Consider the following 139,443-nt stretch of genomic DNA (forward strand, 5'->3'; position numbering starts at 1 on the left):
TTATGACATCCATTAAAAGGGCTTTACATAAAGATTTTGAAAGGATGGCATAAATAGAATGATTTCTATTTTAATAAATTTCTTGGAGATAATTAAAATAATCAGCACTTAATTTTATAATTCATGACTATATTTGTTAATGTCTCAGGATATTTTTCTTTTCTTTTTGAGACATGGTCTCTCTCTGTCACCTGGGGTAGAGTGCAGTGGCCCCATCATAGCTTACTGCAACCTGAAATGTCTGGGTTCAAGCGATCCTCCCCCTCAGCGTAGCTGGACTAGGGTGCACACTACTGTACCTGGCCTATTCTACTTTTAATGTAACTTTAGGTGATATTCGCGTATTTCAAATTTAAAAGCTTAAAACTATATAAGAAAAATCTTCCATCCTCGTCTCCCATCCACCCCGTCTCCTCACCCCTTGTCCTTAGCACGTACTTTCAGACTTTATGCATATGCAAGCAACCAGCCTACTAATATATATTCCTCTTCACCCAAAAGGTAGCATACTGACCTGTCCAGTCTGTCTTGGACCTTGCTTTTTTCACTTTATATCTTTTACAGTTTTGACAGAGTTCTAACATTCTTTCATTTTGTATAGAGGAAAAAGACCTTTTGTGTAATTTTCTCAAGAATAAAACCAGGAGAGTAACAATCCCTAGTGAACATTTAGAGGAAGCTCCATCTAACAAATACAAGCATGTGAGGAATTACAGTGACACAGTGATGAATGAGAAATGTTTCTGCCGCCAAAGGGTCCTCAGTCTAATGAAAGGACAGAGATGCTAGACTTGTATAGTTTAACTAGATGATTGTTAAAGCACCCCAAAGTTTGGTTTCGCACTTGAATGAATACTCTGTGAGGATTCACTCACATACATGCGGTTGTGAGTGCTGAATAAAATAGGAAAAATATATGATTTTTATTTAAAGCAGTGTTCCAGTTACGCTTTGCCTGAAGGCACAGCAAAATCCTCACCAAGATACTACCAGTATGGCGTCCACGCAGGTGTATGGCCCGGAGATGGCCAAGTGCCTTTCGATTAAAGGGGTCAGCTATCCTAGTGTGCAGTGCTCATTTCTGACGGAAGGGGGAGCTACTGGGACAGACTTTGGTTTAGTCATGAAGCCTGCAGCGCCCCCAAGTGGTTGTGGTTGGCCAAGCAACTCATGCTTTTACCTTTCTACCTCCAGAGGCTTGTTTACTCATCAGTAGTGGTTAATTTACTGTCCTCCCCAAAGGCCTTTTACTTTCTCCTTTTTCTGCCTAGAATAAGCTGCTCTTCAGTCCTGCAGCTGTATGAGTTTCCGCCTAAGCTGGAATTACTCCGTAACACCTATTGTAGCTAGCTGCAAGGTAGACCCTCTATTTCCTGCTGTGTCTAGTTAGGTCTAACGAACCCCGAAGAGGCTCTAACTGCTGCTTCCCTTATCTGCTGACCAAACACTTTGTTTTTCTCTGCATACACGCTGCCATTTCCTACCTTCCCTCACTCAAGCTGTTCCCTCTTTCTAAAATGCCACCACTCCCACCTCAACAAATGAAATCCTCATTCAAAGATTCCGCAAAGCCTTCCTCCACTGCCCCAACTGGAATTACCTGTCTTCCCTGAAATCTCATCGTTCTGTTTTGTACTGAGGCTCTGTCTTTATTCAAATAGCCTAGCTCTGTTCCTTTATTTGGTAATGTGCATTCGCTACATAACAGGAGTCATGGGAGACTGTCTGGTTGAGTAGGAAGGGTTTGGGATGGAAAATGCTGGAGAAGAGTTTGGCATATCTGAGGAACAGAAAGGAGACCGGCACAGCTGATGTGCAACCAGCAAGTGGGAAGGTGGGGCTGGAGGGTTTTCTACAAATACCAGACGCGCGGTGTGCAGTGAGGCCCCGACATCACCATTCAAAAAGGAACCTCCTAGCTGGCTGCTGTCATTAATCGGGGAGCTGCTTCACCTGAACTAGTACCAGGTAATTGTGTTGAGGAAGAGTGAGCTTCAAATCCATGAAAAAATAGCAAGTTTCATCACTGCTGGTTACTCCTTGGGATCTTATTTTTAGCCAGTGTTGTTTTTCATTAATCAAAGCTTTATTGGGCCCCTACTGCAAACTCAACCCGACTGGCCTAAACAATAGGGAAATATATTGTCTTTACAGCAAAGCATTCAGAGCTCTGGCCTCCTCCGAGTGTGGACTTTTCCCCAGGTTGTCAGCAAGATGGCTGAGCAGTCCAGACATCACGTGCTGACCTGACCGGGGAAGGGAAAGTGGCATCTCTTTCCTGTGACTTTTACTGAGATCAAGAAAACCTTTCCCAGAAGTTCTCTTAGCAGACTTGCCCTCATTGGCCAGAATTGAGCTAAATGCTCCACCACCCCCCCTTTTTTAAAATTTTAGACAGGGTCTTGCTCTGTCACCCGGGCTAGAGTGCAGTGGCATCATCATAGCTCACTGCAGCCTCCAAGTCCTGGGCTCAAGCGAACCTCTTGCCTCAGCCTCCCAAGTAGCTGGGCCAACAGGCACGCACCACCACACCTGGCTAATTTGTTCTTTTTTTTTTTTTGTAGAAATGAGATCTTCCTCTTGCTTAGGCTGGTCTCCAACTCCTGACCTCAAGCATCCTCCCGCCTTGATCTCCCAAAGTGCTAGCATTATAGGGGTGAGCTAGCACACCTGGCCTCATTCTTACTGTTATTGTTGAAACTATAGAATCTATTTGTAAAATTTAAAAATTTTTTCCACTTCTCTCCCTGCATTGATTTGGTTGAAAGAGAATGTCAATTTTTTTTTTTTTTTTTTCTTGAGACAGAGTCTCACTCTGTTGCCCGGGCTAGAGTGAGTGCCGTGGCGTCAGTCTAGCTCACAGCAACCTCAAACTCCTGGGCTTAAGCGATCCTACTGCCTCAGCCTCCTGAGTAGCTGGGACTACGCCACCATGCCCGGCTAATTTTTTTGTATATATGTATTTCAGTTGTCCATATAATTTCTTTTTTTTTTTTTTTTTTTTTTGAGACAGAGTCTCACTCTGTTGCCCAGGCTAGAGTGAGTGCCGTGGCGTTAGCCTAGCTCACAGCAACCTCAAACTCCTGAGCTCAAGCGATCCTCCTGTCTCAGCCTCCCGAGTAGCTGGGACTACAGGCATGCACCACCATGCCCGGCTAATTTTTTCTATATATATATTTTTAGCTGTCCATATAATTTCTTTCTATTTTTAGTAGAGATGGGGTCTCGCTCTTGCTAAGGCTGGTCTCGAACTCCTGAGCTCAAACGATCCGCCCACCTCGGCCTCCCAGAGAGCTAGGATTACAGGCGTGAGCCACCGCGCCCGGCCTGTCCATATAATTTCTTTCTATTTTTAGTAGAGACGGGGGTCTCACTCTTGCTCAGGCTGGTCTCGAACTCCTGACCTCGAGCGATCCTCCCGCCTCGGCCTCCCAGAGTGCTAGGATTACAGGCGTGAGCCACCGCGCCAGGCCGAGAATGTCAAATTTTTAGTTGTTCTAATCGCTGTTTTTCCTCTTGGGGTTAGAACACAAGTTTTGACAGGAAACAAAGATTAGGATGCATTTACTCTTCCTCAGAGACGGTCATAGAAAAACAGGACATACTTAGAAACTCTCAAGGGAATCTTAAAATGTGCAGAAAGCCCCAACCTCCAGGAAGTCAAGGCTGAAGCCCAGTAAGATTGGCTATGGCAGTTCTAACGCAGGCAGGAGGGAGCAGGAAGGTGTAGCTCTCGGCGTCTGAGAGCCAGTCTCGAAGGGCCAGCCTTTCCTTCCAAGCCCTGTGACAAGAGTCTGTTGTGCACGACTGTCTTGAGGAAGTCCACTTACCAGTTTCTCCTTGCCAGTATTTTTGGGGAGAATGCTTACAATTTCCACAAATCTGTGCTTGTGGTCACGGGGCACTCTGCCAGCGGACTGCCTCAGGGGGGTCTGCCCAGCGGCCCTCACGCTCTGTGCTGCTTCCGCCCCGGCTCTTCCCTGAGGACCAGCAGACGTGAGGGTAACGAAAGCAAAGTGCAATGTGAGAAATGGCAACTGCGCGCTGCAGGTATTAACGCTCCAGGGTCACGCTCCTCCCTTCCCCTGGGGGACTGTGACAGCCCAGACCTGCCACCCTCGCTTGGCCCTGAAAGGAAGCTAACGGGGGTGCTTAGAGCTGCAGCCCCCAAACCGGGAGCCAGGCTCCACCTCCTGCGGTGGAGCCACGTGTAAAGAGGAAAAAAAAAACCACGATTTAAGTCGCACCCAGATGACGTCATCACAACCGCTAGCGAGGCAATTCTGCCCACAGCAAAGACAAAGTTTACATTAGATTGCAGGAATTTTAGCTTCTTATTCTTCAAACATCATATCACAATAGAATTTGTCTTTTCTTTTGGGCCAGAACACTCACTGAAGTTTTTTTTTTTTTTCAGAATAAGAGTTGCCTTTCCCCAAACGATGAATTAGAAAAATGCTGAAAGCCTGAAAACAACAGCATTCTGACGCTTCTAGACAGCAGGCAAACACTTGTCCTTAGGCCACTGGCCAGCGCAGACAGTGGGGTGGCCCGCGGCTGACCCAGGCTACCACGGTCTTCTCCTGGGGGTGCCATTGCGCTTCCTGAACCAAGGGGACAGGGGAGGGTCCTTAAGGACCGTAGAGGGTCCCTGAGGCCGGAAGACCCGTGTCCTGATTGCTGTGTCAGCGAGCGCGGCACCTCCCGCACGCCCGTGTTCACTGGTCACTTACGAGTGTCAGCTGTTCCTAATTGTCACCCACGGCTGCATAACAAATCGCCCCCAAGCTGAGCAGCTGAATCGCACAGCTTCTGAGCATTAGGGATTTGAGCGCGGCTTAGTCACGTGGTTCCGGCTTGGGTCTCTCATGAAATCACAGTCTCCTGCGAAGGCCTGACTGGGCTGGAGGTTCTGCTGCCGTGGGGACTCCCTCCCGTGACCGCCAGGATGATGCTGACTGTTGGTACCCCTCCTCAGGGCTGCTTGGGTGACCTCACAACATGGCAGCTGTCTCCCCCCCCCCCCCCCCCCCCCCGCCCCAGAGTGATTCAAGCAAGCGCAAGGTGGAAGACGCCAGGACTTTTATGACCTAGCTTTGGAAGTCAAGCACCCAAGTTTCGACAATATCCCGTGGGTCACACAGGCCACCTCTGTTCATCGTGGGAGGACTGTACAGGGCAGGAACCAGGAGGTGGACATCGCTAGAGTCATCCTGGCGGTGGACACCACACCTGCATGGAGCTCCTGGTCGGTGATTATTGTCTGAACTCGTTCTGAATCAGTGAAGTCAGTTTCATGTCGTTTTGGTCTTTTAGCACATTCTTTCAAAGAGACATTACAAACTCCCAGCAGCAATTGCTTCTATTTTTAAAATATCTTGTTTGACACCCAATGCATTTTTACTTTATATATTTTATGTAGTTTTTTATATTAGAGAAACTTCACTGTTTTTAATATACTGCTGCTCTTCTTACACAGAATGGAAAGGCTGAAATCCAGCCTTTAGAGGCAAAGAAAAGCCTTACATTTCTAAATAATATTAATACTGTAAAATAGGCAATAAAACAGTGATCTATGAAATGAACAATTAGGAATAAATTACATTATTATTCAGATAAAGGTTGAGGAAAGTGAACAAAAATACTAATGATAACTTTTTGTATGCAGTAAACTTACGTAGTTTTTAAAAAATAAAAACAACTTCTGATGCATACTACCCTCTGAATAGGATTTCATCAGAATTCATTTTTCTTTCTTTCTAGGGCCGTATTATCAATGAGATTCCGTATGTCCAGTTGCTAAGGTTTATAAAGCTTTTTAAAGACATACCAAATTGCCTGAAAGGCCGGGTGCAGTGGCTCACGCCTGTAATCCTAGCACCCTGGGAGGCTGAGGCAGGAGGATTGCTTGAGCCCAGGAGTTTGAGGTTGCTGTGAGCTAGGCTGACACCATAGCATTCTAGCCCGGGCAATAGAGGGAGACTCTGACTCAAAAAAAAAAAAAAAAAAGCTTGAAAATGAAAAAATGAATTGTATCTAACATATGAAAATTACAAAATTGAATTTAAATATTTTGATATCTATAAAAAGTAACACATAAACTGCTACCCACCTTAACTCTATGTAGGGAATTGTGTTTAAAGCTAGTACATTTTAACGTATGATAGGATATGAAATGTTTACCATTTTGCTGTGGAATCCAAAGTAAAGATGTCTAGGGCCTACAAAGGTCCTAAAATGGTCCCACTCTTAATTTTCTTTTCTTTTCTTTTCAAGGAATGTATTTGAAAATGGATTGGACTTTTCTTCAAATGTTTCCAGGCCAAAGAAGAAATCTGAAGGTTTCTAGAATAAATCATCTGTGGCATCCACATGTTAATTCCAGCCTAAAAGGATGAAAAGTATTATAATTACCGGACAGATCACTTTAGACCCTGCTGTTTCTCCTTTTTGCCAACTATGGGATGTCGTCTTTCATGGGCTTCTTATCAGTAAGTACTTCCCCAAATAATATGGCAGAGACATCCTTAAATGATTTCTACTGGGCTCCTAATTTGTTTGAAAAGAAAACTAGATTAAGAACCATATTCCTGTATTAAGCATGGAACTATTAATGGAGACAGAAGCCAAATATTGTTTCCTACCTTGAGACAGGTATATTGCATAGATCTGAACAATCAGTAGACTGACAGGTTTTTACGATCAAAGGCTTTCAGTGAGTAATAAGGGACGCTTTTAAGTAAGTCATAAATTAATGCAGTACCAATAAATAATAGTAATAAATTATTTGTGTCAAGCCTCACCCACACCACCGGAAAAAGTTGGTTTCTGTCTTGCAGAGAGGTCTGTGATATGAGTGTCTTTGTTTCCACATTTAAGCCACGTGGCTCTTTGACTGCCTTCTGTGAAAGCACCTAAATTTTTTTTTTTTTTTTTTTTTGAGACAGAGTCTCGCTTTGTTGCCTGGGCTAGAGTGAGTGACGTGGCGTCAGCCTAGCTCACAGCAACCTCAAACTCCTGGGCTTAAATGATCCTACTGCCTCAGCCTCCCGAGTAGCTGGGACTACAGGCATGCGCCACCATGCCTGGCTAATTTTTTCTGTATATTTTTAGTTGTCTGGCTAATTTCTTTCTATTTTTAGTAGAGATGGGGTCTCGCTCTTGCTCAGGCTGGTCTTGAACTACTGACCTCAAGCGATCCTCCCGCCTCGGCCTCCCAGAGTGCTAGGATTACAGGCGTGAGCCACTGCGCCGGCCCGGCACCTAAATTTTTACTATGCAAAAGAGAAGCATTGGGCCTATAAGCAGAACTGAAGTAGTTGAAATTTCCACATTGGTGCACCAACTGGAATTAGACTAAATGATAGTATGTGGATTAGAAGTGCTTTTGGCTACAGGAAACAGAAATATCAAACCCTAGAGGTTTACACAGAGGCGTGTTAGCTTTCTCACATAAGTCTGGGTGTCAGCAGTCCAGACTCTGTTGTCAGGGTGTGATTCTCTTGCCCTTTCCCTCATAGTCACAAGACTATTGCCACAGCTCCATAGGTCACATCTGTATTCAAAGCAGGCAGAAGGGAGAAGGAGTGGGGTCAGCCACATCGGTCTCTTTTATGAAGAAAATAGGCCGGGCGCGGTGGCTCACGCCTGTAATCCTAGCACTCTGGGAGGCCGAGGCGGGTGGATCGCTCAAGGTCAGGAGTTCGAGACCAGCCTGAGCGAGACCCCGTCTCTACTAAAAATAGAAAGACATTATATGGACAACTAAAAATCTATATAGAAAAAATTAGCCGGGCATGGTGGCGCATGCCTGTAGTCCCAGCTACTCGGGAGGCTGAGGCAGTAGGATCGCTTAAGCCGAGGAGTCTGAGGTTGCTGTGAGCTAAGCTGACGCCACGGCACTCACTCTAGCCTGGGCAACAAAGTGAGACTCTGTCTCAAAAAAAAAAAATAAAAGAAAATAAAAACGTTCACTGACTTGCCTCAGGTCTCATTGGTGAGTCCTGGGCCAAGTGGCCTTCAACAGTGGCAGTGGAGACGGCACAACAGGGAACAGGGTTTCTGTGATTGGTTTTAGACCAAGGTTTCTCAGACTTGTGGAAATTGACATATTGGCCTGGATGACTCTGTTAAGGGGGCTGTCCCGTGCATTGGGGATGTGTAACAGCATCCCTTACCTCTACCCACTAAATGCCAATAGCTCTTAATTTCAACAACCGAAGATGTCTCCAGGCATGGCAAAATTTTCCCTCCTTGAAAACCACTGGTTTAGACCAATCATATTCATTTCTGGAAGCTGGATATATTGCTACCTTGGGAAAAAAATAGAATTCCATTAGCAAAGGAAGAAGAGGGCCCTGAGTATGCGGGTGGGCAGCGGAAGCAGCAGTGATGAAACCTAAGGACCCCATTTTTTTTTTTTTGAGATGAGGTCTCGCTCTGTCGCCCGGGCTAAAGTGCAGTGGCATCATCACAGCTCACTGCAACCTCTAACTCCTGGGCTCAAGTGATCCTCTTGCCTCAGCCTCTCGAGTAGCTGGGCCTATAGGTGACACTTATTTTTGGTCTGCCACCTGGATAAAGTTCAATGCACGTATATTTAAACCAGTGGTTCTTAAAGTGGAGTGTTGCCGCAAGAGGCCACCATGGGACTTGTTAAACATGCAAATACGTCGGCCTCCTCCCCAGAGAGCCTGATTCAGCGAGAATCCTCTGCAAACCTCTGCTGTGACACGTGGCTGCAGCCGGGTGGCACCTGAAAGAAGCAGAGATTGGAAGGAGCGTGTTAGCTCAGCTTTCAAATGTCTCAGACGTAGGCGCCTGCGAAGCTCCTGGGGGCTGCCAGCCACCCTGCAAGCTGACGCCTTGTCTTTTTAACACAGCCAATTTGCCCCTAGTCGTGGGTCATTATCGTGAATGACACAGGCCTCCGAGTAGCGCTTCGTGTCACTTTTCCATGGCCTGTGCCTTGTTGCCTGTAAAGGCGAATTCTGCTGTAGACCTGCATGTCTAGTGACAAGTCAGAGAAAATCGTTTTGGCCAGGGGTTGAGTCTGGGAGGCAAGTCCGCCGTGTTTATTAAGCGGGCATTGCTTCTAAAGCCTGTCACTGCTTTGCTGAACAGAATTAAAAGCATCCTTCTTGTTAGAATTAAAACAACTATTTTTAGAAAATAATGCATGTGCATGTGAATGATTAAAACTGGAATAGAATAAAAGGAAAGTTTTTCTCTTCTTTTCCTCCTTGCCCTCGGTTTCCTTCGCCACTGTTCCTAGTTTCATGTATATTTCATAGTCTGTTGCATTCCAGAGACTGTTTTTTTTTGTTTTTTGAGATAGAGTCTCCCTCTGTTGCCCAGGCTAGAGTGAGTGTCGTGGTGTCAGCCTAGCTCACAGCAACCTCAAACTCCTGGGCTGAAGGGATCCTCCTGCCTCAGCCTCCCGAGTAGCTGGGACTACAGGCATGTGCCACTATGCCCGGCTAATTTTCTTTTTCTTTCTTTAATATATATATATTTTTAGTTGGCCAGCTAATTTCTTTCTATTTTTAGTAGAGATGGGGGGGAGGGGGGTGTCTCACTCTTGCTCAGGCTGGTCTTGAACTCCTGAGCTCCAGCGATCCACCCGCCTGGGCCTCCCAGAGTGCTAGGATTATAGGCATGAGCCACCGTGCCTGGCCTGTCGGGAGACTGTTTACAAGCCCTTTTCTCCTGCATAAATAGAAGCATCCGACAGACGCTCTTCCTACCTTGCCTTTTTTTGCTTAAGAATATAGTTTGAGAATTTAAAAAATTCCATATATATCTGTCTTCTTGTTCCCAGCTGCAAAATCTTCTATTGTGTAGAGCTGCACTAACGTGGTAGCCACTAATCACACATGGATATTTAAATTTAAAAATATATATATTTCATTTTTTAGAGCCAAGGTCTCGCTACGTTGCCCAGGCTAGCGTGCAGTGGCTGTTCACAGGTGCAATCCCAGCTGACTGCAGCCTGGAACGCCTGGGCTCAGGTGATCCTCCCGCCTCAGCACCCACCGAGTAGCTGGGGCTACAGGTGCATGCCATCTCACCAGGCTAAATTTAAATTAATTAAAATGAAATAAAGTTAATTCCTCAGTTGTACTAGCCACATTTCACGTGCTCAGTAGAAACAAGTGACTGGAGCCATCGTACCGCATGGTGCAGATAAAGACCACTTTCATCATTCCAGAAAGTTCTGTCGGACAGTGCTGGTGTCCATGGACCGTACGCTAGCTAAGCAATCCCTACTGTTGGATATTCAGGTTGCTTATTTTGCTGCTATAACAGATCTTTGACCCCGTGTGCATATGTTGATATATCTGAAAGATAAACTTCTCAAAGTGAACCTACTGGGTCAAAGGCCATATGCGTTTTACATTTACACAGCCTTTGTGGAATGCCCCTCCAAAGAGGTCACACAAATTTACACTTCTGCCGACAACCCTCAACAATTCCCGTTTCCCTGTCCCCTAGCCAACACAAAGCACTTCTCAAACATTGATTTTTGCTTATCTGCTAGGTGAATAATAGTATCTCGTGACAGGTTCACTTTAACAATCATTTTAAGTGTCTCTGAACACAATAAGGACCTCATTAGTTATTCCACTTGACAAAGTCACTTCGTGAAAACACTGCTTGAAGCCCTTGGTATCTCAGCTGGGGACTTTGCCCTCCAGGAGGGCATTTCGTGTTTGTCTGGTTGCTTCATCTGTCACTTGTGCTCAACTGTGAGTTGCTAATTATTAGCCATGGTGGATGCAGGGAGAGACAGAACTCGATATGGAATGCCAAAAGCGATGACAAACTGTAAGGGTGGCTGTCACTTTTTAAAAAAAAAAAATGTGTTTCTCTTCGGTAGCTTAGTTCTAAAGTCATCGTGCAGCTTGGTCATGTAACCGCCCCTTATCCTCAGTGATTGGTGGGCTGATTTGCTCTTGGAATCTACGATTTATGCAGCAGCAGAGACACAACACTGGTGACTCAGCTGAACCAGTGACATCTAGAATAACTACAGTGTACCCATGGTCGTGGCAGCACTAGTCCAATAGCCAGAAGGTGCGAACCCAAATGCCCACCGCTGGGTGGATGAATAGACGGAATGTGGCCCACCCACACGGTGGAGTATCATTCAGCCTTAAAAAGGAAGGAGATGCTGACGCAGGCCGTGACATGGATGGACCTTGAGGACATTACACGAAGTGAAATAAGCCAGTCACAAAAGAACAAGTACCATGTGATTCTCGTTATAGGATGTCCCCACAGTAGTCAGAAGGTAGAGTGGTGGGTGCCAGGGGCTGGGGGCGGGATGGGGAGTCGGTGTTTAACGGGTGCAGTTTCAGTTCCGCAAGACGGGAAAGTTCTGTGATTGGCGGCGATGGTCGCACAACAGCGTGCGTGTGCTTAGCACCGCCGAACGGTACGCTGCAAACGGGTGACATGGTTCAAGCATTAGGTGCATGGTGGCAAGACATGGAAAATGTTTAGAGAATAGGTGGGGAGACAGAAAGTAGCTGCTGAGTCTTGCATTTAAGGAGATTCTGAGATGTTGCCTAACCGCCTAACCGCTGCTGGCTTCCCGGCACACGGAAGGTTCCTGTGCACACGCTCGCGGGCGCCACGGTGGGTTTGGGGGCTGCAGAGGGCCCTGGTGAAAGGTTACAAGATGGAAGTTGAGAGCCCGGATGCTCTCCTAGCTCTGCAGGGGTGCGTGGGCACCCCGCTTCTCTCCAAGGCTGCTGCAAAACCTGCAGCGGCGCGAGGGGGTGACTCACTCCCAGCCGGTCGCGGAGCATCGCCCAGAGGACGCGCGCAAGTCGCACTTCTAGGTGGCACCCCATGTCCTCCCCTCCCCTCCCTCCCTTCCTCCCTTTCCTCCTTCCTTTTAAAAATTGTGGTAAAATACGCATGACATAAAATTCACCACTTCGACCGTTTCGAAGGGTACAGTTCAGCAGCGTTTAGGACATGCACAATGTTGTGCGACCGCCACTCTGTCGAGTCCCAGAACATTTCCACCACCCCAAAGGCAACTCTGCACCCACTAGTAGTCGCTCCCCATCCTTCCCTGTCCCCAGCCCCTGGCAACCACCAGCTGGCCTTCTGTCGCTGTGGATCGGCTACTCCGGACGTTTCGGACGCGTAGAACCGTCCACTCCGCAGCCTTCTGTGTCCGGGGTCCTTGGCTCAGCGTGACGTTCTCGGCTCAGCCTTGAAGAACGTGTCATCGCCTGGTTGCTTTCTGTGGCTGAGTCACATTCCAGTGTGTGGACAGGGCACGTCTGGTTTACCCATTCATCTGGGGCTGGATATTTGACCAGTTTCCCACGTAGATTTTTAAACGGTTAAAGCGGTGCATTTCGTGTGCTGCGCATTTTTGCCTGTCGCCGCTGTGTACGGCGCCGCTGCGCGCATGCGCGGACAGGTGAGGCTCGGGCGCGCGTTCTCGGCCCTCCCGGGCGCGCGCGGGGCCTGGACCGCGCCACCCTGCGCCACCCTGCGCAGCGCCCTGAGGACTCGCCCGGCGGCTTGCGTCCCCTTCCCTTTTGAGTTTGTTGAGCAGAACTACTCAGTTTAAACACTTTCAGCCCAGATTTGTGTCCCTTCCACTCTCCGCAACGCACCCGGGGTGGCCTTCAAACGTCCACCTGATCCCTGCCCCTTGCGGCTTAAACCTCTCCAGCGGCCCTTTCCGGAGCGCCCAGAGAAAACGTTAACACGACTTCCTCCCCCGGCCCCTACTCAGGACTAGCGTCACAGTCCCTTCCTCAGTGAGACTCTGAGATTGTCGTATCTGCTGTCTCTCTCACAGAGTCGCTGTCTTCTGCGTGACCCTGATTTTGTGTCATTCTCATTGCAGTCTGAGCAGCTGGAAGGATGCTAGCTGACCACCGCCTGCGAGGCCTGGCTGCTCTGGGCCCGCCCCCCTCTCTGCCCGCCTCTGGCGCCGCCCTCCCTCTCACCCGCTTGCCAACGGCTCCTGCCACAGGCCCTTTGCACCTGCTGCTCCCCTGCGCGCAATGCTCTGCTCTCACTGGTGACTTCTCTATCATTCAGGGTTTTTTTCTTTTTTGAGACAGAGTCTGGCTTTGTTGCCTGGGCTAGAGTGAGTGCCGTGGCGTCGGCCTAGCTCACAGCAACCTCCAACTCCTGGGCTCAAGTGATCCTCCTGCCTCAGCCTCCCGAGCAGCTGGGACTACAGGCATGAGCCACCATGCCCAGCTAATTTTTTGTCTCTATTTTTAGTTTACTGGCTAATTTTTTTTCTATTTTTAGTAGAGACGAGGTCTCGCTCTTGCTTAGGCTGGTCGTCAATTTCTGACTTCAAGCGATCCTTCCGCCTTGGCTGCCCAGAGTGCTGGGATTACAGGCATGAGCCACCGCGCCAAGCCACCATTCTACTTTCTATCATTACAAATTTGACTATTCTAGGTGTCTCATAAATCATACCGTATTTATTTTTTATGACTGGCTTATTTTGCTTAGCACAATATGCTCAAGGTTCATTCATCTTGTAGCTTGTGACAGGATTTCATTCCTTTTTGAAGGCTGAATAATATTCCATCATATGTATACATCACATTTCATTTGTCCATTTGTGCAGCAGTGGACATTTGGATCCATTGCTTTGGGTCCATGCTGTGATGAACACGAGGGAGCAAATGCCTCTTGGAGACTTTGCTTTCAATTCTTTTGGATGCAGACTTAGAAGGGGGCTGCTGAATCCTGCGGTCATTCTCCTTAGTTTTTTGATGAACCTCCGCACTGTTTTCCACAATGGCTGCACCATTTTATATTCCCATCAACTGTGCCCAAGGATCCCTGTTCCCTACATTCCCACCAACACTGGTTATTTTTTGTGTTTTTGACTGTAGCCATCCTGATGTGCATGAGGTGACGTCTCACTGTGGTTTCAGTTTGCAGTTTTCTGATGATGAGTGACATTGTGCATCTTTCCATTTGCTTCTTGGCCATTTCTATAGCATCTTTGGAGAAATGTCTATGCAAGTCTCTTGCCCATTTTTAAGTTGGGTTATTTGTTGTTGTTGAATTGTGAGAACTCTTTATATATTCTGGACGTTACCCCTTATCAGACATATAAATTGCAAATATTTCTCCCATTCTACAGGTTGTCTTTTCCCTCTGTTGATTGTGTCCCTTGATGTGGAATAGGCTCTACCTTTTTTTTTTTTTTTGAGACAGAGTCTCACTCTGTTGCCCGGGCTAGAGTGAGTGTCGTGGCGTCAGTCTAGCTCACAGCAACCTCAAACTCCTGGGCTTAAGCGATCCTACTGCCTCAGCCTCCCGAGTAGCTGGGACTACAGGCATGTGCCACCATGCCCGGCTAATTTTTTGTATATATATATTTTAGTTGTCCATATAATTTCTTTCTATTTTTAGTAGAGACGGGGTCTCACTCTTGCTCAGGCTGGGGCTCTACCTTTTTATGGAGAAATGTCAAAGAATTCATGGATGTTTTAAAGCTATCACTGCATAAAAGGGGTTCTGGCAAAAAGTAAGTCTTCCCCTGTCCTGACTGCTCTCCCCAGAGGCAGGCTCTGTTACTAGTTTCTGCGTGCCTTCCAGAGAGTTCTGATGTAAAGTTTCCATAGAAGATTGTGCAGAGTTTGTTTTTATGCAAAATGGGTCTGGAAATGAACCTGGCCTGTGATGATCTCTGAGGCCTCCATACCCATGTTGGCGACACAGGGAGTTGGAGGGGACAGTTCCTAAAGACCCTACTTTCCAGCTCTGTCGTGGGGGAACACGGGCCGCGCACTCCTTGGGCCTCCTCCCACCCAGGTTCCGAAGTTTCTGTCTTGACGTGAAAGGTCATTTCCTAAAGGAGGCTGTTTGCTCCGAACAGCGCCAGAGTCGCAGTTCTGTGGGGACACGACAGTTCTTGTTTTGTTCCCCTTAAAGAAGAACTCAATTCCTCTTGTCAGCATCACGCTGGGCAAAACTCTAATTTCAGTTCTTTATTTTTCAGAAATTCCAAAGAATGTGAAATGAGGTGACAGGAAGGGCCCAAACTGCTGCCCTGGTGAGACTCTTCCACTGAAGTTCATGTCCATAGGGTACAGCTGTGGATGGCGGGGAGGCCTAAGGTAGGATGGTGTGGGGGGGATTTCTGATTCTTCTCCAGTGGCCGTTCCCCTTTCCCCCTTAGTGTTAGAGTCCCGAAAGCTCAGACGGGCATGTGGCTGCCTGGCTAGAGCTGATGTTTTCCGGCTTGCACCGAAGCTAGGTGTGACCTCGGAGTTATGTCCTGGCCTATAAGATACAAGCAGGCATCACGGGACACTTCTAGGGCACATGGTTGGAGAGGAAGCTTGTCGTCCTTGTCTCTTCCCGGCTCCCTTTGAGCTGGGACGTGGCCAGGGCTGAGGAAGCCAGCGCTGACCCTGGCGGGGGGCAGGACAGGGAGGCAGCCCGTGGCTGGGCCCTGAGTGGCCACGTAGAGCAGGGTCTCCTCCCACCTTCCTGGACCAGCAGCCACTCCGTGCTGTGAAGGGAGCGGGGAACACGTCTCTAGTGTGTCAGAGCCACTGTAATTTCCGGTCCTTGAGCAGCTTCACTTACACCCCGACACGGGGGGGCTTTCTCCCTTAAACAACTTTGATTCTGACTTTCTGTTTGGTGGCTTTCACTGAAATAGAAGCTCCATGAGAACAGGAACTGTGCCTTCTTGGTGACCGTCATATCCCAGCCCCTACCGCTGCCAGGTGGTGTAGCCGGATGACGATGGTTTGCAGTCGGCAGCGTGCCTTCTGACTCGCTGGGTCGTGGATTAACTAAAAATGCAGGTTTCTCAGCGTCTCACCCCAAGCCTGCTGAACCAATCTTGGACCTGGCTATACGTAGATACCTTTGCTTACAATGAGAGAAAGGATCCCATTTCCAACAGCAACCTCAATGACAAAATAGTTAGCCACAAACTTCCCAAGAAAGGTGGAGGATACAGATGTAAAAAGCTTCAAAATTCTACCGTTACAAAAGGAGACTTGGATTAGCGGCAAGACAGTCTTTGTTCCTAGAGGGGAAGACTCAGATTTGGAAAGATGTCAGAGCTCCTTAAATTTAACCAGAAATCCGCGCAATCCCAAGTAAAATACCAACTTGGGATTTTGAGAGAGATTTTTCAAAGGAAACTTGGGACTTTGAGAAAACAGTGCCAAAGTTCACCAAGAAAAATGAATGTGCGAGAATTGCCAAGAAAATTCTGGAAATGAAGAATAATGAAGCGAGACTAGCTTTACCAAATATTTTAATTAACGATAAAGCTAGAGTATTAGAAACAGTTGGCCTTACAGAAGAAACAGGCAGGCTGAGCAATGTCCAAAGAGAGAAGAACCCAGACAAGGACCAAGTGTGTAGAAGAGCCGGTGTGTGAAAACTGGTTGCTTCAGCCCAGGGCAAAGGGTTGGAGATACATTGGCTTGGGGTGACCGGCCCTTTCCCTGTTCCATAGCTGAAAACAGATTAATTCCAAATAAAACAAAGATTTAAAAATAAAAACACCTATACAACACTGGAAAAGAATGTGGATTTAAAGAAAATCCTTGATCTGGAAGACTTCTGAATATGACCTGTGTATATTTAAAAATACATATATATATATATATATATATATATATGTGCACATACATATACTATATGTATTTAAAATCTTTACATGAGTGGTTTTATACTTTGCATTATACTGAGGACATATTACAAGGCATTATAATATCATGCACGGACCAGATCCTAGGCCCAGGGAGAGGCCTGCACAGCCCTCCTGGGCAGACAGAACTGCGTTGTGAGGGACCGGGGGTGAGGAATGGCCGCCAGGCAGACCCGGCTGCTGGAGGCGAGTGTGGAGTGGAGTTTTAGAGGCTTTAAGCTCTCAGAAATTATGCTTCTCCTCCCCAAAGATGTGCAGTGGTCCCCGCTTATCCAAGGTTTTGCTTTCTGTAGTTTTAGTCAACTGTGGTCTGAAAATACTACATACAGTAAGATATTTTAAGGGAGGGAGGGAGGGAGAGAGAGAGACAGGGAGGGAGAGAGGTACCACATTCATGTAACTTTCATTACAGTATATTATTAAATTAGTCTACTTTATTATTAGTTATTGTGGTTAATCTCTTACTGTGCCTGAATTATAAATCGAATTTTATCGTAGGGTCTGGGCGAATGGCTCATGCCTATAATCCCAGCACTTTGGGAGGTCGAGACAGGAGGATTGCTCAAGGCCAGGAGTTCAAGACCAGACTAGGCAATAGTGAGACCTTGTCACTACCAAAAAGAAATTATTTGGGTGTGGTGGTATGAACGTGTGGTCCCAGCTACTCGGGAGGCCGAGGCAGGAGGATCGCTTGAGCCCAGGAGTTGGAGGTTGCAGTGAGCTATGATGGCACCACTGCACTCCAGCCCATGGGACAGAGCAAGACCCTCTCTCTTAAAAAAAAAAACAAACAAAAAAAACCAGACAGTGGTGACCTGGATCAGCAGTTCTCAGAGTGTGGTCCCTGGACCAGCAGTAGCAGCGTCCCCTGTGCGCTGGCTAGAAATGTGGGATTCTCAGACCTGTCCACACCTACAGATCCACACCTGCAGAAGGAGGTGCCCTGGGGGTTGGCCCGGCCATCTGGGTTTCGCAAGCCCACCCCGTGGCTCTGGGCTAAGCTAAGCTAAGGTGGCGAAGAGGGAGCATTGGTCCCCTGGGGCTGCCGTAACAAAGCGCCACAGACTGGGTGGCTCAGGGCCACGGAAACTACAGTTCCGGAGGCCGGAGTGTGCCGGGGCCTCGTTCCCTCTGAAGCCTCTAGTGGAGGGTCCTGCCCTGCCTCTGCCGATTCTGATGGCTCCCGCGGTCCTGGGCCTTCATCAGCTTGCAGGCTGTCACTCCAGTCTCTGCCTCAGTGGTCACAAGGCGGTCTCCTCTCTGTGACAAGATTCACCTCTTCGTATAAGGACACCCACCTAATCCAGTCTGCCCTCCTCTTAATTATACCTGCAGAGACCCTATTCCCAGACGAGGCACATTTGCAGGTCCGGGGTTGGAGCAGGGTTCTGCCCACTGCCCACGGGCAGAAGTGGAGCAAGTGGATTGAGGAAACATCATCTCACGTTAGTGATTAGCCTGGGGTGGGTGTGACGGGAGAGGAAGTGGAATGAAGAGGAAAAGAATTCAAAGCCCTGCTATTGTTGCACAAATCACAAAGCATGGAGTAAAATGCTGGTGTCTTTTTCCTGTCTGAATGAGCTCCCTTGGGATAATATTTCAGGAACTTTATTCTAAGGTCTTGGTAAACACATTGCTGAAAGGAACTTCTTGCCTGAAGACCTTAGTCACTTCCCTGTGGGGTGGGGCTGGGGAGGGAGCAGAGAAAGAGGCCCCCCCTTCCCGTGCATGCACCTAGCCTTGCTGTGGGTCGCATTAACCCCAGCTCCGGGCAGCACTTTATTTTTGATTATTTTTTTTTAATATGAAGAGTGGGGAGTGAGAAGGGAGTTCAGCTTCCTCTTTTTTTTTTTTTTTTTTTTTTTGAGACAGGGTCTTACTGTAATGCCCTGGGTAGAATGCAGTGGGGTCATCACAGCTCAGTGCAGCCTCCAACTCCTGGGCTCAAGCGATCCTCCTGCCTCAGCCTCCTGAGTAGCTGGGATTATGGTGTGCGCCACCACGCCTGGCTAGTTTTTCTATTTTTAGTAGAGACGGGGTCTCGCTCTTGCTCAGGCTAGTCTCCAACTCCTGAGCTCAAGCGATCCTCCTGCCTCAGCCTCCCAGAGTGCTAGGATTGCAGGTGTGAGCCACCGCGCCCGGCCCATTCATCCATTGATTCCACAAACCATCAGGCCCGGCACTGGTGCCGGGGACACAGCTGTGAGGACAGCCAGGGTCTTTGCTGTTGTGATGCTTCTGTATAGAAGCAGGGAGGAAACAGCAAAAAACCCGGCCGGATACTGCCAGGATGTGACGAACATCAAACAGGACAGCACCACAAAGAGCATCGCTTTAGATGGCTTGGTCAGGGGAGGCCTCTCCCGGGAGATGACAGTGGCGCTGCTCCTCGAAGGAGCCTCCGTGGAGACCTTTTAAATATGAAGAGCGTTTAAAGCAGGGGCACAGCACGTGCCAAGGTCCTGCGGTGGGCATAAGTGGAATGAGTTGGAAGATTTGCAAGCAGCTAGGGTGGCTGCCTCTCAGGGAGCGAGGGAGAGGGAGGTGGGGAGGGGGACCTTGTGGGCCCCAGAGAAGGATCTGGAGTTTACGCCTGTGCCAGGGAAGCCAACATTGGAGTTTAAGCAGGAAGTAATACGATCCCATTCACTTTGAATAAAGGTCCACGGTGTGACCTCCGTAATGTACCCTCCTTGAAGCAGATTCTTTTCCCTGAGAGCGTTTTTCTCAGGTGTCATTGCAGACTCTTTGGCATGAGAGCATTATCTTTGTCCCCACCGGTCTGTCACCTCTATGAGGCCATGGCTAATGCACACCTGTGTCCCCCTTTCCCCATAGGAAACGTTCAGGCAACACAGTCTGCCAAATGCCCCTGTGAGTGAGGGTCCAGTCTCTGCTCTAACAGGAGCCTTGGTGGCCTCAGCTGTGCCCAGAAAGGTGCCTGTGTCCTCTGTGTTCCAAGGGATAATTCTGGAACCTGCCTCTCTGTGGGTTCCAGCCGCCCCTGCCACACAGCTCAGCCTGGAGCTTAAGAACAGCTTCCCCCTCAGGAAAGAAACGGGCAGCTCTGCTGTTCTGCGTTGAATGAAAAGTTTTTAAAAGGGCAAGAGCACGTCCTTTGTACCCAGGTTGGGTCGAGATTGCTGCTTTTGCCTGGCCACACAGGGGCTGTCTTCTTGCTCCGATATTGTTGAGGGGTGTCCCTGGGCCTTGGGGGGCTCGAGGCAGAGGAGGTTGGTGTTGGAGAGGGCAGTTTTCTAGGCGGGAAGGAAAACGTTGCTCTGGGAGGAAACTTGGCAGCATAGACGGGGCCCTGCTGCAAGTCAAGCTGTTTTGTTAGGACGAAGCATGAAAACTTGGCTTTCATTTGAAACGCCGGTGTGTGTCAGGCCCACACACGGGGAGAGGTGAAGTGGTTCTCTTGACTTAGGACATGAAGCCCGAAAACTCAGCTCAAATTCCAATAAACCGGAGCTCGTAAACTCCGGGCTTGGGAACAAAAGCCCAAAGAAAGAGGGAGGGAGGAGACTCAGACTGTGGGCCTTTTGTGGACTTTCAGATACTTTCTTGAAAGTGGCTGCCACAATCACGCCCCTGTCACATTCCACACTGCAGTTCCTCGAACACGCAAAGTTCACTCCTACCTCAGGGCCTTTGCACGTGCTGTGCCCTCTGCCTGGATCTTCCCATGGTTGGCTCTTCTTTGTTCGGTTCTCCACTAAGTGTTCCCTTCCCGGAGCAGAAGCCCCACCCGCACTCACTCTCCGTCGAACCACTCTGTTTTGTTTCTTTCTCAGCCTTTAACGTTACCTGAAATTATTGCATTTGCTTTTCCCTGGGCCGACCTGTGTGTCTGTCTGCACCCCCCGGAGCGCGCCCCTGGAGAAGAAAGGCTCAGGGTCTGCGGTGCCCAGCAGGCCCTGCATACAGCAGGCGCTCGGGAAACACGTGCCGGCTGGAGAAACCAACGAAACTGTTGACTGCGGCCGCTGGCCCCGCCCCAGAGCGTTTCCTATCTGCCTCCATTAGATGCTTGTGGCTGACGGTACTGGAAAGCCCCGAGCCGCGAGGTCCAGCAATAAGACATTTATTATTTCCACACGAGGGGAGGGCCTGACTCGGGGCAGCTTCAGGGCCCCCAGCTCTGGGGACGGACGGCATCACGGAGAAGCCAGGCTCTCCTTGCGTCTGTCGGCTGCAGCGCACGGTCGCCACGGTCACGGCTCTCCAGGTGGGCCACATCCAACAGAGCTGCAGGAAGCATCTCCTCCCTGTGCCCTTTTTTATCAGCCGAGGAAGCCTGTCCTAGAATTCCCCAAGCACCGCCCCCGCCACCCATCTTACTGGCCACAGCTGGGTCATGTGCCCACCCCCTGAGCCAATCAGAGTTGGCGTTACCAGATTGGCTTAGAATAATCAGGGTGTTCTCCCCACCGGGAGTCAGGGGCCCCCTTTTCTGAGCACCCCTGGCTGCCGGGAGGAGGGTGGACCCGCTGCCTTCAGGAAGGGAATGAATCTTGGCAAGGTGACCAATGCGTCCATCATCGTACATGCTCAGTTTCATCCTCACGGAAACCCTCTAAGGTGTCATTTATTCCCTTTGGCGCATCTGGCGCCGGACCCCTGAGTGGGTCATCTTTTCACACCCCCCTTAGGCAACGCTCATTTTCCATAATAAAATGATCGTCATAATTAATAATTGCGATAATCAGAAATCACTGTTTTGTTGATGCCTTCTTTAGTTTTAAAACAAAAAGAGGAATAAATTTCTATTTTAAAGATAGATATTTATTCAAATTTACCAAAATTGGGTGTGTGTGTGCATGTATAGGGGCATTTGGAGTTTCCCGAACTAAACTCCACATAGAATATAATATTTATTAAAAGGTAACCAATACAATTGTGCTAATTTGAAGCTTATGTATGTATTACTAAAACGCAACCACAGCAATTCTTTTGTTTTAATTTCAGAGTGTTACCGGGGTGCGAGTGTTTTGGTTACGTGGATTGCTTCTGTACTGCTTGAGACACCGTTGTAAGTGTGACCATCACCCAGATAATAGTGTACATTGTGCCCCTCAGGTATGATTTCACCCATCCCCTAACCACAGGAATTTCTTAGCACAAGGATTGGCAAACTTTTTCCATAAAGTGCCAGGTCATAAATATTTTAGTCTTTTTGGGCCACAGGGTCTGTGTCGAAACTACTCGGCTCCGCCATTGCAGCGTGAACGCAGCCATGAACTACGCATAATGAACGGGCATGGCCGTGTTCCAATAAAACTTTATCCCCAGAAGCAGGCTGGGGGCCAGGGCTGGCCTGTGGGCTGCAGTCTGCCAGCTCCTGGTTTGGAAGAACTTAGACCAATAGGAGATTGTTTCAGGGGGAATGTTGAGCACTGACATTTTTTGCAGTTGCTGGCACATGGTGATAATGAGACTGACTTTGCGCGGGTTTCATGACTGCTAAATTCATTACAGGCCGGGCTCTGGGGGCTGCAGCCGCCATCCCACCCTCGGCACCCCCACCTCTCGTTCCCCTTCACGGGGAGCACCCAGGCCTCGGGGGGGTGAAACACCTGTTCAGAAATCCAGGCTCTGTTGCCCAGAGCTGGATCTCCTGGGCGCCCCTTCCAGTAGCCCCTCTGCCCACCCCCCTGCACGGTGGGAGCTTCTCTGGGGACAGACTCCGAGTTTTAGTCCGCGTCGCTCGGGGAAGCTGACAGGGCTCCTGTCCCACTTGCCACAACTTTTCCTTCTGGCCCAGGACAGGGCCGGGAAGCGAGAAAGTCCCTAGGGGTGGGCTGGGTGACAGTTTGGGGGCCCCCAGGCCTCTCACTTCCCGTCTGGAAGCGGCAGAGAATTCCAGAAGGCATGTTGGTACCTGGACCCGCTTGCCCTCCTGAGCCTTCCCCGCCCACTTCTTATCTGCCGCCTCCCTGGTTCTCGATCAAAGAGCGACTCTCAAGTTGCTTCCTCATTACTGAGTTTCCCTCAAGTCTCCAGAGAAGTTTCTGGAAGCTTTGACCCCAAAACCTGACCTTTGTGGGGACTCCTGTCCTCTGTCAGCCTCAGCCTGTGGTTGCTGTGTAGTTTGTTGGCTTTTACCGTCTGAACCATTTGTAAGTGTGCAGTTCGGTGGCAGCAAGTACCCTGAGTTCCTGTGCAACCATCGCCAGCCCCATCCCAGAACTTTCTCGTCTCGCAAAACCGAAACCCACACCCAGTATCAGTAACTTCCCACTGCCCCTCTCCCCAGCCCCGGCACCCCCCGTTCTACTCTCAGTCTCTGTCAGTCTGACGACTCTGGGGACCTCCTGTAAGTGGAATCGCACAGTATTTGTCCTTTTGTGTCTGGCTTATGTCGTGCAACACAATGTCCTCGAGGATCATCCTCGTAGCCTGTGTCAGAATTTCCTTCCTTTTTCAGGCCGAGTAATATTCCATGCGTGGACCGACCCCATCTTGTTTGTCCATCACCTGTTGACGGGCGCGTGTTCGCCCACCTTTTGGCCGCTGTGAGTGGCGCTGCTGTAGCTCTCCAAGTCCCGCTTTCGTTCCTTTTGGGTGTAGGCCCCGAAGCGAAATTCCCGCATCACGTGGTAATTCTCTGTTTAATTTTTTGAAGACCCTCTGTACTGTTTTCCCCAGCAGTGGCCGTCCCGTCAGCGGTGCCCAGGGTTCCATCTCTCCACTTCCTCCCCAATACTGGTTATTTTCTAGTTTTTTGATAGTAGCCGTCCTAATGGGTATGAGGTGGCATCTCACGGTGACTTTGATTTCTGTTTCCTTCCGATTAGTGATATTGTGGCTCAGCCTAAGTCTGCCTTCGTGGGCCCCTTACACACCCCTCCCCTACCTCCTATCAGCTCGGCTGAGGGCCAGACAGGCAAGTGAGGGCCTGGTCTCTGTGGGCATCAGCTCTCCCATCTGTGAAATGGGAACGGGGGTGACAGCACACACCTCACAGGGTGACATGAAGATTTGGTAAGTTAACCATCTGGAGCCCTTAGAATGGTGCCTGGCACATAGTAAGTGCTCAGTAAATTCCAGCTGTGTATAGCCCAGGGATGGGCGAAACCGGGCGAGTTCTATGAAACAGCAGCGATGAGTTCAGGAGAAGGGCTCTGGGTCACAGATGGGGTGATTAAAGTTTGCTATCTTTGTTTTTTCCCTTGGTATCACCAATTCCTGCAGGGACAAAGCTGTTGATCTCTTGGAGGCTCTACAGTGTCACTTCTGCCACATTCTGTTGGTCGAAACAGGTCACAGTGTCAGCCCAGACTGCAGGGCAGGGGAAATAGACTCCCAGCAGGAGGAGTAACAAAGGACTGGTGGCTGTTTTTAACCTACCCCGCAGGGAGGAAGTGGGGGCGTCATATCTCATTTTCCCTCTCTCTCCCTTTTTAGATCCCCCACCGCCCGCCCGCCAAGTCCAGCAAGAAAGCAGAGGGCCGGGGAGGCTGCTGACATGGTTCCCGAGGGTCACCTCTCTGGAGAGGAAGGTCAGGTGGAGAAGCAGAGGCTGGTTCTTGGGGGAGAGGACGTTCTCACACAGTGCCCCACTCCAGGCTCTTCTGGAACCCCCCATTTCTCCTTTATTGTGCCATCCGTAGTTACAGACCTCTGGGTTATTCTTCAAAACTGTGAGCTCCAAGGCCGGGACACGCCTGCTTTGCCCACCACAGGCCCCCGTGCCCAGCGCTGTGCCCGGAGCAGGGCAGACGCCCGGGGAGTGCTTGTCAGCGGTGAGTCTTTCCCGAAATGACCCAACCTGGATTTCTTCTCCGCGTTGCCCCTCACATCCAACCCCCCTGCCGGGGCTCGGGGTCCCACATCTCTCTCAGATCTGTCCAATTCCCCCTGGCTCCCCCAGCCCAAGTCACTGCAGCCCAGGTGGCCCAGGACCACTGCCTCATCCTGGCTGTGCTGTGCTTTCTACTCGACTTCTAAGCAGCAGCCAGAGACAGAGAGTTTGATTTAGAAAAAAAAAGAAACAGACACAAACGTAGAGAAAATCATACCATGAACCCCCATATAGCCATATTTTGGATTCAACAATTAACAACTTTTTTTCTTTCTTTCTTTTTTTTTTTTGAGACAGAGTCTCGCTTTGTTGCCCGGGCTAGAGTGAGTGCCGTGGCGTCAGCCTAACTCACAGCAACCTCAAACTCCTGGGCTTAAGCGATCCTCCTGCCTCAGCCTCCTGAGTAGCTGGGACTACAGGCATGTGCCACCGTGCCCAGCCAATTTTTTCTATGTATATTTTTAGTTGGCCAGATAATGTCTTTCTATTTTTAGTAGAGATGGGGTCTCGCTCTTGCTCAGCCTGGTCTCGAACTCCTGACCTCAAATGATCCACCTGCCTCGGCCTCCCAGAGTGCTAGGATTACAGCCGTGAGCCACTGCGCCCGGCCTTAACTTTTTTTCTTATTAAAAATAATTTTTTTTTTTTTTGAGACAGCTCACTGCAGCCTCGAACTCCTGGCCTCGAGCGATCCTCCTGCTTTGGCCTCCCAAAATGTTGGGATTACAGCTGTGAGCACCCAGCCAACAATCTACAGATTTTTTGCCACAGTTGCTTCATCCATCCTTTTATCTCTTGCTCTTTCAGTGAATTATTCTGAAGCTAATCTCAACCCCAGGTGGACTTTGTCCCCTGCCTGCTAAGTATGCAGTTCTAAACTGTATGGACATTGTCTTCCGGGACCATGACGCCTGATCGCCCCTTCAAAATTAGCAATCATTGGAAGATATAAATCCAATTGGGTTATTCCTCCATGGCTAAAATCAGAATTCTTCACCCTGGCCTAAGAAAAAGGTGACCAAATGATTTAGCGTCTGAGCTTTGAGAGTAGAAGGAGGCTCTGCCAATGATAATGTCAGGGCAAGAGCTATACACTGTGGGGATCACGCTGTCCAAGGGGCCCTTTATGGCCTGGTCCCTGCCTACCTGTTTCTTGGACAAACCACGCATCTCCCTGTCACAGGGCCTTTGCGCTTGCTGGTTCATTTGCCAGGAATATCCTCCTGAGCTCTCACCCTTCAGGTCTCACCCCTGCAGCCCCCATCTCCCTGAGGCCTTCCCTTGTTTATTTTTCTCATTGGCACTTAGCGGCATCCAAAATCCTTATTTATTTCTTTGCTTATGTGTTTTTGTTTTTTAAATCTCTCTCCCCGACTAAAAAGTAAGGCCAGGACAGAGGGGGCCTGTCTTGGGCATCGGTGTGTGCCCAGCCCCTCGAGCACAGTAGGCCTGGCACACAGTGGGTGCTGGGCAAATGTTCGCTACATGGACGAACGAATGAATGAATGTGTCTATCTCTTTCCTCATGCAGGTAGGGTAGGGCCAGGTGACCTCAGAGGAACCTTCTGGGTCATGTCCTGGGACCCACCCTCCTGCTGTCTCCACCCGCTGTTGGCTGTGGGAGCCGGTAGAAGCTTCTCTGCTCCTGTGACCTGCCCACGGGGCAGAGTTATCAGCTCACAGCTGCCCCGGCTGGGTCCTTCCCACACGCACCTTTGTGCTGGAGAGCGTTGCCAGGCTCGGCGGGTTAGCGCTTGCCAGTGGGGCGAATCATGGATCCCGAGGGCCAGGGGAAAGGTGAGGATCGAGCACCAGCCCTGAGTCACGGCAGGCGGGCTGCTGGCGAAGGTCAGTGGACTTGGCAAAGGTCGGGGACTCGCAGGGGCCTGGACTGATGGGGTAGGTGCCTCAGTCGGCTGGGGCTGCTGTGGCAGAACAGCACAGACTGGCGGCTTGCAAACAGCAGGCATCTACTGCTCGCAGCTCTGGAGGCTGACAAGTCCAAGGTCAAGAGGCCAGCAGATTTGGTGACTGGCGAGGGCCTGCTTCCTGGTTCACGGGTGGCAGCTTGGAAGGGTGTCCTCACCTGCAGAAGAGGCCAGGTGGCGCCCTGGGGCTCTTTTTCAGAAGGGCGCTAACCCCACTGATGAGGCCTCCGCCCTCACGACCTGATCACCCCCGAAGGCCCCACCTCCTGATACTGTCACATGCGATTAGGTTTCACCGTGAGAATTTTTGGGTGGACACAAACATTCAGTCTCCAGCACGCGACTAGAGTCCAGGAGTGGAGGCCCGGTCTCCCAAGGGAATTTGGAGGCTGTAGAGACCTCTGAAGACCTCCACTGACATTCACAATATTTCAGGGGGCATTTTAGCTTATTGAAGAAAACAACTCCTCCTGAGTCACGTGCATTGACATACCCATTTATTGATAAATTGCAAACCGCCCCCCAGCTAGAGCATTTACCCTGCTCCACCGTTCTGCTTTTGCCCTGAAGCGCACGTCACCCTCTAACAGCACCGGCCAGCGGAAATGCAATGGGAAGCCACGTGCACAATTAAAAAATTTTCAGTAGCCACGTTTTAAATAGTAAAAAGAAACAGGTAGAAGTAATTTAAATTGTATATGTTTTATTTAACCCTATCTGTCTGCATAGTGCCATTTCAACGTGTAAGCAATATAAGAATACTGAGCTATTCTGTGTTCTTTTCATCCGAAAGCTTTGAAATCCGGTGTGTATACGACACGCCACATCTCATGTTGGACCAGCCCACGCGAAGTGCCCGGCGCTTGCTACAAGACAGCCCATGGCGACTGCGCTGGGCAGGCAGCTCTAACCTCTTATGAAATCACTGGTGACTGTGCTTGTCATATGTTGTCATTGCTCGTCCACTAGCGCCTGGGAGCTACAAGGCCGGCAGTGGCGCAGCCTGGCTGCAGAGGCAGGCCCTGGAAGCGGTGGTTCATCAACACTTACGGATCAAGGACCTACTGTGTGCCAGGCTCTGTTCTAGGAGCTGGGGGCACAGTGATGGACAAAGGAGACAGATTCGTGCTCCTATGGAGCTTTTTATTCATTCTAGAGAAGGAAGGAAGCTAATCAAACAAACAAACGCTTGTGTTGTGTAGTGTGCTGGATGCTGATCAATGCCATGGAGAAAAAGCAGGGACGGGAGATAGAAATACTGTGGGGTGGTTTGTCATTTAAAACGGTGGATAGGAAGGAAGTCCTCGAGGGGATGACATTTGAGCTAGGACTTGAAGGAAAGGATGGTGAGCCTTCTCCGTGTTAGGGAGAGCAGCGTTCCAGCAGTGAGAGCAGTAAGTGCAAAGGCCCTGGGGCAGGAGCAAGGCAGCAGGTCCAGGAGCTCCCAGGAGGCAGGCATGGCTGGAGCAGAGTAGGGAAGGAGGGAGAGGGACCGTGAAGTCAGGGAGATGACGGTGACCTCATGGGCCATGGTGAGGGCTGTAGCTTTCACTTTAAGTGAGGTGGGAGCCATGGGAAAGTCTTTTTTAATAAGTTTTTATTGAGATATAATTTGCATATCATAAATTCACCCATTTCAAGTCAACAATTCAATGGCTTTTACACTATTCACAGAGTTGTGCAACCATCACCACAACCAATTTTAGAGCATTTTCACCGCTCCAAAAAGAAGCCCCATACCGGCAGTCACCTCCGCTCTCCCAGCCCCTGGCAACCATCAATCTGCTCTTTGTCTCTACAGATTTGGCCACTACGGACATTTCATGTAAACGGCATCACGAACGTGATCTTTTCACGCCTGGCTTCTTTCACTCAGCGTGTTTCCAGGGCTCATCCATGTGGTCACATGGACCAGAACTTCATTCCTTTTTATGTGGAGCAACATCCCAGCGTGTGGATAGATCCCATTTTCTTTATCCCGTGAGGACTGATGGGTGCGGGGTTGTTTCCCCCCTTTGGCTGTCAGCGCTGCTGTGGACACTTGCCTGCAGGTTTCTGTGCAGACGCGCTTCCCTTCCTCTTGGGCACATGCCTGAGGATGGAGCTGTCGGGTCCCTGGTGGCTCTGTGTCTACCTCCCGAGGTTGCCCCATTCTGCAATCCCACACGTACCGTGTGAGGTTGCAACTTTTCTACGGCTTTGCCAACGCCCGTTATCTGTCTTTCTGATCACAGGAGGGTTCTGGGCAGAGGAGCACCATCTGACTCCTGCTTTACGGGACCCCCCCCCCCGCCCCCGACACCTACGTGGATAATATTTTATTATCATTAATCTTTCTTTTCTTTGGCATTTTTGTCTTTCCTCCAGGCAAGGCCTGTCTCTAAAATGTGATGTCTTTTTTTCTCCCTTCTTAAGCCACCCTCCCTGCCTCCGGAAGTGACTCCCCTCCTCGAGGTCAAGGTGGGTCACGTGTGTCCAACACTCTTTCATCTCTGCTCTTCTCATTGTCAGGTGACAGCATGGCATGACACAAGGGCACTCCAGCCACGGCCTTGGGGCTCTCTTAGGTAAGCACCACGCACATTTGGACCTTGAAGACTTGGCCATAAGATGAAAGTTAGTTTGGACGGCATGGCCAAGGAGAGTGGGGGTGGGGGCGGGGCGTGCGTCAGGGCCTGGCCAACCGCACGTTTTAGATAATTGGCTAATTTCCAAGAACTCCAACCATCATTAAAAATAAAACAATCCCCATAGTGAAGGCTGTTGAAGGCCTTAAGGAATTTAATGAAATTATTTAATTCATTAATCAATCAGTACTTTGATTAATGAATGAGCTAATTAGTGAATTGATTATTTAAAGTATTTATTGAGTACCTGATATGTGCTAGGCATCGTTTCAGGTGCTGGGGATGAACCGATTAGTGAAAAAAGACCAGCTCTGTCTCTTGGGAACTGGGTGAGATGAACAAGTGAGCAGATACACAAGACAATTTCAGATAAAAATGGGGTGATTTGACAGAGAGTGGGTTGGGACTCCCATTTTCAACAATTTCCCAGAAGTGGGCTTTGAGCTAGACCTGGAGGAGGAGAAGGAGTCGCCACGGTAGGATCTAGGAGGAGAGTATTCTAGATGGAGGGAACAGCAAGTGCAAAGGCCCTGTGGCAAGAAGACGCCAGGATGTTCCAGGAGCAGAAACGAGGCTGGGAGTACAGTGAGCAAGGGGGGAGCAGGCAGCAGACGGGGGCGGAGCGTGGCGGGAGCCAGGCTGTGCAGGGCCTTGGAACAACAGCAGCAAGGAGCTTGGCTGCACTTTCACATGCTGACACTGTTCTGAGCACTGTCTCATTTTTTCCACCTTCTTTAATCCTCACCACAGCCCTTGGAGAGAGAAAGGCTCTTATTATCCCCATTTTGCAGACAAGGAAACTGAGGCACAGAGAGGCCCAAACCACTTGCCCCTGAGTCTGGATTTCTCAGAACCTATTCCTGTAGGTCAAGGTGGGCCCCCTCTTTGGGGCACTGGGCAGTATCAGGGTCTCTTTAGAGGAAGACGATACCAGGCAAGGCCCTCTGGCCAGTACACAGAAGGTGCTCAATAAATGTTTCAGGCCAGGGCATGTTGCTTAAGGATGGGCCTGGGAGAAGGCTGCTTTCTTCTAGGGCTGAATAGAGTTTCAGAAGATCTCATTCTGAGCCCTTGAGGACAGGGTCTTCCTTGCCCAGGTGTTGGGGACACAGCCCTCCTGTCCCCATGTAACCCAGGAGGAGTCTCTTGCCCTCTCAGTAACACCTTTCACAAAAGAAGGGGACAGGCCCACACGAGGGGCCCCAACTCAATGTGGGGTGGGCAGTACGGGCACCAGGAGGCAGCCAGGCAGGGGCTGGGGAACACTGCAGGGGGACAGGCCCCTGAGGGCAGCCACCGCTCAGTGCCAGCCCATGGCTGTGCCCCCTGGGAACACTTATGGCAATGACGCTCATCAGCAGTCTCTGTCTTAGAAAGCAGGGACTTAGTCTTGCTGACTTAACATCTCTCTGCCTCAGTTCTCTGATCTGCAAAATGGAGCCATCCCGTGCCACCTAGAAGGCCCTCATTCATTCATTCCGGAACGCCTGTTGAGCGCAAGCGTCCCCCCGGCTGGGCTGGCTCTGTCGCAGCTGGGGCAAACGGTGAGCGCAAAGAGTGGGCATCGTTGCCAGGTGGTGCCCTGCAATAAGGATGAGCGCCGGAGGCTGGGCGCTACCTCATACGGGGCGGCGGGGGGAGGAAGCCTTTGGTTAAGGCGGCGGGACCGCCCCCCACCAGGCGTCCCTGTGCGGGAACAGAATTCCTGGCAGAGGGAGTGCAGAGGCTGGTTCCGGGCAAGGGAGGGCGGGTTGGAACCCGTGTGCTGGGACGGGGTCCGAGAGTGGTGGTGGGGTGTGCATCCCATCTCAGAGCGCTGCGTTCCCGAGCGAGAACTTGCTGCCAAGGTGCGCAATGACGATGCCAGTGACAGAGGAAGTGGGGGAGGGGGAGGGGCGGAGCGGGGAGAGCTCGGAGGAGGAGGAGGGCAGAGGGGAGGGGAGGGGAGAGCGAGAAGAAGGGGGGTGACGGGGGCGGGGAGGTGCGCCCGCGCTGCAAAACCGAAGCGAGAGCACCCGGCAGGCCTCGGATGGGTGGGGCGGGGCTTGGCAGCTGTGGTCCCGCCCCCAGGCCGATCCGATCCGCGCCCGCCCCCGGCTCCGCCCCCCGCAGGCTCTGTCCCCGCCCGCCGCCCCCACCGGAGTCCCTGCGCCCACGGCGGCCCGCCCGGGGGCGGTCCGGCCCAGCCAGCGATGGCGCATAAAGCCGCTGGCCACCTGCTGGACTTCTCCTTCGTGCGCCGCCGTCCGGGCCCCGCCGTGCCGCTGCGGCCCGCGTTCCCGGAGTCCCGGCCTCTGTCGCGTCCGTCGCGTTCTCCGTCCCCCGCCAGGCGCCGAGCCCTGCGAGCTCCGGGCGGGCACCAGGGCGCGCAGGCATGGGCGGCCACGCCAAAGCGCGCGGGGCGGCCGCGGCGCTGGGCGTCCTGGGGCTGCTGTGCGCCGTGCTGGGCGCTGTCATGATCGTGATGTTGCCCTCGCTCATTAAGCAGCAGGTCCTCAAGGTGGGTGAGGGGCGCCCGGGTGGGCGCGCGGCCCGACTGGAGGGCGCCGAGGGGGGCCAGGGGCGCCGCCAGCGGGTTGGCGACCAGAGTGGGGATCGGCGCCCTGGGTCGGGCCGCAGAGCACCGGGAGACCAGCGCGGCTGCTCCGCTGCAGGACCCCCTCCGGCCCAGGCTGAGGCCCAGGGCAAAGGGGGCACCCAGGGGCTTGGCTGCCCGCGCAGGCCGGGGTTGAGGGGGCCTGAATGAGAGGCCACCCGGGGACCCGACGCCTCCCTAAGGGATTTGGGGCCGGGGACGGGTCAGGAGCGTGGCTAGGTTGCCCTTGCAGGGCCGCCCCGGGGAGCACCCAAACACCTCTTTCCACAGCGGCCTGTGGCAGTGTCTGGTCACACTGGGACCGCGCTTTGCCTGTCTCCTGTGAGCCCAGCGGGACAGGAACCTTCCCTTCGCGTGCTCCTGTGAGGCTCGCGTGGGCGCGCAGCCCGCGGTGGGTGCTCAGCGGAGCATCCCCTGCCGTCCGGAACCTCCCGGTAGAAACTCTTTGGCAGAGGCAGGGTTGGCTGTTCTCCCCGCGCGCCTTCGTGGCTCAGACTGAGCGCGATAAGCCGCTTTTCTCCCGCGCACGGGAGGCGGGCTCCAGCCCAGGGTCCTCCGGGAGCGGCAGCCCGAGGTCTTTCCTCTGATCCTGGCCTTACACAGCGCTGCCCTTTTAACCGGGGAGACAAATTAGGCCGTCAGCTGTCTCTGCCCTGGGTGGCCCGTGTGAATGAGCCCGGCGGAGTCAGCGCAGGGCTGGGAGATTGCAGAATCTCCAGCCTCTTGGAGCTTTGAAGCCCCTGAGCCAGCACCTGCAGCGCCTGGGAGGGGAAACTGAGGCTCGCCTTTACCAGAGATCAGCCTGACACAGAGCTGGGGTGACCGTGTGGAGATTGTCATGCTAGTTGACATCTTTCCCCCCTGGCCTGCTTCTGTAGACTGAGTTTCTTAAGAGTGGGGCTTGTCCACCCTCAGGCCTGTGCCCCGTTCACAGTGAGCAAGCGAGTGAAGGGAGGGTGCATCTGCCTGGACGCTGCTGCCATTTCCTGGGACCCGGCTGGCTTTAAAGATGGAGCAACGTTTGGCCCTTCTCAAGGTCTCTGGGGGAGCAGTTGTCTTGAGTCACCCTGGCCACGCTGTGTCTAGTTTTTGGTCTTTCCAGGCGTGTCCAGTCCAGTTCTGCAATCCGATTGCAAAGTGGTGAACGGCGACACGGCCTCCGGGAATGGGGGGAAAAGGGACAGAACTGCTGCTTCTTCCTGGTGGCAGCCTGGGCTGTTTCTCTGTTACGCTTTTCAGAGTAGCTCTGCTAGCTTTAGCTCAGTGACAGCCTTGTGTTTTCTGCAGCGCCAGAGACTCCACGGTGTGTACACGGTGTCCCTGGAGAGGCTGTCACTCAGGTGGTGCGAGCAGGTGACCCTGTGCAAAGCAAGAGTTTCTTGCTTTGGGGTGTGGAGGTGGTGGGGTTCATACCAGATGAGCCTTGTCAGCTCAGCCATTCTGGGGCTTATTTCAGGGTGGCTTCTGTCTCGGGATGTCGATCGGGTTGAGGATGTCAGTGGCCGTGTGTGCGTATGTGTGCACGGACGGCTTTCCTCCCTCCGCCCTCCTCCGGCCTTCCAAAGAGGAAAACCACATTGTCCTCAGTTGTCCCAGAGCTGGGAACTCTGGGCTTAAAGTTGAACGAGAGCCTTCTGGCACCCTTCTGCGGACATCCCAAAGGCGATTGGTTTAGGGCTGAGTGGCGTGAAGGCAGGAAGACAGAAGCCACGCCCAGCCCAAGACGGCCACTTCTTGGATGGCCCGGCTGGAGCCGAGGCCAAGCGCTTTCCCAGGGAAGAAGAAAGCCAGTGTTCGGAGGACGCTAGGATGGGCAGGGACGGCTGCTGGTGCTTTCTTTGGCTGCGCGTACTCGTGTGCAACTTGAATGGGAGGCCTTGTGCTTTTATTTATTTGTTTTTTTAATGCCTTTTGGTTCATGAAAGGAATCCATACAGTCGGCTCTCTGAATCCGTGGGTTCCGCATCCGTGGAGTCAGCCAACCTCTGACTGAGCATATATGGGAAAAAAATAATAAAAAATAACCATACAACTATAAAAATAATACAGATTTGAAAAATATTATATAACAACTATTTATATAGCATTTACATTGCATTAGGTATTCTAAATAATCTAGAGATGATGTACGGGAGGACGTGTGTAGTTTACGTGCAAATTCTACGCTGTTTTATATCAGGGACTTGAACCTTCCCGGGTATTGGTATTTGGGGGGTTCAGGAGCCAATTCCCCTCTGATACTGAGGGACGACTGTATACAAAAGACATGATTACTTGCTTGTAAAAGAAATTCAAATGTTGGAAAAAAGAGAAAGTTCCTCCCATTATTCTCCTCCCCAACTATTATCACCATCATCAGTGCGGATCTTTCCAGACCTTTTGCTGTATATCACAAGCACATACGTGTGTGTATTAATATACATACCTCACATAAATTGAACTATACTATACATAAATATCCTGCAGTTTGCTTTTCAATTCAGCAGTAGCACTTGAAGATTCTTCCATGTCGTCACAGTGCATTTTTCTCTCTGCCGCGTGGCGTTCCTCTGAATACTATGTATGACATATGCACGCTTGTTCACCTGTTTCTGCATTGAATGACCATTTTCTCCGTCGCAGACGACGGTGAATGTCCTGGTGTGTGCCTCTCCGCGTGCATGTACGAACCCTTGCGTGGGAGAGATTCCTACAGGTAGAACCTCTGGACAGGAAGGTGTGCTCAGTGTAAATTGTGACAGTTCCCGCCAAATTGGCCTTCTGGACAGTTCTACCATTTTTACTTCCACTAACAAGGCATGAGACACCCCCACCCTCCACTTCTGCTTCTCACTCCTCTCTGTCAGTGCCAGAGAGGACCGATTTATCACTGTCAGTTTTTAGTTAGTCGAACGCCTCTGATTTACATTTCTCAGGTGACTGGTGAGGGTGAGGAGGAACATGACGCGTTTCGAAACCCGTGTCAGTTTCTGGAGCTCAAGGTTGCAGGGCCCGGCGGTGCCAGTTGCCCGCGGGGACCTCTGGCCGGTTACTTCACCTCTGAGCCGGAGCTTCTTTCTTCAGCTCCAAGACGGGGGTCAGATCTGCTTTGCCCCCGGCGAGACTGTGAGCTACAAAGGAGACGACAGGTGTGTGGGAATGCCCGGATGTTACCTGGTTCCTCCTTTGCATCCGACAACGGCTTTTTGATGTGGAATGGAGAGAGCAGTGGAAGTTTTCCTTCGTACAGATAAGGAAACCGAGGCACGGCGAAGGTCAGTGACTTGCCAGGGCGCCCAGCCCGCGGCAGTGGGGGCTGGGAGTCTGCACGCTGAATCCGGTCTGCCCTCCCGTGGGGAATCGGAGTTCAGTGGGAGTTCTTCATCCAGTGGAGGTCTTGGTCCAAGTTAGAAAAAAGGAACTAGAGATATGTGTTTCAGCATGGGCAGCCCACCAAAACACATTACTAGTTGAAAAAAACTCAGGTGCTATTTATGTTTAAAAAAAACCACCACGCAATAGTCCGTATGTTCAATGGGTTAATCTTAGAGCACGCACGTAAAAGCCTGGAAAAGGTGCAGAAGGGCACACGTTGGACTAGCAGACGTGGTTACTCTAGAGGGGGAGGGGAGAGGACTGGGCGTGTGGCCAAAGGAAGCCTAATACTTTATCTGTCATGATCCTATTTTTTTTTAATAAAGAGAATGTATTCATATATTATGTGTTTAATTAAAAATTCCACATGAGCAGGCAGGGGTGGTGGCTCCCAGCACTTTGGGAGGCCGAGGCAGGAGGATCGCTTGAGTCCAGGAATTTGAGGTTACAGTGAGCTTTTATTTTGCCACTGCACGCCAGCCTGGGCAACAGAGCAAGAGCCTAAAAAAAAAAAAAATCACAAAGGAACAGATACATTAGCTTTCCGCAAAGAATGGCCGAATGAATCGGACCTACAGACACAGGAGGCGCTGGCAGGGGGGCCCTGTGGTTGGTGGCTTGGAGAGGCCTTGGGGCAGTGAGACTCGCTTCTTCTCCTTCAGCCAGTTGGAAGGGTTGGACGGGCCGTGAGTGTGAACTTCAGGGCACCCACTCACAGGTGGCTTGCAGTGTGCCACTCGGGGTTCAATGTACCTTTGTGAATATCATCTGACTGAGTGCCGGCGCAGTGCTGTGACACATGACTTGTTGTCAGTTAAGGAGACAAGCAGAAGAGAGTGATTTGCCTCGAGGGACCTGACTGGGGTGTGGGTGTGGGTGTGTGAGTGAGACGACGTCCCAGAGGCAAACCCCATGAGGACGTGGACTTCTGCCCCCGCTGCCTGGAACTCGCCTGGCGTGCAGCCGCCCTTGGGTATTTGAATGAATTGCAAAGGCGCAGTCCAGGTTCCTGGGGCACACGTCCAGGTCCCTGTGTGTCTCTGGTCCTCCAGGAAGGGCCTGGCTGCGCTGCAGGGAAAGGCTCATCTGCCAGGCCACTGCCTTTGGTGACGGGGCTTGTGGCCTTCTCCCATGTCCGGGAGGGAAGCTGAGTCCCCTCTGCTGACTGTAAGTTGGTTTCTAGTCGGACAAACCTCAGGCGCTTTGTGCAGCGGCGGGGGGGGGGGGGGGGGGGGGGGGGGCTTCCGCCTACCCGTGTTCCCCATCTCAGTAAATGGCACTTCCAATTGTCCCCGCAGGTGTAGAGGTGAAAACCTTAGGCCACCTTTGCCTGTATGCTTTTTTCTGATACTTCTGTCTCTGGTACATCAGCAAATCTTCCTGACTTTCCCTTAAAACATGTCACCATCTCCAGCCCACCCTGCCCTCCCCTGCCCAGTGCTTGGACTGGTGCAGTAGTCTTATGCCCGTCTCTGTAGGCAGCCAGAGGGGTCCTGTTAAGTCACATGTTCCGGCTGTTCACAGCCCTTCCAGGTTCTCCATCTCACTCCATCTCACTTTGAACCCCAAAGTCCTTTCAGTGGCCTGAAGGTCCCCCACGACCCCACTCTCATTCCCTCTCTCACCTCAACCCTGCTCATCTCCTTGGTGGTCCGGAGCCCACCAACCTGGGCCCACCTCGGAGTCCCCGGCTAGCTTCCCCGCTGCCAGGGAGGCTCACCCGCCAGCCAGCTGCTCAGCTCTCCCCCACTTCCCTAAAAGTCACCCCCATTACGTTGTATGTTTATCTGCATATTCTCGTTCTCGCTCATGAACTTGGAAGTCTAAAGGGCGGGGGCTTTCCTGTCACTGTCACGTCCCCGAGGGCCAGAGCAGCACCTGGGCTCCTGGTAGCCCCCTCACCACTACGAGGATGGCAGAGTGGACCGGGCAGTACGTGCTGTGAGCTCAGGCTGCTCCTTTACCCGCCCCCGCGCCCCGCCCCCAACCCAGCCTCAAATTCCTTACTCCCCGCCCCCGGCCAGAGCTGCAGGGAGACTGCAGGAGCCCAGGCTTGAGGGCGGCCTGGACGTCACAGACCGTCCCTGAGTTTGTGTCCTTTGGCAAGTCTCCTTTGCCAATCGGTCCATTAGTTAGAAGGTGAGGGTTGATGAGCGATGAGAGTTAACGGGCACTTATATGCCAGACACTGTTCTTAGTGTTTTACACATATTAATGCATTTCTTTTAGCAACAGCTACTGTTGCTTCTGTTTTATTGAGGGAAATGGGCACACAGAGAGGGAAAGTAACTTGCCCCGAGTCACACAGCTCCAAGTGGTAGAATCAGGGTTTTGACTCAGGAGGCCGGTACTGAGTGCCCGGTAGCCCCCACCCCGACAGTGGCAGATCCTTGGGGGCAGAGCAGGGGCCCTCCCTCCTCTCTGCGTTGCCAGTGGGCAGCGGGGGCCCTTCCAGGCCTTTCTCCTTATAGTCACCAGGCCCCTGAAAACCTGCTGGTGCAGAGCCCCCACCTCCCCCTTTCCTGGGCAGTCTGACACCAGCGACATGTTCTACACTCACAGATGCCAAGTGACCAAGTGACGCTCTGGGGAGGGTGGCCCCTTCCTAGCCTGGGGCCCCGGCGGCCCTGGGGCTGGACGCCCACCTGTTCTGAGCCCCACTGTCCTGCGGGGGCTGCTGGGCTGGATCTGCACCTTTGCCGAGGGCCGCCCCCCAATCCCCCTAACCCCCCCAACTCCCCTCCCCTGCCACCGTGGAGTCTGGGAGCGAGTTGTAACGTTGTGACCAACAGGGTGCATTGCGGGACCCACACGTCCGGACAGGTAGCTGGTCACGGGTGGGGAGGGGGCTCCTTCCCCTGGGGACAGTTGGGATCACAGGTGTGCTCTGGCTGCTGTTTTGTTTTTCTTCCTCTTTCCTGCCGTTGAACTTCCTATTCCTCCTGCCGCGTGAGCGAGCTATTTCCACTTACTCCCTGGCGACTGCTGAAAACATGGGGCTATTTTTAGTTTCCCTGAGTCTAGTTTATTTTTGTTTCCCTCTTTGCTCCTGGTGGATTTGCGTCTCGCTGGCTTCAGGAGTGCGTGTGTATGTTTCTGCACACATGTGTTAGTGTGTGTCCACATGTGCTGCCGGTGAATACAGTTCTCATGTGAACACATGAGTGCTGACACACCATGTGTTTGCGCCTTGATGTGTGGCCACATGTTGACGCATGTGCAAACACATGTGTTGCTATGCGGCCACATGTGTTGCTGTACCACGTGTCTCGCTGCGTTTGTATATGCATCCGGTATGCTAACGAGTGTCAGCCTGCGCCCACATGCATTCATGCAGGCACACGTGTGTTGGCACACTTATACATGCACACACACGTGCACACGGGTTTATGCGTGTCATTGTGCACTGACGTGTGTGTACACATGCATGTTGATGTGTCCACTGTTGTCTGGCCTTTCTGGGGCCAGGCCTGGCACCGGGCTGTGTTTGAGCTGCCTGGATCTTCCCATTCCAGGAAACGCTCCCCGGCCCTTCCTGGAATCTCCACCCGCCGCTGTGCTGATGCGCTAGAACTTGGGGAGGCTCAGCTCCCTGGAATGACCTGACTGCGGCCTTCAGTTTCCAGAAAGGGACACGGACGTGGGTCCCTGCTGAAGGCTTTTTTCCTGGAGGCATCTGGGTTCCAGTGGAGAGCTGGCACGGGCTGTGTGCTCTGTGGGTGTCTGCGGGTCCCGTCCAAAGGTCGTCAGTGTCCAGATGGGTTTTCCATGTCCTCAGTCAGCAAAAGAGAAGCCCCTGGGGCCACAAACCACTGTCCCCAAGGCTGACACCAGAAGAGTTTTCTGGTTCACACTCTTGGGACTAGAGGGATCCTTCGACTTCCCCCCAAGTCTTCTGCTCCAAGAGGCTTTAGGAGCTCGGGCAGCGCAAACACATCAACAGTGCAAAGAACAAAAAGAGAACCCCCTTTTTTTACCCCAGCTCCCTCCCTCTCCTTCAAACGTGACCTGGGCCTCCTCTGGTCCCCGGAGTGGCCAGGCTGCAGCTGGAACACAAAGAGAAACAAAAACAGCACAAAAAGCTTCATTCTTGGCAGGGAGCCTTAGAGGGCCCAGGAGTTGGCTGTTCCTTCCCAGGGCCCTGGGGTGAGGCCTGAAGCTGCTCAGTCTCCTAACAACCTCCCCAGACCAGAGGCCCGGGGCATGGCTGCCTTGAGGTTTTTGTTTTCCTTTCCCTTTTTCCACTGTTTCTTCCTGTCCACCGTGGCCTGGTGCTGGGGAGGGGGAGGGAACTGGAGTGGCCTGACTCTCGTTCGCTTCCTGGCATCTTGGGTGGAGTTCCTTCCACCTCCTCTGGAAGCTTCTAGTCCACTTGAGCCGCTTTAGAGGTTCATTCTCTTGGTTTTCCTGTTCCTTTGCTGGCTGGCTGCTCTGGGTCTCCTGTGCTGTCCCTCCTTATGTCCCTGGCCTCTTGCTAGCGGGGTGTCCCGGGCTCGGCCTTGGCCATCCTCTCCGTGCGAGCGCGTCCAGGCTTGTGCGTTAGATGCCGTCGTTGTCCTGACCGCTCCCGAGTTGGCAGCCCTGGGCCCTGACCTCCCCCCTCAACGCCAGCCTCGAGCATCCAACGCCAGGCCCCGTATCTCAGCCCAGGGGGTCGAAGGCGGCTCCCACTCGCCCTCGTCCCCTCCCAGCCTCCCTCCATTTTCCCATCTCGGCGGCCCCATCCTCCAGCCTTGACTCCACTTCCACTTCCCACCTACAACCTGCCAGGGAGTTTTATGGCTTTGTCTTCAAAATATATCTGGAATCGAACCCCTTCTCACCATGCCCGGGGCGTCACCCTTGCTCCCAGCAGGGTTTTCCCCGACAAGCAGCGGCAGGGGTGGGGGGGGAGGTCCTATTAGAACTGCGGGTAGCCACTGTCCCCCTCTGTGCACAGCCCTGCCCAGGCCTGGCCCGTCCCCTAGGAGTCAAAGCCAAGTCGTTCCCCTGGTTCATGAGGCCTGTGCCAACGCCCCTGATGCCTTTCTGGCTGTGTTGCTGTCCCCAACCCCTTGCACGCTGCCCTCCTGGCCGTCCTCAGACACGCCGGCACAGTCACCTTAGCTCTTCCCTCTCCTGGAGCCCCCTCCCCTGACTGGGCTCGCGCCTCCTGTAGGTCTTTGTTCAGACCTCAGGGGCTCACCGTGACCTCCCTCTGCTGAGATTCAGGATCCCGCCTCTTCTCCCCCCACCCCCTCGGGGCTCCCGACCTTCCCCACCCTGCTGCATGACCTTCCCCACCCTGCTGCATGACCTTCCCCACCCTGCTGCATGACCTTCCCCACCCTGCTGCATTCTTCCCGCAGCCCTTCTCGGCTCCATGTTCCCCGCGTGCCGCGCTCATTGCCTGTTTGCTGTTTCTCCCCAGGACAATGTGGGGCCGTGCGGGCGGGGACCTTTGTGTGGTTTGTAGCTGTGTCCCGAGCACCTGGAGCGACGCCTAGCACATAATCAATCGGAGCTTCCCAAATGGATGTTTAAAAGACCAGGGTTGTTTCACAGGATGGTTCCTGACTCCTGGCAGGTTGTGGTCTTTGGCAGGGGCATGGGGCCTGCTCCCCAACACCCACCACGGCCACTGCCACCACCTCTTGCCATGAATGCTGGAGCTTCTTGGTGGGGCTGCCTGCTCTGCCTGTTCACGCCACTCTCTTGTCACTTCTCACCATCAAAGCCAGAATGCTCTTTAAAAAATGCAAACCAGATCCTTCCACAAAGCTGATTAAAATCTTTCTGTGTTTGGCATCAGACCTGTCTGCTCCCATGGCCTGTAAGTCCTTTCTTCGCTGGCCCCTCTACCTCTCCTCTTGGCATTCCCACCTCAAGGGCCTTCCGTTTCCTCTAATGCAGCATATTCTTCCTACCTCAGGACCTTTGCACATGCTCTTCCTTCTGCTCGGACTGCCTTTCGCCCTGTCTCTTATGCCTGGTTCCTCTTTTATGTTTCAGCTCAAATGTAACCTCTTGAAGAAGACACCCCTGACCCCCAACCCCTCCCCATCGACAGGTGTCCTCCACCTCCACTGTCTGCTCCACCTGCGTTGTAACCGTTCCGTGCTGTTCCCTCTGAGCCTTGTCGTTCTCTGAAATTATCTTCACTTACTTGAGGTTCTGTGAGGACAGGGACCTTGTCTGTTTTGTTCATGGCTTTATTCCATAGATGGAGACCCTTGTCCCCGGGCAGAGAGCTGCATAGGGTGGGACCCTGTGCTGAAACAGGGAGAGGGTCCAGGGTCGGGGGGATTCTCCAAAGCGTGGACTTGGGACCCAGACTCCCTGGGTTCAGTCCTGACTCTTGCACAAGTCCTGTCTGTGCAGCTTGCACTTTCTGTCTGTGGGAGTGAGTGACATAAACTTGCTGGGCTTCAGTGTCCCCAGGCCTGCCTATCTACCTTCCCCCGGTGGGTCATGTGCCCCAGGGAGCACCCAGAAGCCTGGGTCCCTGGGGTGCATCCACAGATTCAGGGCCTGAGTCTTAACGCGCTACATGTGGATTTCAGTGGCTTCTCTCTGGTTCCGGTGCCGGGGTGTCTCCCCTGTCTGAGCGCTGGTGTCTTTTGACTGACCTCCGTCCTGCCCCGACATGCAGGTGAGGTGGCCGGGAGGAGAGGACACAGGTGTACAAAGCTGTCATCGAGGCTGTCTGTGGATGGTGGTCCAAGAATGGCACCTGTCGTGGCCGAGGGGCCAGGGGAAGCGCAGAGGCTGATCTGGGCCCCTCTCTGCCTCTGGGAGGGAGCAGGAAGCCTCGGGCTGGTGCCTTGGGCCCATCTGGCGTCCTGGATTGGGATGGCGCTGGGAGTGTTTCCCTCCCTGCTGCCATTAAGCCGAAGTTCATTATTTCCAGTGGAACCATTTGTGCTTGGCGTTCCTGTCCTCACCAGCAGAAACGGTGAGAGGCCAAGGCGGGAGACTGAGTCCTTGGTGCGGGAACGTTGCAGGTGTGGCCACGTGCATGTCATTCACGCAGACTCAGTTAAAACAAAAGGGAAATAGCAGTGCCGCCCCCAGGTGGACTTGGTTAGTGTCTGTGCAGGCAGAGTGTGGGGGGGGGAGTCTCTTGTGACCCTGGGGTCCCTCCCGTGGGTCCCCGGCCGGGCTGAACGCAAGGCTGGAATTCAAGGTTGACACGGTTTTGTATGCACGCTTCGTTCTCACCTTCCAACAGCTTCATCTGAGGCTTAGGAAATAAACGGCCACGTCGGGGAGAAGCTGGCTGCTTTGGAGTTCCTGAGAGGTCTCCAAAGGACAGGGTCTTCCTGAGGGATGTTGCAGGTCAGGAGTGAAAGGAGGAAAGGGTGACAGGCAGCAGAAACGGTGCTGGGCCCCTTTGCCCGCAAGCGATTTCCCCATTTCCTCCCCGCATTGCCTCTCACTGTCACTCGTCATTATAGCAATAGAGATTATTTTGTTTGGCTGTGTATCCAAGACCTCTTCAGGAGGTGGTAGCTTATCAGCTAATTGTTTTTATCGGGGAAAATTTCATAAATGATCAGCTTGGTAGATCTGGAACTACTCGTGTTTCACCCAGTTCCAGCTTCGAATTTTTCCCTTGGGGAAGCCAAACCTGGAGGAAGCAGGGGTTTACTCGAGGCCGCAGAGGTGGTTAGCAGCAAGTGCTGGTGGGGCGGACTGTTCCAGGCTAGCTGGGGATGTGGGATGCTGGGGGCAGAAAGTCACCAGGGTCCCATCCGCACCGCGGCCTGCCCACATCCTGGTTTTTATAAAGTGGGAGAGATGTCAGGGCCGGGGTGTGCCGAAGTTCAGGCTCTGTCCTCCTCAGGCAGGAGGCTCTGGGGGTGTGTGCTGGGCAGGGAGGGCAGGGGTGGGGGATGAGCCCGGGACCCCGTGGCCTGCGTCAGAATCTGCCCCGGCGCAGCTGCGGAGGAGGTGATCTGGAATCCCAGCCACGGGTGTGCTCTGCAGTGTGTCCCAGCACACGTCTCGGCACCCTGCCGGCCCGCTGGCCCTTGCCCCAAACCACGGGGCCACCGTTCTTTGTGCGGGACGGTGTGGAGGCTGCAGCTGCTGCCTCGTGTGTGTGTGGGAGGCGTCCACCACCACAGCCAGGCCCCTCTGTGAGCTGAGGGAGCCCTGGGTGCCCACGTGGGGACCTGTCACCCGGGCGAGGGGTACGGGCAGAGTGCGGCGTGAGGAGGGCTCTGGCACGTCCCCGTCAAGGTCATTCATGGGTTCCCCAGTCCCCAGCCTTCTCTCCAGCCCTCGGCAGGATTGCCGTGTCCGGCAGCTTAGGTGGATCCGAGCGTATGGACGTTGGGGAAAGGTGGCCCAGGTTCGAATCCTGGCCCCCACCACCGCCCAGCTGGGTGCCTTCGGGCAAGCGACTTACCCTCTGTGCCTTTTGCCCTCTTCCGTAAAATGGACTTAAGAAAAGTATCTCCTGTGTAGGGCTTTCATGAAGGGGGAAGAGTTGGCACGTGTCAAGCACTTAGAATAACAGCCAGGCAGGCGTCACGTGAGTGTTTGCTGTTTCCGACATCTTACCCTTGTAGACACGGACGGGTAGAAGGATCAGTCTGTCACCATTGTGCCGAAATGGGACCACATTTTGCACGCTGTCCTGCGCCTCCCATTTCTCACTCCGTCGTCGCTTGTCCAGACCGTACTCAGTCGCCTGGGACGGTCTGCTGATTATCACGCTCTGATTCTCTAGACGACAGTGAACGCTCCGCGCCGTGGCCACACTGCGTTTGCTCGGCCGTTCCCACGAGGGAGCTTTCGAGCTCGTAAAACGGTCTGCAACGCAGCCCAGTGTGGTGTTTTCCTGCCCCAGGGTTTTATTTTGAAAAATTTTATTTTAGAAAAATTGCAGGAACAGTCTAGTTTGCTACATGTGCGTCTCTCTCTCCCCCCCCTTCCCCGCTCTCTTTTGTTGCTGAGACTTTGAGAGTCACTTGGAGACATCATGACATCTCACCCAGAATATGACGGCGTGTATGGCTGAAGGACAAGGACATCTTTCTCTGTGACCGCAGACTGTAGTCCCACTCAGGAAAGCCCAGATGGGCCGCTCCTTTAAGCTGACACCAGTGTGCATTCAGAGTCCCTTATGGTCCCTGTAATGCTCTTCATTGCAGTTGTTTGTTTTCAGTTTTTAAATCCGGAATCACGTCCCACGTCCTGTTGGCTTGTTTGCTTCTCCTCCTCAGTCTAGACCGGCCCTCCCTCTTTTTCTTGCTGCTGGGTCTTTCGCGACACTGGTGTTTGTGAAGGGGCCAGGCTGCTTTTTCTTTCTTTTATTTTTATTTTCAATTTCTATGCTAATCTTCTCTGTATTGTTCCGATTTTAGTATGTGGGCTGCCGAAGTGGGCACAGGGCAGTTTTTTGGCAGGTGTCCCTCGGTTTGGATCTGTCTGGTCGCTTTCTCGTGAGTGCACGTGTTCCTCCCGCAGACTCCCACACAAAAGCCTCCTTGTGTGAGTCGGACGGGAGCAGAGCTCTCCCGGAAGGGCCGGGATGGTGGCTGGACACCCCCCGCCAGCCCAGCAGCCCTACCCTGCAGTGGGCCGGGACCCCAGGGTGAGTTTGAGCCCCTGGGTTGGCAGAAGCCTGTGATTCCTCCTGGCCCTTCCCCCCCGCCCCCACCCCACCCCCGCTTCCTCATTTTCCTGGCTCTGAGTCCTTGTCCTCCACTAGAGGTGTGCCAGTCCTCCCAGCTGGGGCCAGCCTATGTCCACCCCAGCATGTCACGTGGAAGAGATGGTGGATCTGATGCCCGCCTGGTCCCTGTGCCAGAAAGGTTGCAGAGCCCTGGGCTGCCAGGGCCAGTCGGGTGCAGAGGGGAGGCTGGATGGAAGGGCGGGGAGGGGCTTCTCTCGTTTCACCTCCTCCAACCTGGCCCCCTGAGCCCCGCAGAAATCCTTGTGCCCGATCACCCTGGCCCCATCTGGCCTCCTGGCAGTGGGGCGGAGGTCATGCTGGCTTTACTCGGCTGAGAGCCGATTGCAGCCGGGATCCCTTGGCAGCTTCGGGATTTGCAAAGTCTCCCTCGTCCCCGGGATTTCCTTCCCCTGCCTGTTCCCAGGCTCCCCGGACTCCACCTGCCGCAACCTCTGGCTTTGCCCTTTCTCAAACTCAGAGTCTTGTTCCCTTTTTATTGTGAAACGTTGCCCCCTTCGCAGGAGTTGCACAAGCCCCTGCGGAGGAAACCAAGCTTCTTCCAGCCTGCGTGACTTTCTAGAGCATCACCCCCTATAACTGTCCCCAAACACCGGGCTTAGTGTGGCCTCATTTCGAACTTGAGTGGAAGCACACCTCTGCACGTGCACTTTGGTCTTGCTGTTTTTGCTTCCCGTTATGTTTGTGAGATTTACTCATCTTATCGCAATGAGCTGCCCCATTTTCATGGCTGTGTAATATTCCTCAAGGATGTCACTGTTCACCCGTCTTATTCCTGATGGCCGTGGGCGTGTCTAGTTCTGGGTTACGAACACTCCTGTGCTCCTGCCTGCGAGGCCCTCCCGTCTGGGTGGCCCCATCTGGTTTATCCGCTCACCTGTCGGGCATCTGGGCCGTTGCCTCTTGGGAGCAGAGCCGCCGTGGACACGCGTGTACGTGAGCTCCAGTCCCTGCTTGTCCTGCACCCGTGCTCTGCACAGCTGTGTCTCTAAACCTGAGCGTGTCCTCGTGCTACCTGCAGTGATGGAGTCTGCACACCGCACGCAGGTGGCTGCACAGGTCCTGGAGCCCCGGGCGTGGGTCCAGCTCTGCCTCCTGCCAGCTGTGTGGCCTCGGGCAGGTTCCTCACGTCTCTGGGCTTTGGCAGGCGTGTGGGTCTGTTCGGGCTGCCGTCACCAAAGGCCACACGCTGGGGCGTGTCCACGACAGACGTTTATTTCCTCACCGTTCTGGAGGCCAGAAGTCCAGGATCAGGACGTCGGCAGGTTGGCGTCTCCGGCGGCTCCTCCTGTGGGCACACACCCGCTGCCTCTGAGTGTCCTAATCTCTTCTTATAGGGACACCAGCCAGACTGGATTAGGGCCCACCCTAATGGCCTCATTTCAACTTAAGCACCTCTTTACAGGCCCCGTCTCCAAATACAGTCCCATTCGGAGGCACCGGGTGTTAGGGGTTCAACATGTGAATTTGGGGAGACGCAGTCTGGCCCATGCGGTAGGACACCTGAAACTGGCCTAAACCCGCACCTCCCTACGGGACTGGGGTGGGCACCGCGGCAGCTCGAGGGGACAAGTGCTTTGAGCTGGGGCCGGCACGTGTGGGCTGTCCGTGTCTGGGGGAGGGCGGCACCGCCACGCCGCGCACGGTAGCTCTTGCCGTGTCGGCGATTGTCACGCAGCGCCGTGTGCACTCCGTCCAGGTTGCCGTGCATGTTTTGGGCTCGTTGCTTCTTGCTGCTGCCTGGACTCCCTGGTTAACGTCTGCTCCATTTTATTTACTGTCCTCGTGACAGGTGCCTTGGTTTGATCCAATTCCTGCCTCCACAAACAGCAAATATCCTGGAACCTGCTGTCTTGGACTTCTCCAGAATTTTCTGAGGATGTGGGCTGGGCACAGTGGCTCATGCATGTATTTCTAGCATTTTGTGGGGTAGAGGCAGGAGGATCACTTGGGGCCAGGAGTTTGAGACCAGCCTGGACAACAAAGTGAGACCCCATCTCTACAAAAAATTTAAAACTTGGCTGAGCATCGTGGCACACCGTAGTTCCAGCTACTTGGGAGGCTGAGGCAGGAGGATCCCTTGAGCCCAGGAGTTTGAGGCTGCAGTGAGCTGTGATCTTACCACGGCGCTCCAGCCCGGGTGACAGAGCAAGACCCTGTCTCAAAAAAAGAAAAACTTTCTTTTTCCTGGGGATGTGCTGGGAGTGGAGTTGCCGTAGGGCAGCAGGGAAGCCGGTCTCACCAGACTTGCCTTCGAGAAGGGCAGTTGCCATCTGCCCTCCTGTCTCACATCCTCTCCAGCGCTTGACAGGATCAAGCCTTCTGGAACGTCTGGGGTCCCAGTGCGTGTGCGTCCCTGAGTCTGGATGTCAGCCTTCGTCCTTTTGTGAGTCGGCAGGTGGGGGTCTGAGGCGCAGAGGGCTTGAGGGACTTGTTGGAGAGTCACACAGCAGACAGGAGCTGGACCCCTGGCTTTAGGGCTTGCTTTTTGCAGAAATCGGTGGCCCCTGTGAGCAAGGTCTGGCATAGGGGGAGGACACGGGCTTCCTCTTCTGGGCTGAGGTCAGCTCTCGTTGAGGATGATGGAGAGGGTGTGGATGCTGACCCTGCTCCCTCCCCGCTGCAGGGAACCGGCCTAGAGGTCGGCTCCTGGCCTCCCGGGGGTGGGGCTGTAACTGTATCTGTGTGTGCTAGTCTCTCAGGGCTGTAACAAAGTACCACACACTGTGCGGCTCACGCAGCACAATCCCGTCTCCCGCAGCTCCAGAGGCCGCAGCGTTGCTTCCTTCTAGGGGCTCTGGGGGACACTCTGTCCCAGCCTCCCCCCAGCCTCTGGTGGTGGCGGCCCTGTGCCGTTGCCCGGCTTGTAGACTCAACACTGCAACCTCGGCCTCTGCCTTCACGTGACATTCTGCTCTGCGTCTTCTCCTCTTCTGATAAGGACACGTGCCATTGCATTTGGGGCCCGTCCCGGACACAGGATGGTCTCGTCATGAGATTCTTGACTTGATGACATCTGCGATCACCCATATTCCAGTTAAGGCCACATTCTCAGGTTCCGGTGGCCGTGAGTTGGGAGGACACTCTTCAGACCAGTGCAGCATGTGTGTGGGTACCCAGTCCTCCGACCTGCAGAACTCTGGGTTCCAATCCAGGTCCCCCTACCGGGGTTCTGTGGGAGCTCCCTTTTCTCCTGAAAGCCGGTCTCCTCCCCTGCCGATAGGACCGGTTTCCTTGGCGCCCACCATCTGGAGGTCAGTGGAGCAGCATTTGGGGTCACGTGACTCAGAGGACTGGATGAATGTGCTCGGCGGGGCCAGCTCGTGGCCACACAGCCCCAGCTGACATTAAAAATAAGATAAGGAGAGTCAGATAGGGATCTGATCACGCAAATTGAAAACGCACGGGAAAGAGTCCAATCTCTGGACAGGCACAGCGTGAAACCGCCCCCTGCCCCCAGCCGGTCCTTGCTCCCGAGGTCACGTGCGTTAATAGTTCCTTGTAGCTCCTTCCTGGAAAAAAGAATGTTTGTGTCTGCAGAAGGCGAGTCCCCTCCCACGCCCTCCCCGTCCCCGGCCCCCCCACGGCACACGTCCCCACGCCTGTCTGCCTCTCGGTGGGGGCACCTAGACGGGTCCGGGCCTCTCCCGCTCCAGCACATAATCCATCCTCATCCCAGCGTGAGGCCTCGCTCTCCTCCCTGCAGCTCTGCAAATGGCTCTGCAAACCTCCTGCCTCAGTTTCCCCATCTTGTATAGCACGTGGACTTTGCACCTTGTCAAGTGAGGTAATAATGAAAAGAATGGGCAAATGCCATTTATTACTGTAATTATTATCTCACTATATGTGGCGATTTAGAGAGAGGACCGGGAAAACAGGCCCACATTCTAGCCATTGTCCCGGGCAGGGCCCTAACCTCATTGAGCCTCAGTTTTCCCATCTGTAAGGTGGGGTGATGGTAGCGTCCACAGACTGTCATGGCCGTGGGCAGTGGCTTAACCACTCAGCCTTGGTTTCCCCATCTGCAGCGTGGGATGGTGCTGGCGGCTACCTCGTCGAGCTGTCGAGAGGCCTCGGAGTGGGGCCTGGTCGTGGCGAGAGCCGTGGCGAGGACGGTGGGGTGGTGAGGAAAGGCACGTCCAGGGAACCTCGGACGGGGGACAAACCATGCTGACCCGGGAGGTGGGGAGCGGGCGGTGGGTGCTGGCGGTGCTGGCAGGAGCTGTGGCCATGGCCGTGGGGCGGGAGGCCGTCCTTGGGGTGGGCAGCCTGGCCCTTGCCGTCCTCTCCCGCGAGATGCCAGGGTCAGGGTTGACGTGGCAGCTGCTCTCTTCCTGACAGCTGTGCTGTGTGGCCTGGGGGCGCAGATAAGCACAGTCAGGCCATCGTGTCCTTGGTCGGGGAAGGGAGGAGGGACCCGGACTGGGGTGCTGGGGTCAGGGACGGAGCCCGGGGGAGACGTGAGCTGTCCTTCAGCCAGGGCTGTGGGGGAGGGGACATGATAGCAGGCAGCCTTGCGTGTCCAGCGTTCCTGGGGCTCTCCCAGCTGTGGTCAGGGGCCTGCGTGGGGGATAGTGGTGAGCTGGCAGGGTGCCCTCTCGCTCCTCAGCCAGGAGTGACGCTGGGCGCTTTGCATCCGTCACCGTCTCTTTAGGTGTATTTACAGTCCTCGTTCCACACAGGGGCCAACCCCGGTGGGAGGCTCTGGGCAGCTGTCTGTGAACCAGCTGAGTGGGGCAGACAGGACGGGGCCGGGGGCCGGGAGTGGCGGGACCCCAGGGCCGAAGCGGCAGGCAGGTCACTCCCCCCATGAGCACGTTTGCTACGCACGTCCCAGCGCGAGGCACGGGCTGTGGACAGGCAGACAAACACTTGCACAGCCGAGCGTGGGCAGTGGCAAGAGCTCAGGAGGGGACAAGGCAGGATGGGGTGGCCGGAGCGCATCTCCGAGGAGGGGCCCGGTGTGGGAACAGCCCGCCTGGGGCAGAGGCCAGGGCTGGGAGGGAGCCTGCTGTGTTGCAGGTGGGCTCGGGGTGGAGGGGTGGGAGGGAGAGAGGGGGAGAGAGAGAGAGAAAAAGGGGGAGACAGAGCCTCGGGGCCGGGGGGACGCGGGGAGGCCGGGCGGGCCGTGAATGAGGAAGGAAGGGAGCAGATCTGAGATTTCTCTTGCACCAAGACGTGCCAGTGGGCTGGGGTTTCCCTGGTTGGGGAACTCGGTGGTCCCAGAACAGAGGGAGAGCGTGGGCCTTAGATCTGGTCTTAAAAACACGGCAGGGCAACCCAGCCACGAAAGCCCTAAGAGCCCCATTAAAAAACAGGCCAAGGACTTGAAGAGACGTTTCTCCAAGGAAGACACGCAAACGGCCGACAGGACGGAGAAAGCTGCCCCGCGTCACTCACTCATCAGTCACCGGGGAAATGAAATCGCACCCGCTCGGATGGCCACCGTCACGGAGCCGGAGAGTGGCAGGTGTCGGCGAGGACACGGAGCCTCGAGAACGCGCATGCACTGGGGGTGGGGTGTGGCACGGCGCGGCCCCCACGGAGAGCAGTGTGGAGGCTCCTCGAAAAAGTTCACAGAATTGCCGTGCGACGCAGCAGCCCCACTTGTGGGTGGAAACCGCAGCGGCACGAAAGCAGGAGCTGGAGGACAGATCGGGCACCTGCTCGCGTGGCAGCGCGGCCCACAGCGGGCGAGCGGTGACAGCGTCCCGGGCGTTCATGGCCTGGCGGGTGGTCACGCAGAATGGGGCACGTGCCCATCGGGGACACTATTCAGCCTTAAAAAGGAAGGAGATTCTGACACAGGCTGCAGCGTGGATGGACCTCGAGGACATCACGCTACATGAAATAAGCCGGGCACAAAAGGACAAACGCTGCGGTTCCACCCGCAGGAGCTCCCCAGAGCAGGCAGACTCCGCAGACAGACAGCGGCGCGGGGGGCCAGTACTGACCGGGCGCAGGGCTTTAGCTTGGCGAGGTGAAAAGAGTCCTGGGGGTGGCGGTGACGGCCGCACAACATTGCCAATGTGCTTCGTGCCACTGAACTACACTGAAAAATGGCTAAGTTGGCAAATTTGCTGTTATGTGTATTTTGCCATAATTGAAATGAAAAGACAGTTGTGCTTGGGTTTCACCTGAAGGGAGAATTGGTCCGGCCCCTCCTGGCTGCGTGGGCCATTGATTTGCAGCGGGTAGACCAGCTGGCCCAGCCTGTCGGCCATGGTCAGATGCCAACGTGCCAAGTGTCTTGCAAAAGACTCAGCTTTCGAAGGAGGCAGACCGAAGCGTCTGATTCCTCCAGGCCTGCACCATTGCCCGGGTTTATGAGACCTTGGCTGGCTTCACGACGTGTGCTTGGGCTGGTGCCAGCGGGGGGCCGAGGGAGGCTCACTTAGCAGCAGTGTTGCCAGGCATGTTTGCTGCCTTCTTCAGAACAGACCTAGGTCATTGCATTCTCTCTGCCCAGCCACCAGGGAGGAGGCCAGACACTCATGTCTGCGTGTGGCAGGGCAGGCACCGAGGCGGGAGGGGCTGGGTGAGTCTCTGGCCTCACGCTGGAAGCCGGCCTGGCGGGGGACTGCCCTTCCTGGATTTCTGAATGGCCAAGGTCAAGGGCTTGGCAAGCTCTGTCTGCCAAGGGACAGATAGTGAGTATTTTCAGCTCCGCAGGCCACACGGGTTGTGTCTAACGACTCAGCTGTGCCGCCGAGGTGCTGAGACCGTCGTGGACGGTGCGGGAGCGAGTCGGCCTGGGTGTGCACCAGGCGGCTGTATTTGTAGACACACGTGTGAATTTCACAGCATTTTCACCCATCATGAGATGGTGTTTTTCTCTCCATCTTTTTAACCCTTTAAAAAAGTAAAACCATGGTCAGCTTCTGGGATGAGTAGAAACAGGTGTCGGGCTGGGTTTGACCCACGGGCATAGTTTGCTGAACCCTTTCTGAGACTGGGGAGGAATGATGTTCATGCTTGCAAACGGCCAGCTCTCCTGAAGTTAAGGTGTTTAGAAGAAAGGTTATCTTCTGCCTGACGAGTGTGGAAAAAGCGGAGCTGGAATCCACCCTGGTGGAGACTGTGCTTGCCGGGAAAAGCAGTGCCGGTGGGCTGCCTGGAGTTCCCAGCAAGGGGGCGTAACTGCGGAGTCAGGGGGACCCTTGCCCCAATTTGGGGGAGAGAGAGATTGTGCTGATTCACCGTGGAGGGTGGGGTCAGGTGGGCATAGGCTTTGGGGTTGGACCCAAGTTCAAGACCCTCTGCCACTGTTGGGGTTATGCCCTTGGGCAAGTAAGTGGCTCACTCTCCCTGTCCCCCACTTTCCTCATCTACATAGTGGAATGAATGATATTAATAATACCTGCCTCACAGACTAATTAGTAGGTTTAAATGAAAGAAAGCGTTGTTTCGGATGGAATGTTTTGAGCTGCAAGCAACATAAAATCTGCCTCCAAGGGGCTTATGTAATACAGATGCTTCATTATTATGCTTAATAAGAGTTGGGAGGTGGTAGGTGTTTCCAGATTTCGTCAGGAGTTAAGCAACATCGGGGCAGTGTCCTGGCGTCTGAGCGACTCTCTTGGCCTTGCCCTCATGGTCTCATTGTGGCTGCCACAGTGCCGGACATGCTGTCACGTGACATCACTCAAAATGAGAAGGGAAGAATAGTGCAATAGGAGGGCTCTGCTGACGTCTTTGTCTTTTATAGGGAGAGGAATTTTTTCCAGAAGCTTCCAACAGACTTCCCTTTCCTTCTCATTGGCTAGAACAGGGTCACGGGCCTGCTCAGACTAGAGTCTGGGCCCACCTTTGCTGAGTTTTAGGGCTTTCTAGCCAGTCCTTGAACCACGTTAGGGTTGTCTTAGTGGACGACGTGGGTAGAGATGGCCCTCGGGTGGGCAGCAGCGCTGTCTGCTGGCCCCGTGTGTGTCAAATGCTTATTTAGCGTGTGGCCTGGCGGTCGGTAAACATGAGCCATCGTTGTCGTTAGCCTGCCACGTATCAGGCATGTGGAATTTCCACAAATGGACATACCCGGGTAACCGGCTCCCAGCTCTAGAAGCAGCAGCCCCCCAGCGCCCCCCGATGTTTCCCGGAGTCACTGCCCCGCCCCCAAGGGTAAGCGCTACCCTGCCTTCTTACAGCACAGACGAGCTTCACCTAAACCAACCTGGTTTTCGTGCTCTATGGAGTGAAAGCACAGAGCAGCGCTCTTGCGTCCGCTTCTTTACGCTCAGCACAGAGATGCAGCCACGTCGCACCTGGAGTTTCTTTCTCGTCGCTGTGCAGCGTCCCGTCGTGTGAACACCCGGCAGCGTGTGAGCTGGTTGCTCTCGCCCGTTCGGGGCTGTCTCCAGGACGGCCGCTGGGAACGTCCGCGCACAGGTCTTAGCGTGGACGCGTGTTTTCGGGGCTCTGGAGCAGCACCCGGGAACGGGCTGCTGGGCTGCAGGGTTCGTGCATGTTCTGCTTAGCAGATGCTCCGCAGCGCTCCCCAGTGGCTGTGCCCACTGCCACTCCTGCCCATGAGTATGAGCGAGTGTCCCAGCGCCTGCCAGCGCCTGCCAGTAAGTACGTCAGATGTCCCTGAGCTCTCCCTGTTGGGTACCGGAGTCATTCGTGCGTTCCATGTCTTCCTCCCCACTTCCCGCTCGGTTCCCTGGATCCTGCTTGATTAACTTCGCCCCTTTAACGCTAAGCACCGGCTCTGGGCACGTTCGATGCCCAGGCCGGGTTGGAATGAATGAATGCGTGCGGTGTTCTTATCTCGTGTTACTGCAGACAGGGATCGCTCACTCGGATACCTGTGAGGTCCGTGCAGGGACGTAAACGAGTGAAGCAGGCTTGTGTGGGACGATAGGGAGCGGTGGAGCCTGTGGCCAGTGGAGCGCAGGCCCTGTCTGAGCAGGGGCTACAGCTCGGTGCCAGTAGGCCGGGGCCACATGGGGGGGCGGGCCCAGCCCCGGCACACCGCCCTGGCTCTCAAAAGAAGCCGCAAGTCTGGAGTTTGTCTGCTGGTTTTAGGATGTTATCAACAAATTCTAATTTCTTGAAATACCACGTGACCCAGAATGCATCTGCTGGCCATATCGGGTCTCCTCAGGGAGACCCAGTCTATGGGGGTTTTGGGGTGGGAGAGGGGATGGTGGTAAGAAATTTTAGGTGATTTTTTTTTTGTGGGGTTTTTTGCTTTGTTTTTTTTGAGACAGAGTCTCACTCTGTTGCCCTGAGTAGAGTGCCGTGGTGTCAGCCTAGCTCACAGCAGCCTCCAACTCCTGGGCTCAAGCGATCCTCCTGCCTCAGCCTCCCGAGTAGCTGGGACTACAGGCATGCGCCACCACGCCCAGCTAAGTTTTCTAATTTTAGTAGAGACGGGGTCTTGCTCTTGCTCAGGCTGGTCTTGAACTCCCAACCTCAAGCGATCCTCCCGCCTCAGCCTGCCAGAGTGCTAGGATTACAGGCGTGAGCCACCTCGCGCAGCCGATTTTTAAAAATTTATTATCATGAAAAATTTCAGACATAGAACTAGAGCAGTGTGACTGCCGGCCACCCTCCGCTGCTCAGCAGACAGGTCGGGGCTCCCCGGTGTGGTCTGCACCCCGAAGGCGTCTCTGGCACAGTCCTTCTCTAGCTGTCCGGGCACCAGCACCCGCCTCAGCAGGTCTGGGCCTGAGAATGGGCGTTTCCCAGGTGGCGCCGGTGCTGCTGGCCCAGGGACCACCCTCTGAGAACCACTGCGCGCGCAGGCCCGTGGCAAACGCCACTGCCACCGAGCCAAAGAAAGCAGCCAAAACGTCACCACACCACTGTTACCACACCGGAAATAATCCCGCAGTGTGGCGGCGAGGTTGGCAGTGGTGGCCCTGCGGCAGTTCCTAGAGCCCCCGAGCCGGGCGGGAGGCCCTGCCTGGGCCCTCAGCCCTTGCGGTTAGGGGGGGGGCACAAAGGACAGGTACTGGTGACATCTGTCTCCTGGTCCCAGCCCGGCCCGGAAGTTTCTGGGAACCCGAGGACCCTGGAGTTTGCTCTCGGCTCCTGCTGCCCGCGCTCTGTTGCCACCTGCCCCGTGGGGACGCGCTGGCTTTGGGGGCTGCTTTTGGCCAGACCCCTCTGGCCCTGCGTGTGGTTCCTGGTGTTTTTCCTCCGTGTGGCTGAGCCCTTTGCAGGGCGGGACTCGGTTTGTGTTTCCGGACACCCCTGTGTCACCGGCACGCGGCCTCAGAAGTCGGGAGACGGCAGGCACGTCTGCAGCCCCGGTGGTCAGAACAAAGGGGCCTCCGCTGGGCCACTTGAAAGCAGCCGCCTACAGGGTGTCCTGCTGCCAGCGGGTCGTCCCTGCCCCGGGGTCGTCTTAGGACAGCTCGGGCGGAAATATAACAGCGTTCAAGAAAGGGGTGGGGGGGGGGACAGAGCATCCTTGGTGTGGGGCTTCCCATGGGTGGGACCCGGGTCCCCCTTGTCCCTAGGGCGGCCCTGCCTGCCGGTGAAGACCGGGCTGCTTGGGACAGGAAGGGACACACAGGGACAAAGGTCCCCTGCCCCGGTGCTGGGGAGTTCCCTGGCAGGGAGGCGGCTGTACGGGAGGAAGCCCCAGGGTCTCCAAGGGGGTGTGGCAGGCTGAACAGTGGCCCCGTCCTCACTCCTGGGACCTGGGACTATGTGACCTTCCATGGCCAAAGGGCCCTTGCAGGTGCGTTGAAGTAAAGGATCTTGAGATGGGAGATGGGCCTGGACTGTCCGGGACCGATGTCAGCGCGCGGGCCATGAGAGGGAAGCGGGAGGGTCAGAGGAGGAGACGTGACAACAGAAGCAGAGGTCGGGGTGAGGAGGGGACAGGAGCCGGGGGAGGCGGGTGCTTCTAGAAGCTGGAGAAGCTCAGGACTGGACTCTCCCCTCCGTCCTCCAGAAGGAGCCGACCCTGCCGACACCTTGACTTTGACCCCAGTGCAGGGTCAGGCCCATTTTGGACTCGCCCTCCAGGACCATAAGGAAATAACTGGATTATTTTAAGCCAGTAAGTTTTAGATTCTTTGTTACAGCAGCAACAGGAAACTCATACAATGAGTTTGTTTCCATGAAAGCCAGGAAAGTAACATTACAGTAAACTCTGGTTTGGGTTTAAATAAAGTGTTTAAACTTAAAAAATAACACTATACGTTTTAATATACCCTATTTTCAAATTTTCAGGTTTTGTTTTGTTTTGTTTACTGGAGTCTATTGCTCAGAAAATTTTCAGTATTTTTAAAAATGTTCTGGAAAAAAATACATATGGGGTACACATTTTTCCTTTAGCTTCAAGCGCTAATGTGATTCAACGAGGCACTGATTTGATGCTCTCCGTAGCCCCATGAAGTAGAGCCTATTTGCTTTCAAATAACTTTCCATTTTTGAACAGTTTGAGATTTCCAGAAAAATTGGAACGATAGTGTGGAGTTCCCACATGGCCACGTCCAGCGTCGCCTGTTGTTAACAACTTACACTGTTACCGTGGATGAGCCAACCTCTCCTTTTTCCCTTTTTTTTTTTTGAGACAGTCTCACTCTGTTGCCCAGGCTACAATGCCATGCCGTTGTTTTGTTCAACATTATGCTTGTGTCACTGTGTGTATCAGTTGGTCATTGCCTTTCGCTGTTGGGTAGCATTCCCTTGTGCGAATGTGCCACCATTTGTCATCCATTCATTTGTTTGTTGGCATTTTGTTGTTTCCAGTTTGATGTAAACATTTGTGAACAATCTGTATGGACGTATGTTTTCATTTCTCTGGGGTAAATGCTAGGAGTGAGATTGCCGGCTTTAGTACAAAAAACTATATTCATAGCGATTGCACCAACACCCACTTCCACCAGCAGCGTAAGAGTACTCTGGTTGCTCTGCTTCCTTGTCAACACTTGTTATTGTCCGTCTTTTTCATTTTAGCCATTGTGGGGTATGGTGCGGAACCTCATTGTGATTTTTAATGGACAGTTCTCTGATGACTAGCCCACCCAAACCTGGTGGGGTGGCTCCGCAAGTCATGGGGATCCAGTCTCCTATCTTTCAGCTCCACCATTGTTTGTGTGTGGCTTCCATTCCCAGGCATGCCTCATGATCCAGGGAGGCTGCTGGAGCCCATCCCTCAGGACTGAATTCCGGGCAGCAGGCAGGGGACTTGTCAGCAGATACGTAAGCACTTCTGATATTGATGTTGGGAAGATAAAACGGGGTGATGGATACAGTGTGATGGGGGAAGGGCTACTTTAGAAAGGATGGTCTTTTTGTCTCGTTTGTTCTCTGCTCCGGTCCCCAGGCCTGGAACAGAGCCTGACATGTAGTGGGAGCTCCATAAATACTGCTGAGGGAACGAAGAGTGTTCAGGGAAGGTCTCATTGAGAAGGTGACTTTGGGCTTGAGAGGTGAGGAGGTCACCTATGTGGACATCAGGGGAAACAGGCCAGTGCAAAGGCCCTGTGGCAGAAACTTGCCTGGCAGCTCAGGAACACAGCAAGGCCAGTGGGACGGGAGCAGAGTGAGGGGGACAGATGGTAAAGAAAGATGCGAGTGGAGTCACTGCAGGCAGGGGACTAGATTGTGTAAGACCTCGTAGGTCACTGTTGGGAATCTGGATTCTCTCCTGAGATAAATAGAGGGCCAGGGAGGGATTTGAGCAGAAGAGTGACATGATCTAACTTAAGTCTTAAAAGCATAACTCTGATTCTGTGGGGAGCAAAGGCTTGGGGCAAGAGCAGAAGCAGGGAAACAGCGGAGAGACTACTGCACCAGTCCAAGCAGGCACCGATGGGGCTGGGTTGGCGTGGGGGGAAGGGGGTGGATGTGAAGGATGTTCTGGAGGGAGAGCCGCCACGCCTTGCTGATGGATGGGAGCTGGGTGGGAGGGAACGGCAGTGCCAGGAATGACTCGACTTCTCAGCTTAAGCAATTCACCTCTCCGACTTAGCAACACGCGTGGGTTTCTTGCCAAAAAAACTTTTCTTTGACTCTTCTTACCTTAGCCCCTTAAAAATCAAAAGAAGTTGGAACATTAGCCAAGTGTGTGGTGTTCTGAGTCCCAGATTGGATCAGCCCGTGTTGCGGTCCTTCTTGCGTGCGTGGGCCCCACAGGGCTGGGGACACCTGGGGCCCTAGGATTCAGGATGTAGTGAGTGGCGGGCTGGCCGGTCTGGAGTGGGCAGGGGCTGGTCCTGTCCCGGAACTGGGTCTCGTACGGCACGTCGGCTTCTTGGCTCCGTGGTCGGAGGTGTGCTTTTTTGGGAGCCTGTTTCCTCTTGTCGCTGGAGGAGGAACCAGGTGTTGCAATTCAGTGGCCAGGTCAAGTTAATGATTTTTTTTTTTTTAGACAAAGTCTCGATCTGTCTCCTGGGCTAGAGCACGGTGGCCTCATCATAGCTCACAGCAACCTCAAACTCCCGGGCTCCAGTAATCCTCCTGCCTCAGCCTCCCGAGTAGCTGGGACACAGGCATGCACCACCACGCCCGGCTAATGTTTTCATTTTTGGTGGAGACACGGTGGGGCCGCGCCCGGCCCTCATGTGAACGATTGGTGCGGCTCCTGTGTGGGCAGCCCATGGCGACAGCCTAGGAGAGGAGTGTGAGGACACAGGCCTAGAACTGGAGACACAGCCCGGGGCTCTGTCTCTTCCTGCACCTCTGACCTTGGTGAGGCATTTGGCCTCAGAGCCTCAGCGTCAGCAGCTGTGAAATGGGCCATTGAGAATTTAATGAGCAGGTGGAAGTGTTTTATTACCTGAATGGCATCTCCCTACTGTCCCAGGGGCAGGGGCTTCGTCTTGTTCATTTTCGTGTCTTTAAATTCCTAGCGTAGCACCTAGCGTGGGTAAGTGATTGTGCAGGGAATGAACCTCGATCCCGATTAGCTCAGAGCAGGCTTCCTGGAGGAGGTGGCACTTGGATGAGTGGGGTTTGGGGTTTGGCGGCCAGGGGCCTCCCGGGAGCAGGAGAGGGTGCTGTGGGTGGCAGGAGTGGAGGCTGAAGATTCGTGTATGTGAAATTTCCATCTTATCCATCACACGTTTACCAGGCTGTTGCCCAGCCCAAGGTGCGCCCCAAATAAGCTACACTCTCTGTGCATGTAAATAAAGTTCTGTCTTAAGTATGAGCTGTTTAAAACATGCAGAGGCGAGAGCAGCATTGCCACCCCGTAGATATTTCCATGGTGATGATGGGGTTGCGGGTCTCACTTTGGCTCGTTCACTCAGCAGGTATCTGCTGGGCTGCTGCGAGGTGCTGAGCTCTGTGTCAGGTGATGGGGACACATCAGCGAGCAAAGCACAGGGGGATCTTGGCCGTGGGGGCTCATGATCTAGCAGGGGAGGCAGATGAAGAACAGAAGACATAATGAGTTGATTATAACATATGCTGAAAGGCCACAAGTAGCATGGAAAAAATAGCAGGTAGAGGGTTCAGAAATTTTAGGGGTGGATAGGGTGGGCCTTCCTGAGAAGGGGGCATGTGGGCAGATTCCAAGGGGTGAGGGATTTGACCACGCGGCTACCCTGGGTCGGGGGGAATAGCCAGTGCAAAGGCCCTGGGGCGGGAGCGTGGCCACACAGACAAGGGGCAGCAAGGAGGCCAGTGTGGCTGAGCTGAGGAGCAGGGACAGTGGCTGGATGTGGGGCCAGACCTGGAGGAGGGGTGCAGGGCAGTATTGAGACAGTGACTCTTATGTTCATTTTATTTTCAAGAAATAAAATATGACAAAGATAGTTAAAGCCTTACCCACATCCCCACCCCGTCCTCTCCTGAGATTGCGGCCATGTCAGCAAGCATTGTTTCCTGAGTGTTTTCCTGCATTTCCTCATGGTTTGTCTTCAGAAGGAACATCGAGTATTATTTTGTGTGTTTGAAAAATTCACATCAGTATCCACTGTGTCTTTCTGCAGCTGGCCTTTTCTTCACTCAAGATTTCTTTTTTGTTATTGTTGAAAAAAAAGAATTGTGTGTAAATATAAACATATAATTTGTTTTTTTTTTTTGAAACAGTCTCACTCTGTCGCCCAGGCTAGAGTGCCGTGGTGCAATCATAGCTCACAGCAACCTCAGACTCCTGGGCTCAAGCAATCCTCCTGCCTCAGCCTCCCCAGTAGCTGGGACTACAGGTACCTGCCACCATGCCCAGCTAATTTTTCTATTTTTAGTAGAGATGGGGTCTCGCTCTTGCCCAGGCTGGTCTCAAGCTCCTGGCCTCAAGCGGTCCTCCCGCCTCGGCTTCCCAGAGTGCTGGGATTACAGGCGTGAGCCACCGTGCCCGGCTGGGCCCAGCATTTTAGAAACAGAACAGACTAGGATAGAATGTCAGAGTAGTGAATAATCAAGTCATAACATAAGTCACATCGTGCCTGAAAGGTGAATATTCTTTTATGAAGTTTCTGGAAGGTGTGCACGTCGTGGCCCTCGGCTGGCCGGCAGCGTTGGGAAGCAGGTGCTCTGCGCTGGGTGCCGTGCAGGGACCCACCGACCAGGGGGCCGTGCTCACGTTGTCACCTGGCTGGGAAGCGCCCGCCGTGCTCAGTGGGCTGGCGCCACCCGCGCGGCCGTCCCTGTTTCCAAACTCGTTCACACGCAGTCGGTTTTCTCAGGCGTCTTCACCTGTGCTCATCTGTTGGGAAACGATACCTCATTTTAATTCGCAGCTAATCTTTTTTTCAAAATTATGATTCAAATTCAGTTAACATACAATTCGCCATGGCAACCATTTGAAAGTGTGCGCTTTAGTGCACTTGGTGCATTCACAGGGTTGTGCGATGGTGACCACTGTCTGGTCCCAGGACGTTTTCGTCCCCCCAGATGGAAACCTTGTACCCACTAAGCAGTCACTCCCCGTGCTCCCCTCCCTCGGCCCCTCTCTGTCTCTGCGGATTTGCCTGTTCCGGACGCGTCACGTGAGTGGAATCACACGACGCGTGTCCTCTCGTGTCGGCTTCCTTCACTTAGCGTGATGTCGTCAAGGTCCATCCATGTCGTAGCACGTGTCGGTCCTTCGTCCCTTTTGATGACCGAGTAATATTCTCCTGTACACGTGCACGTGTTTCTCTCTCCATTCACGGGTGGACAGACCTTGGGGCTGTTGCCACCTTTGGGCTGTTGTGACTCGTGCTGCTACGAACGTTCTTGTACATGTCTTTGTTCGACCACCTGTGTTGGGTTCTTTGGGGCTATTCCCGGGAGGGGGACTGCTGGGTCCCACGGTCACTCCGCGCTTATCATTCGAGGAACCGCCGGACCGTTTTCCCCTGCGGCTGCGCCACTCACCCCCCCACCGGCCACCCGCCAGGGCTCCGCTTCCCACGCCCCTGCCAACGCTTGTGACTTCCCGTTTAAAAAATTACAGCCATCCCAGCGGCTGGGAAGGGTGTCTCACTGCTGCGCTGGTGAGCTGTCCCCAGAGCCGCTGGGCATCTGCTGTGCTTGCTGTCCGCTGTGACCAGCATCCAGGTCAGGAAACAGATTTTTCTCCCCAAGACACCCCCTCGAGGCCTTCCCCGCACCCCAGGGTGACACTTACCGGTGGGAATACCTTGGTCTTACCCGTTCTGGAACGTCACGTATGTAGAATAGAACAGTAGTATGATTTTGTCTGCCGCCTTTGGCTCAATACGATTACATTATACTGTAAAGGTAGGAATAATATTTATCTTTTGCTTTTTTTTCTTTTTACCCAAAATATTCTGGAGATTGTTCCATAGTAGTAAATATAGCACGTCATAGGTGTTTTATGTACTTATTTTTAAAAGTCACCCCTACTGAGGTATATTTTATTTGCGATAAAGCGCACACGTGTGGAATGTGCGATTTGGTGAGGTCATCGCGGCTGGGTTCAGAGTAGCCCCAACCGGAAGCCACGCAGATGTCCCCCGGCAGGCGGGGGGACGAACTCACCGGAATCCCGGAATCCACGCCACCGACTGGGAAGGCCGGTCGTCCAAAAAGAGCGTGAATCTCAAAAACGTTAAGTTGAGCAAAAGCAGCCAGGCACAAAACAGAAGGGGTTGACAGGAGCCACGTGTGGTGGGGCGTGTGCGTCTCTGCTCGTGTTTAATCGTGTAAGTGAAGACTTGTGTGATTCTGTTTTCAGGAAAAGTCCAGAGTAAGCAAATCGATAGAGACGGAAAGTAGATTAATGATTACCAGGGGCTGGGGAGTGGGGAGTGACTGCGTGGGCTTGAGGCTTTGTTTTGGGTGACAGAAATGTTCTGGAACTAGACACAGTGGTGACGGTTGCACAATTCTGTGAATGCACTAAGATCGTTGGATAGGACGCGTCAAATGGGTGAATTGTGCCGAAATCATCGACGTGTGTGTAAGTGTGTGAATTGTATGGCATGTAAACCATGTCTCAGTGAAACTGTTACAATGTTAGCATGATCTTTTCAAGGTACGTCCATGACACTCACCCTTTTTAAGTGTAGAATTTGAGGAGTTTTATCGGTTATAGACATCTCACCTGTGTGGCAACCAAAATCAAGGCACGGGATGTTCTCACCAGCCCAGACTGTCCCCTCTGCCCCAGTTGACGCCAGCCCCTCCCTCGTCCCCGTCCCTGGCAGCCTCCCCTCTGCCTTCCGGCTGTGGAGTTTTTCCTTTTGCACATGTCATAGAAATGGAATCATATGCTGTGTAGCCTCTTGTGTCTGGTGTTTTTGTTTTTGTTTTTTTTTGCTTTTCACTTAGGGTGCTGCTTGTGAAATCCATCCTTGCGGTGGCGTTTATTGGTCCCTGGTTCCTTGTTATTGCCAAGTGGCGTTACCTGTTGACAGGTGTCCAGGTGGTTTCTGTACATCATCCCTTTAAAAACATACTCGTTATCAGTGGACATTCAGGCGAGTCGTGCTCCCAAAGGCTTCTCAGGCTTTGCACAGGCTACATCCTCTGCCAGCTGCTCCCTGCCCATTTTCTTTTCCTGGCAAAGCCCAGCTTGTTTTTCAAATAGCCAGCTCAGCTGTCGCCTCCTCCAGGCAGCCTTCCCAGCTGCCCAGGAATGGGCTTGAAGGGTCTGCTTGGATGGGAGGGAGTGGCGTCCAACAAGGGCTCACCTTGGCACTCTCTCCCATCTTTGTGTTCCAGGGCGGTGATCTTTGACTTTGGGTGGGGGACGTGGGGACAGAATCACAGAATCAGCTATGTTGGGCGAAAGGCCGTGAGCTGAGTCGCCAGCGCTGTTATCTAATCAGCTGCCTGGTCCAGATGCCTCTGGTCTGGTGTGGCTAAGGAAGCTGTCCCGCTGACCCATAGTGGGGCAAAGTCTGTCCCTGACCCGGGGTGGGGGCGGGGCAGAGGAGGAAGGGTCACTTCGTGCCAGGGGACCTCACGGCTGACCCTCCAGACGCCCCGGGGTCTGCCAGACCCTGTTCTAAACACACCAGCCCACGAGGTGGATGCTGTCCTAAGCCCACTGCACAGATGAGGAAACCGAGACCTGGGGGGTTCAGTGACTCAGCCCACGGTCGCCGGTTGGAAGGGGCAGAGCCGGGTCACTGAAGATTCCTCGAGGGTAGCGCTGGGTGAACGGGCCGGACCCCAGGGCCCTGAAGCCTCTTCTGTGAGAGGGAGAGACGGGCATGAGGCTGGGTCCTGTGACTCACGGGTTTGGCCTCGGTTCGTCCAGAGCCCAGGTGAGCGGGCCGGGGCTGTGGGGTCCCCAAGGCGTCCCCAGGACCTGCCGCCTCTGCTGAGCAGCGCGGCCAGGGCAGGGGGCAGCGGAGGGGACTGGGGCTGTTTTGGAAAACCAGCTTCACTGAGGTGTGCTTGATACACAGAACCCACATGTATTTACTGTGACAATTTGCAGGGCTGGATATGTGCCTACTCCCGGGGACGCGTCACCTCAACCCAGGTGCTACACGCAGCTGTCACTGCAGGGTCCCTCCCCTCCCCGTGGTGGGGGCGAGAACACGGGGTTCGTGCTGACTCCCCCGACACGTTCTTCAGGGACTGAGTCGTGACGCTGTGTTTTCTGCTGGAGGGGCGAGGAAGCCGCCCGGGCACCGGCTGGTAGGGGCAGGGGGGACTTGACCCCGGCGTCGGGGCTTGGTGTCCTCACCTGGGCCGCTCCCTGGGGCCGTCTAGACCCTGTTGTTTATCTGTCATCCTCCTCCTGAGCCATCATGCCCCCGAGCAGGTCATTTCTGGGTGGCCAGGGCCGTAGACTGGATGCAGAGCCCCAGCCAGTGCCGGGCCTCCTGTTACCAAGCATCTCTCAGACTCAGTTTGCCCAGGAGGGCTGAGTCCCGGGACCTGAGTGAGGGAGGGACGGGGGCGTGTGGGCGTCCCTCCTATCTGCCCGCTCTGGGCCGGGCCGTGTGGACAGACGGTGTGGAGGGATTGAGGCCGGGCTGGCGGCTGCAGCCCCCACCCTGGAGGCAGCAGGGCCGGGCCCGTCCTGGGAGTCACGGGTGTGTCCGTCCTTCTCGAAAGCCCCTCTCGGGGTAGACGCAGTCACGCCCGGTGCTCAGGTCGGGGGCTGACGTTCAGCGAGGAGGGGAGGCCTGGGCCTGGGGCCACAGCGCGAGTGGAAGGGAAGGGATCGAGCTCAGCTCCTGGTGACCGTGAAGTCCCCTTCCCTGGAGCTGTGTCGGGTCTGAACTCTGGGGAGGGGGGTTAGGGGCAAAGGGGAGGGTCTTTCATTCATTCACTCGTCATTCATTCATTCAAAAGTGTCCCCCATGCACTGGTGTCCAGGTGCCGGGACTTCGCAGCGAGCTAGACGGCAACCCTCACACACTCTGCGTGGGGGAGGCCGTTGTGATCACAGGTCCTTTTGGGTCCTGGTTACCATGGCAAAGGGCACAGAGTGTGTCGGGAGGTGCTGGGTGCCGCAGACGGGGAAGCCAGGGAGGCCTCTCGGAGGTGGCATCAGGGATGTGCCCGCCAGGTAGGGGAAGGGACCGACCTATGGTTAGCAGGGTCCCAGGGGTGCAGGGCTGCCCCAGGCAGAGGCCTGGAGGTCGGGTGAAGGCGGGACTGACCTGGGCTATGAGCTGGGGGCAGGTGGAGCTGGCACCTGTGCGCTGTGGTCAGAGCCACTCGGGGGCTCGCCAAGGGGGCGGGGCCACTCTGGATCCAGCTCACCTGCTACCTCCTCTAGGAAGCCTTCCTGGACCCCTCTGTGCCCTCAAACTACTCTTTGAATCTCTCTTCAGCCTCAGTTTCCTAATCTGTAGCTGTAGATAGTATGTGACAGTGGCTGCCTCCAAGGGCCATGGTGCTGGGGTGGGGTGAGTGCCGTGAGGACAGCAGCGCTGGGCACAGCTGGGGAAGCTGCTTCTGCTCCCATTGGCATCACGATTATTTGTCACCTGGGTTTGCACCTGGGGATGCCCAGGTGATGAGATCACCCTGTGGTGCCCACAGCCGTGGGACGATGTGTCTGTCAATAAACAATCGTGACACATGAAGCCGAGTCTCTGATCTCCTGGTTTTTCTGAGAAAACTCTGAAATCCAGCTTTTATACGAAGTCTCCCAGTTTTTAATCCTTGGCAATGAATTGAACTTTCTTTATGCAAATGCCGCCAAGGTCAAACTAGACACAGCTGTGGCAACGATATCACTAGCCCCGTTGTACAGATGGGGAAACTGAGGTTCAGGGGGACCGACTTGCCCCAGTGGCCCAGTGGAGCGAGACCCAGGTTCTCTGCCTGTCGGTTCTGGCTGTTCAGGGACAGTGGGGGTGGCTGTCCTTGTCCTGGAAGGCCGTGTTCGAAAGAAGGTGGAAGGTGACGCAACCGCCCGGCCGCCTGGCTTTGCGACATGGGGCGTCTATCTGATGGGCTGGGTCACCCTGCAGCACCCGGGCTCGGAGGGGGTGTGGGCGTTGCGGGGCCAGAGGTGTGGCGGGGCCAGGCTGCAGGTGGGGGGACCTCCCTGCCACGCGGGGGCAGGGACTGCAGACCCGGATGAGCAGAGCTGGGATTAGCGGCCACATGGACTTCAGACCTGTTTGCTTCAGCCTTTTAAGAAAATTAAGTCTTTGCCAAGTTTTATAAATCAGGAGATTTCCTATAAATTTCTGTATCTCTGGTTTTCACGGCAAATGTCTCTGTTCTCCTCTCCTGACATGCTCAGCTCCAGCCACGCAGGGCTCCTGGCAGCCGCAGACTCCCTTTAAGCGCCTCGCTGCCTCAGGGCCTTTGCACTGCGGCTGCCTCTCTGTGGGACAGCCCTCTCCCCCGGGCTCACGTGTTTGCCTCCCTCACTGCCTTCGGCTTGGGTTTTGGTTTGTGTTGTTTACACTTCCCTTACCTGGTGACTATCTCATGTTCAGTCCGCCGCCGCCACCGCCTCCTCCTCCTCCTCCTCCTCGCTTTGTATTCTCTGTGTCTGTCGCACGGTGTGTGTTTTGCCCTAATCGCTCAGCACGGTCTCCCCCAGTACAACAAAGCCCCACACAGTTGGGACGGGTCCTGTCTCGTTCCCTCTCCCGTCCCCGGCTCTTAGCTCAGGGCCTGGCACGGGGTAGGTGCCCAACGCATGCTTGTTGAGTGAATGAATGACCCGCGTGGCTACACGGAGCCCGTGCTGTGCAGGGTGCCGTGTGCTGCTGCTGAGCTCCAGCGTCCCCGTTAGACGGCGCGGGGCCCCGAGGGCTGCAGTCCCCTGATCCGTGTTGACTGTTGCTACTGAGACACACTTGAGAAAGAACAGCATGCGCGTGTTACTGAGTTCTGTAGACCTCGGCGCTCCAGCCGTGTGCACGCAGGGCCGGCCCACCGCCTCCTGTCCCCAGAGTCCCCTCCCGAGGAGCCGCTGCCCCGGCCGGGCTCGGCAGCGGTTCTGGGCTGCGTGGTGGGGAGGGCTCAGCCTCCTCACGGCCTGCCGCCCTCGTGCCCTGCAGAACGTGCGCGTCCACCCCAGCAGCCTGTCCTTCAACATGTGGAAGGAGATCCCCGTCCCCTTCTACCTGTCCGTCTACTTCTTCAACGTCCTCAACCCCGACGAGGTCCTGAAGGGCAAGAAGCCGCAGGTGCAGGAGCTGGGGCCCTACGTGTACAGGTGAGGCCGCGCAGGGCAGGGCCGGACAGGGGAGGGGTCTCAGAGTGGACGGGAGGTGGGGGCTGCTGTGCTGAGCCCGGAGATTATTCCGGAAGCAGGCCGGGCACAGAAGGGGGAAGTGATGGAGCCAGGGAGGTTCTCTCTGGAGCGGTACGGGACCAGCGACCTGGGTCTGGGTGGAGGGTGCGTGTGTGTGTGTGTGTGTGTGTGTGTGAGAGAGAGAGAGAGGAGACGCACACATGCACACCCACCAGGAACAGGGACGTGACGCAGATTCCAGCGTGTTCCTAACCAGTGTGCCTCCCTTGAAGGAGCAGGAGCCTGCAGGGGACGCTGGTGGTGTCGCCCCGGCTTGGCGAGGGACGGCGGGTGGAGGGATTCGGAGCACTGTCTGGCTGTGCCGTGTGAGGGGCGCAGCGCCAGGCGGGGCGGGCGGCGGCGGGAGGACGGGCTCGGGGCAGGGCAGCGCTCGGGTTGGAGACGCGCGTGCACACCCCAGGCCCCGGCTCCCCGGCAGGTGCCGCAGGCCGGTGGTGGGGACCGTCCCCGCAAAGCTGACCCCCCGGCTCCCCCCACAGGGAGTTCAGGCACAAGACCAACATCACTTTCCACGACAATGACACGGTGTCCTTCCTGGAGTACCGCTCCTACCAGTTCCAGCCCGCCAAGTCCCGCGGCTCGGAGAGCGACTACGTCGTCATCCCCAACATCCTGGTCATGGTGAGGCTGCCCCCGTGGCCGCAGTGCCCCACGCCCTGCCCTGGTCCCCCAGGGGGTCCCGTCTCTCTTCCTGCCTGCCCCCAGAGGGTGGCAGCTCCTGGCCCTGTGCCGTCTCTGCCACCCCAGCTGACGGCAGAGTCCCCCGGGCGGGTCCACCCGTCTCGGTCTGGACGCGCCGGCCAGGATAATTTCCTTTCCTTTTCAACCTACAACTCTGGAATCTGCAAAGCCGGCACCCCAGGCTGTGGTCTGCGGCGTTTGCGGGGAGGTGTGGGCAAGGCCTCCGTTCTGTGCTTCGCTGGCTGCTCACTGTGTGTGCTGGGTCCCCAAGCCCACCCGCCCCCTGGTCTGCTGGTTCGCTGGGAGGACTCGCAGTATAGTTCTACTCATGGCTGAGATTTGTCACAGCAGAAGAGTCCAAAGCACCATCGGCAAAGGGAACAGGTGCCCAGGGTGGTCTGGAGGAGACCAGGCTCAAGCTTCCAGAGTCCCCTCCCAGTGGAGTCACACAGGACACGCTTAATTCCCCCAACAACGAGTTGTGGCAACCCACTCGAAGTGTCACCTACCAGGGAAGCCCATTAGAGACTCCATACTCAAGGCTTTCCCTGGGGACCAGTCATGTAAGCACCGTCTGCCTGGCACTTGCCAAAATCCCAGACGGACAGTAGGAAAGTTGGTGTCTGGCATAAACCACACTGTACCAACGGCCCGGGCACCATGAGCCACTGTCACCAGGAAATGGAGAGAACCCTCCCGAAATCCAAGTGTCCAACACCAGCACGGGGCCGGGCATGCAGGCAGCCTTCCCCAGGGCCCAGTGGCGAATAGCGCAGGCTCGGAGGGCTCAGTGGGTCCTAAAGGGGCCCTGCAGCAGCTTCTGCCTCTGTCGTTGTCGCAGAAGCAGCCGCCGACAATGGCAGTGGGTGGGCGTGGCTGTGCCACGGTGGATGCTGAAATGGGAATTTCATATCATGCCCATGTTTCTTGGTGTATTCTTTGCATTTTTCCTGACCATTTGAAATTGTAAAAAGCATTCTTAGCTCATGGACTGTACTGAAACAGGCAGGTGGGCTGCCTGGCTTTGGCCCTCGGGCCAGAGTTTGCTGACGGGGTGTAGACAACCTTTGCAAGAATACCCCAGACCCTGCAGAGTGGCTGCCTCGGGGGAGGAGAACGAGAGAGGAGGGACAGGGGCTGGGACGGCACTTGTATTTTATGTCCTTTTGTGATTCTTTTTTTAAACTATGTGTTTATTACCTTTAAGAAATTATTAGAACGTGAAGGAGATCGTGGTAAATTTCCACGGAACCAGATCACTATGGTTCATTTTAGGAAATGCTAGCTGTTCACTTTTCTCGATGTGGAGACTGACTTTTAGATGAGGAGCCTTTAAAAAAAAATAAACCAAGAGTCAAGACAGTATCTCCAGAAAAAGTCAAAACTTAATCCATTCACACATATTCTAAGCCCCTGGATGTTGGCAGATGTGTGGCTCTCGGTGTTCAGGTAGGAAGGTGGTAATAAGGAAGTAGAGTACAGTCCCCCATTAAGACTCTCTTTTGGTTACAAGTGAAGTAAGATGTGCTCCAAACTGCCTTAGGCAAAAAGGGAATTTATGGGCCTGTGTTGCTGAAAGGGCAAGTTTCAGGTATGGCTTGATCCAGGTGCAAGCCAGGTTGTCCAGATGTGTGTGGGCTCCAAGAGTGGGGGTGCTCTCAAGAGCACATGTGGTCCTGGTACCAAAGGATCAGAGAATGTTCTGGCTGCCACTCTAGGGACCCTCCTGGGCCTGAGCATTTCTCTACATGGACTCTCTGCCTTGAGGCCTGGCTAAGTCAGGGGAGGAAGGGCCAGCCATGCCACCCCTGACCTGTGGTGTCCCTCCGCTCTGCAGAGCGCCTCGATGATGATGGAGGACAGGCCCATGAGCCTGAAGCTGATGATGACCCTGGCCTTCACCACCCTGGGCCAGCGCGCCTTCATGAACCGCACCGTCAGCGAGATCATGTGGGGCTACGACGACCCCCTCATGAACCTCATCAATAAGTACTTCCCAGGCATGTTCCCCTTCAACGGCAAGTTCGGGTTATTTGCCGAGGTAAGTGTGGCCCGGCGAGAAGATACACATTCGGGGCCTGTGCCTTGTCCTTCACTGACACAGCCCAGAAAGCGGACGCCAGCTCTCCGGGAGCCGGCTGGGCCCCCAGGGGCTGTGGGTTGTAAGTGGCAGAGAACTTCACTCAAACTGGCTTAAGCAAAATAGGGAATTTGGGAGCTCATAGAACTGAAAACTCTAGGGTTCGATTCAGGCGCAGCTTGATCCAGGATCAAATGAAGTGTTTGGGGCTTAGCTTAGAAAACTGGATGCTTTGCTGCAAGAAAGGGAATGGCTGCTGGGGGCAGAGGACAAACACGGACTATGGCATTGCCCCGAGCGGCCTACTTTTTCTTAGTCTTCGCTGGTGGGGTCCGGAGCCAAGATCTGGTCCATGTAGGGTCTGATCCCCGACCTCTTGCCCCTGACCTTGGCGCAGTGCAGGTTTCAATGAGCCCTCCGGGTTGCTGTAGGCTCACCCTTCTCTTTGGGCTCTGTTGACCTGGCGTACAGTGTGGGTGGTGGTGGTGGGAGGGATCGTGATTCTATACCTGCACGCGACAGACACTTAATACATTTTTGTCCAGGATGACAGGTTCTGGTTATGTGGGTAAATTGTCAAGTTTGGGGTAAATGACATGATTCTGTAAAAGCATCTTGTAAGTTCTGAAGTGCTTTGCAAATTAAAGTTCTTACAGGGTCACTAGCATGGTTGTAAGCAGTAGGCTGTTCATGGTTGGTGTGGTGGCTTCATGGTCTTAATTGATCTATTAATAGCAGCCTTCTACTTTTCTGCTCTGCCCTTGTTAGGGTGTGGTTTCCATACCCAAGATAACCTCATGGCCCAGGACGGCTGCTAGAGCGCCTGCTATCACGTTCACTTTCCAGGCAGCACAGCAGGAAAGAAAAAATAGAGGGGGGTTGGGGGGCAAGTGGAGGAGCTGAGAAAAAAACAGCATGTCCCAGCTGCCTCCCTCTCAGGAAGGGAGAAAACCAATTTCCATTTACTTTGCATTGGCCAGAACTGAGTCCCGTGGCTGCCCCTGACTGCAGGAAAAGCTGGGACTGTAGCCTTTTAGGTGGGTGTGCTGATGCCCCAAGAAAGCTTTGGGTTTAGTTATGGAGGAGAAAGGAGAGAGTGGACTTTCGGTAGTAACTATTAATAGCAGTGTCTGATATGCTTTGGCTATTGTAATTGCGATTTAAAGATCCTACTGGGTGAGCATTTATTAATAATATCAATACTAGGCCAGGCGTGGTGGCTCACGCCACCTAGCACTTTGGAAGACCAAAGCAGGAGGATTGCTTGAGCCCAGGAGTTCGAGGCCAACCTGAGCAAAAGCAAGACCCCGTGTCTACAAAAAGTAGAAAAATTAGCTGGGCATGGTGGCGCATGCCTGTAGTCCCAGCTACTCGGGACGCTGAGGCAGGAGGATCACTCACGCCCAGGAGTGTGAGGCTGCAGTGAGCTATGATGATGCCACTGTACTCTAGCCTGGGCAACAGAGTGAGACCTGATCTCAAAAAAAATAAAAATAAAAATAAATAAATAAATAAATAATAGGCCAGGTGCAATAGCTCGTACCTGTCATCCCAGTGCTTTGGGAGGCTGAGGGGGGAGGATCCCATGAGCCCAGCAGTTCGGGGCTGCAGTGAGCTATGATAGTGCCACTGTACTCCAGCCTGGGCGGCAGAGTGAGCCTGTCTCTTAAAATAAAGATAACAATAATAACATAGACTGGCGTTTTGAGCTCCTACTGTGTCCAGGGCATCGTGCTCAGCCCTTTTTACACACTAGCTCCTTTAACACCCCAGTGCCCATCTCTGGGGGCTCCTGTTCCCCTCGCCTCGTGCTGGCTGAACGCTACCAGCTGGCCTTGGCAGCGTTCCTCGGTGCGCCTCTAGGTTCTGCCCTGCAGCAGCTCCTGTCCTCGTGGGCTTTCGTGTTTGTTCTGGATTCGAGACCTGCTTCTAGGAATTGCCTTTGGAGTGCCAAGGCCTGGAAATGCTGCACAAACTTTGGGTCCCAGACAGGTCAGGATAGGCCGGGTGATGCGGCTGTGACAAGCAGCCCCCAGAGCTCAGAACAGTGATTATTTCTTTCCTTTTTACTCCCCATGTCCAGTATGAGTGCCCGGGGGCCCTCACTCGTGGTCAGGCAGGGACCCGGGCCGAGGGAGGCTCTGTCTGGGCCCACTGCCACGGCCCGCTGGCAGCAGCAGAGAGCCTGGGGAAGGGCACGCGCACTGTCCCTAAACGTCCTCCCCAAGTGACATGCCACTTCTGCTCTTCCGTTGATCACACAGCTCACCTGCCAGTGCTTTGATTGGGGCGGGGCGGGGCGGGGGGCCATCCCGCCGCTCACCCGGGAGGGCAGGCAGACCCTCCTGGAGTCAGGAAGGGAGGTGGGAGGCTGCAGCCCACAGTGTCCAGGGGGGTGTCCGTCCTGGAGAGCCCCCAGCCCTCCTCCTCTCGATCCCCAGATGCCGGGGGTGGGGCAGCGAACCGCACGACGGCCTCGTCCTCCTGGAAGGGGGAGCGGGGCACAGTCCGGAACCGAACGGGTGGCTCGGTGGCCTGCCTGGTCCTTCACCCCATCCTGAGGCTTATTAAAGACGCTGTTCCCTGCTGTGTCTGCAGCTCAACAACTCCGACTCCGGGCTCTTCACTGTGTTCACGGGGGTCAAAAACTTCAGCAGGATCCACCTCGTGGACAAGTGGAACGGACTGAGCAAGGTGGGGCGAGAGGCAGGCCCCCTGCCGCCGGGGGACGGGAGGGCGGGTGGCATCTGTCGTGAGGAGGGGACGGGGAGGGTCTCTGGGAGTTGGGATGTCACCTGTGGTGAAGGCTCCGCCAGCTGGAGGGCCAGGCGGGGACTGGAGACTCCTCCAGCGCCTGGTGTCTGCCAGGAACTGAGCTCTTTAATTCCTTTGATTCTTCTTTTGTGCAAAAATGTTTTCAAGGCCGGGCGCGGTGGCTCACACCTGTAATCCTAGCACTCTGGGAGGCCGAGGTGGGCGGATCGTTTGAGCTCAGGAGTTCGAGACCAGCCTGAGCAAGAGCGAGACCCCATTTCTACTAAAAATAGAAAGAAATTATATGGACAGCTAAAAATATATATAGAAAAAATTAGCCGTGCATGGTGGTGCATGCCTGTAGTCCCAGCTACTCGGGAGGCTGAGACAGGAGGATCGCTTGAGCTCAGGAGTTTGAGGTTGCTGTGAGCTAGGCTGATGCCACGGCACTCACTCTAGCCTGGGCAACAGAGTGAGACTCTGTCTCCAAAAAAAAAAAAAAAAAAAAAAAAAAAATGTTTTCAAAACGCCGCTCTAGAAATGCAGGAAGACAAGCACATTAAAAAGCCAAACAATAGAGAGATACACAAAGGGGGCCTTCTGCCACCTCTCCGCCCCGCCCTCACCCCAGCCGTCTGGGAAGCCTGCGGTTGCCAGTCCGGGATGTTTCTTCCTGTCTGTCCTTATCCATCTGCACGCCTGGCTGTGCACGGACAACGGTGGGGTTTTGTCCTCCTTTAATGAAATCATGTTACGTGCATGGTTTTGCAACTTGCTTTTTTCACCTTCGTGGCCTTTTCCCAACATTGGTGGCAACGATTGTGTAATGTCACACCTTTCGCCTACTGAGTCTCACCGTGGTCATTGCCGCGGAGGCGCCGAGGGCTGGGCGTCTGCAACCCGCAATAAGTAATAAGCGTTCTTGGCGGACGCTGTTCACATTCTCTGTGGCTTGTGTGTCTCGGTAGAACACACATGTGCACAGGATTTACAAAATTCTCATCACGCAGAGGGTCCGAGAGTGGAGGTCTCACTCCACAGAAGCAACTGTTCTGATCGGTTCTCTTTTGAGGTCGCCCAGGGCGGCTGCCATCGTGATTTTATGTCATTTACCCGTGTGCCACCATTTCCTGACTTCACCTGTTTTTAGGAGGTGTCTTTTTTTTTTTTTTTTTTTTTTTGAGACAGGGTCTCACTCTGTCACCCAGGCTGGAGTGCAGTGGCGTCATCACAGCTCACTGCAGCCTCCAACTCCTGGGCTCAAGCGACCCTCCCGCCTCAGCCTCCCGAGTAGCTGGGACTACAGGTCCCACCACCACACCCAGCAGGTTTTTCTGCTTTTTGTAGAGACAGGTCTTGCCCTTGCTCAGGCTGAGGAGATGCTCTTGACTTCCACTCTGAGGATTGAGGGTGGTGGACACCCCACCTCCCTCTCTTCTGATCACTGTGCTGCTTGCTTGATGCAGCCTGGAGATGAGAGTGATGGGCCCACCTTACAGAAGGAGGAACTGAGTCCCTGGCCGAGTTACACGTGCAGGGGTCCACAATCAGGGCACGGGAAGCTGCAGTGGGTGCTCCGTCTGTCTCTCTGTCTGTCTGTCTACACAGCCCACTGTGCCAGCACTGGGAATTGAGTGGTGATGTCTACACCGGGGCAAGTTAGGTGTGCGGCGCCCTTATGAAGGGGCCTCGGCTGTCCGAGTGATCGGGTCCGAATGCTTCCCCTAGGTCAACTTCTGGCATTCCGACCAGTGCAACATGATCAACGGGACGGCCGGGCAGATGTGGGCGCCGTTCATGACGCCTGAGTCCTCGCTGGAATTCTACAGCCCCGACGCCTGCCGGTAATGCTGCTGGCCTCCGGGGAGGCTGCTTCCTGGATGGCTCATGGCCCAATCAAGTGGCTTTTCTTGTGCACTCGGGAAGCGTTTTGACTCGTGTATTTAACTCCTTTGCCCCTGGCGCTGTCTTGAATTCTCTTTGGCTGCACCTTGAGGAGCCAGCGTGCGACCCCGAGGCTGTGCAGGCCCAGAGAGCGGCTGCTGGCTGGGGTCCGGGCCCGGTGGTGCTGGTCAGGGAGCGGGACATGGCTGAGGTCGCAGGGGGCCGCGACACGCAGGCAGGAGGTCAGCTCCCTCTGGCAGAAAGATGACGTGAAAAAGAAGAAAAGCCGCAGAGTTACTGCTTGGGTTCTGCGAGGTCAGCTGACTCTGCTTGGCCCCTGGGGGCTCATAGCCTGGGGGCCCTGCTTGGGACCAGACATGTCTCGTGGGCCCTGGCTGGGGCAGGAGTAGGCGCTGGCTCCCGGAGCCCTCCTGTGGCCATTGCTGCGTCCTCTGCTCTACTCTGGTCACTCTGGAAAAGTCATCACCGTGAACCCTGGCGTAGCTGCCCATGGGTCGGTTGGAGACAATGTCCCCTTTATCCCTAACTACCTCGGTGGCATTTCCTAAAAACAAGGCCGTTTTCTGATGGACCCACTGTGCTGTTTTCAAAACGAGGAAGCTTGACATGACATAACGCCATTGTCTAAGCTGGCACTTTCCAATAAAGATATTAATGCAAGTCCCATGTGCAGCTGGAAATTTTCCAGCAGCCGCACGATAGAAATAGTAACAAGAAATTGCTGAAATTATTTTTGGCGCCATGTTTTATTTGGCCCGGTATTTCCAAAACATTATCGTTTCAAATAACATTGAAAAGAGTTTTTAAAATGTGGGTAGCGAGTCTTAGCAACCTGGAATGTGTGTTACACTTAGGGTACGTCCCCATTTGGGTTTCCCCGTTTCAAGTGCGGGGCAGCCTCGGGGATGAGTGGCTGCCGGGCACAGAATGGGTGGCACGGTGGGGACGTGCCTTCAAGAAAGCACGGCAGGATGAACGGACAGAGGGTGAAGGGGGTGGGCGTGGGGGCAGTGCTGCCACTGCGGAGTTGACAGCTGAGCTGAAGAACTGAAACCTGGTTGGTGGAGATTGAGGGAAGGACAATCCCGGCAGAGGGAGCAGCGGATGCAAAGGCCCTGGGGCAGGAGGGAGCTGGGGGAGTGGTAAGGCCGGGCCGGGCCAGCAGAGGGTGGGCAGGGGCTAGAGACCCCGTAGAAGCTCGTGTGCCGTGGTAAGGACGACGGGTCCTAACTGCAGGTTAGACGGAAAAGGACTGTCGGGTTTCAGCGGGGCCGGGACGTACCCTGTTCTTGTCTTAAGGCTTCCCCTGACCATGGGGAATAAACTGGCCTTGCGTGGGGAGGCAGCCTCGGGGCAGGGAGGCCAGTGAGGAGGCCGCTGCGGTTCCTGTGACCCAGGAGGTGGCAGCGTGGGTGGCGGGACGTGGCTGGGTTGGGGCAGCCTTCGGCAGGGCCTGGCTGCAGCCGCGTGGGCCAGGTGTCCTCTCTCACCTCGTCTGTCCCCGCAGGTCCATGAAGCTCATCTACAAGGAGTCGGGGGTATTTGAGGGCATCCCCACCTACCGCTTCGTGGCCCCCAAAACCCTGTTTGCCAACGGGTCTGACTACCCACCCAACGAAGGCTTCTGCCCGTGCATGGAGTCCGGCATCCAGAACGTGAGCACCTGCAGGTTCAGTACGTGTCGTCCCCGGGGGCAGGGGGGTGCGAGGGGGCGGCCGGGGGTTCGTCTGCCCCACACCTGCGACCTCTGGCCTCCGCGCTCTCGGTCCTCCATTGGGTTGGAGATGATGCGGGCGGCAGAAAGGTGACACGGAAAAGAGGAAATGCCGTGTGTGTTAGAACAACTCGGGTCTATCGCCCGGCAGTCCCACAGCCCAGCCTGCCTGGGGCCCCCTGGGCTAAGACCAAGGAAGCCGCGTCCCCTCTGGGGGCTCTCAGGGAGAGCCGGGGTCCCTGCCTTTTCCTGCGCTCCTCCCCTCCCGGGCCCTTCCTCCACCTTCAAGGCGGGCAGTGCGGTGCCCGTCCCCCCCACCCTCTCTCTGCACCCCTTCCCCATTTTAAGGGCTCCCTGGGTGACCCTGGACAACCCATCTTAAAGGTGGCCAAAGAGCCACCTTTATTCCCCCTCGTCCTGTTACCTAACTTAGCCGGAGGCTCCGGGGGATTAGGGTGTGGACGTCTTCCGGTAGGGGCATTCGTCTGTCCTCCCACACTGAGACTTTTTTTTTATTTATTTATTTTTCTTTTTTGAGACAGAGTCTCACTCTGTTGCCCAGGCTAGAGTGAGTGCCGTGGCGTCAGCCTAGCTCACAGCAACCTCAAACTCCTGAGCTCAAGGGATCCTCCTGTCTCAGCCTCCTGAGTAGCTGGGACTACAGGCATGCGCCACCATGCCCGGCTAATTTTCTCTATATATGTATTTTAGCTGTCCATATAATTTCTTTCTATTTTTAGTAGAGATGGGGTCTCGCTCTTGCTCAGGCTGGTCTCGAACTCCTGAGCTCAAACGATCCGCCCACCTCGGCCTCCCAGAGTGCTAGGATTACAGGCGTGAGCCACCGCGCCCGGCCCACACTGAGACTTTTAACTCACAAGTGAGGCTTGGTGGGAGGGGCCCTTCGCCTGGGGTGTGAAGAAGTTGGTGACAGCCCTCTTGTTCAGCAGGATGTGATTATTGGTGCTGGCGTAATGTCCCCTGGCATCTTTGGGGCCAGTCCCCGAAACATGCCTGCCTCAGTTGCTCAATTTGGATCCTCAGGTGTTGTTCCCCAACCCCACCCTGCCCCCGTCCAGCCCATCAGCAAGCCCTGGTGGCCTTCCCCCCACACTGAGTCCTGAGCCCCTTCCTGTCTCCCGCCCGCCTCCCCCCACGCCCTGCCTCACAGCCCAGGCCATTGAAGGTCTCCCTTGGCATCCAGGCCCCTCTGGCTGTTCCCTGTCCTACGAAACATTCCCCAGACCGAGCAGCGTGGCCACCACTGGCCTTGTGTGGCTGTTTCAGTTGAAACTGGTTTCAGCAAATCAAATTAAGAAGGCAGTTCCTTCGTCACACTGGCCACGTTTCAAATGCTCAACAGCTGCCTGTGTCTAGTGGCTGCCACCTTGGACGGCAGGTAGAGAGTGTTTGCATCACCGTAGGAAGTTCTGCAGAGAGCGCTGCTCCCGCCAACAGCCAATGCAGATTGTCACCCACGCTTTGCTTAAGCTGTCCAGCAGCTCCCTCTGTGTTTGTGGAGAAGTCCAAACTCCTCACCGTGGCCGGGGGCTCTGCAGGGTCTGGTCCCGGCTGGCCTCTCTGATGTCATTTCTTCCCACACTGCTCCCACTCATTACTCTTCAGCTCCATTGCCTTCTCTCTGCTTCTAGAATATATCAAGTTCAGTCCCACCCCAGGGCCTTTGCACGGGCTGTTCCCCCTGCTTGGAGAGCTCCTTCTCTGGATTTCCCCGTCTTTTGGTCCGACCCTCTGTCTGACTGTGTCTTGCCCTTTGGGGTCTCTGGTCGAATCTGTGTCTTGCAGCTGGAGACGGTGATCCTGGGGGATTAGTCTGGGGTTGGGAGGAAGGACTGTCAATGGGTTGGATGGTTTCCCTAATTTTGGGCAGAACAGGGCACGTGGTGTGCAAAGGGTTGGGACTGGGGCCTGGAATGCCCAGCTCTGTCTCCTCATTGTAGCCAGACAGGCATTGTTCCCTATTTGTGCCATTTTTTCCTGCACCGGTATCTGGGAATTTCTGCTTGTAAGGAGGAGGGTGTTGGATCACCTGCTAGGAGGTGTGTTATAACAAGCGTGTGGCACTTGGCAGATGCTAGACTGGACTCCACTTGATTTGGGCCAAAAGGGCACTTCTTGTTTTGTTTAACCAAAAATTCTAGGGCAGATCCCTGTATCAGGCATGGATCCAGAGCTTGGATGGTGTCCGGAAACTGCCTGTCTCCAGGTTTTGGCTTGAAGTTCTGCCAGGTTGGCTTTGCTGCCAGGCAGGCTCTCCCACGTGGAGGCTCTGGGCTCACCTCCTCCCAGCTCTGAGCCCTGCAGAAAGGGGCCACCTGGCTCCTTTTCACTCCAGCAAAAGTCCCAGGGTTCTCTCTGCTTGGCATCCCATGCCCAGCTGTGGGCCAATCACTGTAGCCAAGGGTGGCCTATGCTGATTGGCCAGACTTGTGTCACATGCTCAGCCAGTTTCCATGGGTGGGGCCGGCCCCACTCAAAACACATGGCTGAGAATATGTGCTGACCCACGTGGAATTCCAGTGTAGACTAAATTGGGGGGTAAGTACCAGAAGATGGGGAAGAAACAATACACCCGTCCCCTCCAGAGGGCTTGGGACGTGGTGTGCACTGCCTCCTCTTAGCACACCTGCCAAAAGAATTTCGAAAGTACAAGGGAGTTTAAAAATACTCATTTAGGCCGGGCACGGTGGCTCACGCCTGTAATCCTAGCACTCTGGGAGGCTGAGGTGGGAGGATCACTCGAAGTCAGGAGTTTGAGACCAGCCTGAGCAAGAGCGAGACCCCGTCTCTACTAAAAATAGAAAGACATTATATGGACAACTAAAAATCTATATAGAAAAAATTAGCCGGGCATAGTGGCACGTGCCTGTAGTCCCAGCTACTTGAGAGGCTGAGGCAGAGGATCACTTAAGCCGAGGAGTCTGAGGTTGCTGTGAGCTAGGCTGATGCCACGGCACTCACTCTAGCCTGGGCAACAAAGTGAGACTCTGTTTCAACAAAAAAAAAAAAAAAAAAAAAAAAAAAATACTCATTTAAACAAAGTATTTTCTTTTAAATAGAAATATACATGTATACAGAGAAGTGTCCAAATGACACGCACAGTTTGAAACTCCACCAGGTGAACACACCCAGGTAGCTGGCACCCAGATCAGAGAACAGAACATGACGCTGTCCTCACCGCACCCCTCGCCCTCCTGACTTCCGCACCGGAGCTTGGCCTGTTTGGGGTCTTGGTATGAATGGAATGATGACTCCTGTTTTCTCCTTTCCTGGCCTCTTCCGTCCATCAGCACATGGTGCAGTCCGTCCCTGGCATCCCCGGTGGTTGGCATTCATCCCCTTCACTGCTGCGTAGGACTCCATTGTGGGAGCTGCCCCTTCCGTTGTCCACGGGCACCCGAGTCCCTGTTTTTGATCTCTGTCGTGGGGTTTGCATGTGTCATCTGGTGCACCTTGTCTGCACCTCTGTGGCGTGTTATCTGAGAAGAAAGGTGCCCATGTGTCTGAATTTCTGGGCCTTGAAAATTTCTTGGACTCAGACAACTCCCTCGCGTCAAACCTCCCTGCTACGTGAGCGCCTCCGACTTGCCCCATCGTGCCGATTAATTATCATCCCTGGCAATCCCAGGTGATTACGCCCGGTTAGATGCGCCATAAAGCAATAAATTGATTACCGCTTACTGCCCGGGCAGGTCTGGCTCAGCGCATTTGGAAATAAAATTGGAAGAAACACGTGCCCGAGTGCATGCACGCTCCCCGCCGGGCCCGGGCAGGCGCTGGCAGGCGGCTCCACCTCCCATGGCGTCCGTCTGGGCTTGCAGGCCGGACGGGGCTTGTCTGAGATTCCTCCAGGGCCTGGCTTGGTGGCCGCCTCCTTTACTGAGGGTCCCCAGAGTGTCACCGCCTGTAAAGATGGGGTCCCCGTGTTTGCTCTGTGGGTTTGCTTTCTCGGTTGAGGCTGGAGAATGGGAGACGGGGCTTTCCAAGTTATGGGGGACATTGTCCCTGTGGGTGCTCGATGACTTCCGAGCAAGTAAGAAAGAGCTCCTGTCTCCCATTCCTTTCCGTCCTTCCCGTTACTTCCAGGAGAAAGTCTCTGCGGGTGCCGACAGGGCTGGAAGACCTTTCTACACTCGTCAGTCTGGTTTTTTGTTTGTTTGTTTGTTTGTTTGTTTTTAACAGAGAAAGAGCAGGGCTCCCAGTCAAAACCTTGCGCAGGTAACAGCATCTAGTTAGAACCGACAACATTCATTGGTTTCTGTTGTATTGATCCTAACGTTGACTTTCTTTTTTTTTTGTTGAGACAGAGTCTCACTTTGTTGCCCAGGCTAGAGTGAGTGCCGTGGCGTCAGCTTAGCTCACAGCAACCTCAAACTCCTGGGCTTAAGCGATCCTACTGCCTCAGCCTCCCAAGTAGCTGGGACTACAGGCATGCGCCACTATGCCCGGCTAATTTTTTCTATATAGATTTTTAGGTGTCCATATAATGTCTTTCTATTTTTAGTAGAGACGGGGTCTCGCTCAGGCTGGTCTCGAACTCCTGACCTTGAGCAATCCACCCGCCTCGGCCTCCCAGAGTGCTAGGATTACAGGCGTGAGCCACCGCGCCCGGCCTCTAACGTTGACTTTCTAAACATTTGTGGCAAGTGTTCGCCAGTGACGGTGCGGGTGTCAAGCTCTCGTGTAAAATACAGACATTTCAGGAAGGCAGCGGCAGTTGGGTCAGAGAAGCGCCCTGGGTGCTAGTGCGGGGGTGGGTGTGGGCTGTGGCCGCATCGCAGAGGGCTGCAGGGAATGACGTCTGAGAATCGGTCAGGGAAGAGATGTACAAGGACGCTGAGAAAATTGAAACCCGACAGCGATAAGATCCCAGCTTCTATTCCAAACCGGAGCCTGGCTCTGCTAAGGAAAGCAGAAATAATCTAGAAATGCAAGGTTGTGTGACGCCTGTTGGCATGAATGCCGCCCACTGGCCGGCAGGGAGGGAGCAGCGGGTGGTTTGAGGGAAGGACGTATTCGTGTATTTGATTCGTTTTTTCTTTTCTTTTTATTGAGGTGAAATCCACATAACAAAATTAACCATTTTGAAATGTACAGTTCTGTGGCATTTAGCAGTCACATTGTTCTGGAACCTCTCTCTAGTTCCAGAACATTCCCGTCATCCCAAAGGAGACCCCTAGCTGTTAAGCAGTCGCTCCCCACTGCCGTCCCGCAGCCCGGGTACTGCAGCCTGCACTGCCTGTGGCTTTGCTCTCCTGGGTCTCCAGGAGGTCCCGAGACAGCCTCGCTGTGCCTTGTGACCCGTCGTTCTCCCGGCCCGTCGCTGTCCGGAGGATGAGTCGGCATTTGCCTTGTTCCGTCAGTCGATGGCGGGGTTTGGCCTCACGTTTCTGCGTGTGAATTTCTCACTCAGAGGGGCAAGGCTGTCCCCACTGACACACGCTGGCGTCTGGCCGCAGACGGCTGCTGGGAGAGGAGCAAAGCAGGTGTGTCACCTCCCTCCTGTGGACACGGTGACCTGGCCACAGGTGTGCACACCTGAGCTCTCTGGTGGTCACTGCGCTACCTGCAGAGGACAGTCTGGGCCGCTTGGCTTGGCCCTGGAGGCGCCCTCCCCACACCCGAGTTCAAACCCGGCCTCGACTTACCTTTCTGTCCTCACCTCCGAGACTCCCCTTCATGCTCTGCCCTTCTCACCTCCCTGTGCTTGCTCTGCCGTCCCCTCGCCCGGCGTCTGTCAGAGACCCTGTCCCCTTCCTTGCTTTGGCCTCTCGCTCTCCTCCAGCACAGAGCTTGTCCCCTGCCGTGTCCCAGTACCCGGGGCCTCTTTATGCCGTGAAAGGAGGGGACCCTCCCTGCCTGGTCATTGGTGTCCGAGTCTTGTCATCGTCACGGGCTGCCCTGGGGTCTACAGCGCCGTCTCATCAGCTGCGTGTCCGTCGTGCCCCGCTCAGGCCTGGCCCGAGGTGGCCCTGCATGTGCTGACCCGCTCCCCTCATCTGACTCCCCTTCTCTGCCCCCTGCCTTCTAGATGCCCCCTTGTTTCTCTCCCATCCTCACTTCTACGACGGGGACCCGGTCCTGGCGGAAGCAGTGACGGGCCTGCACCCTAACCAGGAAGAACATGCCCTGTTCCTGGACATCCACCCGGTGAGCCTACTGTCCGCCTGCGGGGGGTGGCGCTTGGTGCACACGCGGCCCCCCTCTCCCCTCACGGGCACAGCGCTGCGCCAGGGCTGGGGGGACGGGAAGTCTGGCTTGCTTTGGCACCGGTAGCTTCTAGAATAGTGAGCCCTCAAAGGTCCTTACTTTACCCTGACTCCATAGTTCAAGAATTTATTATCCCTTTATAAGGGGCTTGGTTCTATAAAAGGGCCATAAGGCAGTAAATTAATTAGCAATTATCAGCTGGTGCGTCTCCTGCAGATTAGCCAGAAGCAGCCCTCTGGCTGTGTCAAGATGCCATAAAGATCTTAGGTATCAGCAGAGCCTGGAACATCTTGCTGATATATCAGATTGTGGCGAACTTGTCCCCTGTGAAGTTCTGCCTGCGGTCAGGGACCCGGAGGGTATCAGAGCTGTACACTGGCCGCCTCGGGGACAAGCCCGCGGCCAGTGGCCTCTTTTTCCTGCACATCTGCTCGCTGTAAAATGTGCCCAGTTAGACTCAGTGGCTTCCACCATTCCCACAAAAATTCCGTGGGTCTCTGTTTCCTGAGTGGACACTCAGGTTTTCTCATATAGATAGGCCTTTGTCAAAAAATTAATTTTTTAAGTTGAAAAATAAACATTGTATATATTGGTGGTCTACAACATGGTAGTATCATGTATATATACATTGTAGCATGGCTAAGTGGAGTTAATTAATGTATCTATCGCCTCACTTGGTTACTTTTTTCCTGTAGCGTAAAAATACTTAAGACCTACTCCCTTAGTAAATTTCAAACCTACTAAGTGACATCGTTACTAAGTGTCCTCACCCGGTTGTCGGCTGCATCTCCCAAAGGCATTCCTCTGGCATAGCTGGAACTTTGTACCTTTCGACCAACATCTCCCCAACCCCGCACTGCCCAGCTCCGCCGGCAGCCACCGTTCTGCCCTCTGCTTCTGCGAGCTCCACCTGTTTAGATTCCACCTGTAAGTGAGACCTCGCAGTATTTACCTTTCCGTGTCTGGCTTATTTCACGTAACACAGCATCCTGCGTGTTCGCCCGTTTTGTCACAAACTATAGGATTTCCTTCCTTATTAAGGCTGAGTAATATTCCCCTGTGTGTGTGTGTGTGTGTACACACCACATTCTCCTTGCCCACTCATCCAGCAACGGACACTCGGTTGATTCCATGTCTTGGCTGCTGTGAATGACGCTGCAGTGAGCGTGGGAGAGCAGACACCTCTTCAGCTCACTGATTTTGCTCCCCTTGGATGCCCACCCGGCCGCGGGGTTGCCGGGTCGTGTTCTGGTTCTGCCTGTAACCGTCGCAGCAGGCCCCACGGCCTCCACGCCGGCTGAGCTCCCCCACAGGCCGTCCCGCACCGTTCTCCTCTGCCCTCCTCAGACCGTCCTAGCCGGGCCCCCACCCTGGCCCTGCCCAGCATTCTCCCTTCTCTCTTTAAGTCATTTTACTGCCTCCTTTGCGGAGCTGGCTTCTGGAGAATTCCACTGTGAACATAGTCTGTTCTGTGCTCTCACTGGTAGCTTTCATTTTTGTGTGTGGATTGCCTTTTTCCTCCACGTCAAGGAAAAGGGAGTGAGGTCTGGGAGGCCAGAGAGAGGCAGACGCTGTTCTGCATCAGCTGCCTCAGCCGCTGCCTCCTGCCCTCTGCCTCCAGGTCAGCTTAGCTGGAGGCAGACAGGGAGAGGAAGCAGCCTCTGCATTTTGGTTTTGATCTGGGCTCGTTGGGAGGAGGACCCAGGAATCAGTTTGCTGCCCGGTGGACATGAGCCTCGAAAACTGAATGGAAGCTGCTTCTGTGGCTCCTGTTTTGCTCCTGGAACCAGGAGGGGTGGGCTCCTGGGTCCAAGTTTCTGTTCTCGGTGGTGCATGGAACGGGGGCCCGGGGGGCAGGGTTGCCTGCTAAGAGGTGGCCTGACAGTAGCTGGGGGCATGAGCCAGGGAAGGCATGGGACAGATTTCTTGGGGAAGGAAGTGGAGACCCCAGAATGTGAAGTGTGTTCCAGAGAGGGGAAGAGGATGGCAGGTGGTTTCGGGGCTCCCAAGACCATCCCCAGGCTCGATGATTCTAGAGGAGGACTCAGAACTCAGCTTTGGGGGTGCTCACAGCTGACATTATCACAGCCGGAGGGCACAAAGCAAAACCAGCACAGGGGGGGAGTCAGGGAGAGACCAGGCTCGAGCTTCCAGAGTCCTCTCCCGGTGGGGTCACACAAGACGCACCTAATTCCCCCGGCAGTGAGGTGTGACGACTGCACAAAGTGTTGTCTAACAGGAAAGCCCACTGGAAATTCAGTGGCCAGGGTTTTTATTCAGGGCTGATCACGTGGGCATCTCTGCCTGGCATGTACCAACATTCCAGACTCCCAGAAGGAAAGCAGGCGTCCCGCAAGACCGTGTTGCTTGCACAGTCTAGGCGATGGTGGGAACCCTTCTGAAGTCGGGATTCCCAGACCCCAGCCAAGGGCCAGTCTTGCCGGCAGCCCGTCTAAGGCGGGCAGCCCCAGGCCTGCCGTGTGGGCTCTTTTCTACGCACGGTGACCTCACTCTCGTCCTGCCAGGTTCTCAAGTTCAAACTCTCTGCGGTCCTGAGAGGAAGGCCTTTGACTAGCTCCTTTTTGCCGTAGGGCGTGGGAAGGGCCTCAGAGTGCTGGGCTGCAAGGGAAGATAATGTCCTTTCCTGATAGTGATAATGGCACAGGCATTTATGGCCGGAGTGCGGCTGTCTTGCATACTTTATTTTATCCTTGCAAAAATGCCCTGAGGTGGGTAGAGTTATCTCTGTTTTGCAGATAGGGAAACCGTCACTTCTGTTATTTACTTTTTACAAAAGTCATCTCGTTAAAAAAATTTTTTTTTCTGCACAAAGGAAGCTTTCTGTTACTACCCCAAGTAGGAAATTGTAAAGATTCTCCAAAGAAAGAAGATAACCGTGAAAATGAACAAGGACAATGTATCGTCAGGCTCCACGCAGCGGACTGGTGGTGCCGGCCGGGGGCGCTGAGCCGGCAGCCGGCGCTCGGTGCCATCGCTTGGAAAATGGAGATTTTAGGGCATAGGAGAGCGGCACGAAAGGCCATGCACACTGCTGGCTGGGACTTTCTCTTCGGAATAATCCGGAAAAGTTGGGAGTGAATTGAGAAGAGAGATCGTTTAATGTGGAGGCTGGAAGGGGGCATCTGGAAAATGTCATTCTGTACCTTGGGAAACAGTCTTAAGGGGACAGAGGAGAGGGATTAGTTTTTGGTTTTTCCCCCCATTCTGAGAGGGGCTTGCTTTATAGAAGGGCCCCCTGAGCCTGCGGCTCTGAGAGCTGTTTCGGAAGCAGGTACTTCCCCGTGACAACTGGGGACCCGCGGCGGCGGCCCCGGCGCACGCGCACAGCATTTCTGGAAGAGCGGCCTCCCCCAACCTGCTGGTTGTGTTAGGTCGACCAGAGCAGGCTCCACTGGGCAGTCAAGCTGAGGCGCCCGCCCTCTTGAGTGGGACCAGGGAGGTGTCCAGGGAGCTCGAGGACAGCCAGTGTCCTCACTGTGTTTGTCGCTGCAGGTCACTGGGGTCCCCATGAACTGCTCCGTGAAGATGCAGCTTAACCTCTACATCAAGGCTGTCAAAGGCATCGGGTGAGTGGGGTCTGGGGGCTGGGGCCGTGTTGCTCAGGTAGAGGTCAGGGGCTCGGGACTCCAGTGGTCCCAGACTCTGGTGAGGTACCCCAGGAGCCAGGGCCTGGGGAAGGGAGATGGTCCCTCTCAGTCTTCGCCCAGGGAGAGTCTCAGCTTCCGGCCGAGGCCTGACTTGCATGCTCATCCCCCTTGCCCCGAAACTTAACGTTCCCTCCCACATTAGCCAGAATCTTCCACCCAGGCTGTTTCCCACTCAGCAGAGTGGCACAGAGGAATCCCTGGCAAGACCAAGTGCTTGAAAACAGAAACTTACCAGACAGCGTCCTTAAGTTTCACCATTGATGTTACACGAACTTTTTAAGCACTGATTTTTCTCTTTTTGATTTTTAAAATAACAACTTTATGGAGATGTAACTCACGTATCATAAAACTCATCCCTTTACAATGTACGATACAATTCAGCGATCTGTAGGCCGGTCACAGAGCTGTGCGTCCGTCACCACGATCGATTGCAGATTTTCGTCACCCATTAGCAATCGCTGTGCTTCTCCTCAGCCCCCAGCCAGCCACACACCCACCTCCTGTCTCTGCGAGTTCGCCTGACCTGGACATTTCACATAAACAGGATCATGTGCTGCGTGGTCTTTTGTGACTCGCTTCTCTCGCTTACGACAACGTTTTCAAGGTTCATCCAGGGCGTGGCACGGATCGATACATTTTTATGGCTGGATAATATTCCCCTGTAGAGACAGATCGCATTTTATTTATTAGTTGATGGATATCTGGGTTTGTACTTTTTGGCCCTTATGAATAATGCTGCTATGAACGTTCACGTATAAGTTTCTGGAGGGACATATGTTCTCATTTCCTTGGGTGTATACCTGGGGGTGGACTTGCTGGGTCACAGGGCAACTCTGTGTCTAACCTTTGAGGAGCTACCAGACTTTTCCACGGCCGCTGCACCATTTTGCATTCTCACCAGCAGTGTGGGAGGGTTCCGGTCTCCCCACATCCTCACCGGCACTCTACGTGTTGCTAGAACTGGGTCAGGGGGAGTACACTGATTTGTCGCCATGTCAGTGTCTGTACTTCTTAGCATACTTGAAATAGTTTTTTTCTTTTCTTTTTTGTCACTTTGTCGCCCGGGCTGGAGTGCCGTGGCGTCATCATAGCTCACTGTAACCTCCGACTCCTGGGCTCAAGCGATCCTCCTGCCTCAGCCTCCCAAGTAGCTGGGACTACAGGTGTGTGCCCCTGAGCTCAGCCCTAATTTCAATTTCACTTTTTAAAAAATCCTCTTAGCACCTGTAGTCCCAGCTACTTGGGAGGCTGAGGCAGGAGGATCGCTTGAGCCCAGGAGTCGGAGGTTGCAGTGAGCTATGATGACGCCACGGCACTCCAGCCTGGGAGACAGAGCGAGACTCCATTTCAAAAAAAAAAAAAAAATTCTCTTAGATTCCTGAGTTGCAGGAATGTGAGCATCTATTCAGCTTTGTAAAATGCCTCTCAGCTGGAAAGAATAACACTTTGTCAGAGACTGGCAGGGAATAGCAGCTGTCAGCTCATTGCCTTCACTCCCACTCTCGTGTTTTATTTTTGTATTTCCAGGCTGCTGGGGGCTGTGTTCCTGATGGATGAGAGGGTGGGGAGACAGCACCGGGCATGGCGAGGTGTTTGCCGCCCGAGCTCTCGCTCTGGGTTTGCCACGTGGCACCTGCGCTGCCACCTCAGATGCAGCCAGGCTTGGCAGGTGACCCAGACGGAGGAGCCCGGCAGGCAGGTTGGGGCTGGGGCCGAGGGTGCAGCCTGCCCAGCTCCCCCACTTGCTGTGACCTCCTGGGAGTGCGGGCCCCGTGTGGCCGCACCCTCGGCATTTTTTTACAAGGGCCCCAAATCTGGATCTTAACAGAAGCCCTCTCAATTTTCACCTGTTGGGAGGTAATTCACATGCTTGACCAGTGGTACACGGGGCAGCTGGATTCTGCCTGTCGGTGACCTGTGGGCCACTAACCTAACCTCCCTGGCAGGCTGGCAGCAAAGGACGGAAGGAAGTGGTGGCAACAGCAGATGTCCACTCCCCACCCAGTCCCGGGGCCAGGAAGGGTCTGGAGGCGCAGCCCCCGCTGCCGGGAGGCGGAGCTGCGGGGAGGCAGAGCTGTTTCTTGCTGTTTCTGTTTGGCTGTGACTGGGGGAGGAACTCAGTGCTCTTTGCTCACTACATAAAGGCAATGGAGTGGCGTGAAACCCGCGTGTAATTTACATCAGTTCTCACAAAGTCTTTCAGGGAAAAGTAGCAAAGTGAGTGGCACCTTCTGTTGTATTTCTGGGCTGTTTTCCACCGTTTTGGTCTGTCGGTGAAATGTGCAAACCCATCTCACGGCGAGATGCTCTACTTAATGGGTGGCCCAAGATGTTTTTTTTTTTTCTTTTTGGTAAAGACCCGGTCTCGCTCTTGCTCAGGCTGGTCTCAAACTCCTGACCTAGAGCGATCCTCCTGCCTCGGCCTCCCAGAGTGCTGGGGTTACAGGTGTGAGCCACCGCGCCTGGTGAGTCCAAGAGATTTTTGAGGACAAGTGTGACTGGGGGATTTGGGCTTTTTGTGTTAACTCTGGTACCTGCCCTCGAGGAGTTCCATCTGCCCTTGGCACTGCTCTGCCTTCCTTTCATCCAGACGGTGAAGTGACAGAATATTTGTGTGTCCGTTTGTTCTCTGCTGTTTAACAACAGTCACGACAACAATAAGTGCTTTTCTATGTTGGGTCGTTTTTAAGCACTTTACCCATATTATTGCATTTCATCCTCCCTAGAGCCCTAGGAGCAGCTGTGTTACAATCCCATTTTACAGAAGATGCACAGAGAGGCTAAGTAGCAGGCGCATGGGCACACAGCTAGTGAGAGACTGTGTCGGGGCCCCCGAGCCCACCCCAGACTTGATGGTTTGCTAGGAAGATTCACAGGACTCAGCACATGGTCATGCTCATGGTTATGATTTATTACAGCAAAAGGATTCGCAGCAAAGTCAGCAAAGGGGAAAGGGACATGGGCCAAGTCCAGAGGAAATGGCTCAAGCTTCCAGAGTCCCCTCCTAGGGGAGTCACAGGATGTCCTGAATTCCTCCAGCAATAAGTTGTGGCAACCCATGTGAAGTGTCAGCTACCAGAGAAGCCAGTTAGAGACTCAGCAGCCAGGGTTTTTGTTGGGGGCCGGTTATGGAGCCACCTCTGCTTGGCGGACACCCAAATTCCAGACTCTTAGAGGGAAAGCTGGTGTTCAATGTAAGCCTCGTTATTTGTGCAAATGGTTTAGACACAGAGAGCCGTCCTTATCAGTTAGGGAACGGCGGGAACCCTCCTGAAATCCAAGCTCCCGACACCAGCCAAGGCTGCCCTCGCCGCAGCCTGTCTAAGGAGACCCGTGCTGTGAACTCTTCCCCTCGCAGCGGGACGGGGTGGGGCTGGAACCCGGGCAGCTGGGGTGCAGAGTGTGTGCTGCTAACCTCCGCCCTACACGGCCTTCATTGCCAGGCACCTGTTGTGTGGGGGATCCTGTTGGGGGTGGGAGGTTGTGACCAAGCCTGGCGACCCGTGTGTCCCCTGGGGAAGGCCAGATGTGGGTGTGGAGCAGGGGCGGGGTGAGGGTTTGGGGTGAGACAAGGAAGCAGGGTTCGGCTAGATCTGTCCCGCCGAGGGCACGTGGGCACCAGCTCTGCGTATTTCAGTTTGGCTTGAGTGCCACACAGGGAGCGGGCAGGGAGGACTGTGGCTGCGGTGTGACAAGCCAGATGTGAGAGGCTCTGGGTGCTGGAGCAGGGTCTGTGATTCTCACCGGCCGAGCCTGGAGGGCATCTGAGTGTGGCCTGGGCGGAGCCAGGTGTGGGCAGGTGAGCAGGCCGAGGACCGCACATGGCAGGGTGCCTCGTGGGGCTGGGGTCCCACTGCTCCATCCTGGGTGCAAGTTGCTGCACTAATTTCCCGTTGCTGCTGTAACAAATTCACCACACGCTTAGGGGCACACTTTTAAAATTATCTTACAGTGCTGGAGGTCAGAAGTTCAAAGTGAGCCTTACCAGGCCCAAATGGAAGTGTCGGCAGGACTGTGTTCAGGAGGCTGATGGGGAGCATCCATCCGCTCCTTGCCTCTCCAGCTTCTAAGGGCCGCCTGCCTGCCTTCGCGCATGGTCTCAACCCTCACTCTGCCTCCTCACGGCCAGCGGCGCAGCATCCCCGGTCTCTCTGACTCTGACATCTGTGTCCCCTGTAAGGACCCTGTCATCCTCTGGGACAATCTTCCCAGCTCGAGAGCCCTGACTTAATCACACCTGCACGGTCCCCTCTGCCATGGAAGGGGACATTTTCACAGATGTTACCTTTAGTTGTCCTGCCTCCTTGGGCTGCTCTTGGCTGTGAAAGTTTGTCGTCTCCTTGTTCCTGACGGCCGTGACACTTGGGGAGTACTGGTTAGGTAGTTTGTGGGGGGATGCCTTCTACTGGGATTGTCTGACGTTTTTCTCGTCATCAGACTGGGGTTATGGGTTTTGGAATATAAATTTCCATTTTCAGTGCATCTTATCAAGGCTACATTCTGTCAACATACCGTGTCACTGTTGATGTTGAACTTGATCACCTGGATGAGGTAGTGTTTTCCAGGCTTCTCCATGTAAAGTTAACTCCACCCCCACTTGGATTATATTGTCGTTTAAACTGGACATGTAAGTTTTAATTTCACAGGTAATATGAATATATATCCCTGAGAGAAAAAATAAACAGAGCTTCCAATGACATCTGCCCCCCCTCCCCCAGCCATCAGCAGTTTGGTGCACGTTCTTTTAGGTCTTTGCCTACTTATTTACATTTACATATATACATACATATATATGTTGCCATAGAGAATATATATGCTTTCTTTTTGAGTTTTTCATTTGTTTTTTGCTATTCCAAGCAACACTGAACATCTTTGTGCCTCTTTTATACATGTGTGAGCTTCTCTTGGGCAGTTTCTGAAGAGCCTAATTGCTGGGTCATGAATGTATATTGGTGGAATTAGGTTTGGCTGCAAAAAACAGAAAACACAACAGTTGTGGCTCAAATGGGACAAAGGTTTATTGTTATTTTTTAAATCTTCTTTTAGAAGATGTCTGCAGGCAGACAGTCCCAGTGTGTCAGCTCCCCAAAGACATCCATGGTCCAAGTTCCATCCTTCTGTTCTGTTTTCTTGGACATTGCTTCCATCCTCGAGGTCGCCTCTGACCCAAATAGCTGCTGGAGCTCCAGCTATTCCATCTGCATTCCAGGCTTCTGAAAGAAGGGAAAAAGGGTTCACTTCCCAGCTGTGAAATTTCCTTTTAAAGCAGCCTTCCCAGCTATCCCACATAATGCTCCTGCTAACATCTCTTTAACCAGAACATGGTCACACAGTCCATACTCCCTGCAAGAAAGGCTGAGATAGAGTCTTTTAACTGGGTGCATTGCCATCCCAAATAAAATTGGGGTTCTGTTTCTAAAAGGAACGAATGGATCTTGGCTAGGTCACTGGCAGTCTCTGCCATATAGGGGATGTGAGTTTTTAATTTAAAAAGATTATGGTCAAATTGTCAAGCTGCTCCTTGCCAGGGGGGATTCCTTCCAGCAGCATCAAAACACCCATGCCCTAAGCCCACACCAATCAAGGACAGCAGACCCCCTTATCTGCAAGGGAATACCTTCCAAGACCCCCAGTAGATGCCTGAAACCGGGGATAGTACCGAACCCTATATGGCATATATTGTTTTATCCTATACATCTATATCCATGATAGTTTCATTTATAAATTACGCACAGTAAGCAATCAAGAATAATAATAGAACAATTATAACATGCTGTCATGAAAGTTATGAATGTGGTCTCTCTCTGCCTCTCACAGTATCTTATTGAACCCTGCAGGGGTAACTGAAACCTAGGAAAAGGGGGTGATACCATAGTTGCAACATCGAAGCCCTCTTGACCCGGGAGTGTCCCAAGCTGCGTGATGTAAACACTGGCACATCCTCTAACCCACCACGTCTTGCTTATTTCCAGACAAACGGGGAGCATAGAGCCGGTGGTCCTGCCGCTGCTGTGGTTTGGAGAGGTAGGGCCGCGTCCGTTCGCGGTGTCGTCGGGTCCCCTCGTGGGGGCCCAGGTGGGCATGTGAGCATGTGAGGCGGGGGTCTGGGCCCGGGTGATGGTGCACAGCATACTGGAAACTTCACTGTCCAGGCCCCTATGTCAGTTGTCCCGGTGAGTCAGAGGAGCCTTGAGACGGGGAAGACAACAGCAGTGTGAAGCGGCTCCGGTGTGAGCTGTTTTGTTCACGGGTGTGACCACCTCTCCTGAGAGAGGGGAAGTTGGTCTCCAGGTGTCGCTTTCCCTTGAACTTTGTCCTCTCCTAGCTTTTCAGGATTTCTTCTGGCATAGCTCGTTTTACTGTATTGACTGTATTTTTTATTTTTTCTGGTCTACCTCGTTTTGAATCAGAGCGAGCTAACGGCCGGGACAGCCTAGGAGCCCAAAGTTCCCACCCGCTCCCAGCCCGGTCCGCAGCGGGTCGCAGGAGGCGGAGCTCCGCTCCACGCGGTCGCTCAGGGCGCTTCCTGTCTGGGGGCCCCGCCCTCCCGGAGATGCTCAGGCTTCGGCTCCATTCATTGGTGGGGAAAGGGATGGAGCATCATATGGGCGGGTTTTATGGGCCAGACTTGCCTCCCATTGGCCAGAACGCAATCACATGGCCCTGCCCTCCTCCGCCTGCAAGGGAGTCTGGGAAATGTAGTCTCGCCATGTGTTCCGGGATGGGAGCGGAAGGGGTGAGAGGGGTCCGGAGGATGGTGTTTTGGGGGGCCGATGTCCTCTGGGCCCGCGGCTCCGGCTCACGTGCGTGTCGTTCTGCCTCCCCAGAGCGGGGCCATGGAGGGCGAGACGCTGCGCACCTTCTACACGCAGCTGGTGCTGTTGCCCAAGGTGCTGCACTACGCGCAGTACGTGCTCCTCGGCCTGGGCTGCGTGCTGCTGCTCATCCCCGTCGTCTACCAGGTCCGGAGCCAGGTAGGTGGTGGCCAGGCGGGCCTGGGTGGCGGGGGGGGGGGGGGCTCGGGTCGGACCCCCGACGCCGTCCTCCCGGAGCCCGAATCTCTGCGGGGGCCGGCCCTGCACCCTCGCATCTCTGCACCCCGCGTTGCCGCTGCTCTGCCTGTTCTGGAAGGCCTGGGGCCCGCCCTCGGAGGGGTGCAGGTGGGTTTTGAGTCACGAAGCCGGGCACTTGGATCCTTTGTTCGTCGATGCCGGAGGTGCTAGGCTCTGTCAGGTGCCAGCACACAGCAGGCGACATGACAGGCGAGATCCTGCTCAGGGGAGCGAGGGGGCTGGCTTTCCAGTCGGGGAGGCGGATGAAAACCAAGTAAACATCAGAAAAGATAATTTCCCTGATGATAAACACGATACAAACGTGGTAGGCCAGAGCCCTGGTGTCAAACGAAAACACGTGAACCACCTGAGATTTCAAGTTTGAATTTTCTAATGACCACAGTTAAAAGAAACAGGTGAAGTTAATTTTGATCCTAAATTTTATTTAACCCAAATATATCCAAAATATTATCATTTTGACATGTAGTCAATATAAAAGATATAAATATTTTTGCATTCTTTTTTTTCAAGTTAAGTCTCGGAGAGCCAGTGTGTGTTGCACACTTACAGCAGGTCTCCGTGTGGACCGGCCCTGTTTCAGCAGCCGCGTGTGTCTCCCAGACTGGACAGTGCATGTCCGGGGGCGGGGCTGGAAACAGGTATAGGTGGAGTGTGAGGAAAGGCCTCTCTGAAGAGGTAGAGTGTAAGCTGTAATGGGAATGCTAGGGGGACGCTCAGCACAGAGCCACAAAAAGAATGCCCCACAGAACAGCCAGTGCAAAGGCCCCGTGGCAGGGACAGGTGAGGCCCATGGGAGGGTCAGGCAGGGCCCGGGTGGCTGGAGAGGAGTAGGGGGAAAGAGAGGTAGGAGGTGGCATCTGAGAGTGGTGAGGACAGGTCATGCCAGGCCCTGTGACACAGGAGGAGCAGCTTGGAACTGATTCTGGGAAGCTGTTGGAGGCTTTTAAAGAGAGGAGCTGCCGCGTGGCGAATAGGCCCTCGGTTGGGGAGCAGGTGACCAGTGAGGAGGCCCAGGTGAGCTCAAAGTGGGCAGCTGATGGCAAGACGGGCACTAAAACGGGGAGCTGCAGCCCTGGGCGTCCAGGCTTCAGAAGCAGGAGGAAGAGGGCCGACAGCATGCACCCCTTCTTGGACTGGGGTCATTCGTTCATTTGTGGCATTCACTGGCGTCCTTCGCCAGGTGACTTAGGTTTAGTGAGGCACTGTGCGCAGGTCAGGGGATACGGAAACGACCAGAACGTGAAGTCTGAGACCAGGGGCAAGACAGACCCTTAAGACCTTTAAGTGAATTATTAATACTGTAGTCACAGGATGACAGGAGAGCTGTGATGACAGCGCTCGAGGGGCAGGGGAGGTGGGTCAGCAGCTGCTGTGGCCTGAGAGGGGACGCCACTCGCTGGCAGGATGGCAGGAAAGGCCATTTTTGAATGCATGAACCAGGAAGCCACCCACTCAGGAGGTGGCCCCCACCTAGTCATCCCGAGGCACAGGCCAAGGCCTTCCACGGGGCCTTAGGGTGCCCAGCTGGCTGCTGGCCTTTGGGTCCTCTTCAGCCCCTGCTCTCTCGCTTTGTCTCTTTCCTCGCTTCCTTGGAGGAAGCTCGCGTGCTTGCTTGCTTGCTGGGTGGTAATTCTAGGCTTTTCACCTGGGCTTTCGGACCTGGAACTTCCAAATCCGCTATCCTCTGGGGGAGAACGTTGCCACTGTGCGAGGTGGCCAGGGGCCACCAGCTCTTGTCACGTCACTGCCTTTCGTGTTTGAGCCCCAGGTGAACACTGGGTCTAACCAGCCCTTTGAGGCGCCCTCTTCTCTGTTGCTGTGAGTCCAGTGAGCAAAAGGGAACTTGCTAGTTTCTTGATTGAGTTACGCAGGGTTCGGGCGGGAAGGAGCCTGAAGCCACGAATATCTCCCTGGGGCAGAGCCCCACCAAGGGTGGCCGCTAGTGAGGTGCACACGGCCACATCAGGGGGTCTCTGGGGACCGGCTGGGAGGGGCTGGGCCATAGGAGGCCAGGACAGCCTGGGCCCTCTGTCTCCTTCTGTCTGTCTCCTAGTCGTCTGTCAGAAGGGGACGGGCAAGGGGATCCGCAAGTGCAGAATGTGAAGGTGGTGGCGAGGGTCCCCTTCCCTGTGTCACCCCCAAGTCAGCGTCCCACCTGAATCCAGTAAGAACACTTGCTCCTGTGGACAGTGTGGCGGAGGCTCCTCCCTGCAGGTGTCCTTGGACGCCAAGTGATTGGAATTTGTGCCACTATGTAGTTTTTGACTTAGCAAGATTAGGCCTTACCTGTTTTTTTTTTTTTTTATATATACTTGTTCTGATTTTTTTTTTTTTTTAAAGTCTCCTGCTGGCAAACTCAGCATATTTTAACTTCTCTTCAGAGAAATTTTTCTTCTCGAGTCATTCTTTAAAGAAAAAAAAAAACACACACACATTTTAATAGAAAAATCCGTTTGTTCCTGGTTGATTTACGACGTTTCATCCTCTGACTCTGGCCGCTGGGGCCCATCCCCCCGCTCACTTCTCTGTGGCCTGAATTTTCACGTGGATGAACCCTGTAAGCGTGAACCCCTTAAGCTTGCCCGTCTTTCCGCGTGTGCTTCTGTCTGAGGGCGCCGGGTCCCCCACCTCTCAGCCCACTCCGCTCCTTAAGGGTTGCTGGACTCTCAGATTCTGCGCCTTGCCTGTTTGCTCTTTGCTTTTTGCAAATCGAAGACGAGTGTAAAACCTTTGCTGTGTGGCTTCAACGTCAACTATAAATTAGCTTGGTTATCTTCTAGGAGAAGTGCTATTTATTTTGGAGTAGTAGTAAAAAGGGGCCAAAGAATAAGGAGGCCATTCAGGCCTATTCTGAATCCCTGATGACACCAGCTCCCAAGGGCGCTGTGCTGCAGGAAGCAAGGCTGTAGGTGGGTACCAGGTAACGCTGCCTCCCCGCCCCGCCCGCCTCCCCTAGCGAGTAGAACGCGGCGGCTTCGACGCCCGGCTCCCACGTTCTTTCAGCCTCACCTCGCCTGGAGTGTCTACAGACTGAGAATGCACATTTGTGGATTTTGCCTTTGGAAAAACCACCTTCCTATGTCCCTTGGATCCCAGAGGGTGACCCGTGTGCTGTGGGCTGGTGTCCTGTTTGCAAGGTCACGTTAGAAAGGCAGGATCGAGATTTAGGCCAACTGTTTCTCAAACCTCTGGTGCGGCAGACCCTCCGGGGAAGTCTGCGAGGAAGGCGGACTCCTGGCAGCCTCTGGCCCCCTGGAGCGGAAGGGTGGTGGGGCCGCGGATGTGTGTTTTAACGAACCCCTAAGGGGATTCTGGTGTGGAAACAAGTTTGAGAAATGTTGGTCTAAATCTGGGATGACGGACCAGGAACAAAGAATTCAGGCATCAGTTGAGCACCAACTGTATATCCAGGACTGGACCCGAGGGTGGGGTTGCTGGATTGAACACAAATAAGAAACAACTGGAAGATGCCCAGTTAATTATGGATATCAGGTAAACATTGAATAATTTTTAGCATAAATGTTTCCCGTGCAGTTACGGCGCATGCTTGTTCTGAGAGCCTATTCGCTGCTTACCTGGAACTCACATTGAACCGGGCGCCCTGGTTTTCCCCGGCAGCCCTGCCTGTGGGAGAAGGAGGCCGGTTGCGGTTCTCCGTTTCCCTGGCCAGGTTCCTGGAGGGCCAAGGTCTTGCGAGAACTGTGGCCAGGGGTGGTGTCCCTCTGCCAGGGGAGGTGACAGGCAGCGCCGCAGGCCCTACAATTTGGGGTTGGGCAGGGGTGAGTCACTCTATAGTTGTGCCTCTGAAAATAGCTGTTATTTTAGTTTCTGAAAAATGTGCTGCCGTCAAGAGCTTCAAGGGCTGGGCCCGCTGGGCTTTCCCTGGCTGTCTTGGGTGCCACATCGCAAGGGCGTGACACAGTAGCCCGCTGGGCCAGTGGCTGTCTCCGGGCCGCTTCAGCTGCCAGGGCTGGAAGAGCAGATAAGACGGAAGACGCGAAGTGGGGTGTGAGGGCGGGTTTGCCGCCAGCCCTGCAGGCAGCAGGGAGGGACAGCCACACCCCAGCCAGGCTCTAGGGGAGTCAGGGGCAGGGTCCGACCATGCTGGGGCAGAGCCCTAAGCGAGCATCCTCCCGAGGACAGGGTCCCCAGGTTGGGAGCACGGGTCCTAGCTGGGCCCCCCTTCCCTCCCTCCGCCAGGGATTCCCCCAGGTCACCTTTCTGCTGTGCACGATCTGGCCCCACCGGCGTCCCTGCCTCCCTCCTGCCCTGACTCCCCTCTGCACAGACTTGCTTGGTGTTCTCGGGGCGAGGGGTGGGGCGTCCTCAGTCGTACAGAAGGGGGCTTTCACGTTTAGCGCAGACGGAACTACGGCCAGAGCCCCGCAGCCGCACCTCCCTGACGTCTCCAGGTGTCCTGCCGTCCCCCGCAAACAAAACTGGGGTCTCCTCTTTATTTTGCCATTAGAATCCAGTTTTCAGATTCTTAGACAAGTGCTTGACTTAAAGAGATTCTACTGCCCTGCTTTCTGGAAGGCAGCTCGACCCCCACCCCAGATGACACCCCCACACCCCTCGTCATGTGTGTTTGGAAAATGCAGTGTCCTCTAATGGCGCTGGCTTCAGCTTGGGGGACGGGCACCTGGAAAGTGGCCAGCGGCAGCCTCTGCCCCACCCTGAGTCCTGTCCTGAGTCTCAGGCCTGGGTCCATGGGGGAGGCCCCACCTTTGCCCTGTACCTGGGTTTGGGGGTGGCTCCAAAGGGCTGTCTTACTTGGGAAAAGGGGTGCTAGCATGCAAGGATACTTTTATATGAATAAGGAAAAGAGCTCCTCTGGGCAGATGAGGCCTGCCTAGGGCAGAGGACTTGTCCAACAGTGTGTTGACTGGTTTGCAGCCCCTCAGCTGGGTTGCCCTTGTGCAGTGAACAGCCTGGACAACTGTATAGGGCAGCCCTTCAGGAAAATATTCCTGGACCTTTCTTAGCTTCTCATTGATCTTTCTCCCACTCCAAGTCCTTTGTCCTCAATCAAACAAAAGTGGAAAGGAGGAGGAGAAAGGATTTGCTTCCTATTCTTGCTCCTTGGGGGCTTGTTACATGTGTCTTTCTTGGGAAAGACTGGGGGGTCCTTTTACAGCCTGGGGGTCATTTCCGCTTTTGACTTTGAGACTTTCTTAAGTCATGGCTCTTAGGCCCACATTGCTGAGTTTCTGGCTGCCCCGGGTGTCCCATGCTGCCTCTGGGGGGTGGCGCAGGGTGTGTGTGTGGGGGGTGCTGGTCTTACTTGGCCTGGCTCGATGCTGGAAGCCTTAGATCGGTCCCAGAGCGAGAGGAGCCGGGCATCCCCCACCCCCCTGCCTGCTGTCTGTGCGGAGTGGGGGCTCGATCCCCCCACCCCATGGTGAAGCCGGCCCTGGGGGTTTGGGTTTCCGGCCACAGCTGCTAGGGCGAGGTGGCCTCTCTGTTCTTCAGGGGAGGGAGGCAGGGGCTGGGGGACAGAGAGGTACCACGCTCGTACCATCATTGCTGTCTGTATTTTTAATTGTTTTGAGTTGAGAAAGTTTTAAAAATGTAAAACTAGATAAATTACAATATCATGTGAGGTCTCGCTCACCCAGACCCAGCAACTGTTAACGATTGTCAATGTTATAAATAGTTAACGTCTTGCGCCAGCTCCCCCCTGTGCCCCCGTCCCTACCCCCAGCACCCCCCGGCCCGGGCAGCCATTGCCAATTCGGTATGTGGGTTTTCCCCCGAGTCTGTGCCATACATCGTGGGCCGTGGGTGAGTTTTAGGCGTGTTGCTACGTGGTGTCCTGCTGTCCCTGTACGCAGCGCTCTGTGTTTGTGGCACTGTCCAGGCTGGGAACCCTGCTGCGACTGTTGTTCAGAAACACGTCCCTCTGTCCCTGGACGCTTGGGCTGTTCCAGCTTCTCTGTGCTAGCAGTGGGCCTGCACACAGGCCCCTCCTCTCGCTGTGCCCCTCACTGTATTGGGGCCTCAGTTTCCCCATCTGTAAAGAGGGCCAGGTGGCGGTGAGTGAGCCGAGGCGGCCTCTGCAGCAGCATTCCGGAAGTCTGTAGTCACTCCAGCCTCCTCTCGCCTCTTCTGACTCGACAGAGGGGAGGTTTCGTGGGGGGCTGTTGGCGGGGGTGCTGAGGGTGGGCTTGGGGACGGGGCCTGGTAATCCAGCTTCGCCTTCCTCCGCAGGGTCCCAAGGACGGCGGGAGCCGGCCGAGCCTGGCCGCCGGGCCGGAGCAGCCCCCCAGCCCCCACACCCCGCTCCTGCAGGACTCTCTCCACGGGCAGCCCGCCAGCCCCCAGGCCTGAGCCCCAGTGGCCGCACCCGCGCACACCGCACGCACACGCATGTGCACAGGTGTGTGCGGACACACTCAGGGACGGAGCTGCTGCGGAAGGGACCCGGGGAGAGGCTCTCATCAACAAGCACTGTACTGGAACCTTCTTTCCACGTGACCCCCGGCCTGACCACGGGTGCCGTGGGCCTTGCGTCCCCTCCCTTGGGAGAGCCGGGCCGTTAGCCACTGGGCCTGGGCTCTCGACGACTCCTGTCACCTCTCGGGGTTTCCCTTCCCATCAAGACAGAACCCTGCGGCCCTGGCCTGGTGGCTCGCCCACCGGGACGGGCCTCTCACTCCCGGGGCCAGGCGCTGTCCTGGAGGCCCAGGCTGGCGGGCAGGGGCCTGGCACTCGGCGAGCTCCGGCGCGGCCCGCCCGCCTGGGCCCGGGATGCCCGGGCAGCTGCTCCCGCAGCCTCCGCACCTCTGCCGGGCCCTGGGGTGCCCTGAGGCCCGCACAGGCCCTGGGTCTGGGTGTCAGAGGCCCTTTTCCTCCAGCCTAAACTGACACGGTCCTGTACGCTGAGCCGGCCGCTGCCTGGCTGCGGTGGCGGCAAGCTGTGCCCCGAGCTGCCCCCGCCCAGGGTCCCTCGGATTTTAGGTGCCAGCGTGGAGGTGGGGAGGCCTTGGGGACCGTGGGTGGGGGACGACCCGCTGCCCAGCGCTCCTGGATCCTGGGCAAGGCCCTGCTGCCTGTCTCTACTGGAAGAGAAATGAATTTTATCGTCTTTTCAAAATGATTCACTATTGAAATAATAAACCTTTAAAAAAAAAGTTGAAGGTTCGAGTCTGTGACGCGGGTTTGCTGGGGTGGGGGCGGGGCTCGCCGGGAGCTCCGGGCTCCTCTCCCTGCGGCCAGCGGCTCCTGTCTGGCCGTGACCAAGAGTGTCCCTCGCGGGCTGAGCTGCCAACTCGCCTTCCTGTTGCTTTTCAGTCCCAACTTGTGTGATTTAAAATTTTATATAAATACTGTGTGAATACGGTCCTTGTTTAGAAGGAGGATCAAGTCCCTTTGCACCAGGCCCCCAGCCCCCAGGGCCCCTTTGCTGCCTCGGTGGGGCCCCTGGCCCTGCTCCCTCTGTGCTGTGACGCACAGGTCCCCCCGGGTTTGCCCGTGTCCTGGCCTTCGCTCTTGCTCGTTACGTAAGTGGCAGAAAGAGAAGTGGTTAAGAGACTGGACTGGAGCTACCTGAACGTTCTCATCTGAAGTTTAGATGGCTGCAAAGGATGAAGTTTCCCACTAATTGTCATCGTCATTGACGTTTTAATACGAGACCATGTCATCACTGTTTAAATGTGCCCTCTGGCTCCTAAATACCACAGCAACATGATACTCGCCACCGAACATTTTTAGAAGTACACAAACAAACTCTTTTATGGTTAGAAACTGTATGTCACTTTCTCCCGTGAACTTGCATTTCCTTTCTTTTTCCCTCCAGAATTTTATCTCAGTGTTGTATATTTGATGCTTTTAAGCCTTTGTTAATCACTCTGTTGTACTTGTCTGCAACAGAAATATCTACATACGTTGAAGTGAACTTTTCTTGTTTCTTGTGACCATAAAGATTACATTTTGGGGGGGTATCCATCTGCATGGGCTGATGTACCAAAATGCCATGACGGACAGCTTAAACCACAGGCATTGGTGTCTCACAGTCCTGGAAGTCTGAGATCGGGGCGCCATCGTGGGGGGCTCTGGGGAGGGCTCGCTTCCTGGCTTGCAGACGGCCGCCTTCTCCCTGTGTCTTCACGTGACCTTTCTTCCATATATGGAAATGGTGGGGGGGAAAGAGAGCTCTCTGGTGTCTCTTCTTATAAGGACACTAATCCTATCGGATCGGGGCCCCACCCTTATGACCTCATTTCACCTTCTAATACAGCCTTAGAGCCCCATCTCCAAATACAAGCACACTCAGGGTTAGGGCTTCAACATACGAATTTTGGGTCAACACAAACACTTAGCCCGTAACATCTGGATTGCTATTCCTCTATAGGTATACAGCTGATCAGGACAATATCACTATGTTTCGTGGTACATATCAAAGAAGTAACATTTTACTGGAGTGCATGTCCTTTTTATATGAATTTTATATATTTTTAAATTTGCAGAGCATAATGGATGCATGTGTGTGTTTACAGCTCCATGAGTTTTAACACATGCATGGATTCGAGTAACTACCACTGCAATCAAGACATGGAATAATTTCATGGTTTCCCCAAATCTTGCTCATGCTCCCCCTTGCAGTGAACCCCTCCCCCCACGCCAGCCTCCGGCAAGCAGCCCGTTACGCTTTTTCTAGACTGTCCACGTGGAATGACACGGTGTGTATCCCTCCGAGACCAGCTTGTGTCCCTCAGCTGTTTTGAGAGCCACGCACGCTGTTGCACGTAGCAATAGTTGGTTTCTTTTTATTGTTGAGTGGAAATCCACAGATTCTTAGCCATTCACTAGTTGAAGGACGTTCAGAGTGTTTCCACTTTTTGGCAATTATAAATAAAGCTGCTATGAATATTCAGGTACAGATTTTTGTGTGAACATGTATTTCCATTTCTCTTGGGCACATACCTAGGAGTGGGACTGCTGAGTCACCAGCTTTAGCCGTTCCTAGGGTTTCTCACCGTGGCTTTTATTTGCTTAGAAATACGTCTTGCAGTGAGATGAGTGGGACTCCTCTCCACCCCAGCCCACGCCTGTATCCACGAACGACTGTTGCTACTGCGAGAATGAGCCCAACTGTGTCGTCCGTTCTTTGTAGATGTGAGTGCAGAGAAACCTTGTTTTCACAGATAAGTAGCTGGGAGTGGAATTCTCGTACTCCCGGGTAATGGGCCAAAATCACACGGGGATCTGTCGTCAGAAACCATTTATATTCATCTGTCAGCTGACAAGTCCGTTTGACCTTTCTTCAAATTTGTAGAAAGCAGCAAAGTGGAAACCACCAAGTTGCAAAAGCATTTATTACCCAATTTTTAGATTTGTTCTCGACACCAGTGCTTGGCGTGTCCCTCTGGTGGGGGCTGGAGGTCAGCGAGGGTTCTGCCTGCCTGCGGGGGGCTGGGCAGGGGCTTCGGGAAGGGGATGGTTGGGGGAGGTCCCCGTGGCCTGGATTTGGGGACCCACAGGTGACGGACAAGCTCAGGAGAAAGTCCAGGCCTAGAAGATGGTTCCCTTAAAATTCCCCGTGTTCAATCTTCTGGAAAGCCGCGCCCAGCCTCCCCAGCGCAGTCACTTGATAACCACCGAGGATGATTGGCATACCTGGGTACGTGCCACAGCGCAGGCACCTTGAACTTTTGCATTCAGCTCTCCCTGCTCGTAAAAAAGAAGCAAAAGACTGTGTGTGCGCCTGTTCCCCAGGGGACTTTGTCCTGCACACATCTCACTGTGTGGACATCTCACTTCTGAGCGGCTCCTAAGGTTTAAATGGATTTGCTTTTTGGTACAACCTCGGTCCCTAAACTCAGCCAACTGCTTCATCTGGGGCTCAGTGAGGAAAGACCATCTGCCCCAGAGGCGGAAGGACGGGCTTCAGGGACACCTTTCGGGACCCCCGGCCACTCCTCACCGCAAGGGTTCCCAGGCACGCCCCGGTGCAGGTCTGGTCGGGGAGACGCCTTCTCACGCCCTCGCCTCCGACCCCAAACCGGCTTCGATGCGACTCCACTGCTTAATATTTTTCTTTGATTTGACTCATTTTTTAAACCTTATCTTAAAAGAAAGGCAACTGTGTCTGTGAAATTATGGGTCCAATGGGGAAATTATGGGTCCTTTAAGGTACATAACAAAGCTTAAAGATGTTCCCCCAGATGCCACCAAACTGCCTTAGTACCTGGAGCTCTCTGCACTGTCCTGTGATGGTGTCGTCCTGACCACCTTCTTCCCACCCTGCCTCTGGGACAAGTGTCACCCCTTTGCGGATGGTTTCCCTCCTCTCTGCCTTGCTCAGTCCTGGCCACCAGCAAAGGCTCAGTTCCTGCCACGCCCCCTCCTCCAGGAAGGCCCCCAGATCACTCCTCATTCAGCTTTCCCTTGTCTTAGGGACTCCTGGGGCACTTTGGTTGTATCCCAGTTGATACTAGAATGTTCTAGAATGTTGCAAGTCCTGGTTGCTGTAGCCCAAAGCCCCCAAGGACCTGGTACCTGCTGTTGTGCTGGAAACCGGAATGTGCTTAACCAAGGTGGTTACTGACGCTCCCTGGCGTTCCTGGGCTCCCCCAGATGTCCATTGTTTCGGTAAATACTTATCCACTGCTCCCTGTGTGCTGGGCGCCGGGACACGATGGTGGACCAGATAGAGGCGGCCCCCCGTTCGGCCGCTGACAAGCTGCGGGACCCTGGACAAGTCGCACAACCTCTCTGGAGCCCCAGTTTTCTAACCTTTAGAACAGGGAGACCCCGACCTACTTTGCCGCCTTTGCATGGGCCCGGCTGAGATGGGGGAGGTGCGCGGTGAGTGGAGTCGGCCAGGGTGATGTCCCCATCTGAGAAAAGCGCGTGCTGGGCCCGGCCGGGACCCTGCCTACCTGCAAGCCCCTTGCCCTGGGGCCGTCCTGCTTCAGCCCCTGCCGGGTCTCCACCTGGAGGCTCTGCCGATCTGGTCCTCCGTCCCCGGCTCCCTTGCGTGTCCCCTGCCGTCCATTCTCCATGCGGTGGCCCGAGGGGTCCTTCTGAAATGCAGATCTGTCACGAGGTTCATCCCTGCTCAAATCGGGGCGGTTTTTCCCCACCCTGGGGGTAAAGCCCTTGACCCCCACCCTGGTCTGTCCGGGGCGCTGGGCTTCTGGGCAATCCCGGGCTCGGCCACTGGGGGGCGAGCTGTGCACACAGGTTGCTCAGAGGCTGTCATCGAAGGGGTGCCGCGGGTCACCCCTGGCTCCTTGAATTGAGTGAATTGAGTTTAAACTGGGGAGTCGTTATCTGTGGTCCTCAGCGTGGCTCTGGGACCTGTAACCCCTAGCAGCTGTATTCAGTGTGCATGTCCGGACTGGGTTCTGGGAGGCATTTCCTCAGTAGCCTCAGGTTTTCAAAGGGGTCTTAACCCTCTCTCTCCAAGGGTCTTGGGAGCAAGAGTGGCACCCCTGAAATAAAACCCAGGGTCACGTGAGGTTTGTCCTTCTTTAGCAGGTAGCGAAGGGTCTCTGGCCTGGGAACAGGCTGCCTGGGTGCGGCCCCGCTCTGCTCAGGGTGGAGGCGCCCGCAGTCCCTCACCCCTGCTAGCCTCCTGTCCCCCTGGGAAGTGGGGATCTCCGGGCACCCATGAGGGCAGGAGAGAAACGGGTGTGGGGCGTTCCGGGACTGTGATGGAAGCCCTCAGATGCGGAGCCTCCAGCAGGCATTTATTAGACACCTCCTGTGTGCAGAGCACTTGCTGGGCACTGACGGGGATCCATTCATTCATTTCTTCGCTCAGCAGATGTTCGGGCGCCCACGGTGTCAGGCACCCGGCTGCGTGTGGGGAGTTGTCTTGCGTTGGGTTCCGAGAAGGAGACGCTGGGACAGAGGTCCCTGGCCGAGGGGTGTCCCGGGAGGGCACGTGGGACTCTGGGAGCCCAAGGGCGGTTCTCCAAGGAAGCCCAGCAGGCACTGGGGTTGGGATAGGCAAGTGCCCAAAGTCGGGGTGTGTGGAAACAGGAAAAAGGACAGATTTGGGTCCGATCAGAGCACCGCCACTGTCTGCTTTGGAAACGCAGTGGACAAAGCAACAAGGCTCCTGCCCTCCCGGGCTTCCGCCTGGTGGCGGAGACAGTAGGTGAATAAGTACGATAACTCCGGAGGGTGAAGGGTGCCAGGAAAGGAAGAAAAGCCAGGTGACAGGGTGGAGAGGGGGTGCTGGGGGAGGGGGAGGCTACCCAGATGAGAGTCTTTCTAGAAGTTCCCTCTGGGAAGTGCCAGGTATGCTGATTCCTGAAGGAGCAGCAGGAATCGGGGAAAGAGTGCTTCGGGATCTGGGACTGGCATGTGCCAAGGCCCTGAGGCAGCAGCGTGCAGAACAGAACCGAGGACAGTGGGGGGGCGTGGCCGGAGTGTAGAAAACCGGGAGGGTGGGTCTGAGTGGAAAAAACTCAGATTGTCCTCTGCTCTCACCCAACAGCCACCAACACAGAAGACTCCTGTCACCAAATGTTTGCTTCCCCCGAGGTGCCTGAGAAGCAAGCAGTTCTGCAGTGCACGAGCTGGGTGTCCCCTAGTTCAATTCAATTCTGACACTGTCTACCGGGAGGTAGCGTCAGACCCCACAGGGCTCAGTCCCCAAGACTGCCCCCCACTTTCCATGCCAATCAAAGCCCCAGGTTGTGGGCCGAGCTTCTGACTGACCGGCTAGAAATTGGGGTTCCCACGCCCCCTCCTTGGCTTTGATTGATGTGCTAGAGCAGCTCCCGGGTCTCGGGGAAGCACTTTAGCAGTTTATTGTAAAGGGCTGGGCGAGGAGGGGACAGATGCGGGTATATTTTGGGCTGCAGCTAACAGAACATAGGCCGAGAGGGAGTTGGGAGTGAGGGGCAGAGAGACAGCCAACAGGCTCGCAGGTGTCTGGGTGACAGCGGGGAGGAGAGGGCGGTGCCTTTGACCAAGGCCCCCCACCGCGCGCGCCCACCCCCGGCTTGTGAGCAGAGAGCCCCGGGCCAGGCATCCCCAGTAGCCACAGCGCCCACGCTAGGGGCCGCGGATAATGCTCAGGGGCAGCACGTGTTCCGTGGAGTCCTCGGAGGGTCCTGTGCAGCAGGGGGTCTGGAGGGGACCGAGGCCGGGCCCCAGTGAGGGCTCTGAGAGGGCTCCCGTCCCCCATCTGCCCGCGTGGGGACGAGCACAGCGCTCTGCGGTTCAGCAAGCCACTCCTGCCCCTGCTCTCGCCAAGGGACCCCCCGAGCAGCCCTGAGATGTCCAGAGCCGAGGCTCAGGCCCATTTCACAGCGGAGGAGACTGAGGTGTGTTCCCTGCCACCAGAGAGGTGGCATCCCCAGGCTGTCGCTCTGCAGGCTTGGGACACCTGCCCTTGGCAGTTTGATCCGTGTTTGCGTGTGAGCATCTGCTCTGCCTCCCTCTTTACACTCTGAGCCCCTGAGGGCAGACACGGGGCCTGCGGGGGGCCTGCGGGGTTCGTGGCTCGTGGGGGGTGTGTGCGATGCATCTGTTGCATAAATGAACCAATGATGGGGCGCAGGTCGGGGAGGTGGCCACCAGGGGGGCGCTGCGGGTCCAGGTGGCCACCAGGGGGCGCTGCGGGTCCAGCCGGCGGGGAGGCCCTGGGTCGGGGTGCTGAGGCCTCCCCTGCCCCCAGCGCCCCGGCCTCCCGGGCAGGCGGAGGGGTTTGCAACGTCTGTTTTTCAACACTGTAAGGTAAAAAATGAAAAACCGATGAACTAGGGCTGCAGGAACTATGCGCTCTCGTAGGTTTACGCTGAAAATTTACTAGTGTCTGCACACTGCAGGCCACGGGCTACACTTCTGTGGAGTCCCAGGGTTTGCAAAATTCTAAGTGAGCAGCATCCAGAGAGGGCAGGATTTGGTCACACGAAGTGGTTGTAATTTTTTCAGTCCGGGTGTCGGGGCTTCAGAACAGGACATTCACGCTGTGGTGTCCTGGAGAACACAGGGCAGGGGCCAAATGCTGACTTTGGTCCCCCAGGGACAGGCAGTTCTGATGGAAACTTCAGGCGCGGAGGAGTGGGGGTATCTCGGAGGCTGCCCAGGGCGGGCCCTGCCGTCCCGGCCCCTCTCCTGGAACAGATCGTTGCTGACATTCACGAGAACTTTCTGTATACGGGGCACTGTTTTAAACCCTTGCTGTTGCCATTTAGTTTTCATCGTAACTCAGGTAAGTGCTATCATCATCATCATCCTCATCTCACAGATGAGGAAACTGAGGCACAGAGAGGCGAGGTCACTGTCCAAGGTCTCATGGCGGTAAGGGTCCGAGTCTGGACAGGTGGCGGCCAGGCCGAGAGCACGCGTGCTTGACAGCCACGCGGCACATCTCATCATCCAGTGCCCAGAGCGCGTTGCTGTGGCTGCCGCCAACGCCTGCTGCTTTCCCTTAGCCCCTGTGAAACCGCACCCGGGGACCAGCCTCAGGGAACGCGGGTTCCAGCCAGAGGCAGTGAGTCAGGCCTGGCTCTGGACATCCTGAGACGTCTGGGACGGGAAAGGAGCTTTGGAAGCTTCACTTCCCCAAATGCAATCCTGACTCCTTCTAGAAAGAGGCCCCCGCACCAGGCATGTGCCCAGTCCGTCCGGAAAAGCCCCCAGCGGGGGAGCGAGCATGCGGGCTCATTCCAGAGAGGTCAGGGATGGGAGGAGAAGGAGAAAGAATAAACATGCCTAAAAATAGTGCCCTGCTCTGCAAACCCACAACAAAACAGGAAAGGGAGGTAGGAGCGCTGGGGGGAAGATGCCCCGGAGCTTTGGCAGCCGGGAGAATAAGGTGCAGCCCGCCTCAGCGGGGGTTTCTCTGCCCTTCCTCGCTGAGGTCTGGGAGCCAGGCTGGCTGGAGGTCCTCAGGGTGAAGGCCAAACGTCTCTGGAGTCAAGAGCACTTCCAGATGTCGTGGCACATTTGCCAGGAAGCCTTAGCCACGGGAAGCTCAATGACATTCAGAAGTCAGGAGGCCTTTAAGATGGAGCTGTTTTCTCGTTTCCCTCCCACTTTCAGGAACAGATGTTTGAGCAACGTTGGCCACGATGCACGTTTCTGCAAACTAGATCTCATTGACCTCCTCAGCTTCCATTACGAAATGGGCCTTCCACTCCCCCCGGAAAACATCCCAGCAGATGCATTGGAACAAGTCTGCGTGGAAGACGTTAAGCCTTAAGCCGGTGGCCGGGCCTGTGGTGGTTTCCAGAACTGCGCAGTCCCGTTTGTGCTCTGGGCTCTTCCTCCTACTTCTGTGACCTGCCCCACCTGCAGGAATTCCTCCCATTTCGGGGCATAGGGACTCGGAGACTGAACGCCGGCATCTCCGGGCCTGCTTTGTGGTGTGCCTGCCCGTGGGGTCTTGCTGCCGGTGGCAGCAGCAGCTGCTGGAGGGAAGGGCCCGGTTCCCTTCATGACCTCGGCCTCGGAGCCCAGGCAGGCGGACGGGTTTGGGAGCTGGAGCCGTGCGCTGTGTCCCTCGGTGAGTCTCTTTGACCCCTCTGTGCCTGTGCAACGGGAATTTTAATTCCCGTCCCACCTATTTCATGAGGGTCATAAAGAAGGATATTTTATGCATTTAAGCTGCAAATAGTTTGAAAAGTGTGATAAAGTACTCTCGGAACAAACCCTACCATCCGCGGCCGGGTGTGTAAAAGCTGGGTATTTACAAGGTCTAGCAGAGCTGAGCTGTAATACCACACATCACCAGGAGGTGCCGCTGTCACACACGTCACGGGCATTCTTGCGTGTGTGAGTCATCGTGTGGTTACTGTATACTGTGTAAAACCAGCTTCTTTACACGGAAGGATACATGTGGGTCAGTGGAGGCAGGTTCAAGGGCCTGCAGAACCAGCCAGGCAGAGTCGTGGGCCCAGCAGGCCGGGGCTGCTCCACTGAGTGGCGGGGCCGCTGGGGGAGCTAGCTCGGAGCGGGTGGGCCCTGCCCCGAGCTTGGCAGCGAGCAGTGGGTGAGGGTGGGCACGGCCCATGCTTTGCCTCCCCAAGGTGGCACCTTTTCACCACGCTTGAAGGTACACGGCTGACACCGCTGTTGGGCAGACTGCGGTGAAAACGCGTCACAGTGTGAGAGGGAGGCCACCGGACTCGGGCCTAAAAACAGCGGCATTGTGTGGCTAGTGACGTCCCCAGCCCCGTCTCTGCTCTGTCCCGGCGCCTTCCTGGGGTGCGGGAACCCGCCGGCCTCTGGTCGTGCCGACCGCTGCCTGTGGGAAGGCCGCCCAGGGTGGCCAGATCGCGCATTTTTTTTTTTTTTTTTTTTTAGAAGAGAAGATGGTTTTTAAAGATGCGAAATCTCCCGAGTTTTAATTACTGGCAACAAATTCCAATTAAAATAATACTATGTGGGCCAAACGCAGCGTGTCTTGGACGGTTTTTGAGCAGTGTTTCTTGCTTTCTGGTCGTGTGACTTAACTGTACACGTCTGTGGCTCCCCACCCTCTCTGGCGGCGTGTGGGTGGGTGTTTCTCATCCGCCGAATTCACTGAGTGTGTTTATCGTTTGTACAAACAGAGTTAAACGGATCCTCCTCTGAGGCTTGTACACGCTCATGGCCATGACACTAGCTTCTAGAGTCAGACAGACCTGGGCTGGGATCCCAGGGCTGCGATTTACTAGCTGTGTGGCCTTGGGCAAGTGGCTTAACCTCTCTGAGCCTCAGCTTCCTCATCTGTAAACATGAGGATGATAAAAAGGCCAGAGTGGTGGCTGTCACTACTGTGCACACCAACTATTTCTAACTTCGCCTTCTGGGCACGTGGGAGGGTGGCCTTTCCGGGGGCCCCCTGTGGTTGGATGGGGCCACGTGACTCGTTCTGGCCGACAAGCTGAGGGAGTGGAGTATCACTGGTATCGCTTCTTGGGCTGCAGCGAGAACCTTCAGAACTCTTCCCCTCCCCCCAGGGCGACAGCCAGTATCTCGGACATTGGTCCTTCTGTCACCATGGGTCCCAGAACGAGGACTTCTGTAGCATGAGCAAGACATAAACCGCGTTGTTTTACGAGGTCGAGGGGATGGCTTGTCACCACAGCATAACCTAGAACTCGCGACACCGCCCGGCTTCCCTGAGCGCGGTGAGGATTCCCGAGTTACGCGCTGGGTGGGCTCAGCCCGCCAGCGACACGCGGTGCTATGTTCGCGTCACACGTACCCATCGAGCCCCTGCCCCTCGCCACGCGCCGTTCTAGACACAGGCATGAGCAGAACACACCAAGATCCCTGCTGCCACACAGCCCGTCCCGGCCACGGGGTGGCCGTTCTCCCTCAGCCGTGGCTGGCCTGTGTCTCCGGCCCCGGCCCCGGGCGGGGTGCGCTCGGGGGTCACGCCAGGCTGCCATGGGGTCGTCTCCCAGGGAAACGAACGACCTTGGACTGCACCCAGGGTGCTAACGACGCAGACGTGTTTCCTTTGGCTTACGTGATGTTTAAAGGAAAAACAAAACTGAATCTGTGGCCAGTATTTAAAAATCAAGGGACTTCATGTAAAAATCTACATTTCAGCTACTTTTGCAAAATCAGAAGGCCTGGCTGCACCGGGGCCTCCCTCCTGCCTGGAAGCCGTCCTGCCGGGAGGCTGCTGCTCTGAGAAGGGACACGTGTTCTCTGTGTCACTGTCTGCAGTCAACCTTGCTTGGTAAGCGCTGCCGCGTCCTGGTGGCGTTTGAGCCAGTGACCCTGCTTTGAACTTGAACTCTGAACAGGCTCGTTCTAGAAGCCTGGCAGCGGCTGTCTCAGACACGGGGACGCATTCTCCCCTCAGCGGTGCGTGGACCCGTCCTCTGAGGGTCCCACCGCCCGGGAGACCCCCATTTGCCCCTGCTGTCACCTGGGAGCAGGGCCTGGCGTCCCCGCGTTCCACCTGGAGGGGCAGCGTGGGACGGCGGTTCCCACACACAGGGCGGGAGGGAGGAGACCCGGGAACGGTGACGCGATGGGAGTTGGCTGAGTGAGGCCCGTGCCCCGCTCCCCGGAGCCTGTGCCCTCACGAGGCAGAGGGACTCTGCCGTGCGCCTGCGTTAGGGTCTCGGGATGGGGGCGGCGGGGACTGTCCTGGCTCAGCACCAGTCCCATGTGAGGGGCAGGGGGGTCAGAGGCGGAGAGGGAGGCGGTGATGGGGGCGGGGTTCGAGTGACGCGCTGTGAGACGGGAGACGCGGCCGCCAGCCAAGGAGCCCACGTGGCCTCGGAAGCTGGGAAGGCGAGGAAGTGGGTTTGTCCCTGGAGCCATCGAAAGGCCACAGCCTAAGCCCTGACATCTTCTGCTCCACAGAGAACTCAGTGTAAGAGAACAAGTTTGTGTTGCTTTAAGCCACCACATTTATGGCAGTTCCTCGTGGCCGCCGTGCGACACTAGTCCGGGGATGGTGGTGGTGGCGACAGCCACCCCACCTGTGCGTGGTGGGCCGCGTGGCCGCGTCCAGGCTCCGGCCGTGTACACGCGCCTCTCACAGCGTGAAGTCGCCGTGTGAAAGAGGCGCTGTCACTGCCGTCCCCGCTCTGCCACTTGCCCGGGTCGCACGGCCAGGCGGGCTCCGCGTGGACTCGAACCCTCCGTGGCACTTGATGCTTCTCACACCCGCAGGGCGGACGCGGTTTTCGTCCCTGGCACCTGTGCGGTGCCGCTGGCGCGCTGGCTGTTCCCGGAGGCCCCGCGGACTCCCCGCCCCTCGGGCTGCAGCCGTGGGGGGCGGCGGCCGGTGGGAGGAGAGGGGCCGGCGTTCAGCCCCTGCAGCCCTTTCTGCTCCAGGGAATCGGCGTGGCTGGTCCCGTGACGGTGGCTCCTGCCTGGAGGTGGTGTGGGGCTGGCTCTGCCCTCCGGGCCCTGCCGCCTCCGGATCAGTCGTCCCCGTCACCAGAGTCTCGCGCCGTCGGCCTGGGCTCTGCTTCCTGCGTGAGGTGCCCGTGTGACCCCAGCTGTGCGGCAGCCCCTCGTGCGGTGGCGCCGGCGGCGACCAGGTACACACGACTCCCGCGTTCTTGGTTTCCTCCTCTGGAAAATGGAGAAGAAAAATCATAACCCCCCAAAGCTCTGCCTTCTTGTTAATACTTATTCCCCTTCCCCTGCCCTTCTGGAAACCACGATTGTCTCCCGTCCTATCCGTGGAGGCCCTCAGCTGTTTCAGCTACACGTTATGCATTTTCGTCACAAAGGCGGCAGCTACCCGATATTTCTAGACCTTTCTCACCCGCGTCAAGCCCCGAGCATTCTCCAGCCGACCGTCAAACCCTCCCGTCTGTGACTGTGTAGACGGGGCTTTCTCGGCCTGGGCACGGCTGACATTTGGGGCTGGATCATTCTCTGCCGTGGCGGGGGGGGGGGGGGGGTGTGCTGAGCGTGGTAGGTGTCGGCAGCGTCTCTGCCTCAACCCGCCAGGTGCCGGCAGCTCCCTCCGGCTGTGACGACCCCAGATGTTGCCGCCTGTGCCCTGGGGGACACAGTCACCTGGTTGAGAAGCCCTGGCCTAGAGTTTTCACTCTCCCCGGTGTGTGTTTGGAGCAGTGAGGCTTCTCGCAGCACAGATTCAGCCCGACGCGGCGGCTCACGCCTCTGATCCTGCCACTTTGGGAGGCTGAGGCCGGAGGATCACTTGAGCCCAGGAGTCGGAGGCTGCAGCGAGCTATGATGACGCCACTGCACTCCAGCCTGGGCGACAGAACAAGACTCTGTCCCCAAAAGAATAAAACCGAAAAGCATGAATTCACTGGGCCCTTCTTGCCCCCAGAGCATCAGCTGCCATTCAACACCAACTTCTCTGTCCAGGGTTCCAAAAAGTGTGTCCGTGTTCCCTTCTGGAGTCATCCCAAAGGCTCTGTTTGTCTTGTCCCCGAGGAGCCCCTCCCAGAAGCCTGTTCCCTCTGAGCTTGGGGTATGTTCCTTCTGCTCCTAAGGACCCGGAGCGGCTGCAAAATGGGATTTCCTGCAGGTGGCCCTTCCCCCGACCTCCCTGCCTCGGAACAGAATGAATTTCCTGATTAAAAAAAACCAATGTCTGTCCCTCTGCACTAAACACTAACCTGTTTAGCAAGAGTGAACTTGGCAGGCTGCTAATCGGTGACGGGGTGAAGTGCGCTCGGATCTGGGGGACGGCGGAGAGGACCCGGGGGGCTGGTGGAGGCCCGGCTGGTACCCTGACATCCCCACCTCCCTGCCACCTCCCTGCCACCCAGCAAGCTTTGTCATTGAGGAGGCAGGACACACGAGGCCCCCAGATATCCATTTGTCTCCCCTCATTTGCAAGCGCTGAATGAAACGGTTCAGCGTTCCCGACAGGGCAGACTGCAGCAACTCCAAATGAGCTATTTATGGGCCATTTTTTTCAGCATTACTTGCATATTATAATTAAGAGATAATGTCAGTGGAATAGAACATTGTCACCGGGTAATGGTCTCCTGCTGCTTCAGAAATGTCAAGGCAAAGTCACAGCATTTATCAAAAATAAACGTTGGCGGGAAGACGCGGCGTTTGTTTTCGCAGCAGGGACATCAATCCCGGGACAACAATATGGCAGCGTCTTTATTTCTCTTCTCCGAGTGACGGATGCCAGCGCGTGCTCCTGCCTGGCGGACGGGGGGGCTCGCTGGCGTGGGGAGGCCAGCTGGGGCAGGGGCACCGGCTGCCTGGCCAGGTGGTGACACGCTGACGGCGTTGGCAGGAGGGATCTGGCCGCCCTCAGCCACGGCCGGCAGATTCACTCTGCCCTGATGCCCTGGGGGTGGCCCCGGGGGGCGTCCTGGCTCCAGCTGGGCAGGGCGTTTCCGCAGCTGGCGGCAGCCCGCGGGTTGGGTGGGGAGAGAGCCGACAGCTGGCAGAGTCCTCCTTTCAGCCACCGCGCCGTCCCGGGAAGCGGGCTGATGATGGAGTGGCGTGCCCTTGGACAACGTCAGTGTCCGCATCGCTGCCCGGGAGGGAGCCCGCGGCAGCGGGAAGGGCGGCAGGGACAGCCGGCCGCAGGACCCCTGGCGATCTGGGGGCGTCCTCGCTGCAGCGTGGCACGGGGACTCTGGCTCTCCGGGCAGCCCGCACCGCCGGGCTTGACTGTGTGCCCAGCTGACATCTCTTCCGCACCGCTGGCCCCGCCATCTTTCTTGAGTGCAAATCTGCTCATGGAGCGCCCATGAAATCCCCTGGGCCCTCAGGATACCGTCCCCGCTCTGACATGGAGGGCACAGGGCCCCGTGTGATCTGGCTCCCACACGGCCGTCCCCGCGGCCTTGTGATTCTTCCAAGCAGCCAGGCCGTGTCCCCCACCCTCGCCCCCGCCCGGCAGGGCCATCACCCTTGTTCCTTCCTCCTGGGACACCTTCTTCTGCTCTGGCCCACACACGACCCTCAATCTGACTGTCCTTCACCACCTCTTCAGGCATCTGCTTTGACAACTCCTCCTCCAGGAAGCCTTCCCTGACCTCTCAGGCCTTGGCTATGAGCCCCTTGCATGTGCCATATCCGGGCTCTCTCACTTAATCACACCCGTGTAAGCACTTGGGTCTTATCTTTCTCCCCCTTCGGAGCTGTGGGCTCAGCTTTGCTCGAAGTTATATCCCCGGATACAGAGTGGGGGCTTCATGAGTATGTGTTGGAACAGCCGAATTAGTGAATAAACAGGTGGGGCCTTTCGTATGGGTTTGTATCAGTCATCCGTTGGCAAAATAATGCTGCATAACAAATCACCCCAAATATTGGCGACCTCAGACAGCAAGCGTCTATTTGGCGTATGTGTCTGCAGGTCAGCGATTGAGGCTGGGCTTGGCCGGGTGGTTCTTCTGTCTCAGCTGGGCTCGCTCGCGGGGCTGGGGTGGCTGCTCCAGGCTGGCCGCAGCTGGGATTGCCGGAGAGCTCGGCTTCAGTCCACACGACCGTCCTTCAGCAGGCTGGCCTGGGCACGATCTGGGGTGACAGCAGAGGTCGGAGAGAGCAAGCGGCCACGCCGGGCTTCTTCAGGCCTAGCTTGGCAAAGCACACTGCTATTTTCACCAGCTAAAGCCAGTCACAGGCCAGCTCAGGTTCCTAGAGTGGGAAGGAGACTTCACCTCTTTGGTGAGGAATTGCAAAGCCGCACGGCAAAGGGTGTGGACACGGGGCGGGTGTGGAATCGGAGCCATCCACACAGTCTACCAGGGAGTTTACATCAAGTTCTTAAGACACTGCATCCAAGAAGTGCTGCACCAAGTGCAGTGATTCTTCCGATGGTGACAATGACAATGGGGTTTTGCTTTTTTAATTGTGGCAAAATACGTGAAACATGAAATTTACCATCTTGCCCAGTGACATTAAGTGCATCACAAGGTTGTGCAACAGAACTCCCTGGCAGAACTGAAACTCCGTCCCCGCCAGACACCTCCCATTCCCCTCCCCCGGCCCCGGCACCCATCGTCCTCCCGTCTGCGTCTGTGAACTTGACTACTCCAGCTACCGCCTGTAAGTGGGGTCATGCAGTGTTGGTCTTTTTGCATCCGGCTTCTGTCACTCGGCACGATGTCCTCAAGGCTTAGCCGTGGTGGGAGCACAGGACAGGGTCCCCTCCCTCCTGCAGGCTGGGTGCTTGGCTGGTGGATGTACCACATTGTCCAGTGTACAAGTATCTCTTTGAGACCCTCCTTTCTGTTCTTGCAGATCTGTGCCCAGAAGCGGGTTGCTGCATCCTAGATAGCGGCTCGGTTTGCCTGGACCCCAGCTCTGCCGCTTCCTGATCGTGTTTCCTCAGTCGAGCCATTGCTCTGAGCCTCAGTTTCCTCCTTTGTGAAATGGGGGTCACGCTGGTATCTACTCGGAGTGTGAGGATCACACGAGTGAGGGGCTTAGATGGCGCCCGCCGCAGAGCAGCGCCCGGGGTCACACCCACAGTTGTTTCACGGTGGGCTGTGCCCTGATGCTGCCCCGGCCCCCTAGGCTGGGAGGGCTGCAGCTGGTGGGTGGCCAGGACTGTTTTTCTTTTCTATCAAAATACACCCAGAGCTTATCTCCCCCGGGCAGAGTGCAGGGACGGCTGGGTTAGTGTCTGGTGACAGGTGCTGACACCACGTCCCCTCTGCTGGGGTGTCCGGCCGGGGCCTCCGCGGGGCTGGGGCTGGTGACGAGTTGGCGTGAGCAGGCGGGAGGGAGGCAGGTTGCCGTGGCGGAGGTTCAGCACAGATTGCAGCGCTGGCCGCGCGGGGAGAGGAACGAGCTTGCGTAACAGGGAACATTTGGTTCTCTCAGGCTGGGCCGGAGAGGGGGAAGCTTTTGTGCTGCAGTGTGCGCGGCGGGGGCAGGCGAGCAAGGCTTCCTGTGCGCGGGGCTGGGGGAGCCTCGTCCACGGGGAGGGGTGGCCACGCGGAGGTCCAGATGGACGTGGGGGTGGGGGCAGCTCCCCCAGGGGAGGCCCGACGGGGAGGGTGGCTGTGCTGTTTTCCAGAGACGGGAGGAGGGCACAAGAGAAACCGCACGGGCAGGGCTGTGGCCTCAGGACCCTGGGCCCTTTTGGGCCACCTCCCTCCCGCCCCGGAGAGATCTGTGGCCTCGACATGGAGTTGAACCTGCACCTCCCTCCTCCAAGGGATGCGTTGCAGCCACCACGAGGGGACCTCTGCAGGACCCCAGGGCCAGATGTGAGCGAGGATGGAGCTCCAACACGGCGAGGGTCTGCAGGTCGGTCCCCAGCTGTGATGACACCCAGCCCAGTTGGACCCCTGGCTCTGCTGTTTATCAGGGGACAGAGGTGGGACACCCACGCACCCTGGAGATTCAAGGGCCAGAGTGGGGTTGGCATCATGACTCCTGGAGGACTTTGTGACTTAGGACGTGACGTTCGTGTCCCCGACCTGGTTCATCCTCACGGCAGCGTGGGGAGGTTGGGGGCAGCGTTGTGGTCTTTTGGCAAGTGTTTGCGGAGCGTCCACTGTCCCGGGCCCTGCTCGAGGTGCCGGGGCTCCAGCAGTGCACAGGTAACCCGTGCGCTCGGCGGTTGCGTGCCGGCGGGGAGGGCAGGCACTGCACACGCCCGCATCCGGCCAAAGGCACGTGCACCGTGGGGGGAGCCCGCAGCGCACCGCGATTCTCCAACCCTGCCCGCACCTGAGCCCTTTGCGTGGGACTTGGCACTTCTTCCGGACAAAGGGGTAGAGCACTTTCACCGCCCCTTGATTTTACCTCTGGTCATGTGACTTGCTTTGGCCAAAAGAAGTAGAAGTGAGGCTGCGCCTGTCCTGACCTGCCCCTTTAGGGACCTTGTACCATGCTGCGCCTCTGTCATGGTGCGAGACAAACACGCCCTGGATTAGCCTGCTGATCTACGGAGAACGAGAGACAGGCGGAGCAGCTTAGCCCAGCCCAGCCCAGCTGGAATCAGGTGACCCCAGCAACCCGCAGATGTGGAAACGATAATGAGAGTGTGTGAGGGGGTCTTTTGTTATGCAGCATGTTGGTGGCAATAGCTAACTGATACAATCAGCGATCGGTAAGTGCTACTATTAACCCTATTCTATAGGCAAGAAAATTGAGGCCCAAAGAGGTGAAGAAACCATCTCAAAGTTACAGAGTTAATGTGGTTGAGCCCAGACAAGAACCCAGCTGTGTTGACTCAAGATCATTCATTCAGCGCATTTTTACTGAGCACCTACTGTGTGCCTGTGATTGTGCTAGGAACTAGAGGTAGTTCAATGAAATACACATGCCTTCTGTGAGCAACCTCTGTTAGAGGAGCAATTCTCTTTGCCTAGAGTTTCAGCGGACATCAAGACCTGCGTGCCACCAGCCTGGTGTGGGTCACACTCCCACCTGCGGCCCGTGACGGCAGTGAGAGGACATGGGGCTCTGATTGGCCAGACCACGTCATGTGTCCACGCCACCCCCGCGGCTGGGGGACACGATGACTCCATCCAAACCAGATGGACTGAGAGTGGAGGAGAGATGATTTTCCCAAAGCAAAAGGGGCGCCTGTACCCCAAACAGGGGGAATAGCTGCTGGGCAGATACAAAAGAACAGTTTGTACTCCAGACCCCCACAGCTCTGTGATCCTCGGCGAAGCCCCCCAGGGCCGCTCCAGCCTCCCTGCCCCGACGCGCCTCGTGGGAGCTCTGCCCGGCTCTCGGAAGATCAGATGTGCTTTATTCCTGGCATCTGTGCCGCCACTTGCCGCGAGGTGCTTTGCAGCGGAACAATAAGTTACAGGGCCATTTATCTTGTTGGCGGCTTCTGAAAAAATGAGCAGTCTGAGCAGAGAGGGCCTTTAACGAACATGATCAGGGCTGTTCATTTAGAAACCAGGAGACCTTGAAATTGACTTTAATTGAAGGGGTTAGCAGCGAGGGGCTTGGCTGGGTTTGTTCAGAATGGAGACACCCCACTTCCGGGAAGGTGGCAGACACGGGCGGACTTGGCTTTGAGTCTTTTCTGGGCCTCTGCTCTGCGTTTGACTTTGGGCAAGCCACGTGACCTACCCCAGACGTCTCCTCTTCTGCGTGATGGAGATGTATCAGTCAGCGTCGGCTCGGTTGTGGTGCTGTAACAAACAACTCCAAAATCTGATGGTTTAAAACAATCCAAGTTCGTTTCTCACTTAGGCTGTGTGTCGATTGTGGGTCCGCGGAGGGCTCCGCACTGTGTCCCCTCACGCTGGGACGCAGACAGAGGGAGCATCCGTCGTAGGGAACATCGCTGGGCATGGGGCACAGCGTGCCCTGGTCCTTAGAGCTTCTCCTCAGGTGCAACTGACATCACTCCCGCTCACGTCTTATTGGTCCAGGGAAGTCACATGGGCGTGCCTGCCTGCCTTCTGGGGGGCAGGGGCAGCGAGGAGAGATCCTCCCTGTGACTGTTAGCAGGAAAGTATTATTATTTATTAGCGGGAGCAGTTCTGCCGAGGCCTCACAGAGCCAGGGTTTTTGCCTCTTCCCTCCTGGGGATGCTGATCCCCTGGCTCTCATCCGTTCTGCCTCCGCTGCCAGATGAGTCACCCTCCCGCGCCCCCGCCACGGCACCCATCTGCCACAAGCCACCTGCCCGCGGCGGGCGTCGGGGCTGGTCAGCGCGGCTCTCAGACAGCCAGCGCCTCGCAGAGGGCAGGGACCAGGTGTTTCCCTCTCCCCGCGTCCTTGCCAGCACCTAGAGCCGTGCCTGGTACTCAGCAAGCGCCCAGTCATTAATTTTTGCCGCTACCAAACGACTGGCCCAAGCCTGTGTGCCCTGGGCAACAGCACAGGCAGGATTCTCAGCCCGGCGGGGCTCACACAGGGTGCTCATGTTGGCGAGGCTCAGTGCAGCTGCTCCACGGCCACGGCCGGTCGCTGGGCGCTCGCGGGGGTGCCAGGCCTCACCGGCCGACTGCCTTGCATGCGTTAGCGCCCCCCAGTCCTTCACGCAGCACCCACGGCAGATGTTACGGTGGCAGGATTCTTCTTTTGTTGTTTTTTTTGAGATAGAGTCTCGCTTTGTTGCCCGGGCTAGAGTGCCGTGGTGTCATCATTGCTCACAGCAGCCTCAGACTCCTGGGCTCAAGCGACCCTCCTGCCTCGGCCTCCCGAGTAGCTGGGACTACAGATGCGTGCGACCACGCCTGGCTAATTTTTCTAGTTTTGGTAGAGATGGGGTCTCACTCTTGCTCAGGCTGGTCTCGAACTCCTGGCGAGAGTCTTTGCTGAGATAGTCACTCGTGTTCATTCACCCTGTCGTTTTCCCTCCCCCAACTCCAGGGCAGCATCCAGCCCTTTTCTTGACTTTTGTTTTTGCCGGGCAGAGTTTAGAAGCTTCTGGAAGAGAGTCCATCTACATCTGCCTTTCGTGAGAACACGATGTGTTAGTCAGCGTATAGAGGAGCTCAGCTGCTGTAACAAAGAAACCCTGACGCCCCTTTGGTAGAGCGAGAGAGGAGTTTGGTTCTCTCCAATGTAAGAGGATCGGGGAGGCTGCGTGCCCGGGAGGGCCAGGAGCTCTGTGCTACCGCTGTTTGTCCCCACGCCCCCTAGGACGTGGCACTCACACATGGCTAAACCAGGGCCACACTCCCGCTCTCTAACTGGGGGAGAGAAAGAATTGGAGGGCTGACCGCTTCCTGCAGACCAGAGGACGATGGGAAGTTGCACAGACCCCTCCCGAGGGAGCCAGGGGGTGGGGACGGGGTGTCCAGCTCGTAGCCGCGTGCCCAGCTGCGGTGTATTCCTGTCCAACAGGGGCGCGGCACATCGGCTGTACCAGAGCACGCTAAGAAACTGGCATTGGTTCCGAGGGGATCCAGAAAGGGAGTGAGACTTTCACAGGCTGGGAGGGGCAGGGAGACAGGCCTGGTGACGCAGCAATCCCCGGGAGGTGACAGCGTCTAGAAGTTGCACCATGCACCAGGGAGGGGGCGCCCTGAGCAAAGAGGTCCCAGTGCAGACAGGGACCCGCGCCCCGCCACGGCAAGACGGGGATGCTGGGGAATTTCCCACCAGAAGGGGTCACGCGGTCCCGATCCCAAGCATCTCCTGGGTCCCCTGGGCAACCAGAGACCAGAGGGACCTCTCTGGGAGGCTGAGGGTTTGGAATTGGCTCTAGGTCAACTGGAAAGAAATAAAAATTGGTTATCTCTTGCAGCCCTGGGTTTGTGGCCTGACATATGTACCCACTGCCTTGAGTTCTCTCTAATATTTATGAGGACACTGGGACTCAGAGAGGTCAGGCCACTGCGCTGAGGTCACACAGCAAGTCTGCAATAAAACTGGGGTTTGGAACTGGGCCTGCAGCCTGCAGCCCCCACATGCCCTGCCGCTGTGCCACCCCGCCCTGCTTGGGTGTGCGAGCACTTTTGGAGTTTGGACTCGGGCGGGAGGAGTCGGGGTGGTGGCGGGTTCTGTGTGCCCTAGGAGATGGATGGCTGTGATGTGTGATGTGGGCTTGCCAGCAGTTCTAGAAAGTTCAGCAGGCCACGCTCTGGGAAGCCTCTTGGAGGCTTGGCTGCTTTCGAAACAAGTGGTCACCCCCTGGGCTGGGCTGGAAGTGGTTGGTGAGTCATTCAAAGGCCACTCCAGGGGGAGGCCGGTGGCTTCTGCCGAGCTTGCGACGCCTTCTGCCCGGGGACGCGCGTGTCTCAGGCTCGAGGGGGAGTTAGCTGCAGGATGGGTGGCCAAGAGCTTAAGTCTATTCTGCCGCTTCTGGGCCAGGCCAGTTAATTCACGTCTCTGAGCCTCAGTTTCCTCATCTGTAAAATGGGCCCAATAACACGATTGCAGTAGATATATAGCCCAGTCCCTGGCGTGAATAATGCCAGCATTTTCTGGCAAAATTGAACTTTCCTATGCCTTGAAACTCAGTTTTTTTCTCTTAGGTATACGCCTAAACAAAACTCTCGAATGGGTACCCCGGGCGACGTGTGCAAGAATGCACACATCAGCGCTATTTTCATGCTGCAGAAGGAAGCCACGTCCCCATTAGACAGCCACTGCCTGTCCCTTTGTCCCCTGGCCCCTGGCAACCACCAGCCTGCTGTCTGCACTGCGCGGTGGCCCGTCGTGGACGTTAGGTATCGACGGAGCTGCACGCGGCGTGGCTGTGTGTGCCGCTGCCTCCCATGGGATCCTCAGTGTGCGCACGCGTGAGACCCGCCGGGTCAGACACGCACACAAACACACTCACACCAAAGACCTTTACATGGGAGAGCAGGGGGTCGATCAACACAGATGCAGGACCGTGTGTCCGGCCCACAGTGAGGACAAAATAAATGCTTATTAAATCGAGGAATGGGGCTTACTTCTGGGGAGAGGCGGGAGGACACGTGCGTCCCTGCACGAGTCATGCGCTTGTCCTCGCCCTGGCAGGTAGATTCTTGAGTGTCCATTAGATTGTGAAACAAATGAAAAAGTACAAAAAAAAAAAGGAGAAATAAATGTATAAAATAAAAACAGGTCAGATCCGCACCAACAGTGGGAGAGTCACGGATGACATTTAATCCAGTTTTATGCGCCTGAGGTCGTTAGAGAACTGACGCTGGCCACACCCACCACGTCCAAGGCTGTTTGTAGACGTAAACGCTGGCCTCTGCTGCAGTTGGTCACCCCGTTTTCTCGGACGCCCCCTGGCTCTAGGAGTTAAGAGTAGTTGCTAAGATCTACTGAGTAGTTACTGAGGGCCAATCTGTTAGCCAAAGCGCTCACACGGGTGTCTCTGAAGTCCCATTTTACAGGTGGGGAAACTGAGTCTGAGGGCGATTCAGTGACTTGCCCTAGGGGTTCAGGGGTTGGAGATGGAGCCCCAAGTGCTGGTCCTTTGCAGGGCTGGAGCAGGGTCGCTCTGAACATCCAGGCCAAGGCTCCCATGGGATTTTATCCAACAAAAGCCAAGTTCAAGATGCCTTCATTTCTTCTGAAATTGCCTTAATGCTGCCTGTTAAAGGCCTGGCTGACTTTGGCTGCTCTTTTTCTTGAAGGAATTCCTAAAAGATGAGGTCACAAGGCCTAGGGAGGCGAAGACATTGCCCAAGATCCACAGCAGAGGCAGGATTCAAACCCAGCTCACCTCCCCCAGGAAGCCCTCCATGCCTGCTGCATCCCCCAACTCCTACAAGACTCAGGGGCTGAGGGACACGTCACCAGAGCCCATTTGTCTTCTGACCCAACACAGTGGGTGAATGACCCAAACCTTCCACTTCTTCTCATGTCCCTTCTCTCATGTCCCTGCCTCTCTGCTGTCACTGCAAGCTCGGTGCACACCAGGCATCCAGGAGGCCCCCTGGATGTGAGTGGGCGGAGCCACAAGGACCCCCCTGTGCCCTTGTCTCCCCACTGCAAATTGTTCTGGGACAGAGACACCCAACTCTAGCAAATAAACTGAAACCAGGAAGTTCCCACTCCCTAAAAGATTAAATCAAACGACAGCTAACAGCCACCAAGCACTTCCCCTGTGCCCCACACGCTGCCTGGATCAACACATTCAACACTCGACATAACCCCTGGGCGTTCCTATCCTCCCCATGTTATAGATGTGGAAAGCAAGGCACAGAGAGGCTGAGTGACTAGCCCAAGGTCACTCAGCTACAAAGAGGAGCCAGGATGTGAATTCTCCTTTGGGTCCCAAGACTCCAATTAGGGCCATAGCTACGGCTCCCACGGATGAGGATGTGGGACGTGGCCAGGAGGCCCTTCAGGCTGCTTTTAAGTTTGTGTAATGTCATTTGTCTTGCGTAGCCAGCAGGGGTGGGCAGAGTAATGCATGCTCGGCCCAGGCCAAGGAATGTCACAGCGGCTGTGGCTCAGCGGCCTGGTGGAGGGCGGGGGCGGGAGTGGCGTCTTGGCAGCCGTGACAAATAGAAAACAGATTGTGTTTCCCTTTGCTCCCACCCCCAGCCGGGGAGGGGATGCGTTGGAACCCAGTTACCCGCGGACAATGGACGCTCTATTGTGGAGTGGGAGGGAGGTCGGGCCGCGGGGAGCAGGCCCCGCCGGGGGCGCCGTGTCCCTGGCACGGGGGTCGCCAGGCCTTGGCTGACCTTGCTGCCTCCTGCCTCTGCGCCAGCCCCGGCTCCCAAAGACCCGGCGTCCTGTCCAGAACTGGGTTCTGTCTCCAGGCAGCCTTGATACTCTGGCTGTGTAGGGCCTTCCACAAGGGCTGTGGGTCCCTCTCTGAGTGCTGGGCTACAGCAAAGGTCCCTGTCCCTCGTTCATTTACCCATCCCTCCCCCAGCGGACCCCCAGCCCTTCTCTCTCCCCCTCTCTCTCTCACGCAGTGTGGCTCTCATTGAAATCCCTTCACTGATTCACCACGCATTTGTTAAGCACCCACTGTGTGGGCACCAAGGTTGTGTCATTTGCCAACTGTCTGTGGGGCAGCTTCTATGTGGGAGGCGCTAGAGAGACTTCCATGAGCAGCCTCAGGGACACGTGTGTTTATTTATCAAATATTTGTGGAGCACCTACTATGTGCTAGGGGCACATCCATTCATTTACCCAGTGTCCGTGGAGCACCTACTATGTTCTGGGGCATATCCATTCATTTACCCAGTGTCCGTGGAGCACCTACTATGTTCTGGGGCATATCCATTCATTTACCCAGTGTCGGTGGAGCACCTACTATGTGCTAGGGGCACATCCATTCATTTACCCAGTGTCCGTGGAGCACCTACTATGTTCTGGGGCATATCCATTCATTTACCCAGTGTCGGTGGAGCACCTACTATGTGCCAGGGGCACATCCATTCATTTACCCAGTGTCGGTGGAGCACCTACTATGTGCCAGGGGCACATCCATTCATTTACCCAGTGTCGGTGGAGCACCTACTATGTGTTAGGGGCACATCCATTCATTTACCCAGCGTCGGTGGAGCACCTACTATGTGCCAGGGGCACATCCATTCATTTATCAAGTATCAGTGGAGCACCTACTATGTGCCAGGGGCACATCCATTCATTTACTCAGTGTCCGTGGAGCACCTACTATGTGCTAGGGGCACATCCATTCATTTACCCAGTGTTGGTGGAGCACCTACTATGTGCTAGGGGCACATCCATTCATTTACCCAGTGTCGGTGGTGCACCTACTATGTGCTGGGTGTTAGAGGCGCTGCGGTGAACAAGACAGAGGGGCTCTGCCCTCCGGTGTCGTGTGGTCCGGGCCGCAGACTCTTCAGGACCACGTGACGCGATGGGTGCAGACGGCACAGCGACTGTGTGGGGTTCTCGGGCAGCCGGGGCAGGACAGAGACAATTGCTGGTCCGCGTGGGTGGCAGGATTGTGAGTCGGACCCAGGTCAGGACTGGAATGCCGCCTCCATCACAAGCTCAGTTTGTCACTGGGAGAGACCGACTTCACCTCCAAGACCTCAGTTTACCCCCCTGTAAAAAGGGTGGCGGTGAGACCTAGCAGGGGAGCCTGAGAAATGTCAGATTGCTTCTGCAGGGGACGGCTGTTGCCTTTGGCGCCTGAGCTTCGGTTCCTCCTGGTGACAGACCCTGATCTTGTTGGGGGAAATAGGTCTCTTTCATCTCCATCTGCAGTTCAGGTGGGGCAGCCCCCCCCACCGGGAGAGCACATGACCGAGGCTTGGCCAATCAGATCACCCCATCCTCTGACCGCAGTCATTGGTTCAGAGGAGGGTCACATGATCCGGGCAGGGTCCAGGGAGATTCAGTGCTGGAACATCGAAGGCGAGAACCTCTTTCTCCCGGGGTTGGCAATGGTGTGTGCTGCTGGCACCGTCTTGCCTCCTGAGAATAAAACCAGCGCAGAAGAAATGGAGAGAATGAGCCCCGATGGTGCCATTTTGAGCCCCTTGATCCAGCTACGCCTGAAGCTCATCCAACTTCTGGACTTTTCAGTAGCACGAGCCAATAAATGAGTTCTTTCTGATGCTCTGGCCACTTCGAATTGGGGTTTTTATCCCTTGCAGCCAGGTGCCCTGACTGATAAATAGACCTTTCCTCTCCCCTCATTTCGTAAGACAGAAATCCCACCACACCACACGCAGAACAGGCAAAATTAATCCCCCTGCTTCTAAAAAGCCCATGAGAAATGGAGACAGGGAGAGGCCGGGGATGCCTCCTTCGTCTTCGGCGTGTGAGGACATCCACCCTCCTGCCAGCCCGAGCTCGCCTCGCTGAGCCGGAGCGGGAATCACTTAACCCTCCGGGCCTCGGCGCTTAAAGGTTTATGATGGATGGCGCTCGAGCTCGCGGGCAGAAATGGGAAATTCTCGGCCGTCTGGTCCGTCCCGGGCAGGAAGGGAGTCAGCGGCCTAGAACCCGCGGGACTCAGAGATGGCGGCTTCTCCTGCAAAGGGCCAGACAGTAAACATTTTAGGCTTGGTGGGTCATGAGGTCTCTATTGTGTGTTTGTTGTTTCTTGTTTGTTTTTTACAACCCTTTAAAAATGCAAAAATTATACTTAGTTCGAAGGCGGCACAAAAGCAGGCCATGGGGTGGGTTTGTCCCGTGGCTGGAGTTCGCTGAGCCCGGGGTCAGGTCACAGTTCCGGGGGCCGAGCGCCTGCTTTCTTCCTCCTGTCTTGTCCAGTCCTTTTCCTCCCTCTCCCCTCCCTTCCTCTCTGCCCTCCTCTTTCTCTCTCTCTCTCTCTCTCTCTCTCTGTCTTCTCCCTCCCTCCCTTCTTTTTTCTTTCTTTCTTTCCTGGGACGAACCCTTGTTCACCCAAACCCAGGAAACATTTTGGTATCCAAACTCATGCTGAAAAGTAGCCCCTGGCTCCTCGGCTGGGCATTTCCTCCCACGGCACTTCGTACAATGTGTAATTACAGATTCGTTTCTTTGATTATTTTTGGGTGTCTGTCTCCCCATTCTGGATCTAAGCTCCAGAAAGAAGGAAAGCCCCGAGGGGGCAGGGTTTGGGATTCCTGGCAGTCTGGGGCTGATTTCCGCGAGCGTGGGGCGAGGCACGAATCCGCGGTGACCTCGGCAGAGTGCAGAGATTCTGGACTTGCAGCTGTGCGAGCAGAGCTGGGTGGGGCTGGTGGCCTCGGGAATTCCCTGTGCACAGGCAGGCGCAGGCCATGACCCTGACTCATGCACGCAGGAAGGAGTGAGCTCCCTGTCCCTGGAGGCATGTAAGCAGAAGCCAGCTGCTCACTAGAGCCAGCGCGCAGATGTGATTCCTGCTCCTAAAGGCAGTTCTTTCCTCTGTCAGTGCAGCCCATCGCTCCCTGCCCTGTTTGAGAACTCCTGGTCACAATGGGCCGAATTTGTCTTCTTTGGGATCAGGGAGCTGTCAGGAGTCACCCTGTGATCTTGCAAGAGAGCCACCGGGGTTCTGAAGTTCCACTGTCTGGGGACAGCTCTGTTTGCGTTCAAATCTTGGATCTGCCACTTACCAGTTGTGCCTTGGTTTCCCCACCTCCTAGCCTTTCGGTGAAGATTAAGTAAGTGACTTAGATCTGTAGGAGATGAGACAGGGCCTGGTACACATATGGTATACATATCAGTAATTATTTTTATTATTATAGTACACATTGACTGAGAGAACAAAAAGCAACATTTAGTCTTTGAGCATCCATGAGAGACAGCAGTCAAAGTTTAGACAATGCAGGGAACAGTGTTCAGGCTGGGAGGAACAGCATGTGCAGAGGCCGGCCGCGTTGCTGGGTCTAAGCAGGAAGAGCTGAGTGCAGAGCTCACTGCAGCTGTGGTGAAGGCTGAGCCCGCCCCTTGGGGTCCACAGAGGACAAATCCGACTTTCAACTCGAGGTGGGAGAATAGGCAGGTGTGTCCAGGGCAGGGGCCTGCGGAAGAGAGGGTGGGGACCTGCCTCAGACCACGTTTCCCAGACGTACGTGGGAACAGGAATTGCAGGGACCTTGTTGATTTAAACGATAGCTCGGTGCTGCAGACCGAGGCCGCGGGTCTTCCTGGGAGATTGTTCTTCCGGCTTCTCTTCTCGCCTGTGCAAACCCTCCCCGCAGGGCCGCGGCTGCCGAGCCCGCGGCTGTGGAAAATGAGGCGTCTGCCTTTTCCGGGCGTGCAGAGGGACCCGCTGTGACTCTCATTTAACAGCGAGCTGCTTCCTGACCAGAAATGACTCATGTGAATTTGTCAGCGAGGGCTGCAGCTGCCACCCCGGGATTAATTTGGAAGTGCTGGCTCAGGGTGGCGGGGCCCCGGCTGCCCACGGAGGTCAGGCTTTCTCCGGGACTTCTGTCTGGGTCACCTTCAGAGGGCCTCTCTCTGAGGAAGCTGCCACCCCCGGGGGGAAATGGCTGGCCGGCAGTTCACCCCTGGAAAATTCTGCTGAGGCCTGTCTCTGCCCTCTTGTCCAGTGATGGCTGCTGAGGGAGGGCGGGGGGAGGGTGTTTATTCAACTGTTCAAGCAGCAAATTGTTATTCAGTCGACAGACATTTTCTCAGCAGCTCCTGTGTATCAGGCACCGTGCTAGATGCTGATGATACACAGTTAAATGAGGTATTGTCTTTTTCTTTCTTTTTTTTTTTTTTTGAGACAGGGTCTTGCTCCGTCACCCAGGCTGATCCTAGCTCACTGCAGCCTTGAACACCTGAGCTCTAAGCCATCCTCTTGCCTCAGCCTCCTCAGTAGCTGGGACCAGACATGAGCCACCATGCCCGGCTGATTTTTTTTTTTAATTGTATTTCTTGTAGAGACAAAGTCTTGCTATGTCACCCAGGCAATCTCGAACTCCTGGCCTCAGGGGGTCCTCCTGCCTTGGCCTCCCGAAGTGCTGAGATTACAGGCGTGAGCCACCGCGCCCAGCCCTGTCTTTACGCTCAGAGATTCCAGCCTCCCGTGAGAGACACAGGCAAGCTGGTGATTCCTTGTGGGATTCTTGCGGGATGAGAGTTATACCAGCCGGGCTCTGTCTGCTAGTGGTAAAGCAAAACAAAACAAACACCTCAAACTAGCTCAGGCCAAAAAGGGAATTTAACAGTCGTATAACTGAAAAGTTAAGTATATGCCTTCAGGCGCAGCTTGATCCAGGGACTCCCAACAGTCGCCAGGAATAACTTTCCCTCCCTCTGAGCAACCTGCCTCCCGCGATTTGATTGCAACGGTGGCAAAAGAACAGCCCCCAAAGACGCCCGTGTCCTAACCCCAGGGACCCTGTGAATACGTGGCCGTGCACGGCAAGAGGGACTTCACAGGTACAATTAAGTTAAGGACCTTGAGATGAGGAGGTTCTCCTGCGTCATCACAAGGGCGATGGGACCGCAGGGTCCTCGTCTGCGACAGGGAGACAGAGGTGGAGCGAGGCTTTACGGGAGGGGCCCTGGCCAAGGCGTGCAGGCGGCCCTCCAAGCCGGAAAGGGCAAAGAATGTTCTCCCCCACGATCTCCGGAAGCAACACGGCCTTGCCCACAGCATTAGGCCCCGGAGGCCCATGTGGACGTCGGACTCCCGGACTGAGGGGTAAGAAATCTGTGTTGTTCTCACTCGCATTCCCGCCGTGCGAGCCGAGGGGAATACGGACGTTTTCTGCCTGGAACATCCAACAGTCACACTGATGGGACCAGCTTGGGTCACAGGCCCATCTCTGAGCCAGTCGCCTGGCCGGCAGTGCCCTGATTGGCCAGGCCTGGGGCACAGGCTGCCCCTTGAGGGGGTAGAAGCCACCTGACCACCCTGGACTCCGCCGGCAGGTGGAGGAAATTCAGGCTCATGCTTCCACTAAAAAGGGGAAGGAGAGCAGCGTAGCCAAAGAGCTGCTCTGCAGGCGGGAGGGAGAACTCAGCCCCCGCCCCTCGGGGTGGGAGGAAAGAGCCTTAGGAGACCTGAGTTTTTCCCTAATTCTCCGTCTCATGAGCTGTGTGATCTCGGGCAGGTGGTGCAGCCTCTCTGGTCCTCCGTTTCCCCACCTGTAACATGGGGCTTATCTCCCCGGCCTTGTGTCCCTGGAGTGGGCGTCACCGTCCCAGCCACCCTCGTGGGAAGGTCCCACCCACATGACAAGTGGGTCCCTTCCCTGCCCCCGTTCAACCCTCACAGTGATCTCAGAGGTGTTACTGTTCCCCCTTTACAGATGGGGAAACTGAGGCCCAGAGGAGCGATGGGAGCTGGGCCACGGCGAGGCTGAGGCCTGTTTGGCTCTTTGGCCTTCGCAGTGAACTCTGCTGCCAGGTGGCTTCCTGCGGAGCCGCCGAGGTTGGCTAGGAGCCCATCCGTCACCGGAGATGCACACCCAGCCTCTCTCCGGCCCAGGGTTCTGACTCAGAGGAGGGTACTGGAAAAATGCGACTTTTCTTCCCCACGGCCCATGTGAGAGGTCAGAGTTAGGATCTGTCCCCAACTGCCCTGGTAAAGTAAATGGCAACTGCAGAAGCGTGTTGAGGGAGACAGTGCGGTCTGAGTGTCGGGGCTGGGGGCTGCCCAGGGAAGGAGCACGCAAGCGGGCACTGGAAGGCAAGGGCTGGCTTTGAAGAGCTGACTTCATTGGCGGGGTTAGCGCGCCTCAGCTGCAGGTAGCAGAAAACCCAACCACCTGTGGCTCCAATGATAAGGCCAGGTGATTTGATTTAAGAAGTTGCTAGAGGCAGGAGCTTCCAGGTGTGGCTCAGCAGCTCAGTGATGTCCTCAAAGACCAGGCTACTCAGTTCCCATCACTCTGCCCTCACTCTTGCCTCAGGGTCCCAGTGTGGCTGCAGCCGCTCCGGACATCATTTCTTTACACAGCAGCATCTCAAAGTGGAAGAAAGCGGCTGGGTGGCGAGTGAAGGAGATCCTCTCTGTGTGTTTCTCTTATATCAGGGACCAAAGTCTTTTCCCAAGTTCCCAGCAGACTTCTCTGATCTCTCTTTGGTCAGAAGTGAGTCACATGACCACATCTAGGCCAGTATCTGGCAAAGACGGCCAGAGTTACCATCCTGCTGACTCATCACGTGGGGCTGGGCCTGTGGCCGTCGGTGGGGAACCAGACTTCTGTTGGGGGGGGGGGCGGGGTGGCCAGCGGCATCAGCCCCGCCCCTCCCCGCCTTCCATCCCTCACGCACCTGTGTGTTCGCCAGGCATTCACTGACACATGCCGTGTGCACCCACCCTTGTGACTGTCAGGAAAGCGAGATGAAGACGAGAAGGTTCTGGAGGCCTCTTGTCTAACTCCCAGACTTTACCAGTGGGGAAACTGAGGCCTGGGTGGTTTGGTGATTTCGTAAGTCACCCTGTGGGTCAGTGGCAGAACGTTTGTCTGTTCACTATCGCATCCCAGTCCCTGGGGCAGGGCCCGGCCCGGGGTAGCACCCAGGAAGTGCTGGACAGTGGATGGCTGTTCTCAGGGACCCCCTGGGTAGAGGCGGGTCAGAAAGTGCGGTGCTGCCTGGGCACCGCGCTGGTCTCACTGCCTCACCTCCCTCCCTCCTGCAGCAGCCTGGGCTCTCCCTGCTGCTGTCTGGACGCAGGGCAGGAAGGGGCTGGTCGCCCCCTCTGTGATCTGTTTCTTTAAGCAGAGTCCCCCTTGCACTCCTGGGGGGCTTGCCAGGCCCCGCCCGGCTGGTCCTGGAGGCGAGTTGGGGGAAGGCCTGGCAGAGCGCCAGGGAGAGTGTGGGGGGCGCAGCAGCTGGGAGGGAGGGAGGGCTGGGAAGTGCTCGGGGATTCCATTTTCAGCTCCCTGTCACCACCCTAAGCTCCCTCCACCTCTGGGCGAGCCCTGAGGGCTTATGGGGTCTTTGCAGGGCCCTGCACGCTCGGGGGGGGGGGTCTTGCACATCTGTCCAGAGCTGTGCTTCTCAAAACTGCACACAGCTCACCCGGGGACTTTGCTAAAATGCAGATTCTGCTGTGGCGGGTCTACGCTGGGCTTGAGACTGCACAGCCAACGAGCTCCCGGGGGCCTGGGCGATGCGGGTTGTGGATGACACTTTGGGGAGCGCAGGTTTAGAGTGAGGCTGACGAATATTTTAACACACACCGTATTTCTTATATCGCTTACGCAAATGCAACAGACACACTCTGTGTCGGAGCCCAGCACCCGCACGCCCAGACGCACATGCGCTCGCTCACGCTGTAACCGAGTTTCAGAAACTGGCCTGGCTCAGAAAGGGTGCCAAGGGTCGGGGGGCACATTAATCAGGACGATAGTGACAGAAAGTCCAATCAAATGGGCTCATAGCTCAGCCCAGCCTCTTCCTCACTGTGTGGTCCTGGGCAAGTCACTTAACCTTCCTGAATGTCAGTCGCTTAGCGTGTAAAGTGGCGGCAACCCTCCGCGGGGGCTGGGTTCCTTTCCTACTTGCAGGCAGGAACCCCCCCCGGCCCCCGAGCTGCGGGTAAGTGGATTTTCCATCACGGGCGACCGAGTGTAATCAGCTCTGCTGCTCGGGGGCCTTTTGTCCTCCGGTTCCACAGAGTGGCACCTGCTGCCCCTCCCAGGCCTTCTCCCCGCCATCCCTGCTCTCCTCTGCTCTCCCAAGTCGCCCGTTGCATCTGCCTGGTGCCGGGCGAGGAGTCAGGAGTGTGCGCTGGAGACTGGCCCGGGGAGGACTCCGGCCAGGCGGTGGCCGCCGCCCCAGCCCAGCCCCGCTGAGGTTCGGCATCTGCACGGGGCCTCCTCGAGCTTCGTCCTCGGTAGGAGGCAGACCCTAAAGCGGCCCCTAAGATCCCCTCCCGCTGAGTGGACCGTGGTGGGACAGTCACTCCCTGGATTCCGAGGCAGACACACTCCTGCGGGCCGTGAAGGGCCCGCGCCCTCGTGGGGGGCAGGGGCCGCCGAGGCTGGGAACCAGCCCCAGCTGAGTGGCAGGACCCGGGGCTCTCAGCCCTCAATTCAGCCACCACAGCTGACTCTAAGTAAAGAGCGCGTCCCCGAGAGCCCCGCCCAGCCGCCGCCTCCGCCCGCCTCGCCGATCGCCGTGTGCAAGGCGGGTGGCCGCGGGGTTCCTCAGCTGGGCACGTTTGTCGCCCCGAAAATATCAGCGTTTGGGGCCAGCCACCTGAGCCGAAGGTAGCGTCTCACCTGCTCCTCCTGCCCCAGGGGTTGCCAGGAAAGTGACAACTCTCTAACAAAGCCTACGACGTCCTTGTGGGCCGACCCGACTTCGTACCCAGACCCACAGGGAGCCAGGCACGCCCAGGCCCTCCGACCACGTCCGCCACAGCCTCATGGAGCCCACGCGCCACCAGCCCTCCCTCTGCCCCGGGAGCCCGCCCGGTTTGTTCCCACCGCAGGGCTCTTGCATGTGACGTTCCTTCCGCCCGAGGCAGCTTCCCCGCGTCTTTGTCAGGTGTCAGCCGCTCCGAGAGGCCGGCCCTGACCTTCAGGTGGAGGAGTCGGAGCTCGAGCTGCCGTCGCCCCCTTGTTTGGGATTTTCTCTCCTTCTCCCCGGAGGATGCCAGCCCGGGTGGGGAGAGCGCGCTCCCCGCGGCCTTCTGGGGACTCAGAGAAGCGCGGCACGGGGTCAGTGGGGCAGAGACGGTGATGGGGCAGCACACTCTCGTGCCACACGTGTGCCCGCGAACACGCCACACAGCGCAGAGGGGCCCTCGCACCCGGGCCCGGGGCTCCCCAGCCGGGAGGAGTGCGTTGGATGGGACTGTCATTCACGACTCCTGTTCCAAGTCGGCCTTCGTCTTCAGAGCCGTGTTCCGGAATCGCTGGGGCGTTTCGCCAGGTAAGTGGAAAAACAGAGGCTTCTGTGAGACAGAGGGAGAACTGAGTGAATGCCGGAGGCTGCCTGGGCTGGGCCCGGGCCGGGGACCCTGTGAGTCTCAGCGGGGTTGGGGAGGACGGGTCTGGGACCCTGGCTCAGAAGGCCTGGAGGGGGGGGCTCATGGAACCCATCCCTTGCCCCCCGCCGTGGTCTCTTGGGGTCCTCTTGGGGCCTAGAAGGACATTTGGGAACTGAGTCTTGGTGTTTGCGTGGAGGCCGCCGGGCCCGTCTCTCACTGGGTGAACTCTCGCCGGCCGGCAGCCTAGACGTTGCTGCGGTAGCCACCCATTCAGCTAAACGGTTATCTGCGAGCCAGGTGGCCCCGGGGGTCACCTATTCAGCAGCTGTCACCTCCTTTTCCTTTCTAATGTAGTCCAGACTTTATGTGGGCTGTGCTGCCCTGTGCCATGGAATTCATCACGATAGGTCTAAGGGAATCCTGTTTCTTGTTGGTCTAGGGTGGACACGAGACCAAGTTCTAGCAAACAAAATATTAGGGGAACTCTGCTGGGCGTATTTTCCCCCTTTCGTAAGAAGAAACCTCCTGTTGCTGTCTCACCCTTCCTCCTTGCTTGGTTCATTGTTGTGTGGGGTGTGTTGTCTGGAGCCACAGCAGCTACTTTGTGATCATGAGGGAAAACATGGCTGACCACTGAGGATGGTGGAGCAGAAAGTCGGGAAGCTTTTAGGTTCTCGGTAATATTGTGGAGTCAGAACCATCCTGAAAGTGCCCCTCTGTGGACTTTCTGTTATATGAGTGTCTTTGTTCAGGCTGCTGTAATGGGATACCATAGACTGGGTTACTTACAAACAAGAGGAATATATTGCTCACGGTTCTGGAGGCTGGGAAGTCCAAGATCAAGTCACCAGCACATTTGGTGTGTGGTGAAGACCCATTTCCTGGTTCACAGATGGTGCCTTCTTGCTGTGTCCCCACATGGCAGAAGAGGTGAGGGAGCATTCTGGGGTCCCTTCTATAACGTCACTAATCACCTTCATGAGAACTCCACCCTCATGACCCAAACACCTGCCAAAGCCTCCACTCCTGATACCAGCACCTTGAGAGTTAAGATTTCAACATATGAGTTTTTGGGGGGCGGGTGGGGACACAAACCATTCAGTCTGTAGCAGTGAAATGATGACATCTCCTCGCAGCTGTTACTTGCAGCCAAAGGCATCCCCCACTCACCCAGAGGCCTGTGTGCGTGGACCTCTTGTCTTCCTGCCTCCTCCCCTCAGCTGGCTGGTTCTTCGCTCCTTACGTAGAGCTCCGCTCCGAGGCCACTTGCTCAGAGGGGCTGCTGTGGTCCCCTCCCCGCGAGACTGGATCACGCTTCCCTGCCTCACAGGTTCCTGGCACCACACGCGGGGAAGGCCCCTGCAAACCAGCCGGGGATAAGCGCCTGTCTCCTGCCCGAAACCAGACATTCCGCAGGAGCAGCGACTGTGCGTGGCTTTGTGCTGGACACGGTGCTGGTGCTTCCTGCGTGCTCAGCGAACACTGTTGAACACAGGGATGAATATTCTGGATCTTAACGATCTTGTAGTCCAAAATCAAAGTGAGATGCCCCTGTGCCCACCAGAATGACTCAAATGAATAAAACAGACACTGTCCGGCGCTGGGAGGGTTTGGAGGCACCGGAACATTCGCGCAGAGGGAGGGAATATAAAATAGCGCAGCCGCACTGGGAAACAGTCGGGGAGTTTCTTAAGTTAATCACACACTTAATGATCACGACCCAGCAATCCCACTCCTAGGTGTTTGCCCAAGAGACGTGAAACCGTATGTCCACACAGAGACTTGCGCGTCAATGTTCGTGACTGCTCTCTTCGTAAGAGCCCCAAACCCAGAATGAATCAACAGTGTATCGACGGGTGAACGGATGAGCAAGTGGGGTAGATCCTCGTAGCAGGACGCGACTCGGCAATGAACAGGAGTGAATCGTCGATACTCACGACAACACGGGTGACTCTCTGCGTAATTACGTTGAGCAAGAAAAGAGGACCTCCTGTGTGGCTGCGTTTGCATGCAACGATGCCATTTGCATGTATTTTCATCATTTCTCTCCTCCATTTAAACCTGCGCTGACCCAAACGCTGTCCAGCGCCACACATGGCAGACAGTTGGGCACTTGACAGGTGGCCAGTGAGACCCAGGAACCGAATTTTATGTCTTACTTTATTTTAATAAATTTAGAATTAAAAACCGAAGTGGTTTTGCCAGCGTGGATGCAAATATTAAAGGAAAATGATTTTTTTGATCCTCGGTGCTTGGAAGACTTTTAAGTCTCTGCTAAACAACTTTAGTAGATGAATCTACCTTCTCAACCGCCGGCTTTATGGACCCGAGGTCCGGATCGAGTATTTCCAAGGAGAATTTCGTGTCCACATCGAGGTGGGCTCCAAGTGCAGGATACACAGCGGGTTTCAAAATGTTGGCATGAAAAAACGCCTGTCAGCGTCGCGCTGGTTTGTTTTTTATGTGGAGTAAGTGTTGGCATCATAGTTTAGATCGATTAGGTTAAATAAAATATAAAAATTAATTTCATCTGTTTCTTTTTTCATTTTCTCTTTCTTTAAAAACTGTGACTCGTAGGAAATACTCAGTTCTGCCTGGGGCTGCTGTCGGGTTTCTCCCGGGCAGGCTGCTTTGGAACGGAAGACGTGGGCCCAGGGCGTGATCCGCCTGGGTCCCTGCCGGCATCGAGAATCTGCCCTACTGTGTGCCCTGGGCCCGGTTTCTCCCAGCGGAAGGGACTGTCCTTAATTTGCTGACCGAGGGCATGTGGCCTCTCGACCGGGGCATTCCCAGCCCGCGGGCAGGATGGCTCAGTTCCTGTGTTGCGGAGCGGAACTTGGGCGTCTGCTCCAAGCTTTGTCACCCCTGCCCCCGGGTGGCCCCTGCCAGGTGGTGTTTGCCAAGTGGCTGTCTTCTCCCCCCGCCTGCCCCGGGCCGGTGGCTGAACCGCCTTCCTGTTGGCTGCAGAGGTGTTGGCATCGCCGCTGTCCCGAGGCCTGGGGACATGTGAGACAGCTGCGTCCTGTTCAGGAAACACGAATCACCGCATTGGTCCACACGAGACCGGCTTCCTCTCCAAATGCCCCCGAGCAGGAGTCTCCTACCCACGGGACGGAGGGAGAAGGACGGGGCACTGGTGGAATCAGGATTTGTGCTTGTTGGCTTTTTAAAAAAACATTTAAAAAATTGTGGTTTACCATAATATATACATAACAGAAAATTTACCCTTTTAACTATTTTTAAGTGTACAATTGGGCAGCACTAAGTACCTTTGCATTGTTGTGCACCTGTCACCACCCTCTATTTCCAGAACTTTCTCATTCTCCCAACTCTGCCTTTAAGACTTGGGGGGAAGGGCAGGGGCTCCTGGAGGGAGATGGCTGGTGCTGGAGGATCATGGGAGAAGCCAGGCGTCCCAGCGTGGACTGGCTTTCCTCCGTGTCACCTCTCCAGGAGCAAGACTTCAGGAAAAGCAGGTGCGGTCACATATGGGTCCTTCCAGGATGGTACAATGAAGGGGCCATTTCCAAAGGCGGGGCACCCCAGCTCCAGGGTCAGTGATCGACATCTGAGCCAATCGGCTTACTGCTCTGCCGATCGGTCCTGGAGCAGGAGGACTCTGATGGGGCATCTCTTCAGGGCTTGGACCTGGGGGATGTAGCACAGAGCGCCTGGAGCCATCTCAGCACCATGTGGCATCTGTGAATGAAGCCAACATGGGGGAGAGGATGGCCCAGAGAGGGCGAGAGAGACACCTAAGCCTGGTGACATTATCTAAGCTCCTGGATCCAGCTATGCCTGAAGCTGAATCTACGATTTGAGCCAATAAATCTCCCTTTTTGCTTAAAGCAGTTTGACTTACACTGGCTTGCAAGAAGGATTCCTCACATTATCAGGTTTTCTTTCTCTTTTTCTCACTGTAAGCAAGCTACAGCCCTGGTTCTGGCATTCTCAGGGATTTTTTAACAGTTCAGCAAGAGTGCTGAGTAGGCAGCAGATGTGGCGAGCAGCGAGCCGTCTTCTGCTTCTGATGTTTTGGGTCAGCATTATCTCGCCACAGAGCCGGGCGCGGGGCCCGGGAGGCGTGGGGTCCCCCCCCGGCCTGTCCCGCCAAGCTGGATGTGGCACAGGGAAGGTGAGCCCCATTCGCCTCTGGCCTGGCACCAGGTGCCCCGGGAGAGGAGGTGGGACCCTGGTGGCTGGAACACGGCGCTGGCTCAGACCGATGGCAGGCCTGCCGCTTGTTAGCTGGGGGGGCCTGAACGGCAGGCGGCGCGGGGCTGAGCCTCAGTTTCTGCCTTTGTGAAATGCGCTAACGGGACAAAGACAGGAGAAAACGCCTGGCGCCTGGCTCTCAGCACGCCCCGGAGAGGAGATGGAGCGTGGAGGTTAAGAGCACAGCTCTGGACTCGAGTCCCGGCTCTGGTGCTGCTTGGCTGTGCAGCCTGGGGCACACTCCTTCCCCTTTCTGTGCCTCAGTTTCCTCACCTAGAAAATGGGGGTGATGACATTTCTTCACTTATCAGATTGCCGTGGGGACTACACGACTGCAGGTAGACACAGCCCTCGGAGCAGGCCAGGCATGTAGTACGCACTCAACAAACAGCAGCTGCTGTTTTACCCAAAGGCAGGCAGACAGGGTCACTATTGCCATCGAGCAAGTTATCTAACCTCTGCGTGCCTCAGTTTCTGCATCTGCAAAATGGGGCCTTAACAGTTCTCACTTCACAGCGTTCTTGCAAGGACTGGAGGGGAAAGTGCAAGCCGTGCGTACCGGCGTGCAAGCCGTGCGTGTGCGAGAGCCCAGTGCGTGTGCGAGAGCCCAGTGCGTGTGCGAGAGCCCAGTGAATGTGCGCCGTTACCGACAGCAGTGCTGCTGCTCCCGGAGAGATCCCGGGAAAACCGTGAGGCGCCGGCAATTCCAGTCGCACTGGAGCCCCGAGGGCCAGTTCCTTCCCCTGTGCTAGAAGTTTAAAGAAAATGATAAAATATATATGCGTTGGTAGTTCTCAAAAGAGAAAGGAGAGATGTTTGGAGTTTCACCTAGGAGATATTCTCAGCACAAAAACATCAACTTGGCTCTCACGTCAGCCCCTGCCCTTGTTCCAGCACCTTCTTGATGTTAACCAGCTCCTTAAGGTCCACCAAAGACTCATTCAATTCCTTGCTTGGTTTAAGGGGTCAAATGGGATAGCGGAGAGTCCCGGCTTTGGTGTTTCCTAGCCTGAGTCTGAATGTCTGGCTGGCTGTGTAAACAAGGTGACCTTGGGCAAGGCACTAGAACTCTCAAGCCTCAGTGTCCTCATCTAGAAAATGTAAATACTTCTACTTACCCTTCAATGTCATGGTGTTGGTCAGAGCAATGTTCCTCAAAAGGCATTGAAGGCCGGGCGCGGTGGCTCACGCCTATAATCCTAGCACTCTGGGAGGCCGAGGCAGGTGGATCGCTCGAGGTCAGGAGTTTGAGACCAGCCTGAGCAAGAGTGAGACCCCGTCTCTACTAAAAAATAGAAAGAAATTATATGGACAACTAAAATATATATATACAAAAAATCAGCTGCGCATGGTGGCGCATGCCTGTAGTCCCAGCTACTCGGGAGGCTGAGGCAGTAGGATCGCTTAAGCCCAGGAGTTTGAGGTTGCTGTGAGCTAGACTGACGCCACGGCACTCATTCTAGCCTGGGCAACAGAGTGAGACTCTGTCTCAAAAAAAAAAAAAAAAAAAGGCATTGAAGTGGTTTCTCCTACCCACCCACCCCCTGCAGGACTTAGCAGTGCCTTTAATACATCAATGTGCATCGTGCAGCTGCAAGCAGAAGTGAGAACGTGCAGTTTTCCATGGGATCTTTTTCAAAGAGCATCTTTTTCAGTGAGCTATGATCGCACCACTGCACGCCAGCCTGGGTGACAGAGTGAGACTCCATCTCAAAAAGAAAAAGCCCACAAGAACTCAGGATAGTCTTAGGTAAACCAGGATGGGGTTTCTAGGAACGTGGGACTTTCAGTGTTAGAAGAAGAAAGCCCAGGCACATGGGCACGAGTGGGTCACCCTGGCTATGGGACTGTGGGCTTCGGTTTGTTGCAAGCTCTGAGCCGAGGCTGCCTCTAGGTCTCCACCACGTGGGCCTTCCCACACGACCACGAGCGTCACCAAAGCCAGCAAGGCAGACACTGCATTCGTATGCCACATAAGTGACGTTCTGTCACCTTTGCAAGAGGCAAGCTATAGGTCCCACCCACATCAAGCAGAGGAGGAAGTGGGGGCCCAAAGGGCCACCCTGGAGGTCTCTCTGTCACACTCAGTGTCCAGATTGCTTATTTACTCTTTGAAATTTTTCACGTAATAATAAAAGTTGACGCTTTGTGGTGCCTCCTGCATGCCTGGCAGTATGCTAAGGACTTTGTATGTATCAACTCATGTGATCTTGCATCAGTCAGCAAAGATCAGGTTTTGCTGCAGTAACAAATGACCCCCAAATCCCAGCTTAACACACAGC

General features: G+C 55.2%; 1 protein-coding gene and 4 long non-coding RNA genes across 14 annotated transcripts; 3 read left to right on the forward strand and 2 right to left on the reverse strand.

Moving 5' to 3' along the window:
* Positions 1 to 6,050: 6,050 nt before the first annotated feature.
* Positions 6,051 to 12,411, reverse strand: LOC138401494 (uncharacterized). The gene is made up of 3 exons (XR_011236526.1): positions 11,252 to 12,411; positions 8,672 to 8,755; positions 6,051 to 6,386 (listed from the first exon to the last, which is right to left on the reverse strand). It is a non-coding gene; the product is annotated as an uncharacterized lncRNA (long non-coding RNA).
* LOC138401495 (uncharacterized) lies at positions 10,818 to 24,677 on the forward strand. Its single transcript, XR_011236527.1, has 5 exons — positions 10,818 to 11,293; positions 15,008 to 15,125; positions 21,656 to 21,719; positions 23,115 to 23,286; positions 24,095 to 24,677. It is a non-coding gene; the product is annotated as an uncharacterized lncRNA (long non-coding RNA).
* A 466-nt stretch (positions 24,678 to 25,143) lies between these two features.
* LOC138401572 (uncharacterized) lies at positions 25,144 to 30,524 on the forward strand. The gene is made up of 4 exons (XR_011236541.1): positions 25,144 to 25,505; positions 26,023 to 28,399; positions 28,931 to 28,986; positions 30,465 to 30,524. It is a non-coding gene; the product is annotated as an uncharacterized lncRNA (long non-coding RNA).
* Positions 30,525 to 31,275: 751 nt separating this feature from the next.
* Positions 31,276 to 99,992, forward strand: SCARB1 (scavenger receptor class B member 1). 10 transcript variants are annotated; one of them, XM_069497113.1, is made up of 13 exons: positions 31,276 to 31,546; positions 66,524 to 66,681; positions 67,260 to 67,401; positions 69,299 to 69,502; positions 72,140 to 72,235; positions 74,024 to 74,139; positions 75,708 to 75,874; positions 81,967 to 82,085; positions 85,659 to 85,732; positions 91,786 to 91,837; positions 92,641 to 92,787; positions 95,670 to 95,795; positions 99,097 to 99,160. In XM_069497113.1, exons 1-12 carry the CDS (start codon positions 31,421 to 31,423, stop codon positions 95,793 to 95,795), a joined length of 1,527 nt encoding a protein of 508 aa, XP_069353214.1. In that variant the 5' UTR covers positions 31,276 to 31,420; the 3' UTR covers positions 99,097 to 99,160. The 10 variants fall into 10 exon arrangements, with proteins under 10 accessions (XP_069353214.1, XP_069353215.1, XP_069353213.1 ...); XM_069497121.1 differs by having other exon boundaries at positions 31,328 to 31,546; positions 95,667 to 95,795; XM_069497116.1 differs by lacking the exon at positions 31,276 to 31,546 and adding an exon at positions 36,113 to 36,163 and having other exon boundaries at positions 95,667 to 95,795.
* Positions 58,760 to 61,782, reverse strand: LOC138401571 (uncharacterized). The gene is made up of 5 exons (XR_011236540.1): positions 61,572 to 61,782; positions 60,557 to 61,302; positions 60,177 to 60,291; positions 59,412 to 59,600; positions 58,760 to 58,995 (listed from the first exon to the last, which is right to left on the reverse strand). It is a non-coding gene; the product is annotated as an uncharacterized lncRNA (long non-coding RNA).
* Positions 99,993 to 139,443: the final 39,451 nt, after the last annotated feature.

The sequence above is a fragment of the Eulemur rufifrons genome, chromosome 21 (genome assembly GCF_041146395.1).
Source record: "Eulemur rufifrons isolate Redbay chromosome 21, OSU_ERuf_1, whole genome shotgun sequence".
NCBI lineage: Eukaryota > Metazoa > Chordata > Mammalia > Primates > Lemuridae > Eulemur > Eulemur rufifrons.

Coding starts and splice junctions, on each gene's coding strand:
- SCARB1 (XM_069497112.1), top strand. CDS start 31,421: ATGGGCGGCCACGCCAAAGCGCGCGGGGCGGCCGCGGCGCTGGGCGTC. Junction 91,838..92,640: donor CGCTGCTGTGGTTTGGAGAG/GTAGGGCCGCGT, acceptor CTGCCTCCCCAG/AGCGGGGCCATGGAGGGCGA. Junction 92,788..95,666: donor TCTACCAGGTCCGGAGCCAG/GTAGGTGGTGGC, acceptor GTTATCTTCTAG/GAGAAGTGCTATTTATTTTG.